Source organism: Genypterus blacodes, unplaced genomic scaffold (genome assembly GCF_046128005.1).
Source record: "Genypterus blacodes isolate CSIRO-AG114 ecotype Tasmania unplaced genomic scaffold, CSIRO-AGI_Gbla_v1 ptg000021l_1, whole genome shotgun sequence".
NCBI lineage: Eukaryota > Metazoa > Chordata > Actinopteri > Ophidiiformes > Ophidiidae > Genypterus > Genypterus blacodes.
Window position 1 is genome coordinate 10,509,549 of NW_027466834.1, and position 141,555 is coordinate 10,651,103.

Genomic DNA, 141,555 nt, shown 5'->3' on the forward strand with positions numbered 1-141,555 from the left:
ACTTCATTAAAGTAACACATGAACAGCTGTTGTCTTTAACATGTAAACTATTGAGAATTTAAAACTCCTCTGAAAGACCCCCAGCTCTCCATGGGCATATGGGCGTTAATTAGCTGGATATAGCCATAGATTAATTATAATATTTCTTCGTCCATTCGTATCAATAGAGCAGGCAGACAAAGTGTCTTTTGTTCTGTGATGCAGGACATTCTGTGGCTGACTGAATGGGTCTTGGCTATGTCTACATGGATTTGCCATATGGCAACAAAAAGGAAAGAATGGAGCTGGGGAGGCTTTGTGTTGGGAATCAGAACAAGGCCGTCAGAGCTTATGGCTGCATAGAGCTGACAAAGTCACTCTGGCCATCAAAAGTCTTCAATTTATCATAACATTAATGTCAGATAGTCAATGTAAATCAAAGAAATTGGAGAAACACCCTGGAATGATGATGTTTGGTCTTTGTCTCCATCTGTGTGTGTGTGTGTGTGTGTGTGTGGATGGTCCAGGCCCATGCAGAGCGCCTTGGTTCAGATGGTACATTTGGCTTCTTTCAATTTAGGGTAAACTTGCAAGTATGACCTGCTGAATGGTTTGTTTCAATAGAGCAGGACAATTACAAAGACTAGTAGTTTTCTTCTTTTTCGAGCTCTGGCAGGTGGCCTCCACGCCCGGTGTGTCCACGGCGGAGTAAACAGTGTGTGTGTATGTGTGTGTGAGCGTGAGTGGGTCTTTAGAGGGCTTGTTGAGTGCGGGTGGATGTGGGGGTGTCTGCGTGGACAAAGCGGGGGAACCAGAGGCAGCTGCTGCTTCTTTAGAGGGGCGAAAGGCCCTTTAAATCCCAGCCTATATCCCGCAGCTGCTACGCTGCTGCAGCGTCTGAATGCGGCTTTACCCCCGCAAGGTAGGAGGAGAGCCAGCAGAGGAGCAGGGTACCTGGGCTGTGAGGGGGTTACCGGGGCAACACTGCACTAACCTGGCCTCGGACCACTATGATTTCCGTTGATTCGGCATATTTCGTCCTCTCGATCAGACAGGGGGAGAATCGATATCAGATAACAAAATGACAGAAACACAACCATCTAATCTTTACAATTATCAGCAAAGTGACACAGATACGAACACAAATTCTGATTATAGTTGCAGTGAACAACTTTATTTTCATCTTTTGCAAAACACAATGAGGGACAAACGGCTCAGAAACACAAAGAAACCCATTTTCAAGTGTGGACTACAAGAAAAAGCTACATGATTGCAAAAAAGACATCACAAAACAAAATGTAAATAAAATAAAAAATATGCCTTTTGGCTAAATCAACAAGGCATTGAACAAATATAAAGAAACATAAATAAATTATAAGTTAGAATAGACTTAAAAATATACATTTACAAGAAAACCAGGAATTTAAAAAAACAGAAATAAACATTTATAGGCTGTTGTCTCTATAAAGCTGTACACTTTTGGCCAGTGTAGACAATTTTTTAAAGTAATTTTTAGGATTGCACAGATGTTAAAACATTAACACTGTCGAGTGGCTGCATGCAAAAGCAACAATGAATGCTACATTTGTACTGGATAGAAGTAATTCGGCGAGTTTTCTCTCTTTCTCTCTCTCTCTCTCTCTCTCTCTCTCTCTTTCGCTCTGACCGTTCAGTCCTGAGTCTGCTCCGGTGTCCGGTATCCGGGCTTGCGCTCCGCCGATGCGGCACCGGACCCGAGCAGCTGGTGATGGGCTCCGCCGCTCCACGCTTCATTCCCCACCGTTTTTTTTGCTCACTTCCACTCCGGCAAAACTGGTGGTGGTGGTGGTGGAGGGCGGGATCCTCAAAAATGCGCAGGTAATAGTGCAAAAAGAAGAAGAAAACACCTGAGGGAGGAGAAAGAAGAAACACGGTCAGACCTCCTGAGAGTCAAACGAGTTATAGAGTCATTCCGGAGCCGCAGCCCCGGAGAGCGCAGCCTCCTCCGCGGGCAGCAGGCAGGCAGGCGTCGCCCCCTTAGCGGAGTCTTTTCCCGCCACACGGTGACGCACACTCCCCTCCTCCCCTCTCTCCCTCCGCCCCTCCCCCAGCCCCTCTGGTGTTACTACAGCTACTATCACTACTACTGCGATTTCTCCCTGACACAAGAAACTCTCTACCCCCCACCCCCCACCCCCCCCCCCCTCACACACACGCACACACACACTCACACATCACCCTCTACCCCCCTCTTTCCAGATAAGCCTGCCAGCGCTGTTTGCTTCATGTAATCCTATACGCGACTTTAAGAAAAACAAAACACATTGCGTAATATGCTGGAGTAACACGATTATTCTGAGAAGTATAATAAACGAAATGCAACCCACTTTCTCATAAAGAAGCCCATTTATCTGTTATATATCCTTATTACAATATGTGCTGTATAGTTTCTAAAAATAAAAAATAAAAGGAAAATATACCTTCAGCGGATTCTCTTTCGTGGAGTTTGTTCCACCGGGATTGGAGACTTGGAGAGGTGACACGCGTTCAGATCGTTAGTTTTCATATCAGCAGCCCTCTTTCGTTTCACGAAGAAGTCTGGAAAGGAATAACAAGTTACGGTTAAGACACAGAATTAAGATTACGCACGGAGGAAGCAGGGCAACCAGCCGAGGAAACGAGACGCAAAACGTGCGTAAAATGCGCGACACTTTCAAGTTGCCTGAGTTGTTTACCTGTGATGTGTGTGTTATTTGAGTCCGCAGACGCCGCCCTCTTGCGTCTCGCACACGGGACCTGCTGTCTGCTGCTGCTCTGCTTCCCTGAGTTGAGCTTGTCTGTGCGGTTCTCCTGGTTGACTTCAACGGGGCTTGGGTTGCTGCTGCTGCTGCCGCTACTGCTGCTGCTGCTTTCAGGTACAGCCAAGCGTTCCAGTACATCCAAAGGAGTGGTTTCTGGGACACTAGAGTCCGGTGAGGGGTTCGGTTTGATGGGCGTCACAAGCACCCTGGTCCTGCCGATCTGTACAGAGTCCTGATAGAAGACCGGGGTCTTATCCACGGGGCTTTCTACCCATTCGTAATTACCATCCAGAGGGGTGTTGGCCTCGAAATTAAAGTTCCATCTCTGCTGGTCCCTCTCGGAAATCTCCCGCAGTTTGGTCTTCATCTCCCGCTTCAGGTCGTCGTGGTCCACCGGTCCAAAAAGATTTCGACAGGCGGTGGTGCGTTTGTGGAGAGGAAAGGTCCGTCTGGCCACCAGCCTCTCCAGCGCGATGCTCGACAATTGAACGTTGGACATCTCCAAACCTCACCAACAACAAAACAATTAGGAACCAAAACACACGAAATGCCCGATATGGCTGATCGATCCCCGGTATCAAGTGTTGTTATTAGGCGTGTTGTGTTTGCGTCTTGTGATTCCTCCGTCACTCCTTCCTTCTGCCACGCACTTCTGTTTGACTGTACCTTCTCGCTTATCTGCGGTGTATATAAACTCCCTCACGAGTAGTCGGTCATAGCGGCCACCTCGGACGACTCTCCATTGGTTCTTTTAGATCCAACCCCCTTTCTGAACGCCCCCCCCCCCTCCACCGCTTTCCCGTCGGCCCTCTTGTGCCAAGTTGGCTGTGCGCCGAGCAGAGCGCAGCGTTTTGGTTTGTTCCCGGAGTGTCAAGCCTCGGATAACAGTGAGCGGACTCCCCCGATGTGTTCGTGTGCGTGTGTGTGTGTGTCACCGTGGACCTGGTGTAGCTGCACTTTCAGATGCTTTGGTGGAAACACTGGGAACCATTAGGGGCGCATTATGTCATATTACAACAATGGAGATCACCAATTTGGCAGGAGCAGGAGTTTGTTATTAATACAAGTATAACAATAGAAATTTAAGGTTTAAATATTCATAGTTTTGCCCGGTGAAGCCCAGTTCTCCACTCATCACAACACCAGTGAGCATCTCTATAGGCACTGGGAGCACTGGTTTTACACACACAAGCAAACTAATCGATAACAGGAAGCAGGAGCTTTTCAAACGTGATCGTTGTGTGGATCAGTTAACCAGTTCATCCATCATAGGGTTACTTCAAGACGAAACCATTTATATTTATATAAACCCTTTTTTGTTTCTGTCATTTATTGATAATATTATTCCCATCGCGGCCTTTTCAGTGTCATTCTGTTCTTTTAAAAAGAAGATTAAGAAGAAGAATAGTTGGATTAAAAATAAAGCATGATTCGTTCAAGTGGGTGAAATCCCTCGTTTCTACGCTGAAATGAAAGAATCCATCCTACAGCATTTGGTTAGACAGGTACGCATATGCACTTTGGTGAACAGAAGCGTTCTTATGGCAGACAACGCCTTTGCCGAGGATGAAAGATGCACAGCGCCCGCCGTGGTGTAAAAGGAAAACTGCAGCTAAATTAACCATAATTGTGGCTTAAACGCACTTTAACCCTCCTCTCAAAACAAACCGTGGGGACTGGACTACTGTCTTTGTGGTCATGGGACACTATGTTTTATTTGATTTGATCTTCCAACTCTCTTTACTGTATATTCACTATAAACTATCAAGTTAAAAGGTAAACTGAGTTTTCCAGCAACGGCTCATCAATTTACTCGCTGCGTGATCAAGGCTGAAGTCTCCATGTGTTGTGTGTTGGCGCCCTCTAGTGGTGAATTGTAACTGTCAAAATATATTTTCAGTAACCAAATTTCAACATTTCAACATTAGCTACTTTATATTATTTGTAAGTCTGCTAACAGAGAAAATGAGTGATATTTTTTAACACTCCTCACTTTTATACCTATTTACTCTTGGAGGAGGAATTCTTTGTTACCTCAGCTGCAGTTTCCCATTCAAACAGATACTGATCAGTTAATTCAAAGCGAAAGATCATCATCTCAAAGATCATCTCATTACTTATTAAAGGGAGTAGATCAGCCTGTCTGCTTTCATCGAGGGTAAAGCCAGCAGTCAGCAGGCATAATGTCCTCAGACCTGTTCCTCTGATCCACTGTTTGATGATGTTATCATAAGGAACACACACACACAATGGTTCCATGGTTCCATTGGCTTTATTCATCTCTCTTATCTTCTCCCAGTATCATGGCGCTTCAGTTAAGTGCTGGAGCAAACAAACAGTTTAAAAACAGGTCGGAACAGTGTGCATTTAAAGGTGATGTCTACAACTCTTTGACTGTTGGAAGTTGGAATCCCACTGAATCATAGCGTCACCTTGACCCTAAGGTAACGGTGGCAATGCAGTGTGGGTGTCTGCGATGGAACAAGTTTAATTAAACTCTGCTGAATGTGTTTCCTTCATGGTTTTGAGTCTTGCCTCTGTTGTGTTTGTGTGCTTGGCTGTTTTTTTCCCGTAACAGCATGAGAGTCCATTTCCACACAGTTACTTGCATCCCCCACCTCCACCAGGGCCACTCACCTGACCGAACCCTGCCTTTTGATGTTAGATGAGCTTCAGGCGACGCCACAGGGACTTTGGGCACTACAGTGGATGGTCATTTACAGATCCCACAACCCCAAGTGACACCTATAAAACCCACTTTGTCTGAATACTGGCTTTAATCTGGTGTACCTGACAGTTGGTGATGTTTTCAACACACCCTGTTGTAGTAATTTCCTTATAAATTAGCCACCATTCCCTGAAAAGATTGTCTATCTAGTCAAATCATTGCCATAGGTCTGTGTGTGTGTGTGTGTGTGTGTGTGTGTGTGTGTGTGTGTGTGTGTGTGTGTGTGTGTGACTCTCTTGAAAGCGTGCACCTTTCCAGTATATCCATGGATACGAGTTATGTAGTTATCAAGACAATTGATTTCATCTTGCATTTCTTTCAAAAAGGAAGGTGTGGCTTTTCCCAGGTCATTGAGAAAAAACATCCACAAAAATTGATGCTCCAGGTGTATTTGCATCTTAATTTGAATTGAAGATTGAATGCATTGACTTCATTATGGAGGAAGACAAACCTTTTAGTGAGGAAGGAGGTGTGACTTTAGAGAGATTCATGACTGCTATCTCCTGGAACACCTGAGGGGGTTCTCGTCCCTCTTGATCCCCTTCATGTCATCCTGGCTTCACAAATCTACACTCTATCTTGTTCTGTTTAATAATAATAACAATTTGAACAACTTGTTTTCTGTCTAGTCCATTTCAGGACATAGTATCTGTTCTGAAATAGACCGGTTCAATATTCGGTTTAAACACAGAGTCACAGAGTTACTTGCTACCATTGTTATTTTTTCCCTTTCAGCATAAAGGTTTATACTTTGAACTATTCATGCTCCTCTCTAGTAACTAAGTCATCATTGTATATTAACATTGTATATTATATACAGGTTCTCTTCAGATCAGCTTTGTTTTGCTGTTCCATGCCTTGTATTTGTCAAAGTACTTAAGGGATTTACAAAGGTACCAGTTATGCTCTGGATCAGAGGCATGGCTACAGGTATTACACATGCACTAAAAGAACTATTTGTTTTGATCAAGTTAACATGAGAAAAGTATCCCATGGAGCCACATCCGGCTTGTTAGAGGTTTTGTTTTTAAATGCAAATCGTTTTTTATGCCAGTCACACATAACAAACTGAGTTTAAACACATAATTACAGCCTTTGGCTCATACTGCTATTCATTTACCCTAAGAATAATAAAACCTCTGTCCTCCCACTTTATGATCTACAATGGTTCCCTCTCTGTCTGTGATACCGTGTTGTCTTTTAGTGTTGCTGTGGAGATTTTGGTCACTAACACACAACTTTAAATATAGACTCCAGGCACAAGACTGATGAAGTGGTGGAACAACTGTGTTTGCATTTGGATTGTAGTTGAGTTAAGTATGCACGATGTACAGAAGTGGTTGGGTACGTTCTACCTCTGGCCTTGAACCTCCAACCCTGGTTACACAAGGTAGAGATAAAGCTGGTTTTGCCGTCTATTTGAGGAATTCTCCCAGTTGTAAAGTTAAGTCTAGTGGGGAAACGTCTGGATCTTTGACAGGACAAACTTGGTGATGCAAAGGTTATTATTACCCAACCATGAGGAGAAAAGGGGATAAGAACTTAAGACAAGAGCAGTTTTCTCTCAGTTGTTGAAGAACGGATTGCGAGTGCATTTTCAGTTTGGTCCATCTGTGGTAAAGTCAAGCCCGTCAGGACCTTAGGGTGAGTTCAGTCCACACTGATCAAGATGAGATCATTTTGTTTTTCAGCTTATATGAAATGGCCACTTTGTTTTGTGCTTTTTGTATACTCATAATATATAAGCGTGACTTTCCCTGAACTAATGTAAAAAATGAATGTAGTTGGTCTTTATTTCACATTTACTGGAACAGAGTTGATTCAAGTTTGATGCGTGACTTTTCCGCACTGCCAGTTTCAGCTCTTTCCGATCAGCACTAATAGTAGTGGAGCCACTTATTTAATAACAATTAACAATGTTTTCTTCTCATCCATGTTTTTCAAGGCCCGTTTATTGCCTATTCTGCTGGAAGGCACATGCCAGCTTTCTGACACTGTAGGCTTTGTGTTTCTCCCCAAAATGCCTTGATAGTCATTAGATTTCATTGTGCCCTGAATAGATTCAAACCACTTGTCGCTAGAGGCAGCAAAACATCCCCAAAACAACAATGAAATTCCATGTTTTGATGGTACGGACAGTATTTTACTTTGGTGTTTTCTTTTTAAGCTCTACTTTGTTGTCTATGAAGATATGATTGGTGTGTTTTACCAAAAACAGCAACAATGTGTTCATCACGTTCAGGACTGTGGCTGGTAGAAAAGTAAATCATGGCTTCACACACAAAATTAACGCATGTGTCTGAGCAAGAGGGAGAATTGAGGGATACATTTGGTCTGTAAATGGTAAGTTTGTATTCAGGGTTTAAGTCTTATCTTATTTGATCTTATATTACTTTATTTGGAGAGCATGTGTGATGAGCCGTTGTGTCAGATTTCCTGTAGCAGCCACACTCATAGATATTGGCTTCAGTCCCATGGGCATCATGATAATACAGGAAACAGAGGTCATAGTGCAGGGATTCTTTGGAGCCGGCCTGGTAGCCTTTATGTTGACCCTGTTTGACTATAACCTTCTTTCATACCATCTCAGAAGAATCTGCTTTGCTATGTGATACACACAGTATGATTATTCTATATATATATATACCACTATGTTTGGGAACATATGCAAAATATTGTTCCGCTTTATAACATAAGGAACACAAACATTTTCAAAATGTGATATTTGACAATACATCTAGTTAAACATTATATCTACATTATTATGAATGTTTAATGTTAGTTTGTTTTGCCTCTTTTTCAAATCACGGCTCGTGACGTTATTGTTGCAGGCTAGACGGAAGTGATACGCTCAAATCAAAGCAATGTTGCCTAAACGATGCGTCTCTAATTGCAGTTTAAAGTTTCCCATGTAAACAGCCAACATTCGTGAAGTGACGTGTAATTTAACACAGTCATGATAAAATATTTCACCCAGTACCAATCACTACAATGATCACTACAATGAGCGAATCAACAAAAATAATTAATGCTAAACCCGCCAGACAGGCGATACTATTATGACAGCTATAAAGGGGGATTTTAAGATACGAAACATCCGGATTCACAATTTTGGTTTCAAAGTAAGAGACACGAGTAATTCTCAGCCATGACTGTGCCTTTAATTTTGAAAAGGGATAAGCGGATATAGTATTGTTGTGAGCATATTTAGCTTGATGCTAGGCGGACGCTGTGCCCACGTGACATGTGTCTGAAAGTGCGAATGGTCAGTCTCTCGCTCCAGTCTTGAAGCTGAGTGTGAATCCAGTGTGACTCTGCCCCTGCCTTCTCCCTTTTATTGACCTCACAAGAAGCGTTTGTACTCATGTAGCGATTCGTGTGAACCCGCACCAACTGCGAGGACCCTTTAAACACACCTGGTAAGTAATTCCGAAGCTTAATTCAAAAGCAAAAGTAACATACACTTGATGACAAATGGCTAATGTTAAGGTCATGATGAAACGGCGACGCACGTGATCTGTCAACGGTGTCTCTAGGTCGTCTTCACCTCTTAACAGCTTGTTTGTGTAATAAGTCTCGCTAAGAAGGTCAAACAGCTCCAAATAAGCTCGCTTAGGAGTAGCTAACGTGGCTAGCCAAACCGTCAAGCTGACACTAAGGTTGCTTCGCCCTCGCAGTGCAGATACTGTGATTTATCTCGTGAAAACATTCTAACTTGCTTTTTCAAACATCTTCTTCTTCTTCTTCCACATTCTAATGTTACCCAGCTTGTTTTTCTAGATAAGCTTTGTCTGGGGTTATGTAGGCGGTGTCAGGGACATAGTAACAGTCTGCTGGGCGGTGGTAGGGTAAGTTTAATAACTGCAGGATGTAGGTTTCAAGTCCTTATCCCGCCATTCTTCCCCTCCCTCTCACGACCACTCTAGGATGCTGACAGTCGCCTGGGTGCGGCTAACGCGGATGAGTGTACACCGGAGCGAAACCCAGGGATAAACCGGTCCGGACCGAGATCACCGTACTGCACCGAGGGGAGGAGGTCGGTCAGAGCTATGACCAAGTCCGAGTCGAAGAAAGGCGGCGCAGCACCGGCAGCAGCTCTGTCCGCGGGCAGGTGTGGCGGTGCCGCAGAGCAGGACAACAACGGTTCGGTAGAGCCGTCGGGGTACTCGGGCTGTCGCGATCCGAGCCCCCCCGTCAAAGCCAAGGTGCTGAAGCAGCCCTCCAGGGAGTGCCTGCATCGGAGGAACACGGAGTGCGAGGTGTTCGACGACGGAACCATCACCTTTTTCTGGTGAGTTACACCCAAGTGCTTTTTGGCAAGGCATGTGTGATTTTGAATGCTTGATCTCGGGTCAACACTTGAGCCAACACAAAAGCCTCTTCATACTGTAGGTGTTTTCACCGGCAGAATAGTGCAGTTTGTTCCCATTAACGGAACAAATCACAAATTGCTCTGAATAAATCTCCCTCAATCTGTCATGTTTACTCCACAATCAGCCTGAAAGGTGCTCTGCTGGCTGTGCTCATGGGTGCCTTGTTGTTGACACGTTGGTAGCTAAATTTCCAGCCTGCATCTTCAGCAGAAAGAGATCCACTGGAGAGTTTAAGCCAAGACAGATACTGTTCTGTCTGCAGCCAGTGAAACAGATGCACACCCAGCGATTCATTGTGTATTCAGGCCTTGACATACGAGGACAACGCGAGTCTAATCTACGGTGACATTCTTTCTGCAGGCAAAGGTAGAAATGCCCCTCAACTTGTCGCTCCGGTAGTAGTTAAACATGGTTATCTGTGTTATCAGCTCTGCTCAGTGTGTACAGCAAGGGGCGGGAGGATCTGCTATGATATCCAGTATCAACTGCTCATGACAGACAGTAGCAATAAGGCAAATTCTTCACATTGTTACTCTGACATGTTTGACATCCTGGCTCCTGATTAATCCGCTGGACTCTGACCAAAGGAGGCATAGATAGGAGCTAAGATGTATTGCATTCACCCAATTAGCACATATTTACAACCTGAATGAAGTCCCTATATGTAGATCTAGTATGGACATGTTAATTTATATATAAAGGTCCATTAGTAAAAGTGAGTTTGATTGGAGCCTTGCAAGGTTTAGGGTTGTTAATACTGCTTCTTAATCAATGTTGGTGAAATATGTAGGCACTCCCTATTTCGTATAATGGGGAGCTGATAAATGAAGAATGAAGTCCCACCCTTTTGTCTTGAGGTTGGCATGGAAACCTGTGGTCTTTAATCAAACATAGGCATCTTGGAAACCTCACCAGATTTATGGATTAGCTGCTTATAACATGACAAACAAGAAAGACATGACAAATCACTGACAATTTGTCTAATCCAGGTGTTGCACAATTGTAAGAAGTGCTGTTTGTTGATGGCGGCTGAAGTATTGAGGCTGTGGAAGTGTTTTCTTCGGTGACGGAGGCATGATCTTTATTTTGTAGAGTCATGAGGCTGATGAACTTGTGATCTTCAACCTAATGGCGCCATGGAAACAGGGAGTAACCTTTGCCAAATTCATTAACTGGTGTTAAAAAGAACATTCATTGAAAACGTGTCACATTTTTGGCTCGGTCAAGTCGCATTCTTGGTCAGAACTCCTTCAACCCCACACTCAGCCTGGAGCTCATCCTCTCTTATCCCAAATATGAACTATTCCTATAGTCCCATAGCACAGATGTCAGATCTGTCAGTTTTTCGTGTCTTACTGTATCTGGATGGATGCCAGATGATAAACACGGTTCTCTCGGCTGAATCGGGTTTGTTGTTCTTTGCATCTTTTCTCTCTCTTGACACTGTTGTGCCGTTGTCAAGGCAGGAGAGAAGCCCGGCCTGCCTAACAGGTTGGATGAGGAGGCGGTGAATCACGCAGGAAACGCTAATGTCACCTGGCACAGAGGCTCGTGTGACTCAGACTGTACTGCTAAAGCACCCGGTCATGGCAGCTTCCATGTAAAATTAGTATTGAATGCATTTTCCATTTTTTCTAAAATTAGATTTGTAATGCTATAACCCCGGGTGAGTCACCTGAGACTTACTTACTGCACCATTTTGGCAGAATGCACACATAGAATAGACAGTTGGATGAAGAGGAGTCGAGCCCAGTCGCTCTTTGAGAACCTATTTAGCTCTGTAACCCTTTCTTTGTTCTCGGGTGGCAAGGTGACATTTACCTCCTCATGGCTGCCGTGTATTGTCAGGTTCAGCAGGTTTATGACTGTGACAATGTCTATCTGGTTTGTTTCATTTGTCCTCTGCCGCCTGGTGTTGCCGCTCTTTTCTGGCTTCCATTAATGATGATGTAATGAGATCCCCGAGTCGATATATTTTAAGCACACATAACTGCTGCTGTTTTCTTTGAGTGTTATTCTCTCAATAGTGCTGTTCTCTCAAACAAATTGCCCCCAATCCCCCTATGATGTACACATGCTCCAGAACACTAACTGGCTCTCGTTCTTAAACACTTTAACACGCAAAGCTCCAGTTAAAGAGCCTCAAGCTGAACAGAGTTTCCAAAAATGTGATCTTTGATGGACAGCAGTGAGTAATAACATGTCTCTGGGTGCCGACAACTTTATTTTCTTTCACGTTCTGAACTGACCCCCCTCTGCTGAATGATCAAAGAGCTGCTTGAAAGGTGAAATAGTATGAGAAACAGCTTTTTTCCTGCCTGTTTCCAATTGGTTAACGCCAAGACTGTTGGTTTCCACAATCAGTAGTTATCAGTAGTCTATTTTGTCTTACTGATTTGTGGTCGACTCTCCTTTCCACCAACACTCATTCTCTCCTTCCATCTCTCCACAGGCGAGCACACACAGTCACAGTGCTGTTCATTCTGACCTGCGCTCTGGTCTACGTCACGCTCTTGGAGGAGACTCCTCAGGACACGGCCTACAATACTAAGAGGTCAGTCGTCTTCATTTCCTCCTCTTCCTCCCGAGCCAACTGGCTTGAGAGTCTGCCCCAGCGTTTCTACTTCAACCGCCAGCCTCTTTTTGTTTGCTTAGGTCTGAATGTTACAACAACAAAGTCATGGCACAGTTTATGTCTGTTTTGGAAAACACAGGGAGACCAAAATAGTACAGTATGAGGGCATCAGTTCCTTGTGGTCATGCGATGCAATTCTCAGAAATAAGGTCAACCGATAAAGAAAACGGTATTTATCTTACTCTTAGTCCACATTGGCACGACGCCACGGGAGGTGCAACTCCCTTCACGTCAATCTGGAGCACATCCGCCACCTTTGGCACAGCTGGCTCGCTCTCTGGGCCGCATGTAGCCGGAATGTACCGCAGCTCTCCAGAGTAATAAAGCCCCGATGAGCAAGACAAAAGTAACAGGACGTTTAGTGTTGGAGGGAGAAGAGAAAACAAATTTTAATCACTACTGAGCACAACCCAGTTCATTATGCTAGAGAGACACACACACATGCTCTTCAATTATGATAGGAAGTAGGATTTAGTGATCAGTACAGACGTCCTGTGCTTACGAATTAGAAGTAACTCTTAAACATTAAGAAGTACTTTGCTGAGAACTATTCCGAGTTCTCACAGTTTCTCCAGGGAGTTCCTTCCTGGCTCACAGGGAGGATTATGGAAATTTGAAATGACGTCTGCAGACACTGTGACAGATACTTTTGATGATGATGATTCCTCACGATGCTTTGTTGTTGTCTGATGTCGGAAAACATTGCCGAGTGTCTCACACAGACGATGCTGGAGAACGCTCGTCAATTCTCCCAGAATAGCAATCTGCTGTGTCGTACTGTGTAAGGCTTTGTCAGTCGGAGCTCTGCTGCTGCTTTGATTATGCAATCATTGATTCTCACTTATTTTTATAGTCTAGTGTCCTAATTTCGTTATCCTCAGCAGTTTTCCGCTAAAAGTTCTCGTGAATGTGGCAAGATCTTTTTGTTAAGCTCAGCGCAAAAACGTGGCAAATGCAAATATTGACGAATCGGTTTCACTCAGCAGTTCTGCAGCCAGAATGACCCTCGTGTAGGAACTAAGAATAGTTCAGGAACTCTAAATTTACCGGTACCTCTATGTGAGTGGGCGACGCTTTGGACCGATGCAGACACCCGTCTCTGTTAATGAGTGAGTGTGTGTGCAAGATTGTAGAATGTTGTGTGTTAGTGAGGCATTGAGGGATCTTAACAGGATTTGCTGCAGTCAGCGCTGTCCGGCTCATTGGGGATAAAGACACTGGAGCCTCTTCAGGCAGCAGAGTTCACACACACTCTCACGTACACACTCGCTTGCACACTCGCTTGCTCATAACTCTATTGATTACTAACGCACACACACTTACCCTGACTCTGGCATGTTTGTATGTTGCTTTTACAGACCACAGAAACCTTTCTTCCTGCTCATATTTAAGGCTTTTAAGTACAAACAAATGCTGGAATGAAATTACATTGTGTATAAAGCGGTTTTCACGTTTTTGATGGACTTCAAATTAAATTGTTTGTTGATGTGCTCCTGTAGAGGGATTGTGGCCAGCATCCTGGTGTTCCTCTGCTTCGGAGTGACCCAAGCCAAAGATGGACCTTTCACCAGACCGCATCCAGGTAAGAGCAGCACATTAATACATAAACGCACACAAAGAAACACCAGTAATCTAAACCTCCCTGCCCCAGATTTAACATCATGGTTGAATCTTTTACTGCCACGCAGCCAAATCAAACCACCACAGCCTTTTTTCACTCAACTGATCTCAAACCATGTGCTTGCATTGATGGAGCGTTTGCAGTGCTGTTTTATGTTGCCACTGGCATGACATCACTTACAGATGAGGGGAAAAGTTGCGATGCATTAATGTGAGCGTGCACCCAGCATGCAACGGGACAGGTTTACAAACACGAGCGGGGAAACATTTTTATAATCTTATCTGCAGTCGATGCAACTCGACTCTGCACAAGCAACATCCGATCCTCCCCGGGACAAACGCAGGTGTTGAGTCTGATGTTTAATGGAGGATCGATTTCCTCTGCTCTCCCTTCCTGTGCAAATGGCTTCGGGGATCCTGAGGCAGGTTAACGCTTCTCTGATCAATAGGAACATTTGGGAATCTGCGCACGCTGAGATTTGCCGGTAACAGCATTAGCGTCGTATATGAAAGAGTCTTGATTCCACAATATTCATCAGGATTCATAACAGCATAAGCACACACACGATTGAGAATTTAACGGGCTATGTGTGACATCATTACATTATCTTACATTAGTAAAAGACGGTCCTAGGGTAGAGGAGAGATGGAGATAAACATGTTACACTGTATATTCGTTGGCGGTTCTTGGAGGCATGAAGTGGCCGAACAAGAATTTTGGCTTCTGTCTTTGTCTTTTCGCCCACTCCCTTTGTGGTACAAAGACAAGGGGGATTTGTGTGTGTGCGAGTGTCTATGCGTGTTAACTTGTTAAACATCTTAGCGGTTGACCTGTCGAACCAGCCAAGTAGGTTTGTGATGGTTGTTCACCTCGTTTTTAGTGCTGTCAAAACACCACAGGCGTCTGTTGGGGGGGAAAAGAGCCGGAGGGAATTTCAGATTTGCAAACTCCCGAAGAATCTCCCACCGGCTCACTGGGCGGGCGTGCCGCACAAAACTGAGCTCAGACACACACACATTCATGGGAATAAGGGACAGAGCATTTGAATAGAAACAGCAGGGTGGCAATTCTTATTATTACCAAGAACAGTTTGAGGTTTGTGCATTTTGATTTCAGTCTTCAGTCAGTCAGTGTTCTATTACATTCACTGTAACCATCATTTCTGTTGTTTACTGCCATTGTCAGCATATACAGTTGTATAAATGCAGTAGCAGGAGCCACTTTGTTGTTCTGATTAGAGCCCTTTACAGTAGCACATCCTGATTACAGACAAAGGAGTTTTGGCCCGCTCACAAAGCCGGACTTCACCTCACAATCTTTCTGATCAATGATTCATCCCTGACGCCACCAATTCAATTCATTCAGTCAAGTACGGCTGTGAGAGGAGAGGAAGGTCAATGGTCTATTGTGCGACGTACTTGAAATGGCTTCAGACTAAAGGAAACGCCTTGAACCTGCCAGACTACAATATGGCTTTAATTAAAATTCTCTAATTATTATAGTATTTTAATGATGATTGTATTAGATATGGTGATTTACTGTTAGTGCACTTTTAATATCACATTTTAACACAGCCAATGTCCTCCCTCTTTCTAGCGTACTGGCGGTTCTGGCTTTGTGTCACTGTGGTTTATGAACTCTTCCTCATCTTCATCCTGTTCCAGGTGGGTACGCCGTCTTGTGAGGCAGAAACGCTCCGACTCGGAAACATTCAGAACACAGTATTCCCTATAAAATGTTAACTCTGCCAGTTTTATTCTTACCTCATGCAGACGGTTCATGATGGGCGACAGTTCATGAAGTACATAGACCCAAAGCTGGGTGTGCCGCTCCCTGAGCGCGACTACGGAGGGAACTGCCTGATGTACGACCCGGGCAACGATTCCGACCCCTTCCACAACATCTGGGTAAGACCGGCTCCTTTCACCGTTAAGGGGCTTAGAACTGAACCTCATTGAGCCACGTCTGACACAGTTTGAGTCCGTTTGTGCTCAGTGTGTTCTAATAATTGGCTAGAAATGATCCCGATCGCAAACATGGTGGCAGCTGAAATGTCAACACCCTTTTGGATTACTAAGGCATGGGAAGAAGTTTCTCTTTCTCTTTTTTTCTTTGGCAGATTTATTTGTCACATTAGTTCTCACCCTCTTTTCTCTCATGCACACGTCTTCTTCCCTCCTCTGGTGAAGCAGTCTGCTGCCGACGCCATAACTCAGACCTCATCTGTGCTGTTGGCGCCATTTCAGCCTCGCTCACTGAGGCAACTTACCAAGTCAAATTATAGCAAAGTTATTTAAAATTCCTTTTCAAAGCCTCCGCATCCGAACAGCGCTCAAATAAGCATTTTGTGACCTTACCAGTTTAATGTCCTATCGGCCACCAGACTCATTTTTGAGGGAACGAGCTTAAAGGTTTATGCTACTCGAACCCGCTGATCTCTTATGCAGACAAATATGAAGCCCATAAATTGGGAAAAATACAAAATTAACCCCACAACACCATAAAGCATTCCTCACTGACCAAGTAAATGGTGGAATGAGTTCACAATTTGTCTTTTGAATAAACAAGATTCACAGTCAAATTGACCTGCCGATAAATGAAGATGAAACTGAAACTAAACTACATCGTGCTGATTTGCACAGCAGGATGAGCTGAATCCCTGACCCAGTATTCTGTGTGCTTGTGTCTCCTTTGCAACCAAAACACACCAGATGTGATGCTCTGAGACATAGACGGCTCTTATCAAAAGTGTGTTATGGCTGTACTGTTATGTTTCTAGCTATCGGGGTTAAAGCTCGGCTGTAACGGTTGGATGAACGTGTTGGTTTGTCTCCACAGGACAAGTTGGACGGCTTTGTTCCGGCTCATTTCCTGGGCTGGTATATCAAGGTGAGTTTATCTGGTGGGGTGACAAAAGAAGACACCAACTCATTCACAGTCTGAAATGATCCAGTATTTAGCCAGTAAACGTTCTAAAGAGGTCATTGATAAACGCTCTCTGCTGACCTGTTCGTCTCTTTCTTTGCGTTTCCTTCCTCAGACACTGATGATTCGCGATTGGTGGATGTGTATGATCATCAGCGTCATGTTCGAGTTCCTGGAATACAGCCTGGAGCATCAGCTACCAAACTTCTCTGAGTGCTGGTGGGACCATGTACGTAAAAGTGTCACGCCAGCACATCACGTCATCAGAAACGTTTCTTTAATTTGCGTAACCAGAGAAACATGAAACCCTTTGACAAAAATGCCTTGCTTCCTCCCCCAGTGGATCATGGATGTGTTGCTGTGTAATGGACTCGGGATCTACTGCGGCATGAAGACCTTGGCCTGGTTGTCCATGAAGCCGTACCAGTGGCAGGGCCTCTGGAACATTCCCACATACAAGTACGACTTTACAACCACTGCCTGACTAACTTCTACTGAGGACACCTTGAACCTGCAGCAGTTGCCCTTCCAAAGCAGGATGTTCTGGATGGTTCATTCCAAATTTAGATAAACCCGCTGTTAAATCAAGTCCTCTCCTCTTACAGAGGAATCAAAAGCAGGAGAGAGTGTTTCATAGAGGATAGACTTGTTCACAGTGTCCTCTAGTGTGTGTGTGACTGGACCGTCTCATTGTGAGTTGTGGCAGAGACATAACGGTCATTTCTCTCTGCCAGGGGGAAGATAAAGCGTATAGCCTTCCAGTTCACGCCGTACAGCTGGGTAAAGTTTGAGTGGAAGCCCGCCTCCAACCTGCGACGCTGGCTCGCTGTGCTGGGCATCATCTTCATGGTAAGAAACGCCTCATCTGTCTTTTTAACGTGAGCCGCTCATGTTGTGCGGTTGGCTGAGTTGGTGCTCCTGCATCTCCCAGTTCCTCCTGGCCGAGCTGAACACCTTCTACCTGAAGTTTGTGCTGTGGATGCCCCCCGAGCATTACCTGGTGCTGCTGCGCCTCGTCTTCTTCGTCAACGTGGGAGGCGTGGCCATGAGGGAGATCTATGACTTCATGGACGACCCGTGAGTGACAGCAGCGCAGCACGGGGGCGGGGGTCGTTTGTTTTCCTGCTATTATATTCCGACTATTTGTGTAAACGCGCGCCATTTCCCCCATCAGGAAGTTCCACAAGAAGCTGGGGCAGCAGGCGTGGCTGGTGGCCGCCATCACGGTGACCGAGTTCCTCATCGTGGTCAAGTACGACCCCAACACCATCATGCTGCCCATCCCCTTCTTCGTCACGCAGTGCTGGCTCTTAGGAATCTTCCTCATCTTCAGCTGGACCGTGTGGCGATTCTTCATCCGGTAAGAACTGGGGGGGGGGGGCGCTGGTTACCGGGGAAGAGGCGAAGTGTAAGTGTGTGTGTGTGTGTGTGTGTGTGTAACAAGTGGCAGGAGTTTGGTGCAAGTCCCTAGTCTCTAGTCAGGAGAGAGCAGCTAGAGGAAGTGCACATTTGAGCCAGATTAGTAACTAAAATGATCCCAAGCAGTGTTTTGTTGTGTAGAAGCTTAAACACAACATTCACATGAAATCTGGGTGTGTCCTTATATGCCAGTGAGCCCGTCCGGTGTCATTTTCTTTAGCAGTATTTGTTGTTCACCTTTGGGTCGAGTAGCGCTCCGGTCCGGTGCGGCCTTGCCCCCTCCCAGCATGTTCAGCTTCTCATCTGTTCTCTTCCCCTCCCCCCCCGCATCCATCCATCCATCCATCCATCCCCTCCTTTCCTCCCTCCTGACCTCTGGCCCTAAATGTCCCTTCAGCTCTGCAGTAATGTCTCATGTCCACTAAGGTAGGTAGAGGAGAGAGGTGCTTTGCTCTGTCCACTCCCTCCTGACAGCGTTGTTCTTTTGTGTTCTTCACGATTTCCTCTATAAAGCATCACCGTCATCATCTGGATCAGTCTCCTCTTGCATGGCACTTTTGCACTTTGTTGTTTTTTTTGCTGTGGTGAATGTTGCCACAGTCGTCTTCAGCCTCTTCCCTGGATTTGAAACACTGAAGCACTGTTCTCTGTATTTGCTCTCAAGCAGTCGGTTAATTTAGGACGGAGACAAGACGGCTTGTGGCAAGATTAGATGAAGGAACAGACGGGAGACGCGCTCACTGGTTTGGATAAAACAGGAGAGTTTGTTTGCTGTGTTGCTTTGTAAGCCAGTGAGTTCAGCTCCTGCACTTCCCATGGTGCACCAAGGACACCAGACACTAAAGCATGACATTTTGTAATTAATACTGAACCTGGCTCAAATTGTCTGCTGCAGAACATCCCGTTGTTTGTTTCCGCCTGGTGTTTGAACCGGATAGATCCTCTTTGCATCAGAGTTCAGTTTCCTGTATAATTTTATGAAGTGCGTCATTAGATTCAAAGGTGAGCACGTTCAATGTTTGTGTGTGTGTGTGTTGCCTGGATGTGTGTTTTTGTTTCTGTTAAAAGCGTTTCCTGTTCGTTTTCTCACAGGGACATCACGCTCCGCTATAAAGAGACCCGCCGGCGCAAACAGGAAGTCCCAGCCGACAGAGAGCGCCCTCTGGGCAACGGTAGCACGGCAACCCCGTCAGGGCGGAGCAAACTGAACGGCAGCTCTGAGACGGTGCGGCAGAGGAAGTCTTGAGGGGGCTGGGGGGAAGAGACGGGGGCGGGGTCTGCCGGTCACCACATCGGCAGTTATCGGAGGGAAAAGGACAAAAGGTAGACGACAAGAATGCAGGGGAATCATGACAACTACACACAAAGAGGAGGAGGAGGAGGAGGTGTGTGTGGCCTACACTGTTCTTGCGCCTACAGGAACAGACTCGAGTCATTCCAGTTTTGGCTTTTTCACTGTTACCACATACTCACTGAACAAAAACCGAATGGAGGCAGGAGGTGGAACGGCCGACTTTCATTCACTGTATTGTCTAGTTGTTGTCATATCACAGGGATATACCTCATTCTGTTTTTAAAAAGGATGCTCGGGGGGAAGTAGAGACAGGAGAAGGTGCGTTTCTTTGTTATTTATACATCGCGTTTGATGCTGGGTGATTAATTTGGGGGCTGAGGAGGAGGAGTTAGATTAGAATAAGGAGGGAGGATGGGCAAGCAGGGAGGAAGGACAGACCCTTTTTTTTGACCAAAGTGAAGATGTCACCAAGCACGTCGGCTTCTGTAAATACGCTTTGAGTTCCGTCTCTTTCACACCGGTGGAGCGCTCAGACCGGTGAGGAGTTTCTGCATATGCAGTGATTTAGCAGGACCGGATCAGGATTCTGTTTAGCGTCCGCTGCTATGCAATCTTCAGTATGGACCTGAGACGAGCTCAGTTCTGATGGAGCCCGGCTGATAACGACACATTTCACTGTTAGAGTTAAGTTATAATGGCTGTTCTCCTTAAAAAAAACTGAAGTGGAGATCCATCCACCGCATTTGTTGCCCATTTCTTCCTGCATATTGTTGATATTCTAGAAGACGCAATGACTTGGTTTGGTCCCAGGTTCATGCTCCATTGTTTACACCTGTGAGACGATATCGACTCTTTATTCACACTTTATCTTTTGCGCCTCGACTCCACGATAGAAGTCTTAATTACACGCTGAGGGGGAAAACTCTCCCCAGGCTTTGTCCTTTAACAGAACGTGTTTGTTGGAAAGTAATGAACCATATTCTGGCTATCTCAACAGCTGATGTACACAGTATATGGTCTACGTTTCGGGTATCTTCTGTAGAGGTTTTGTTATCGTTATTGTTATTTCCTGAAGGTGGATATGAACACTAGATTGTATCCAAGTTGCTTTTGTGGAACGAGTCAAAATCGTTCACGACAATCACAGCTGTGCTGGGTTCCTTTCTAAAGGAGAGGTGTTGAATAACATCTGGATGACGTTTGGGTTCAGCCATTAGCACGTTCAGTCACGTCTGAATTTAGCAATATCTGATAACATTTAAGCCAGAAGTTTTAATTTTTTTTTAAAGAAAACGTCATTAAAATTCATGTTCTGATTTGCCTGGAAAAATGAGGACCAGCCTAGAAGTTGGAGAGGGAAAGGTGGCGTGTTACGTTGAGCTCTTTTAGGTGTGGGGCTGTCGTATTGCACGTGCAATCAGCCAAAGCTTCTATCTCATTTATGCTAAAGCCATATATGCCACATAGCCACACTGGAGCGGCTGGTAAATCATGTAGATTCCTTTTTAATTTCAACTAAAGTTCCAAAGCCAGCTCGGTCGGTTAGTGAGCGCACAAATTGATCATGAGAGGAAGAAAGACTCCGAAGGTTTGAAACCAAACTTGACTTGCACAGTGAAGAAGTGAAGGAAAATCAGGATCTAAAGATGTTAAAGCGTCTGTTGCATTTTCTGTCGCGAGTTCCACGTCTGTTCTGAAGTCGTCGACGGCTCAGAATGACACTAAATGTTTGTCAGGCTCTGTAAAGGACGATCGAATGGGAATCGACTCGTCTACATTTCGCTTTCATCATCCAGGCCTTTAGCAGCAGAGTGAACATTCTCCAAACTAGTTTATAGTCTTTGTCCTCGTCGGGTGTCGTGTCTGTCCCATCAGTTGTAAATTTCTCGTGTGTGTGTGTGTAACCAGATTGTTTGTGTCCCAGTGGCTCAAAGATGAAGTAGATGACATCATGAATCTAGCTTAAAAAAAATGAGCTTGCTCCCAAAAATGCCAGGCGGTTGTTTATTTATGCCATATGTAATTCTTGATTTTATTCTGCCACATACACCTTTGCAATACTTCATCCTTACTACTGCGACTGTATATTTTGATCTCCGTTTTGGATATTTACTGCTGTGCAAATGTAAAACCTAAACCTAAAGATGTCTTAGTTGTGTCCTAGTGTATTGGAGCTATCCTGTGCTGTGCTAAATCGGACTCGAGAACCTTTTGTAGAAGTTTAGGCAGGTCGTTTTTTTGTTTTTATTCCACTAATGAAATCGTTATTTGGACTTGTGCGTCCTTGGGATCCGATGCGTCTGCGTTCATGCCTTAGATCGGTAGAAGTCCTTGTTGTTTGAGTCGGAAGGCAGAGATGGAATATAAGACTGCCAAACCTGTGCAGGATTAGTTTCCGTGTAGTTTCATTTGCAGCCACATGGGGGCGGTAGATGTCACGTTATCTCCCCAGAGGAGTCATCTGCTTGACAACGACCGTGGACAACTTGCTGTATGAGCCATTCTCATTCATTTGGTTTGTGAGTATAAACTGAAAGATGCTGCTGCACCACCATGTTATTTTATAATGTTTTCAATAAAATCTACTGAAAACCTGAGCTGGGTGTGACCCGACATTCATTTATTTGGCCAAATTTGTACATAATACTGGGTGAAGGTGGTGGCTTACACTTTCTGTCCTGCCCCTATACACACATTTTACTGATAAGGCAGGCTGAGGAAGTTTGTCAACCAATCGAGCTCATCATGACTTTTGAAACTTTCCTAATAATTCCAAACTGATAGGACTGTATCAACACCTTAACACTCAGAATTCCAGCAGTTCAGCCTGATTTGGTATTTATTGCATATTCCAAACTCCATCCAGCAGCTAGATGTCTTACACATAATTAATCTGCATATATATTTTGCATATACAGTAAGCAAAGCTACATCTCTTAAACTAGTTATCATGATTAGTTAAATAACTCTCACACCTCTGCTTCTAGTGCAAACAGCCATAGTTCAAAAATTGCCTCCCTGAAAGCTGGAGTGCATCTGAATCCACCCCAAAAGCTTTAGAAAATGTAGAATATACTTTGAAGCTTTGGAAAAATATAGTTAATAAAATGCATAGTATGTAGTACTGAAGGCTGCATGTCATTTCACAAATATAAAGGTATAGTTTTGATATCTAGAAACAATTTACGCCTGAGATCATCCTCTGTACCGTTTCCTTTTTGGCTTTAAGGATGAATTGATCAGCGTAGAGTGTCGCTGTCTTTGGTGATTCAAAAAGGCACAATCACAACGCACTTGGAATTCAAGGGCGATCAAGAACCATCAATAAAATGTGCAAAATAACTGAATGTGCTCAATCCCATCCTAGAAACAAGGACGCCTGGTGGAAATGGATGTGCAGATATCAAAATCATCATTGACATTTCTAGAACAATTTGCAAAGAGAATATAAAAACTGGTAGTAAAAAGACATTTCAGAATGCGTCAGTCAATAACTAAGTTCCCCCAGTAACGACTCTGGTTAGTGAGGAGTTCACATACCAATAGCTGCCTAATGTTCAAGATCCGAACGTTCTCGCAATCACTCAATAGCAGGTAAACGTTAGAGAGAGACTCTAGGATCTGACCAGTTTGAAGCCTTGTCCAGTGTCCAGTATTGCAGGTGGAAACCAGTTGAGTTTGACTCTCTTGAGACATCGCAGACAGACGCTGCAGAGCCACAGCAGGTTCAGGCTGCCGCACCACAGAGCCAAGTGGACCACCGGGTAGGTCACTCTGGGGAAGTACATCCTCCAGTGGTTGGTGACATCACTTCCCGAGGGCAGGTGCAGCGTATAGTCACTCCAGTGTTTCGAGATGCCGTAGGCAGCGGAGACTCCTCGACTCCTCTCGGACCACTGGGTGGCGCTGTTCGGGTTGCAGTTATACTCCACCCACTGGGCGGTGAAGTCTCCATGCTGCGGCGGGTCCTGCTGCTCCACGTCGGCCCCCCGTTCCAGCACCGCCCCCTGCACGGCAACGTAGACGCCCTCCGCCTTCTTGATGCCCTCCACCCACGGCAGCGAGTTGTCGCAGTCGAGCACCAGGATGAGACGGGAACAGGAGCCGATGTTCTTCTCCCGCCACCAATCCAAGATCTGCTCCAGGCGAAGGACGTCTCCTCCTGGTGATGATGCACAGAGGAAGGAAGGAAAACGTCAACATAAACAAGAACTTTACTGAACAAGTGTACAACAAACTGGCTGTGAGAGCCTCTTACCCGCCAGCGCCCACTCTCCAGAGCGGTGGGTGTGACCACTGTAGAAGATCACATAGGTGTCGTGCCGAGGTCCATCTGCAGTGCGGAGCTCAAACACAGATTTGATCTTGCCCTGCAGAGCCTCCAGGAACACGCCACTGGTGGAGTAATCGCAGCCGAAATTCTCAATCAGGTGGTGGGCGAAGAAGCGCTGCATGTCGTTCAGTATGCCGGTGGAGCGCATGTTCATGTTGTGCACCTGGGCCGGAGGCAGCAGCATGGCCTGGCCATCGGGACTACAAGGAAAACAAGGCAGAAGCAGTGGTTCAAAAAGGTTTCTTCTCTCTTCGCCACGCTAACCACTAAGTGAGGGAAGAGTCGAGCAGACGCAGGAGACAAATTGTGTTCATACCTGCAGTAGTTGGTGGGGATGACCACTGCGTAGCCCACACAGGTCCCTCCCAGGCAATTCCCAAGCTCGTGGAAAAGGCCGTGGAACAGAGACTCCAGCGGCAGGACCAGCAGAACCATGCTGATAAAGATGCTCCTGGAGGCCTGCAGAGCACATATGAGATCAGTCACCAGCACTGCAACCATAGTGTGTGTTCAGACTCGCATGAGTGTGAAGCTACTCTATACCTGCCAAGAAAGAACAGCGACGATCACAGTGGACGCCAGCGTGAAGAGCACGAGCCGCTCGGAGATCAGGCAGAAGTGTCTCACGCCCTTGGAGGCCATGACCTTGTCCAGGCTCCTGACCTCTGACCCCTGAGACCAGCACAGCCTTTGGCATTCACTGAGTTTTGTATGAAAGCCCCATACTGTGATCACAAACACCACGTGACAGATGGCCCAGAAGACGGTGCACAACACAAAGCTGGGGATCATCAGGTACCACTGGTGCAGGTCTGTGACTTTCTGAGCGGCCAGGACGATGAAGGCCACCTCCACCAGCAGCAGAGGGAGGAGGGAGAGCCAGCGCCACAGGCCGCGCCACAGCAAGAATGGCTGCCAGCGCTCCGTCACTGACAGCCCGCTGAAGTACACATCCAGGAGCGGGTCACAGAGGAGCAGGGCGAAGAAGCAGGCGAGGGCAGACGGGTTGACGGGAATGTTAAGAATCCGGAAGAAGAGCGCGGCGGTAATGGCGATAAAACAAATGAAATTAGGCAGAGCCAGGAGCGCCTTCATCCGCAGGGCGACCATTACGGTGGCTAGGGCGACCACCAGCACCGCCACGCTTAGAAACTTCTGGATGTTAGGAAGGACGGTGCTGGCGGCGACAAAGCCCAGCAGCTCTGCGCGCTCTGAGGAGGTGAGGAAGGCGGGCCGGTACCTGGTGCCGCCGAACAGCCGCTCCAGCAGCGCCCACAGCGTCCTCAGGCCCGCGCCGAACAGCAACATGGCGTTGGCCGCGCGCTCCTTCTTGTCGCTCCGCAGGGCGCCGTTGCCGAGGAAACACAGCAGCCCCAGCAGGCAGCCGAGCCACAGGTGGAGCAGGCAGCGGCTCACCCGCTCCATGTTGAAGTAATAGTACAGTATACATGCCAGTCCCAGGACGAACAGGGCTAGGGACAGTATGACCAGGATAGTGGACTCCGCCGACGTCTCCCAGCGCGCGTATAAGCCCAGACAGAGCGCCACCAGCAGGTCGACGCCGGACACGTAGCCCAGCCACCGTACGGAGGACCACACGCTAACTTCCCCGTTGACCTCATCTAACCGGGTCATCGTCGCGTGCAGGCAGTGGCTCACACAGTAACGCAGAAACCGACACATTTTGGTTCCAAAAGTCAAAATTACGCACCGAACTGATTAATTACGGCGAGATTTGGCATCTGAAAAAGTAGCGACACCTTTAAGTTTTAATAACTTGATGCAGGCGCCTAGCTTAGCTTTGGACAGCTAACGCCGACGCATCTTTACGATTTGCCGTCGCATGAAGATTTTTGTTTACTCATCTGATGTCCGGTGTGTTATTAACAGGTTGGAGGCGGAGCGCCGTGAATCCCGCTGACATCAGTTTGAACGACATCCTGCTACAAAAAGTTTGTCACGTCAAAAGTTGTGGGTCTGATGACAAGCGCCATTACTAAACATCCAAAACAGCAGCTACGGCAGTTGTGAAGGGACAAATGGCATTTGCTTTCGTGTACATAACATTAGTTTGTTATTGTCAGTTGAGAATATAAAAACACAATGAACATGGATACTATGCCTCAAGTTAAACCTAGCTTCGCTTTATTATGTTGTCTCCTGAAATCGGCACAATTACTTCCAAAATGAAAGCTTATTTTTGACTGAAACTAATGATTCCGCGATTTGACAAAACGTTTTTAAAACCGTTTTATCCCTCTAAACAACCTGCATTATGTCCACATAGACTTAATTTGTTCTTTCATTTATAAATTTATTATTTGGTTAATATTATTTACTATATTTGTATCTTTTGCAATATTTTATTCACTTTCACTGTACTTGCTTTTGTATTGTCATTTAGTCTCAATCAGATTAACCTTCATAAATAATGCTGTATGTTTGAGATCCTTCTGATCAAGATTTTTCAGTCAGCATCATTCAGCGTTATTCAGTAACTCAGATTCACGAGACAGGTTGCTACATTATTCATGTTAACAGCATCAGAACGCATAACTGTGGTTAAAGTCCTGTCAGTCAGCGTCCGTCCTCTTTGAGCTGGTGGTACGTGAATCACTGATCGAGCCTTTAAAGCCGATGAATGACAACAGTGCGTCTAAATGTATAAGCAGCGGGTAGAGTATTATTTTAATAATTCAAAAGGTACAATACAATCACAAACACGCCAAACAAACTCCTTACATTTACATTCGTTTATAAAAGAGAAACACAACCATACTAGAAGCACACGTTGTTCTGCACTGTTGAAAATCTCGATAATGATTCTCATGCAAATGAATCCAAAACAGAAACATTGGAAGACGAAGCTACTCATTTATCACACAACACGCCTCTTTGAACTACAAATGTGTACTATAATGCAAACATTTTCTGTCTGATAAACGGATATAACCAGAAAGATGTTAACTGGAAAACAACAAATGCCGACAGTACCTTCAAATATTTCTTATCTATTAGTATGCAAAGGAGATAGGAACAACTGCACGTTTGATTTGGCTAAGAAGCTCAGATATGCATGAAACACGTGAACAAAGAAGGCACATTAGACATACACGATGGGCCTATCATACTGGTTACAAAACGCTCATAAGAAAATAATTACATTTGTGACACCCTCTGGGGATTGATGATAAAGCGCCACGGTCAATAAACACGACGCAAATTGAAGTATATGCACCTTCGTTCACGCCAAACAATCGGAACCACATCCACGCGTTGCTTTTGTCCGTTCGTTTCATACGGTAGTGTCCATAGATAAAAACCTTTCTTCTTAAGCTACGATATCAGATTAGGTCTTAACTTCCTATTGCTAAAAATGTATCTGTCATTTCAGAAGTCCTGCGTGACAATAACACAAGTGCAAATACCTCCATCAAGGTGACTTATTCGAAGAGCTCAGGTTTAAATGGGAGGGGGGGGAAGGGAGACAAGAAATGAGGCAGAATATTTTTTCACATCAAAGATACAAAATGGTCTCGAAGGACACCGGTGCAGGAAAGTCCGTTTGATAAATCTGACAACAAATCGACTATTAGAACTCTAAAGCGTAACTACAGATTATTGATAAGTGTCGGGACTACAGGAGGAGGAAAGGGGAAAAAGCGCTATAATCAAGAACACTCGTACCTTTGTTACACAATGAGTCAACACAGTTACAGTTTCACATTAGTAAACCGCGTAATACTCTAATCTAGCATATGGTTCTGAAAATGTTTAAAATGCTACAAATACCACTTTCTTGTAAAAGTTACACAAATCAGTCAGAGAATGCCGAGTTAAAATGGCACTGCCACACTTTACGCTGGACGACACCAATGTTCTGATTGCTGAGAATATAGATTTCTGGAGAAGAAAAAAACTAAATGCACATTGTAAATTGGTTTTGCCACAAAGTCGAGCTGCGTTGACTGCGACAGAAGCAAAGAAGCGCACCGGTCCTTCCATCTCAGCCTTTTCCAGTGCAATCAAAACTATTGTTGTCAGACTACTTGTGTTGTTGTATTTGGCTTTTATCTTTTTGTACAAAGCAGCCTGCCATACTAGCTTATTCAAATAGAGACTGAGTATAGAACGTAGACCAGTGTACTTATTATTGAGAGCTGGTGGGGATGCAAGTAAAGCAGGAGGACATTTTAATATCTTCAGGGCATTCATTTTCCAACTCTTAAAAAAACTAACTATATATCAAAATATATCCATCTTAGTGTGTATGTGCGGTTTGTGTACTTCTGTGTGTGAGTGTGTGTGTGCGTGTGTGTGTGTACCGTCATCCGAGTTGATATGAGAAAATAACTGATATCGGTAAACTTCTCTCTCTCACTTTGTGCAAACAGCATTATCTTTAAGGAGGTGGAGCAGGAGAAGAAGAATGCAGCAGGTTAGATTTGGCAGCAGTTGAAGGGATGGTGACGGTTACAGAGAGGAAACAGAGGAGGAGGAGGGGGAGTCTAGCTCTGGAGCAGGATCGGGTCCTCCAGCTCGTGGAAGCAAGGCAACGAGCTGCCCTGACTCTCCCCGGAATCGGAATCGTAGGGTGTGTCGGGTAGTTCGGTGAAGCCCCAAGCCATTTGGTCGTCCTCGCAGTCGGAGCGCGCGTGCGACGGCATGTCGGCGCAGTCCTCTTCCTCGTAGGAGTGGAAGTCCTGAGGGATGTAGAGCATTTCGGGGTAGTTGCGAGACACCAGGTCGCTGGTGGTAGCCAGAGACACCTTGCGGAAGGCGATGAGATGCATGTGGGAATACTTGATGTACTTGTAGCGCTTGAAGCCCAGCGACTCCACCGCGATGCGCCAGCTGCGCATCATGAGGGCGTGGCGGTTCTGGTGGGAGGAGTCGGGTGTGATGATGAGGAGCAGGCCGTGCAGCTCCAGCAGCTCATGGGCTTTCTTGCAGCAGATCCAGCGCTGGTAAGGTGAGGGGAAGTAGGAGAGGAGCAGGGAGAAGACCACCACGTGGAAGAGCTGGGCAGGCAGAGTGTCGATGGGGTTGTGGAGTTGGCGGAGGAAGGCGTCGACTGCGTCGCCCGCCAGCTCCAGAGGCTGCTGGAGCTGAAGGTTGAGGAAGTCACACTTGTACACACTCTGAAGGAGACGGAAATAGAAGAAATCTGCATGAATTTGCTCTCGTCTTCATTTCCTCCACTTGCAGGTGCAGAATTTAATCAACACTTCAAACACTTCTGTCTGCCAAAGTGATTCACAGGGCCCGCCCGCCCGCCCACACACACACACACACACACACACACACACACACACACACACACACACACACACACACACACACACACACACACACACACACACACACACACACACACACACACACACACACACACACACACACACACACACACACACACACACACACACACACACACACACACACACACACACACACACACACACACAGCCCGAGTCATTACTGCTCAATGAAGAGGCCCTCTAGCTACCAGGCAGAAAAACAACATGCTGTTTATTCATGCAAATCGAGGCTTTCAAGCACGTCTCGACAAGGAAACCCAACACATACCTGGACTGCAGGCACTATGTCGATACCGACTGTGAGGAATTCATCAAACTTCAGGAAAGGGTTGAAGCAGCTCCCCACATCCAGCAGGCGCATTTTCCCCATCTGAGACAATGAACTGCAACACAAACACAGGAAAAGCTTTAGATTTTTCCTCCATTAGTCATCCTCAAATATCAACTTGCATTTGCCAGAACCATTTTGAATGAAAAGAAATTAATGAATTGACTTGTTCTTTACTGCCATCCTGTTGTCAAAATGGCAACAACATGTCGTTTGTTTTGCCCAGCACGTCTGGATTGTGTGTAATGACTGCCGCGGCCTCTAGGGGCCGCTATTAGGCTTGTAGCGTTGTAAAAAACACTTATTCAACACAACTATTAAAATGAGTTGTGGTCAGATGAGTTTTTATTGAGGCAAGTCTGTGAATGTGGTGAAGAATGCAGCTCAGAATGGAATTGGATTAGAAGTATATTAATATGGTCGTAAACAACTCTTTTTCACATTTGCTTCCTCTTGCAGCGTGACAAAGTTTAAGGCGAAAAGAAGAAGTGGCTCTTGCTGAACCTACCCTGGCATGGAGCTGTATGGTTGAGCCGTGACAGGCGCTGCAGTCAGACCCAGCCGGGCGCTCTTCTCATCTTTCTCCAACATCCTTTTCATCCCGCCGTCCAGAAAATACTCCTGACAGACGCTGTGGGGAAGAGGAGTGACATCATTAGTCGCGTCACCCCTGTGGAAAGTGACGTCGCCCCTGTCACCAAAGCACCTCCTGCGGGGTTTAGATGAGTCAGGCCTCGCCGCCGCCGTACCTGCGACACCACTCGATGCGTCCCTCCCCCTCGCAGTTCTTGGCCCAGTGGCTGTCGGCCAGGTTCTTCATGGCGAGGGCGTACTCGCTCAGCGTCTGCTCGTCCTCGCAGTGCTCCCGCCAGATCTTGTCGAAGTCGCCCACTATGACGTCACCAACGAACACAGTGAGTAAACACACATGTCAAAGTCGGAAAAGACAAATTGTTGCTTTACATTTATGCAAAAAGGCGTGCAGAGTGAACTTTAGCACGCCGCGGCTGACCTTCTGAAGAGGCTTCCATCTGATCAGACAAACAAGCCACAAGCAGCAAACCTTCTGAACCTACTCGGTAATATTGGTAATCCAGCGTCCAAAGCTAAGAACATCTGCCGCTTCTCTACACGATCCTCCTTCTCTGCCACTGACAGCGACCTGAAGAGACTCAACCTGAAACAGCCTCTTCGCAGTAACACCAATAATAATGCCGGCTCAAAATCCCCCCTCAGCTCGTCTTCGCAGTCTCCCAGACGTTTACAGGCTGCAGCATAAGCATACTCTGCTGATAAGGGAGAAATCCCATGACCACGGGGAAAAACACTATATCAGATATGCAGAAACAGGATGAGGACAACAAGAGGAGCGCGCTGGTAAACAACAGCACTGCCAAAGCCTACCAGATCACGCTTTACTTATTAACCAACCGCAAAGTCTGCCAGCTGGAACGCGTCTATGCACCGGTTAAGCTCAAACCCTGTGATCCGCTGTGTTCAGACATTGGTCAGTTTTTACAATACATACAGTAAAATCACGAGTATGGGGTTCTGATCAAAGATAAACTGGAGGAGGGCAAAGTTTGCACAATTAATAGAAGAATTTACAGCAGTTGAAGATAAGAAAAGTCTTCACCAGATTTGCTCCAGTGCAGGATTGATTTCAGGAATATCACAGAAATACCTCTCAGCTGAGGGGAAACTTGTTTTACTTTGCCCCATGGTGATCGTTCTCTTCCTGCTGTTTACTTTGGGATTTGAGCACAGCCAAATGGTCAAAGACATTTTTTTTCTTCTCAAATTAAACAAACCAGATCGGCTTAACGGGAGCAAAGCATCCAGGCCGCAGGCAACCAGAGCCAAAACAACATCAACAGCCTTTAGTCTTTAGTCTGCTTGGACACTTTTGGTCATTTGACACCTGCTTTAACCCTTTCAATGAAGAATAGAGCAGAATAACCATCTAGTAAACAGCAACTTGGTGAGCAGGAGATGAGTTATATCAGAATTGCCCAACAGATGTTTTTAGTGTTTCTAAAGTTGAGCTATTGTTCCTCCTCCAATATGTCAAACATCAGTGTCTTCAGAAGCAGCTGGTGTTTCTGTAAACTGGAGGGTTTTTCCAGACTTCCCATTTTGTATCATTTGCATTTAGCTGACTCAGCTGTGCAGAGTGAAGACACAGATTCATCAGATTCATTCCTCAAACAACATAATCTTTATGATCCTTCACTTCAGGATCATTTCATCAAACCATCACTATGCCTCTAGATTTAGAGGCATAGTGGACAATGTTTATAGCTTAATGCGTATAGAAATGGCTGAGGTAGATTTGCATCTGCTCCTATTAGGCAATCACCTGGTTTAGTCCACTATACATGTTCACCATATTACCTATGGAACACCAGAATCAATGATCCCTGACCTACAGCTGGACTTTGGCGTCAGTTCTTATATAAAGCTGTTTTGGCAGACCTATCGTTAGTGCATGAAAACAGTAACCTTCTCCCTCTCCCTGTACGTGTTGTTTGTCGTACAATCTGGGTTGTCCAAACATTGGCTCCTCATGTTCGCGACACCGTCCTGAACTTTGCAGACAGCAGCGGTATCAGCCTGAGCTCTCGGGGCCTTGCGGGCGTATTTTACCCTCCGCTGTGCCTCCACGGCTACCAGGCTAAAACACTGCGCGAGCTTCGAAAAGTCGCGTTCAGCAAAAATAACTGGTTTATGCTTGCTACGTGAGCCGTCGTTGTATAAACAGGCCATGTTACCGAGCGGAGAGCCGCCGTTAGCCTCTCCGGGGCCCGCTGGAGCTGCTTACCCTCTCGGTATTTCCTGCGCAGTTTTCGGTGAACGTTTTTGACGAGTCCTGACAGCTTGTCCTGCTCAACCTTACACGGCGATTGATGTGGAATCGGCATGTAAAACGTCTCCAGCATGTTTTCCGTCTCCCCTGTCTCGGCATTGTCTATGTGGTCCATAGCAGCGCCGCCGTTACTCCTGCTGCTACTGGTGCTGCTGCTTCCCCTTTCCCCAGCTGCAGTCCCACCGGTGTGCCGGACTCACCGGCCAACATCACGCACGCTGATTGGTTGTCTTTGACAAACGTGCTTCGGAACTGACAGTGCAGCGTCCAATCTCCACATTGAAGCGTGCTGGGCGTGTTGCGGGGCGTTCATGTGCACTCTGTAATACATATACTCAAAAAGTTATCGCAAGAGCGCTACCTATGCCAACGCTTTATTTGCTGTAAATTTTAAATGTGTCATATGATTATTTTTGCATTTTTAATCGAAGTTACACCACAATAAAACTGTAAATCGTGCTCCATTGCTATTTTATTGTAGGGAATCAAAACATATCTACATCTATGTTTATTTAAGTAATCGACTTGCACTATAAATCCCAATAAGACTTGCTCATAAAGTACAACATGAACCTGAGCAACGACCCCACCAAGCAGCAATACGTGTGCTGATTGGCTGTCTTTGACTAACGTGCCACATAATTGACAGCGCAGCGTCCAATAACGAGTGAGCATCGTGACGCGTTAGCTGCACCTCGTAAACCCCACAACTTAAAAGAGACGCCAATAACGTCAACGCATTGCAACTTCGACAAAAATCAGTCATTTACTTTATTTATGCTGCTAAGAGATGGCAGGTGATGATTAAGCAATAAATAAATTACACAGTTAATTATATATGTATATGTAAGAATATAATTCAGCACTTAGCTACACCTTTTGGTCAGATCATCTACCATTCAGAAAATAATTATATTTCCAAAAACACTTGAATTGTTCTTTATAGCAACCTAACCAGAAATTTGAGACACACTGGTACAATGTTTCTGCAATACTGTAGGAGTGGAATTTAAAGGTTTGAAATTCAGACATGAGTTACACAGTATAATTTTAAATAAATCCTCTGTCAGAGCAAGATGATCCCCTCTCCTAAAAATAACACGTAGCACATGATGGTGACTGTGCTGTTTATATACTGTAGCAGAAATATTTCCTGAGGCACTTCGGTGCCGTTACTAAAGTAGGTGTCATTCTAGAATATGATCTATCTAATTACACGGTGACAGTGATGGTTGATATTATGGAGCATCGTCATACCAGGCCTTAGTTCATTTTAATCTCTCATATTGCTGTCAGGAGCATTTAAGCGTTTGGATGATAGGTCACCGCAAATTTGAGAATTTATTATTGCTTTTTTCATTCAAACTAATAGGAATATATGAAAGTCTTGAGTCCATGCACCACCACTATGATGGGTTGTATCTGGATTTTCCCTATTTTCACAAACAAAACACTTTACTTCAAGCCTTTCTTGTATACACTTGTGCTGTCAAGGCAACACAAACACATTCAAGTGTGAAAAGTCCAGATTGAAGAGGCAGATGAAGACCTGATGACAGCATGATTACAAAGTCTCCAGCAGCCATTGTGGTCTCAATTTGAACATTCAGTCTGACAGGTGTGAGTTTTGTCCAGCATACTGTGGTGATATGTGGCCAAAATAAGCTGTAACAAAGTCAGCAAGTCAATATCCATAACTTTCACTCCAGGCCCACTACCTGAATGGGTTCACTTTTAATGACTTCTGCTGGCTGGACTTAAGCTCCAGCATCTCAACAAAGGATATTAAAGTACATTTTTGGAGATCAACCCCATTTTCCTGAAGGCTATAACAGCAAACGGAACAGCTAAGGATGCACGGACCGAACTGTAATTCTGTTAAATGCTGTCATGCTTCTCTTTGTGCTCATGTTCATTTAGCTACAAAGACTCTTAATCCTCACAGAGCTATTCCCTGAAATCCTCAAGTCCCCCTGGAGAGTCCACCCCATGCAGCTGTGTTCAGCTCAAAGTATGTCAAAGGCCGAAGTTTACAGTGGAGGATCTGTAAATTATAGCTATAGTGACATGGTTCAACCGGCTTACTCAGTGTTGTGTGAGAGGGAACAGCTTCAGGCAGGCATTGCATTGCAAAGTGTCAGAAAAGCATCAGCTTAGTCCGATTTATTGGTCCATGTCAGAAACGCACGTGAACTTGGCTCAAGGTCTGTCCTTTATTTGGAACCGGCTTCATTTTGGAAAGAATCCTGCCTTTCTTTCCCAGGCGAAGACAAGGAATGAAGGAGAGAACAAGATTTGGCCTCTGTCAGAATAATCCCCACAAAGAATTTCCTTTTATTCTCTTCCAGCAGCCTGCGTTTGTTCTTGGGTAAATATTAATTTCCTGGATGCGGCATGCACGTTGAAAAACTTGACTATGGCATCTAAACAATATGAAATGGAATGTTTTATGGGTTAATACTCGTGTTGTTCAGGTTGATGCCAAACATATTTTAACACTGATAACTGGATACTGGGTTTAAATCAGAATGCAGCCGGAGATAAAAACATTTCAACACCCCAGAAACACAAATAACAATCCAAACTGTCTGATTAGAATCCGGTTTCTGTGTTCACGCTGAGTTTCAGGGTATGACCCCACATCTCTGACATAACATAGCACCTGTGACATACAATACATGCTTCCTTCCACAGACATGGACATCTAATACAGGCCGAAACAAATGACCGCTTACGGGAAAGAGAAGGTAAAAGTGATGTCACCTTGTTCCAACCGAACTATACAATGTGACGGTACGATCTCATTGTTTATCAGTGTTGCTTCGATGTTGTTGATGACTTTGAATACAAATAATTACAGATAAGTAAACAGCCAACAATGCAGTTTATTAATTTCATACAAATATAATTACACACACATTCATCTGTGTTTTTTAGGTGTATCAATACAAACAGCGTGACGCATTATTAAAGCTCTCTAGAGCGGTGCAGGGTGAGCAGTGGTCCACATCTTTGTTTGCTGAGTCACATAGTTACAGGTACGGTGAGTCACAAAGAGAGTTGGTTGGTACTCTAACAACAGAGTTAACAACAAGAACATTATGCAGAAAATAAAGATGTATTGTAAAACTATACACCTGCTTTATGCGTTAATTCTGTTATTCCTGAAAGCGCAGAAATATCAAGCTTACAGAGGAGGAGGGGAGTCAGTTTGAGACAGACAGACAGACAGACAGACAGACAGACAGACAGACAGACAGACAAACAGGCAGACAGGCAGGCAGACAAATAATCACTCAAGTCCAATTCAAGTCTGAGTCATGAGACTCCAGTGCACACGTTTGCATCCTCCTGAAGAGAATATTACACTTTTATTCTGATATGTTTAATATTTTCTTAGATAGAGAAATGCCCACTATGCTTCACTGTCATACAGTATTGATTCAATTTAGATCATTATTGATTATTATTTTTAGCCATTGATAAATCCGTCTTTAGGCAAAATCTTTGCTCAAATCAAACTCCTCACTGGATTCTAACGACCTTCCTGGATATCTTATTGATCATCGTTTTAATTTGTACTGATTCTGTTGTTGTTTTTAACAGGCTGCTTGTCTCCATGACAGCAGAGCCACACCAAAGACAGCAAATAGAGACCAAAGCAGGCCAGAAAATCGTAATTGTACGCTACAACTAAAAACACCACCAACACAGAGGCGTATAAAATAGTTTTTGAGATACTGCTACAAGAAAATGTCTCTTTCCACCATGACATGTTTCTGTTGATGTTCTCCTGTCCACTTTCTGCAGCTAAGTACTGGAAATCTACTTTCTCCGCATCTTGGTGATTCACCTGAATGCCCCCGGGGTGCTGCTGCTCCTCGTCCAGAGACTCGCTGATGGAAGGCATTCGAGCAGAAAGCACTTTGCCTCTGCCTGCAGAGGGACGTTTGGAAACACTGCAAGCTGCGTCTTTGCTCCGATCCCTTGCGGGCCCCTGTACGGCCCTCAGGCAGTGCATGTACAGCTCCACCTCGTCATCTGACAGAGACTCTGTGTCGTGGTCGCTGTCAGAGTCGTCTGTCAAAATACAGGAGCCTCCCTCTGCTAGGCTGGAGTTGTCCTCAGGTTCTGATGGGTCACATGTAACATCCTTGCAGCTCTCATCCTCCTCTTCTGTGTGAAGATGACTTTCGTTTTGTCCTCTACCTGTATATCCGGTTCTGCTCTCGTCACTGCCTCCTTGCACATGGCTCACCAGAGCAGATAAATCACCAAATCGCTCCTCAGAATCTCTCACTTCATCTTTGTCTGTAATCTTAGCCTCTCCTGCTTCATCAGCTACCATCTCTTCTTCATCTGAACTCTCCTCTTCCATGTTTTCCTCCTCTGGTTTCATGTGATCCAACAACTCTGCACCCATTTCATCTTCCTCATCTGATCCTATCTCCATTTCTTCTTCTGTGCATATATCCTCCTCTTCACAAATCTCTGTGTTTTGAATTCTGATCTCCTTAACCTCTTCCTCTTCTTCAGTGTCAATGTCCTCCACGATTTTCTCCTCTGGTGTTAACTTGGTGTCCATCATGCCGACATCATCGGATTTCTTCTCCTCATCTTCCCTCTCTTTCCTGTCTGCAACCTCCAGCGTCTCTTCCTCGTCTGTCTTCTCGGTGTTCTCTGTCCCTACGGAATCTTGAGCCATCTCCTCCTCCTCCTTGGCACCATTGATCTCATCAATCATCTCTCCTTCCAATGTCTCCTTTTCCTCTTCCATTTCTAAGGCTGCTCCCTCCAGCTGCTGTTCCATCAGGTCTCCGTCATCGGTCTCCACCACTACAATATCACTTATCTCGTCTTCCGGTGTAAATATGTTAATTTCCTCATCTTCAACCATCATCTCCCAGTTTCTGTCCTCCACAGAATCCTCCTGTGTTGGGACAATGTCTTGCATTTCAAGAAATGTAACCTTTTCCGAAACAAGATCATCTTCATCCTTTGGAGCAGCGTCAACTTTCAACTCTACAAACGTGTCGATGTTTGTGTGATTGTTACTTGTTGACACATTTGTTACAGATTCATGGTTTGCTTCTTCTCCACACTCATTGTCCATCACTTTAATTCTGTCCTGCATGTCGTTTGTTTCTTTCAGAGACGTGTCTGTTGTTGTCTCATTGGGAGACGCTTCCTCCAAACAACACACACAGACATTCTCAGTTCCTTTTGGAGCTGCATCGTCTCTGTTTGACACATCTACACACTCACTTGCTCCCAAACTGGTCAGATGGTCCGTGTCATCGCTAACATGCACGTTCACGCTCTGTGAAAGCATCGACTGTCCCTCCCGGGTTTGCTTTTGGAGGTCAAGGGTCAAAATGTCTTCTGTAGTTTCCACTTGGAGATCTTCAGTCTCTTGGGGGACATTTGGCATCAACAGATCAGGGTTTGCAGTGTTTACAGTCTGGAGTCGTGCTTTTACTCCTGCTGGGAGGAGGTCAGGACTGTTTTGTGCATTTGACAGTTTTGGGTCAGATATTTGAACCTCAGCTGGCTCACGCTGCATTTCTGAGCAGCTCTGAATAGGATTCTCCTCCTCATGGCAACTTGTCTCTGCTTGTTCGGCAAGAGGACGAGTCCCAGAAACATCTGATGTTTTTATCTCAATCACACTTGCTTGTACTTTGTCAAGGTTGCCGCTACCATCCGGCGAATCAGTGGAGACAGCTGCTCTGCTTTGAGGGGGGCGATAAGTTGGAGTTGGTGACAAGTTGTCAACATTCGCTCCGTGACATATTGGATTTCCCCAATCACATGAACTCTGATTTTCACTTCCCACTCTGCAAAACACGTCACGATACAGTGGAGCCAACACATTTCCAAACATGACGCTCTTGGCCTGACAAACAGGCCCATTAGTGTTTTCTGCTAAAGATGCCTTGCCATCTGCTTCACCTGCAGGGTTGCTGGCACAGCTCATATCTTGCTTCTGTTCACCCTCCTCGGCATTTGGAGGCTCGTTGACGTCATCGTGTTTTCCAGAAGCTGGCCAGTTTGAATGCAAAGCGCTGTCTGGGATATCTGTGACAGGTTTCCACCGTGTTAATGAGTCTGATTCAGCCTCATTGATGCTCTCAGGTTTCTCTGGCTGGGTGTTGGAGGTGCTGCCATGTTCTGGCGACACACACCGGACATCAACAGAGGCTTTGTTGCATGTTGCCAAAGCTTCAGAAACGCCGTCAGAAGCCTGTGATTGTATATTGGAGTGTGTTTCCACGGGGGGTTCTTCCTGCGCTGCATGTGCATCTGATTCTGGAGGGGACACGTCACTTTCGCCATCATTCTCCGCCCCTCGTCTTTGACTGAAGGCGTCCTTCAGGTGTGCCATCCGTGCTGACTTTCGGCGATTTCTTCGAGTGCAGTTCCTTTTATTCTCGATCTGTCCGTCAACAACAGAGATAGATTAATTTCTGCTTACTCGACAATAGCTATGCACTCTATTATTGTATTATTAGTTGTATTTTTTATAGAATAGCAAAGGATATGGTTAGTAGAAGACTGCATACACCACAAAACAGGAGATGGTGAATAAATGCAAACAGCACTGAAGTCCAGCATGTTATACTGTCATGTGATCCTCCAAGTGCTCCACAGGTCTCCACAGAGTCTCTCCTTTCTCTCACATTGGCTTAAATTACCATATAAAAAATCCCACATTTCATCCTAAACTCAGCATTTGCATCTTTAAGAAGAATTCAAGAAGACTTTAGGTGTTGGATTTGCATTATTGGAGTTTTGTAGTCACCACCATCTGCTCTCCATCTTCCTCTGAAGCTCCTGGCTGACTTTCAGGAAGCTGCTGGGCCTCCAAACATTTCACCTCCTCGCCTCCTTTTGACGCACCTGAGCAAAAGAAAAATGGCGTTTTCCTTCTGAACTCGCAGCTGTGAGGCCATGTTATACTTCACCGAATCAGGAAATGAAACGCTCACCTGTGGATACGCTCTCCTGTGATGGTGGTGTTTGTGGCGATGTAATGTTTTTAAAATCAGGGAAGTTCTGACTGTGAAATAATGAAAATGTTAATAATTAGTAAGTTAATAATAGTAGTAATTCAATATGTAAATACAGTTTGAGAGAGAACAATATTAGATGAAGATTTGTTTGTACCTCCTCTATAATGGAGGTAAATGTTGATTAGTAAGATCGTTATGTAATTGTATAAATATAGTAATTACAGTTACATAATTATAGGTCAGAGGCGAAGCTGCTAACATGAGTTAAAGCTCACACAGACTGCAATGAAAATGTTCATACAAATAAGTCAACTATCTTGCATCGTCCTCACCTGACGGTCTTCAGACAGCTTTTCTTCTTGACCGCCTGTTTCTCTTTCTTGTGGTAGACCAGCACGTAGTTCTTGTTGTTGTTATTGGCCCAGAAAGTTCCTCCAGGAGTCTCGTAGCGCAAGCAGAAGTCCACTCTGCCCCCTTGCTCCCCGATCAGGGGCGTGAGGATGAGCTTGAAGGAGAAAGAGTCCGTCGTTCCATCAGTGGAACCAGGGACGTATTGTGCCAGCAGGTCAAAGTGGCTGGACCAACAATCTAAACTTGTTCGGATGTATACGGCCTTGGTGAAGGAGATGTTCAGAACACGGATCAGTCCTTTCAGTATCGTCGTCCCTGGAAGTAACTCGATAGTCTCCAGCTCCACTTTCTGCTCCTGGACTCTTCTGATCAGCTCTCCTGAAGACATTGGAAGACAGAATAGAGGAGATAAGAAGTATTTCTCTGCGTCTTTCCCCTCACTCTCAATGGACTCGCATCCTGGCAGCTTGGGGTTGTCCCATGTGCCAAACTCCTTAACCTGGACCAAGCTTAGGCCTTTGGCGTCGGCAAAGGACACTCTCCTTGAGTCGCATGGTAGCGGTTCAGAATCAGAGTCCTCATCGGAGCTTCTTCTTCGAGGGCGAGGAGAAGATTTGGGCCTGATGCTGAACACAACCTCACCCTCTTCCTCATCCATGTCCACAAAGTTGAGGCCTGGCAAACCTAAAAGGTTGTAGGCACCAGAAGGTCTTGGTTCTACCACGAACTCCATGGAGCTGCAAGTGAGTCAGCGGGAACTGCAGTGCGTCTGCTTCTGGCAAATGACATTCAACATGCTCGGGCTTAACAGATGGAGTCCAGTTACAGATGACATTGTTGCAAAGGGCCAACACTATAAATAGGCCTGAAGGGACTTAAACTATGTACACTCCTCTGCGCTCGGGAGGAGGAAATGTCATCCTTAGGTCTGAGTAACAGACTCAGACACTTAGCAAAAGCTCCAGAAGCTCTTCAACTAACCAATTATGGACTTTTTCATGGTGCAATGCTGATAACTTATCAGAATAGCAGTGAAAACTCAATAATACAAGTATGCAAAAAATACCGATCGACAAAAGCCTTTTCTTTTACTATCAAGAACATATCAGGAATTATCTGTATTTACCAGAATTATACAGTTTACACTTTTATTTCTACTGTTCTCCATTGTTTGGCTTACATCAGTGGCATGTCCGGCCCAGGAAAGAACCCAAACGGTTAATCTTACTGAGCAAATAAAACACATTTTTTAAGCAGTGAGTAAGACTGTTGTGTGTTAAAGGGAAGAACTATAGGCCCTCCCCTGATGGAGACGGGAGCCGTATATAAGGAACTTGTGGAGGTCAGACAAACTCATCAGATGTTTCCTCAGGATATTTTTCAGAGCATGTGGAATTTGACATTAACTTTATTGCCAGGATAACATCGATACACATCTTGAGATACAATACAAACACAATGAATGGAGAGCAAGGAAGAACAAGGCAGCGCGCAAAGGAAGCTTCCCACGCCGATGAGTCTCAGAGAGAAGGGAGCAGCAGGGAAATGATCACTGTGGGAGAGAACGTCGACACGGAACCAGTTGTTCCTCCAGATGACATAAGCTCCTCCGACTGTACCTCCTCCAAGGACATGCAGACCTTCTCCAAACCCTCCCTGTCCTACATTGCCCTGATTGCCAAAGTCCTCCTATCCTCACCTCTCCAGAAACTCAACCTGTCCTCCATATACAGAGCCATGGAGGAGCAGTTTCCCTATCTTAGGAGCCGGGGCCCCGGGTGGAGGAACAGCGTCCGCCACAACTTGTCGGTGAACGACTGTTTTGTGAAGGTGAGTCGCTGTGAGGATGGCAGGGGCCATTACTGGGGCGTTCACCAAGCACACCTGAAAGACTTCCAGCAGGGGAACTTCAGGCAGTACAGGAAAGCCAGGGGGAGGAGGGAGAGAGAGAGGGAGCGGTACGACAGGATGGTGGGGTGCCTGGCCTGGATGGAGAGCAGACCCGGGCCTGTGGGCTGGGTGGATCCACTGTGCCCTCTGCAGGAACCAAGGAGGTATCAGATGAGTTCTGTGGACTGGACTGAAGCCCAGCAGCAGCAACAGCCTTGGTGTTTGGACTGGACAGAGACCTCCAACTGGATGAGACGCTGCTGCTTTCCTGACTTTCCTAACAGGTCTGTGACTAGGAGAGGACACGGCAGTCAAACCCTGACACGCAGACTGCACGGCTGGGACACGGATGACCCAAGAGGCATGACAGAGTCATATGACGGCGGTTTCATGACATCACCAGTGCAGCATTCACCTCTCAGCTTGCCTGGCTGCTGGTGTATGTCTCCTTTCGTCACTCAGCTAATAAAACCACTGCCCTGTAAAGTCAACTGCTTATATCACCTCTGAACCATGTGTACATGTTGCTGCTGTGCTTTGTTCTGAATGTTAAACAGTTTCGCTCTTCATACAGAGTGAATGGCAGGTAAATAATAATCCAGTAGGTGGCAGAACGTTACCTTGGTAACAAAAGCTTCAATTGAATCCTTAATTGCTCTCGAAGCTATAAGATCTGTCCTTTAAAAAGGCAGCAGCCTTTTAGCTTCATCATTAGGACACTATAATTATTTGATTTACATATTTGTGCCATGTTTTTGTTTTCTTACACCATGACTTGACAGCAAAACAAGGATTAAAGATCTTATTCAGGGTTTGGATGCGTTTACCTGATCAGTCTGTTCATCTCTGCTCATCATGTAGCTGCATTCTACGTTTTTGAACAATAAATGACAATGAATGATAAACCCAGCGACGGGCAGTGAGTGATTTGTTGAGAAAAGAAAAAGATAAGAAAAGGAAAGGAAAGGAAAGGAAAGGAAAGGAAAGGAAAGAAAAGGAAAGGAACGACGAAAGTGAGCTGGTGAGTCATTTCAGGTTCTGTTTGTCTCCTCTACCTGAGGGTAACCTACATTAACAGCCCAAATTACAAACATTTGTATTTGTTTATTCATAGTACTGATAACACATTCAAACAGGAACTACATTAAATACCTGTTATGATAATGACACTGTACACAAGCTGCAGGGCTCTCACATTTTCAGTTGGATAGATAGATAGATAGATAGATAGATAGATAGATAGATAGATAGATAGATAGATAGATAGATAGATAGATAGATTAGTTTTACATCAATATTATCCAAACAAATGTAATCGATCTCAATGTGTTGCTGGTTTGTTAACTTTTCCTGTAACCAACTGCTCCTCTCCTGCCTGATTTAGTGTGTGACAGTGTGACTCCTCCTCCTCAGGTACACACACACACACAACTCCATCACTCCTCTCTCATCCTCACTCCAAACTGCATGACTTGGAGCCATCAACGCTGCCTGGCTGCTCTCTCTCTCTTTTCACTGCTCACCTAAACGGTACGTAGGTTTACTTCACTATCCTGCCACAAAGAAAGAAGGACGGGTCTCTGTTATGACAACCTGGTCGGATTATACTCAACGTTCTTCTTCTGTTGTTTTGGCAAAGTTAATAGAAACTTATATTTGTGGTTTAGGTTAAGATGCAATGGGTTGTAACTTCATTCTTATCAGTTCTTATCAGTATTTGTAGGATCCTTTATTCTCTTTATTCACTTTTTGTGTATAAATTTATGGATGCACTCAGACAATATTTCTCTAATTGTAGATTTCGTAGAATATAAAAGTAATGTGTGTGACAACTGAACATGTCCACCTGTGCTTACATTTTGGAGCACATGGTGTTTATTTTTAGCAATGTTTTAATTAGTTTACTATGCTTTAACATTTTATTTTGCATTTGCACTCACATCTAAAACATTTTCCACCTACAAAACAAGGAATGTTCTCATTTTATGCAATCTGTCTTGCTGTAAATTCTCATTTGTTTAGGTTTGTGGTCTTTCATTCTTCATTTACTTGTGTAGAAGAATTACTTTCAACTAACGTATGTTAATTTTCTTAGTGACTTGTCGTGTTTTTGCTTCAAAGTACTGTAATTAGCAGCAGTTCTGATCCATTAGGGCGCTTTTGAGTGTGACGTCCTTTTTAGTTTGTCTGTGTTGTGACAGGATTGGAGCTGTGATGCCTGAGTCTCCTCTCAGTCCAGCAGCAGCAGCCCGTCAAAGCCCAGCCAGCAGCCTCCTCACTCGCTCAGACAACAGTGCAGGGGAGAGAGGAGCTAATGGGGACTCCTGCAGCGGAGTGAGCACCGAAACCTGGCAGAGTCTCCACTGTAAACAGGTATATCTTCATCTTCATCCTCCTCCTCGCACTCCCCCTCATCCTTCTCTTCTTCCTCCGTCTCCCCCTCCACTTCACATGTGGAGAAATAGAGCAGTATTAGGCAAAACACATTTTGAAATCCACGTCAAATCCACATTGGACTTCCTCTGACAGGATGGCGAACCCAGAGCCTGCAGCTCCGTTGAAGGTGGCAGGTGTTTCATATGAGAGTTGACAAACAGGACTTTGCAGGTTGACGCCAAACAGATGCAAGTGAAAGTCAAATAAGCATGGTGCATAATTTTACAGTCGCCTCTCGCAATTCTTCCCCGGGGGTCTTAATCTGTGAGATCATTGAAACAACCCAGCTAAGGAACGCTTCCCCTTTGTCTGTTCTGTTTCTTTATTCAGCTTTATCTAACACCTGATATTAGGAAAGTGAATATTTGAAACAGCCCCGTCGTAGCGAGGAATCTATATAGTGCAGTGAAGGTGTGACATTCATTTTCCAGCGTGTTCCTTTTTTGTCATTTTCACTTTCTAGAATGATTAGTGGGACTGTCACGGTGCCACTGTAGCATTCTTGCTTGGATGCCACAGTGTGATTCCAGTCTTCCTATACTGAAGATCTTTTTAGCCCCACACTCTCTACAAATACCACAAAAGAACACCAATCACGACAAGGACTGATTTCCTCTCTTAATTCCACGTCGGTAATGCGCTTCTTTTCTGAGCGTGGCATCCCAACCCACAGTCGTGAATAGTGACCTAGTACTTTTGAAAATCATGATAATGAGGTGAGCTGAATGCCCAACCAGAAGCTTTCTTACAAGCAAGAAGTGAGAACACATCCAGGTGTAAGAATCCCCTCATGACAAAGGGACGGCAGCCCAAAGTCCCATCTCTTGCTGTTTTCGCGTTCTGGCTGATCAATATCGTGGAAATGGTGGTGACATTACCTCAAAGGCCCGTGTCGATGAGAATGACTTCCCTGATGTGCTTCTTCTTTCATTACATTACACCCTGTCAGAAGCTAAGATTCAGTGTATATTACTGCAGCACACACACACCAATGTTCCACTGAAACCTATATGCAGAATAACATCAAGTCATCCGGAGTAAGACACTTCTTCCTGTTACCGTCTTATGTTGTATTGTTCAGTTTTACATTTTTACATTTTATTGATTTATTTATTAGTTTTACATTTTTACTGCATTTTTATCCTGGCATTTGTACAATTATGTTTTGTATTATTTACAAGAAAATTGCATTTCTTAATCATATCCCAAAAAATATTGCTTGCCACATTTTATTTTATTTTATTTTATTTTATTTTATTTTATTTTATTTTATTTTATTTTATTTTATTTTATTTTATTTTATTGCATTTCATTTCATTTCATTTTAATGGCTGGTCCAGGTCATATATTTATTCTGATCAATCAAATGTCTCTAAATAGTGCTTCCCATATAAAATTTGATTGATTGATCACTGACGCCTGACACTGAGTGATATCGATCCTTTATATACTGTATATCAAACATATGGGAGACATTGTAGAATGGATAAAGCAGATATAATAGATATTCATAAACAGGATTATGTCATATCTAAGTTTAACAGACGATTAATTTTAAAATAAACAAATGAATCAATAAACAGCACAGTCACATTTCTTTAGTAGTATTTGTCATACATTATGCTGCATTTGTTAGTTGTTCCTTAATGCAGTCATGGCAATTGTTCCAGCCTCCGTTTGAACGACAGAGGAGACGAGCGCTGAGTTATTTGTCAGCGCAGATCAGTTATTATTCTGTGAGTGTTTCTATTTATTAATACCCATACACTTCTATTAGGCGTCACAACAGGCATGTAATTGTGTTGCTAATTAACCGGTCAGCCTATCTCCCATCTCATTTAGGGTCAATGACACAATCTAGCCTGATGATGTTCACAAAAGGTTGATAGCATTGTTTTGTAATTGGATTGGAAGGTTTCCCCCTCCGATGGTGATTACTGTTTAACACCTGACACATCCCTTCACTCTCATTCACTCTTCCTCCTTTTTCCTGCATGTGCAGTGAAGTCTTCCTCCTTCGTCTCATCTTTCCTGTTCTTTGCTGCAGCTCCTCCTGGCCATGATGGCCCCTCAGCACATGCAAAAGCTTCTGTCCCCCAATCAGCTGCAGGATCTGCTCCAACAACAGCAACAAGCTCTTCTACAACAGCAGGTAATACTGCAATACCAGCACTGTTAGAGATCCTGGTGATCAACCTGCTACTGCACAGTAACCCTGAACACATCATCATCATCCTCATCATGGGTCTTTGAGTTGACCCCCTGAGGTTTAACCACTGTGGTCTATGTCCTTGTCCAGTTCATAACATCTTAGTGGACTTGATCCTTTTAATGGATCAGGGCTGACCTGCTGTATTCTAGATCATCTTCTGTTGTTTCCTCTTTGTTGTCTCTTAGTAATTTCCTTTGAGACATTGAATGATGATTTGATCATAGAATAACGCCGTCCAGCGCTTCTCCTTCCTTTCCTTTCCTGCCTTGGTTTGGTATTAAATATGCCTCTATTGTTGTCACAGCTTTTACGTGATTTTTCTATAAACAATTATAATAACTGACCATTACCATTTCTCCAGCAGCATCTGAAAGAGTTTTACAAGAAGCAGTACCAGCAGCTCCCCATGAATCTGCTTCAGCAGCAGCACAAGAACAAATTCAAAGAGGTATGTGGCTCCAACTAACAAACCTAAACTTTGATATTAGGGGGGAACAGCGAGAGTTTGTTTGCTTGTGGTTTGTTTGTGTGGAGTTGCGGCCAGTACCAATCTTACAATTTCCTCCAACGTCTGTCACTGTTGGAAAGAAGTCACACCATGACAAAAAACCCTGAGTCAAAGGTCAGGGGTCAAGAGAGGGAGCGAGTTGGCATCCACCTTCCTCAGCCTGTGTTCGCTCAGCCTTCTACAGCGGGAACATAAAGAGCTATATCACTAAATCATAAAATCCCTTCTATTGCTTCTCCCTTCAGATAACTTCTCAGCATGTGATGTTCCAGCAGCTCCTGGAGCTCCAGCAGCAGCAGCAGCAGCAGCAGCACCTTCTCATGATGAAGAGACAGATCCTGGCCTCCGCTGGCCCCCACAAAGGTATAGTCACTCCTTCAGGACGTGATCAAGCTGATACACATTTTAGTTGAACGAATGAATAATAATACAATAAAGTAGCCCGAGCGTTGACATTGTGCTGTGTTCCTTAGGTTGTTTCAGCTCGGCAGAGATGCAGCACATGTGGAGGGAAGTGACAGACGGAGCCACTGAAGACAAAAATGCTTCAAAGTTGAACCTGGACACAAAAGTCACACGCAGACAGACGGATGACCCCCAGTCTCCCCCTCCTCGCCGGGCAGAATGGTACGGCATGATCCCTATCTTGTTCCGCGTTGTAAACATGTGTGTGTGGACTAGTTGCCTCTTTGTAAGCATCAAAGAGTTGTCATGTGTAAGACACTTTCTCCTCCGGCTGTAGGGTGGGGAGATGTTTGCTTTGCTTGTAATTATCCCTCAGGATGATATATCTTGTTCTGTTTGTTTGCTCTGCGTTCTGAATGACACCAGAGGAGAAGTTTATACAGATACATGTCGCCAAATCAAAGAGTAAATAGGTTTCCATTTATTTTCCAGTGCCCCAGCCGCCTCGCTCTATTTGTTTTTGTTACCTGGGAGGAAAGAAAAACAACTTCATATCCAACTTTTCATTTACTTATTTCTCCCTTGTTTTCTTCAAGTTGTCTGTACGTTTTTGCTTCTTTCTCCATCATCCAGTGCCGGTAAAGTAGATTTGGCTGCCATGCAAGTTCTCTACGGCCACGGTGTGTGTAACTGGCCCGGGTGCGAGTCGGTGTGTGAGACCTTCAGCCAGTTCATCAGGTAAGCTTTAACGGTGCCACTGTAGGCACTTTCTCATGACGCTGCGTCGATATTGCATAACCTGTTTCCATATTTTCCGATGATATCATGATGCTATTTGTTTTACCAGGCACATAAACAGCGAGCACACACTGGATGACAGAAACACAGCTCAGTGCAGAGTCCAGATGCAGGTGGTGCAGCAGCTGGAGCTTCAGGTAGACGTGGTTTGTGTGTGTGTGTGTGTGTGTGTGTGTGTGTGTGTGTGTGTGTGTGTGTGTGTGTGTGTGTGTTCTGTTGAGATAGCAACAATGTCACAAAAGTAACACAACAACAAACAACTTGGAAACAGTTTTATCAAAATTGTTTCCTATCTTTTCGAGTGAGAACCTAAAGCAATACCTACGTATCTCCTGATTTTCCTCTCTCTTCCTCTCCTCTGACAGCTCTGTAAAGAACGAGAGCGTCTGCGGGCCATGATGGCTCACCTGCACCTGCCGTTTGGCGGCACTCAGTCGTTCTCTGCGCCTTCTAACGTTCAGTTTCTGCAGTGTGATAAGACCCCTGACCAACAAGGCCTACAGGTAGATAACTCTATGCAGAATGCTCTATTTTCTTTTTTGGGCCATTTCTGCTTATAAGTTTCCATTCTGAGGCCTTTTTTCTTTGGCCAGTTGTTGGCTCTTGATGGCTGCCTGTGTGTTTTTGACTGCAGACATGCTCTCATAAGAGTAAAGTTAATCATTTGTTAATCTTGCAAATATTGCACCATAATCACAACACTCACCAAACAATTTCACCCTATAATTAACAATAATTGGCTTCCTTCAACTTGCGATATTAGTGGAATCACCTCTGAAGGGGCGAATCAAATTGCTCTGTTACACTCAGTTGCATATCTCCCCCTCTCGTCTGCTCTCTCCCCCCCCCTCTGTCTTTCCTTCCCTGTGCCCCTTTTGTTGACTTGGATCGTCTCAGTTCGACTCAGGACCGGGTCCGCTGCCCTCGCTGACCCCGCAGGGTTCGCCTCCGCCTCTGCTCCACATCAACGGCGCATCCGCAGCGGAGTATGAGGAGGAAGACCTGCCCACTCACACATCAGGTGCTGGGGCCATGAGACAATATCATCAACCCTTTGCCTACACTCTGTCCTCTGGTAGGACAAATGGTGTAATCGTGAGCATTATTTGCAATATGTACTTTTCGCTTCCAGTTTCCACTCACTTTGTTTTATTTCCTTTCAGAAAATGGGTTGGAGCTCTACAGGAACTCTGAAATCCGGCCACCTTTTACCTATGCAATTCTGATCAGACAGGTACGGCAGATAAATTAAATTGGAACTGAAACAATTGACAGTGTTTACACGTGTGTGTATAAAGGGAACGAACGGATGAAGCCATAAGTTACAATTTACAGGAAAAGTTGTATCCTCTTTTCTTTCCTCAGCGTGATTTTAAATGATCCCTTTAAGCGTAACCACTTTTGTTTCCTCTTCAATCACCAGGCTATAATGGAAGCGTCAGACATGCAGCTCACACTCAACGAGATATACAACTGGTTCACTCAGACCTTCGCCTATTTCAGACGCAACGCTGCCACCTGGAAGGTATCGCTCCTGGGCTTCATTAGCGTTGTTTATGTATAGGTCATACTTGATTTGTGAAGCATGTGTTCTGTTATCTCCCCTCAAACCGATTTTCTCTGGATCAAGAACGCCGTGCGCCACAACCTGAGCCTGCACAAGTGCTTCGTGAGAGTGGAGAACGTGAAAGGTGCAGTGTGGACGGTGGACGAAGGGGAATACCAGAGGAGGAGATCGCAGAAGATGACGGGGTAAGGTAGAAAAACAGATTTGTACCCGTAATGGACCTTAAAACGTGTCTATAAATTGTCAATTGTCGTTCTTCAGGACTTCAACGCTGATGAGGAACGTGTCCTTCAACATCAAGCATGGTGCAGCTGTGAACTCCAGCTTACAGGTGAGAGGTTTGAGTGTCGTCGCTCCATTTCCGTCTAGTTAACGCCGAAGTCGATATTTAATACCGGACTGATCTTTGCAGGCAGCACTGGCTGAAGCGTCGAGAGAATATATAAATAGAAACTCAAGGGGTCAAATCCAGGACGGCAGGGTGTTGGACTTGAACAGCGGCTGCCAAAGTGACCCCGAATCCTCCCCACGCCCCCACCAGTGAGTTCTGTTTCGTCTTTAACTCGACGAGAACTCTGTGAGGAACTTGGACGATTGAAGCGCTTCTGCTTTTCACCTCTCTCAGGTCTTTTCACTGCAAAGAAGAGGAGGGGGACATCCTGAGCAGAGACGAGCCTGTGATGACGAAGGGGCCGGCCGGTCTGCAGCACGACGTGACTAAAATCAAAGAGGAGAGGTGGTTTGACCTTGAATGACCCCCTGACAGTGGAAAGGGGAAAGAAGAAATGTGTTTGCTCCTTTGTTAGAACATTCAGGGATGTAAGGACACAAAAGGCACATTGTTGAATTTGTAGAGTTTAGATTCTAGACTCTGAATTCATCTTATATCAATAATAATCATTTGAGTAAGTAATAAGAGTCATTTGCAAATTTTGGTTCCTAATCTTGCCTTCTTAATACAGTTAAGTTTTTATTTATGGACTTTAAATTTGTCCTGAAATTAGCTGAACTAGTATTTGAAGCTTAAATGATAGAAGATGGAGTAAAGTTGTTGTGTTCCTGTGTTGTGGTGAGGTGGAGGCCATGTTAGAGGAGCAGCAGGCTGGGTTGTGCGTTTGTCGACTCAGCTCCTTATGGTGGAATCAATCCATATTTATTCCCCCTAAATGATATTCTTAGACGTGTTTCTCTGTGTGTGACGTATACGCTGCTGCTTTTCCACTGAAAGCAACGTTTCAGTTTTTTTTTAGGGGTTTGAGTGCATCTATGGAGAGCACATATGCTACTTTGTATTTATTAAAATGTGTAAGTGTGTGTCCGCCGTGTGTTATTAAATCTATGGAAACGTCTTCACCTCTGATTAACACTTTTTTAACAATTAGTAATTCATTTCAATTTCATTTTCTAATTTATGTGATTGTTAAGTGTTTACATGTGTGTGACTCAAGATCTTTGCTTATGGTCTTTAGTGTCATTCATATTCTAACAAATGTTAAAAAGTTGAAAAAAAGAAGAAGAAAAGAACAATGGAGAACATAATAAAAGCAGAGGACATAAAAAAGAAATGCACATTCAAATGAAGGAAGCTAAGTTTGGTTTGTTTTGTTGTCTCATTTGCTAAAACGTCATGAAAAGTACTAAAATACTCATACATTTCACGAGTAAACAGTCCCAGGCGTGTCACAGCCTCTCATCCGCTGATGAAGACGATGGTGCGAAGATGATATTTCTCTCCAAAACACAGAACAAAGGCCTCAGATTTGCAGCTTTCAGCTCCTCCGCTCCTGTTTTGATTAATGTCAGTAATCGTCTCGGCTTGTAACTGCTTTGCTTTGGGGTTTTCTGTTTCTCTCTCTCTCTTCCTTTGATATGCTGTCAGCCCATTAGATGATATTTGCTGATTGCCTCTCCGCGGCGGTGTGTTTACTGACTGAGAGTTAGAGACGACGTCAGCGCTCGCACTTATATTGTCGCTTTGATGTGGCAAATGCTGACAGTGAGGCGGGCGAGTCAACCTGATGTCAACACGGCACTGTTGACGACGCTTAAGTCAAGAGAAGAGGCCGGGCTCATACACACACACACACACAGACACACACACACACACACACACACACACACACACACACACACACATGCTACAGTCAATGCCCAAAGTTGAGTGTGGAGAGCATGAAGGTCCAGAGCTGCCATGGGAGTCTCTCTCTCTCTCTCTCTCACTCACTCTCGCTCTCTCTCTCTCTCTCTCTCACTCACTCTCGCTCTCTCTCTCTCTCTCTCTCTCTCTCTCTCTCACTCACTCTCGCTCTCTCTCTCTCTCTCTCTCTCTCTCTCTCTCTCTCTCTCTCGTATTCAGCAGGAACTACTTGCATAGAGAACTACTTGCATATCACGAAAAACGTATGAGAACAAATAGTGTCTCTGTAAAGTGTCAACAAAGACTACAAAGGTCAGAAGGTCAAAAGATAGACTGTGCTCTCTGTTGCAGTGCCGCCCTGTGGCTGAGGCTGATATGAGGAGAAGATACCAACAAAAACTTCATCTTTAAATATAATAATCAACCTCAGTCAGAGACGGAGAAGAAAGCAGATCTGCCTAAATAAACCTAACAGAAGTGAACAAACAATCCTTTTAGACAATTCATTGATAAGTTTGATAATCACGTTGTTATTTAGTTTAGTTGTCATTTGAATTCATGCTTCTCAAATTCAAAGAGAGACATTTTATTATGTTTTTTTAAAGTATTTCAAGAATGTACACACAAAATACCGTCAAGGAATGGAAAACAAAAGCCAGAAATAAAATAAAATAAAATAAAATAAAATAAAATAAAATAAAATAAAATAAAATAAAATAAAATAAAATAAAATAAAATAATTCAGGCAAAGTAGAGCAGATGTGGATTGGCAGGAGTTAAATATGATTTTATTCAGAATCACTGTAAAGTACTAGATAAGGACATAAACGCCACTCTTATGTTGCCAAGTTTACACTGCTTCATCAAATCTGATTCACTGTATCTTCAGTCGTTATGGATCTAGAACCAGAAGGAGTGTGTGAGAGAGAGATGCTTGCATACATATTCAGCTAACACACTTATGGGGTATGTGTCTCCATTGTGTTAGGTGACTAAAAGCAGAACAGAGAAGGCAAACTAAAGTCACACAGCCCGGCCTTGGCCTCGGCCCTGTGCACCGCTCTGTGATCAGAATGTTCAGAGTGGATACACACTGGGGTTTGCCGGGAAGGAAGGGGAGTGTTGGTAAGTCACCGCACAACAACGAAACACACACTCACAAACACACACACACATATCCAGCTCAGACTCTGCTGTGTGGTGACTGAGGCCGGAGTGCTGGGTGCTGTTGGACCGTTTTCTAACTACATTGTGAAGCAGCACGATGAGGCAGGTAAGCGGCTGAGTGAAGTGAACCGAAGACCCTGAAGGCATCATGTGCATCAAACATGCTACCAGGAGACCATTTACCTGTGGACGGGACAGAGGAGACTAACCATCAGACCAAAGGCAAGTGGCAAAGGATAACAATCATCTATTCTGCTTTATAAACAATACTGACAATCAAAGGAATACATAAAAGGAAATCCATAACTAATGTCTTGTGTTGCTCCATCACATAGTTGATGTATTGTTCACTTCCCTGCCACACCTTGTGAATAAAGATCTTGTTTATGTGAATCCACACACACTCATGGATGGTTGCTGTGTGACTAATGGGACTTTTCTTTCTTCTATAAAATCAGAGCAGGAAATCCTCTCAGCACGTGATCGTGTCAGCGGAGGAAACATCCCCGTCCCCGCTGAGCTCGTTAGCAGTAAGTACAACACGACTGACCCGCACAGAGAATCACTCAGCGACTGATCGAGAGGGAAAATCAATGAGGGGAGCATTAACATAGAGGCACACATGTATGTATGTGATGATATACAGTCAGGGACACGAAATGAAGTTCACATCTTATGTATGCAATATAGTTATCCTTACTGAAGCCAAAATTTGATAAATCCGGGAGAAATAAAGTGAATTTTGAGGTAGAGGAGGCAGTTTATTGCAAAATGGAGACACATTCCCTGAACAGAGGGGCGGTCCAGCTCTGAGGGAGATGCAGAGGTGGGTGAGTTCAGACTGTATCAGGCCTGGATGACTGAGACCTTTCAGAGACACAATGTGCTGGATCATTTCATGGCGCTGCTTCTGATGATCTTGTGGTTTCAGCGCAACCTCAGTCTGCCCTGGCTCCACCCGCTGACCCCTCAGAGGGTTCAGCAGGCTTCCAGACCCCTCAGGGTGATCTGCAGCGTCCCTGCTCACGATGTGGAGGCTGTGGATGTGCCCCGGGCCACAGACCACAACCCCCTGTAAACCCGGCCCTGAGCAGACTGCAGGGGTCCAGCCTGTCTGTCCACAGCAGCAGCAGCAGCAGCAGGAGCAGGAGGAGTAAGAGCTCCCAGCAGCCTGCAGTCACACCCGGCGGTAGGAATAACCCTGGTCATCCAAAGATCTATGAAGAAATCAATGCATATCTGTAAATGTAGAGCTGTAAAAAAAGTTTCTTTCAATTGAATCAAAGCTTGTAGGGGAGCACTTCTTGTTTATCATTGTGTTCCTGTTGTTCTCCCTAGGAAGTTATGCATTAAATCAAAACAGTAGCTGCACATAATGCTCCCTTTTCATCTACACACAGGTATTAGCATAAGTTATATGTGGGGGAGGATAATTTGAGCAGCTAAGCAGGAAAACAGTGAACCCGACTCCCCGGGGAATTCTGCCGTCGTCTTTTCATTTACGTCCTTGAATAAACAGGATAAAACAGCTCCATTTGCATGAGCTCGCTCGCTATCCGGTCCTCGGGAGGATGAAAACAGTCGGCGAGTAATAATACAACGGTTAGGAGCAGGAGAGATGCACTTTAACACACGGCTGGGGTTAATATATGCAATTTCATGTGCGCTTAATTTGGATGGGAGAGCAATTACGCGGTGACAGCTTCTTCCTTGCTGTTGTTCAACACTGCAGGCCTCGGTGGCCCCCTTTGTTCTCCCCGAGGACTCAACCAGACTCTGTGATTAAGTAAACACAATCACACTTGATCACCACAGCCCAGTCGTTTCGCTTTTAAGTTTCTAAGGTGGCACAACAAACAAACACGCCGGAGATTAATTTAGGGTTAATCGAATTGTTAATCCCTTTTTTTTTTTCAAAGGTGCCTGACTGACTTGTTTCCTCTGAAGTTTCCGTCTTGCTTCTCCGCCCACAGACACGTGCCTGCGCCTGACTCTGGCCTGCCTGTCGTGTCAGTGCTCCGTGCTGCTGCTGGGCCTGTTGGAGTCGTGCTCCTCCTGCCTCCACGCCCTCTGCTCCTCCTGCTGCCACGCCTGCGCCCGCTGCTGCGTCGCCCTGCAGGAGGCGCCGTTGGAGGAGCTCAACTGTCACGCCCACTGTCACTCCGTCCTGTTCGAGTCCTGCTGCGAGCAGACCGAGTGTCTGGAGTTTTGCCTGGAGTGCTGCAACATCTGCCATCACAGTTAGGAGGACAGTCAGCAGACTTGGAGCTTCATCATAGGAGAAGAAACTGCGCCAAACACTTGTTCTATTCTCAGGATATCAAGCTGTAACTTTAAGCTTTTACTGTCAACTAATGCTGATGGAGTTGAAAACAATGTGAAGGCAGCTGGTGGTGGGAAACGGGTGAACCGGAAGCCTGCGAGGTCACGGTTCCAGGTTCATTTAGACCCAAATCACCAGTTACTCTGGATATACAAAATGAATTAAAACCTGATTCTTTGGTACGACAGTGACTTATTGTGTACGGTACCAACAAGGTGATGGTTGAAGCTTGTTTGTCCCTTTGTGCACTTCTGAAGCACTTTTATCGCAGGTGGATGTTCAGCTCAAGGCAACAATACTAACTATAGAGTAAGTGGATCAAATAAAGCCAGAATTTAGCTCCCATAAGGTTTTCAAAGGCCTAAAGCAGGTTTTAAAACATCTGCTTGGACAGAAAGGGTGACAAAAGCTCAAACCTTTTTGTGGAATTCATTCATTACTGCTGAATTGAAGCACACAGGGATTTTTCTGCAAACACATCAGTGCACATTTGGTCATAATGTGGTAACTAAATGAATAAAAGGCTTCTGCTGCTGCCTGTGAAGACGACGCATGTAAAATTCAAACGTCTCCATTTTGCATTTTTGTATTTTTTGACCCCAAACTAGAGGCGTCCTCCCCTTTTCCCTCCGTTCTGTGCGAGTTCTCATGTTTTCAGATGGCAGGTTTTGACTTCTCCCCGCACACCTCTTTGCAGCTAAGAAATGGGGCGACACAAAACTTGTCACCGCTCTCTTGAATCTCTTTTCATATTTGTCATATAAAGCACTTACAACATGAAAGGATGTTTCTCCTCTCAAGATCCTGCAGATCGATGCTGCTGCTGCTTTCAAGTCTGCGGTGGCAGCTGACAGCAGAGAGGAAGAGTAAACAGCCAAAAATAAAACAAAGCACCCATAAAGACAACGCTGTCAATCTGTCCAGGCCAGCCAAGAGGCTCATTTATATCATGTTAGAGGCAGTAAATGGATTTTAAGCATCGCTTTTGTCCACATTTGAATTCCAGTGGTGACAAGTAACAGCGGTGACGTCTAATTCAGAGCACAGCGGCCGTAAAGCAACGATGAGCAGGTTTGTTCCACCTGTCCGGGTCAATTTGATCCATCCTCAGCCGGAGGTATGATGTGTTAGTGATTCACATTTAAATGTCAGGAATACTCCTCCCAGTGATATCACGCAACACTCAGAAATTAATATATTGATTAAGCAAGAGGCCACGGGCTTGTTCTGCTATTGTTATTCTTCAGGTGTTACAGACAAATGGCATTGTGGGTAGCTACTAGCTAAAAAAGTCAGGTAGAGAAAGTCAAGTGCACTGCATCATGACTTTCATCCCAGTAATGACTTTTAAAACTAAAAGAAGATAAAGAGGACTTTTACACTAAAGTCTTGTTTGTCCAGAAGGATAGGCCAATAGACTTCATTTACAAATAAAGATGTTGTAAAAGATGTTGCAGATGTTGCAGATGTTGTAAAAGATGTTGCAGATGTTGTAAAAGACCTAGAAAGAGCAGCCCTTTTTAATAATAAATAAAATAAAATAAATAAAATAAATGTAATAAAAAAAACCATTTTATTTAATTCTTAAATAGTTATTCTAAAGAATAAAACTACATTTGTCTTTTTGTTGTGGACTGTATATACTTTCATTTGTATTGAATGAGTACGAATTGTGGAATTGTGATGGCAAATTAAGTTCCGGAAGTGACGTAATTTTCGCAGAATCCCCCACCGAGTGGTAGTGAAGACGAATTCCTTGCTTGCGGCTTGAGAAATACTGTTGTGGAGCAGATAAACTGTTGTTTATTCACAGCACACACGTTCTTTCTTATGGTGCCACCAGCTATTATATCAACAACAATATTACTATACGTCTAAATGTTTATAACATCAACTACTACTACTTAACTAATTAATAACAGAACAATCAGAAATAGTAATAGATATATAAAATACCTTATTGATTCTAAACTGAGACACAATTTATTTACTTACTTAAGTGTTTGCAACCAAATGTTATTGCACTTTTGTTCATATTTCAGTACTTTTGAAATAAAAGTGCAGAATACTCTACTTTTGAATTCTTTCTAGACATTATTTGTTTATCTCTGCAAAGTTGGGAAAAAGGATTATTGTGATATTTGTGCGTCTGTAGCCCGACTGTATTAACTGAAAACTTTAAGTAAATAAAATACTGAGCATATTTTGATAAAGCCATTAAAGAAGCATGAGACCCAACATTATGGCATGGATCAATGGTATTATATGACCACCACTAACTGAGCAACTCACCAAAGCTAAATTCGTACGTATTTATGTAGTTATTACCATTGTGTATTTTAATATCCCTAATGCCGTAGCAACGTGTGTTGAACAGTGTTTAAAAGCGACGCTGTATCTTTGAATAACAACTTTTTTTTAAATTACAATCTCGCCCGTTTGCATTCTGGCTTGATCCAAAGCTTTGTGACAATGTTTGTAACCTCCTCAATCAGAACAAGGTTTATGTGTAAGTGTGTGAAGTGGCGTGCGTAGAAAAAAGGGAAATAATGAAAACCTAATAGTCAGTCTGTCAGATGTGCCCATCAGCAGTAAAGGGAAACAAAAATAAATGTAACCAGATTTGAATATCTAACATCTGAGAGTGATGCAGAGAGGACGGATCAAAGGGAAGAGAGACACGCCAGAGGGGGGCGATCAGAAACACATTGTCTCATTTTTAATAAATAGGGAAATGGTTTCTAAACCGGCGTGTGGCATCAAGTTTCATGTGTTTGGGAGTGTGAGGAGGTAGAGGAGGAGGAGGGTAACATCAAAAAGCAGCTAATGAGGGGCGAGTTAAGATGTCTGTGCAGGAAACAGTGATGAGAGCTTTAGTTGATCTTGAGAAACGTGGAATCACAGAATAAGAAGCACACGATGCCTGCAGGATGCATGTGGGGGGGAAAGAGAGAGAGAGAGCGAGAGAGAGAGAGAGCGCGAGACACACACACACGCACACACACACACACACACACACACCCTGGGTTTTCTGGGATTTATTTACAGTTATCATATATGTCTATATAAATCAATAACCAGATAGAATTCTAGCTCGTCGTATTCAAGTATATCATGTTCAATTAAAAACAATAAATAAAATAATTCCATTAAGTGTAATAAAATAAGACCAAGACAGATGAGAAGTGGCATGTGCCCGGTAAAAAGTCTTGGCAATATTATTCTCATAGCATCAAATCCATCAAATCCAATACTACTCAATTCAAATCTTATTTAAACCTATTTACACATTAAAATCCAAACCACAAATCTATATACATATTGTGCTAAAACATACATAAACGGTTGCGGGTCGAATAGATCAGACAGGAGGAACAAATACTCGTCAGGATCGTAAAGTTTAAACATACGCAACGCTTTCATGGAGAAAATAAGACAATAGATATATTGTATATAGACAATTTCATACCATTTGCTCCTGAGTTGAAAAGTGCAAGTAAAAAGGATTACGAGTGCAGTGAGGAAGCAATTTCATTGGCTGCAGCACAAAGGGGAGCGTGTGGGAGCAGGTGCAACGTGCGGTCAGATGCTGTAGTTCTTCTTCAGTACGTCCAGGTACTCCTTCTTGACCCGGAGCAGTGGGTCCAGCTCCACTCCGAAGGAACCAGGAGACGATCCATTGTCCAGTTCTGCCTTAGCTGAAGGGGGGGCCGGATAGAAACCAGGATTATCTGTCTGTGTCTGCGTTACATTGTTGATAAATCAGGTAAGACGTGACCTTGAGACTCACCTTTGTTTAATTCCCTTGACGTGGCTCGAGCCAATTCACTTTGCATCTGGAAGAGACCAGAGCGTAACGGTTAGTCGTGTAAACGGACGTAAGGCGGAACAGAGACAGAGACAAACATCACACCAAACCACGTCAGAATAAATGGCAGCGCATATTCAATGACCGACACTGAATACTGCAAAAACACCACAGGAGGAGCGTGTCAATCACAGCAGGACATGCAAAACACAAGCTCTGCTTCAGTCTGGAGTCTCTGCAGGTTGATTACATCTCACTGCTGGTGGAAAATTAACAATTTTATTTCTAACCTTGCACGATGCACGATCATACATGCATTAGATAATGTATGAGTTATTTTTCTGTCATCATTAGTTGCCTATTAGCTGATGTCCAGTGAGGCTGATATCTGATATTAGTGATGTTACACTACAATGTGAGAAGACGACTTAAAGGAAACGAACGATGAAAGGGTCCAGATTTCTTTTAAGAGTGCAAATGATCTCTGCTCAACCAGACAAGCTCAGAGTGAGGAGAAAGCCAACTCAAAGCAGAGCAGGAGGGGGAAGAGGAGGAGGAAGAGTGGAAAAGAAGACTGGACCTGGCACTTTCCCAAATGAAAAACCCGGGGTTCCTGCAAACTACTTCACTTCTACATCAAATTATTTTCTATTAGGATTTTCCATAATAATAAAAACATAGTTGTTGCCATCATACCCATCTGTTATGACAACATTTTAATGAGGCAGGTCACTAAGAGTTCACTATATTATATCTTGAGTAACTGAGGGACACGTAACACTTTAATCCAGGTCACTGCTGAAACATGAACCAGGATGAAGCTCTGCAAAGCAATGAGCCCGAGCCTGGAATGTGACTTAAAAGCTGCACATCCCCTGTCAGCCACTAGGGGGAGGAGAAGTCCCAAACTAGATTCATAGCAACATTAGCAGTTGCCTGGAGTCCTTAAATCCAGGTTTGTCCAATGAAGCAGGTGAATAAAAGTTATCATAATCAGAAAGGAGGCAAGATGGCAAATACTATGAACATAAGAGACAAAACATCAATTTCCCTGGTAGATAGAAAGTCTTATTGATTTATTTATCTATTTTATAAACAGGCTGTATTAGTATTAGTATTAGTTATGGTTGCGTAAAGCGTGGGGGAGACAGGGGGCAGCAGCAGGGTGAGTGAGGGGAGCAGCAGCCAAGTAGACACCGAGCTAAACACAACTACACACCTTCTTATGCGTCTGGTTGAAGAGAGGACAGGTGAGAAACAGACTTTTGAGCTAGAAGCTGCATGATTGAGAAATAGAATAGACAGGTCAAGAAGTGTCACGTTCTACTGTAATGAAGAGGAGAAACTGACTGAAGGAGAGATAAGAGCAGGGGAGCAGAGGAGAGAATAACTGAAGCTTCTGAGGTGAGACCACACGACCAACCTGCCAGCAAACTATTAAACTGGAAGAAGATGGGCGATAAAACCAAAGGAACACAGTGAATCTTCTAGATACCGTCCTAGTTCATCACAACATAATATGAGTAAAAGAAAGGAAGTGAAAATGAAATTCACTGAAATCAAATCATCTTCAAAGAGGACTTGTAAAGTGATTGACGGTGCAGACCTCAGACAGTAAGTCCTCCACCCTGGTGCCCTGTCCCTCGGCTGCCAGTCCCAGGCCTAAGCTCTTGGTGAGGGGCCCTCGGGTGCCTCCATAGTGTGTGGTTGAGCCCAAGGAGCCCAAGGAGCTCACGCCCAGCGGAGGCCCTCCAAGGCCCGAATTTGCAAAGCTGCTGGCGAAGAGAGGTTTGCTGCGCTCATTCAGCAACAGGGAATTGGCTTCTGCAAGTCGACTGTTGGACCTGTGGAAGAGAATGACAGCTTCATCACTCCAGACACACACACACACACACTCACTCACTCACTGAAGGCCGAGCGCTGAAATGTTCTTACCTGTCTAGTTTAGCAGCCAGGGACTTGCGGCGCTGCAGCTCCTCGTCGTAGAGGTGGTGGTACCGATCCAGCTCGGTGCGCGTCGTGTCCCTTTGACTGAGGCTGTCCTGCTCAGACTTGCGGGCGCGGCCCCGTTCCTTCTCCAGCTCCCGGGTGACCTGGTCCAGCCGGGAGCGCAGGTTGGCCTCGTTGGCTGCTTTGATCTGGTCCACTTCATCTTGGGAAGCTGCTTGGGACTGAGAGGCAGAGCAGAATGAATAGCGAGTCACACTGTTGCTTTATTAGACTTTTTATGAGAATGTACCCAACTGATTTCTTACCTGTAGGAAGAGATTGACCTGGCCCAGTTTCTGCAGTACCTCCTGGCGGGCCCTCTCCTCTGCTTCACGCCGGTACTGCTCTGCCTGACTCTCCAATTGCCGCCGCGCGCCCGCAATTTCCTCCTCCAGCTGCCTCTTGCTCCTCTCCTGCTGGTCGTTATTGTGGCTCGGGTTCTTCAGAGAGACCAGCTCCTCTTTCAGCTCCCTGTTCAACCTCTCTAGCTGACTGCAATGAGAGGCTTCCTTCCTCAGCTGGCCCTGCAGATCATCCACCTGGTAGGGAAAGGAAAACAGTCAGACAGCGATGAAGGGCCAGTGTTTGCTCAGATCTTTGACAGGTCCCAAGCTGAGTTTGGACACAGATCTCAGTTAAAGGTCTATACCCTAAGTGCTGCATCAAACCTTTTCTTGCATTTGCCCAAAGCCTCCCTCAGCCTGGCTGTGTCTGCCCGACTCCATCCTGCTCCTCGGAGAGCCAAACTCTGTTCCACCAGAGTCCTGATCATGCAGCTTCTTCTTTGCAGTCTTCAACAGACTCCGCAGCCTGGAACAAATATGAATTAATGAACAAATGAATCTATAAGCATAGATACTCAATCATCAATAAAAAGCAAACAAATTCACAAGACAAGATAAGATAAGACTTTATTCTCCTGAGTGAAATTGCTGTCCGAGACCAACAGAAGTGTGATGGGGATGTGATCTAAAACCCAGATTACCAAGCCAAAAGTAATAAAACAATGGTGTGTTAAAACAAATGACATCCATATGCCACACACACATACGTACATACTGGTGCACCGTAGTCAGGAATGGTTGTGCTCTACTGGATTCTATGCGCATCTATAGCAGGAGGCTATGCTGCAGCGGGGAAGGAGGGAGTGAGGAGGAGTCAGGAGTGAGGAGTGTAGAGTGTAGGAGTCACCTGTACATTTCCTTATGAAGATCTGTGTTTCTCTTCATTTCCTGATCCAGTCGGGAGTCGCTAGCAGACTTCTGCTCGGCCATTTTGGAGGCTTTCATCCTCTCTATCTCCACCTGGAACACAAGTCACAGATCAGTAAGTCTTTAGTAAGTCTTGGATTGCGTCACATTGTATCGTATCCTGATGCGCGTTATCTCACACTTTCCCTGTTATTCCTAAGCATTTCTCAAAAACAATTGAAACAGAGTAAGAAATGAAACAAGAACCTGAGTGTTCAGCTCTCCTTTCTCCTTCTCGAGCTCGGCCAGACGCAGGCCCAGCTTGGAGCGACTCTTCATCTCTTCCTCCCACAGGGCCTGAGAGTCCTGGGCTGTGTGGGACAGCATGCTCTGCTTCTGGACCTTAGAGGAAAAGCAGTCATAAGTCACTATTTTCAGATTTGATACATGGATGAAATCTAATTTAAGATGAGTGATGATAAGCATGATACCGCTTTAAGAGTCAGATTGGACTGAAGTTATGTCAAAATGAATATAAAACCAAAGTAACAAATAAAGGTGAGAATGAGAGTTAGCTGGAGTTAAAGATTAGATTACTGAAAAACAAATATGCCACCCACCTCTTGGTTGAGTTGGTCTTCCAAAGTCATTTTACTGCTTTGGAGGTTTGTAATCAAATCCTCCAAATGACTTCTGACCTAAACAAACAAGAAATACGTGGAATATATAAGAATCGGCCTTATTTAAAGAACTAAATTTAATACTTCAATTTAACAGGGCGTCACATTTCACTCATGTGTGTTTGGCATTTATGAAAAGATAAAGGAGGACGCTGAAGAGAGTCACATGCATCAGGCAACCGCAGATACAAAGAAGCAAGAAGACCCAACGCACCAAGAACATGCTTAACAGGAGCAAACGTACAGTATGATACCATCACCCAGGAAACCCCCAAACCAAACCAAGCTTGATTAATTGTTGGCCCTGGTCTAGTTGCTTGTACAAACGGCACTTTAGTATTTTAATCAGCTGCTTTTTGAGAAACAGAGGAGAACACACGCAGAGAAACTAAGCCGACATCTACAATACCAACCCCTCCTCCAGGCGAGCCGTCAGTCAGCTGGAAGAGACCAAACACCTTCAAATGACATCACTTCGTAGTGCAACCAGAGCTACTCGGTATCAATGTAGTCTTCAAATCTATTCTATCTGAAAGTAGATATTGTACCAGCAAGATCATAAGGAGGATGAGGGGGAGGGGGGGGGTTTATGTTAGCGGCACTCACCATGGCACCCTCCTGGGCTCCCTTCTGTAATGCCTCGATCTTGTGGGATTGTTGTTTTGCAGCAGCCTCCAGCCTGGCGTTCTCGATCTCCAGCCTGTGTGACGTCACATAGAAGTATAACAGCAACATTACCTCACAGGCATTAACACTCTGTTGTCTATGTGGAGTTTGGAACTTGTGGTTGCAAATGCTCATGAGCCGAGTTCAGCAAATATGATCAATCAATTCCCAGTGTGCAGACTGCACCGTGTGCTGCGTGGGGCGGATCTACAGAGTGTGTGAGCGCACCCCTGCACAGCGTCCTCCAGCTGTTTGATGGTGGTGTCAGATCCTGCTGAGGTCGACAGCGCCTCCTGGAGTTTTTGAGCAGCGGTGCCGAGTTCTCTTTCCTTTGCGTCCACGTTGCCCCTGAGGGAGTTGATTCTCCTCTCAGCCTGCACGTACTGGTCTTCACGCTCCTGCAACTGCATCGGAGAGACAGAAGATCAATCAGATCACAGAGTTAACAGGAAACCGAACTGTCAACTCAGAGAATGTGTGGGAGTCTCACAGTCACTGCCGACGATCTGTTACTTTAAATTGGAGTAATTAACTGTTTATCTCCAGCCTAGTTTAAGATGCTTGATTTATAATTATTTCCCACAATACCCTGCAGCCACAAGGTGCCACTGCCCGCTCCTGTTACCTTCTCTTTGACTCGATCTATTTCTTTCTGGAGCCGGGACTTCTCTTCCTCGAGGTCATTGCGATAGCGTGTGTTGACCTCCAGAGTCGCTTCACTCATCGACAGCTTCTTCAGCGAATCAGCGAGCTCCTGCTGCAGCTGCCGCAGACCGGACTGTGCGGAGACAGAGACATAGACAGAGACAGAGACAGAAGAGCACAGGGTTTGGTTAGACAGTGACAGAGATCCTGAATTCTGGTGCGTGACGTGATAAAATCTAGAAGCAGGCCTGATGGAAGAAGAAGCCTATTCCTTCTTCACCTCCATGTTAGTGTTACCTCTTTATCATTCTTCTCTTCCTCTAACTTGTACACTTGTTCTCGGAGGTCAGCAGCCTTGCTGGCGAGATCCTTACTCTTCTCCTCCACAAGCTGCACCCTTTCATCACAGTCAGAGCGAAGCTTGGACAGCATGTCACCGAAGCGGTCTTGAGCGTCCGTCACAGCCCGTTCCTTCGCCACACCTTTGTTTTGAGCCTCCTCTAGTTGTTGTCGCAGTAACATGCTCTCGCTCTGAGCTTGCACTAGCCGTTCTTGTGTAGCTTCTTGACGTGCACCGGCGCGGCTGACCTGCTCCCTCTCGGCCTGCAGAGTCGTTTCCAGCTCCTTGCCTCGTGCAGCTGCCTGGTCCTTCTCCCGCTGCAGGACATCCAGCAGCAGGCCCTTCTCCGTCAGCTGCAGCGTAGCCCGATGCAGCTCATTATCCAAGCTGTTTGCATGTGCCTCTGCCTTGGACAAATTCTGGGAGAGGCTGCTCACTGTATCACGTTGACTAGCTGCTTCACCTGTAGAAGATAAATCAAGATGTTTCACACCAGGGCAGGACGATGTTGTGCTTTTGACGATTATTGTAGTTCTTACCACCACTTACTTGTGAGTTTGTCTTTGAGCCGCTGGTGATCCTCTTTCTCCCGCAGCAAGGCTCTCTCTGTGTCAGCTTTGTCCGCCAGGCAGCGCTCAGCTTCCTGTATGGATCCTACCTGGCGGTTCCGAGCCGTCTCCACCTCTGTATCAGCCGTCTCACGCGCCTGTCGCTCATTTTCCAGACGGGTTGTTGTAACGGCTAAGTCGGACTTTAGGGTGGCCAGTTGGTTATTGTAGTTGAAGGCAGCTTGGGTCAGAGCTTCATTGTTCAATTTAAGATCTCGCCGAGCATCTTCTAGCTGTTCCTTGAGGACTTCGTTCTCCTCCACAAGGTGGCTCTCTTTTAACCTGCTGTTTGCTTGTGAGCGTTCACGGTCTGACTTCAGGATGCTCAACTCCTCTTTCAAGAGACCTGACTGCTGGAGCAGCTCCTTCTCCCTGTCACTGGCCTCAGTGAGCTGAGACAGAGCCTGGACACAAACAAATGGAAACAAATAAATGAGGCTGCCATGACAACAGGATTGACTCAACATTGATTTCTCCACAGATTTCTCTTAAAAGCCCAACATCAAAGAGCTTCAATATTTTACTGTAATTGTGTAAATATCAAACAAATAGAGAGGATTAGGAAAAGTGCAAACCAGGTGCCCATGGATATACAACTCAAATAAAGATAAACTAAAAACTGTAACCATGGTGATGGGTCATACCTCATTGCTTTTGCTCAGGTGGATTTTGCTCTCCTGCTCCATTTCCTGCTGCTTGCGGAGGTGGCTGTTGAGGAGGTTCTCCTGCAGGGTCCGTGCACTGCGCTCCTGAGCCAGCAGCCTCTGGGTCTCACTGTGGTCTTCTTCAAGCTAAGTGGTCGATACAAGTCACCAATATAAAAATCACATACACCAAATGGAAGTTGCTAAATGTGGGAATAGACCTGCAGCTGAACTTTCAAACAAAGGGATGAACTTCAGCTAGTTTGTTTCAGTAAAACTAAGATGAAATGCATTTAGAAATAAGTCACAACCAGCTCACCCACTTCCTGGTACTCTGGCAAACGCAGACAGCAAAATGCCTGAGCTGGTACCTGTTTGATGTTGTTGGCGAGTGTTCTGTTCTCCAGTTCCAGGTTCCTGAGTGTGAGCTCCACCTTCTGTCTCTCCTGGATCTCCACCTGCTGATGCTCCTCTATCCTCTTCAGCTTATCCCTGCTGGTGTTGTACATCATGGTGGCATTGCGCCGATTCTCCTGTTCCTGTTTCAGTTGGAATCTGTACCAAGAGTGGGAAACATAATTTAAGAAACATGACCATGTATCATCGTACAATATAGGAAGGGAGGTCCAGGAGGTGGTGTCAAGGAAAACAGCGGTCGTTTGAGAGGCAGTGCTCACTTGAGGTTTGTGACTTCGGTCTGCAACTCCAGCTGGTTGCGCTCGAGGACGGACTTCATGTCTTTGGTTTCCTCCAGAGAGCTCTTCAACTCAGTCCTTTCCAATTCCATCTGATTCACCTTCTCAGTCAGGTACCAATGGCGGCTCCTGGTCTTCTGGATGGAGCGCTCATACTCGTGGAAAATGTTCTGCAGCTTCACCATGCTCCTGGAATCTAATAGATATTATTTAACCTTCAAGTTGTCCACATTTTAGACTCAACTGACGATAGAAAACACAACAACCTTTAAGCAGGTGATTTAAAAACAGATCATCGTTAAATAAATCAGTATTTGAAGCCACTACGTTACTACCTAAGGTGGTGGAGTCGAGTTTCTGAATGAGGAGGGAAGCGTGACGATAGCCTGAATTGGTTGGAGAGTCGATGTCATCGGTGGCTGTGTCGGATGACTGAGTGAGCTCATCAAAGTCTTCTGCCATTTCCATTTCACCAGGGGCCTGAATATGGACACAAGAAGTTTGCGTTGTCATGGCTCCATTTCTCATTCTCTACAAAGAAAAGTGTGCAAGTATGCTTTAATGGCTTTAATTTTGTTTAGTTTACAAATTGAATAACTGCTTTACCTCGTTTTTGTGTTGATCTCCAGATGATAACCTGAACGGGGAAAAAAAAGACACACATGTTCATAAGCTCTGAATTTTAGGCGAGGAAAATGAAATGGAAGTGCGATGGTATAATGCAGCATACTGTTCTGTTTATCACAAAGTTAAGGGTTAGTCATGCTTCTGTGGTTTGGGAGGAAAGAAGAGAAAATGGTCAAGACAATGTCCTGACCATTATCCACCACCAACACAGAGATAGAGAGAGAGAGAGAGAGAGAGAGAGAGAGAGAGAGAGAGAATGTTAGTGAGACAGAAGTGAAACAAGAGAAGCATCCTGCATATATACCTTCCGTCATCGTCCGACACTTCACTTAAAGTGCTATCGTCAAACACAGAGAGAGGGTCTCCGTTAACATGGACGCTGGTCTGAGGGGCTCTGCTGCGTCGGGCCCCTCTGACCTGTGAGGTCTCCTCTACAGCTACAGCTTCCCCTTCCTGTTTGAAGCTACTGGTCTGCTGGAGCGGGAGATGCAAGAGCTCTGGTGGCCCGTTGGTGCTATGGAAAGCGGTAAACCTAGTAATCAACGGCAAGCCCAATGAATGAACGTCTCTCTACACTTTGGTGCCCTGAAAAATATCGCTTCATCAAGAACCCATTAAAAGGAAGTAGTACAGATGATACTGAAGAAACTTGGCTCAATATTTGTTCTTATAATATTTGCTAACACCATTATAGAAAATCAAAAATCATACAAAAGCAGAACAATGCGTACCTCTTTGGACTGTCAGAGAGCAGTGTTTGCACAGCGCTGCCAGTGGCTGTGGGCTGCTGTTCCTTTGGAGTTGCTCCACTTGGACTTGACATCTCTTTTTGGCATTGCAACCCGGTCTCAGGTTTCTCTGTATGCATTCCTTTCAATACTGTTGCACCAGGATTCCGGGACACGCTGGAGATTTGCGCTGCGATCGCACTCTGGGTCCTCTCTTGGTCAACCTGAAAGGACAACAACAAGTGTTTGATGGCCAGAGATGAGAGAAGAGTTCATGTAAAGTGAAGCAGGTTGGGCCAGCCTTTAAGATGTGTTTGGGAGCAGGTACCTGTACCTTTCCATGCATAATTCAGTGAGTCATCCCTTCCTCAGGAGACCTTACACGTTAGCACGGTCAGTCGTTACATTCCATGCATTTTGATTCTCCCAATGATGTCAGGGTCTCAGGGTTTTTAGATGATGTGATATGGGAGGGTTGGCAAGAAAAGGTAGAAACGCCTGAAGGCTCTTTGCTCTAGTTAAAATGAATGTAAGTGTATTCATTGCCGGTGTTTATTACTGCCATCGTGCGAGCAATTCACCTTCCTGCTCTTGTAAAACTTTTTTACAAAAATGTCTGCATACTCCGGATTGAGGTCCGTTAACATCGGATTGCAGTGAAACAGGGGGGCGTGTCAGCCGCAGGTGACACTCGCACAAGGCTTGTATGACGTCAGGAAAATATTGATAACGAGCGCTGATAACAGATATGGGAACCGTAAATTCGCCCACCGAGCGCTCTCGTATTAAAGGATCGTACCTGACGCCATCCAGGTGTTCTCCTGGCGTCAGTGTGTCACGCAGAGACGCAGTCACAGGTGAACATCTGTGTGTCCCTGCTGCGGGCAACAAATCAGGTAGGCGCACAAACTTATTTCTTTCCTCCGCTGCGCCTTGTGTCGTTATTTTGTCTCGTTCGTTTGTATTTGTTGCTGCCCATAATGAGCTGTATGTTGGTTGGGAAAACCCTGGATGTTCTGATCTTAATAAGGAAAAACCGATGCTCTCTCTAAAAACGTGATCCCCCAAACTACAATCTTGCGAAAACAGGATTTAATAATTTCTCATTGACTTCTTTTCCAGTCCATTTCAACAACGCAAACGATCTTCACATTCCAGCATTATTCTACATCGCAGCATTATACGCAGCAATTTACAATATATGTTCTTTAAATGAAATGTATTTTGGCATTGTCCTCTGGTTTGGGAAAGCTGAACATGTCCTGCTGTGATCTTCCACAGAGAAACAGGAAACATCACAAAGGCTGGCCAAACTTGTGTTCAAATATTTGTTCGCCCTGAATCTCAAATCGTCTGAGAAATGTCTGCATATATTAACTTCAACCAAGCATGCATGTCAACACAATCCACAACAGCACAAAAGCTCTTCTTTCCAGGCGAAAGAAGGCTCGAACACACCACATCACCTACAGTGACTAGATAATACACGTTTAACCAACATGTAGTCATGCAAAGACCATGCATTACAAAAAAAGTCAGTAAATAGGAGAAGAGGGCAAAGACAGCGTGGTTTTACAATATAGAATACAAAAAACATCCGACTAAACAGCAAACAGAACCAAATCCTTCCTCAGTCTGGTGCAGAATGGCTTAAACTGACATTTGTTGAATTATATGATGACTTTGAGGTCCTCTATATAGAACCTGTTTCAGAGGGAACATGCAAGATTGAACTTTCTACAACAGGTAGTGAGTGACACACAGGAAATGTACATCTAATAAACAGAGGTCACCATTTACAGCCATGGTTGGGGCCTTTTCAAGAGATCATCTACAAATCTATTGAAAATGAAGATAAATGAAATGGAGAGAAAGAGAGGCAATCTAAGAGTGACTACAGGAGTGAGAGACAGCGGTCCACTACCTCTTTCTAGAGTGCAGCCTTTTCCCTTCACCAAAACCCGGGAACACAACTTTTGGCATTCCTACCTCCTGCTTAAACTTCTCCACGTCCTCTTCCAAATCTTTATGGGAAACATCTGGGATAGCAGCAGAGTGTATGCTAAGTGAGAGGGGCTGAATGTGGCTGGACTCATCTGGATCCTCCTCTGATCTACTATGGTTCTTCTCAGCTTTGTCGCCTTCGACTGCGTTGTCCTTCAAAGAAAGCTCCAGTTGTGGTGTGCGATGTGGTTCGAGTTTAGCCCGGTCATTCAAATGTTCCTTATGGTGGAGATCTGACGCAGGTGTGCTGTGATGGTCTGGAATATCTGTGGCAGTGATGCGCTCGCTCTCTGCATTGTTACCTGGCAACTGTGGTGATGGAGACCTGCATTCCTCCAGATCATCATCAGGGGGTAAATCTGGGCTATGAGCTGTGCTAACCTCATGGTGGGTTCTCCTGTCCTCGCACTGAGAGTTGTTGGTAGATTCGGTCACAGTGTCTTCAAGTCCAGACTCCCTCTGCTCGGGTATAGTCAGGAGGACAGTTCTCCTTGCCATAGCCGTGGGGCGTACAATAACATCCCCCTCATCTTCATCACTTGATGCTTCCTCAGGAAAAGCAGATTCCGCTCTTTCCGGCTCTTCCTCAGCATTAACATCTGCAGTATGTGTCTTTGACCTTAGTATTTCTCCAAACCTCTCTCTCAATTCACCGGCGACATTCTTGAAGGTAGACTTTGCTTCCTTTGTTTCCAGCGCTACCCAGAGTTTCTCGTAACGTCTCTCCCACGGAACGCCATCGACCACTTCACTTCTGTTCTCAAGAGTCTGCTGATTTCCCAACTCATCATTCTGTTTTTCACTGTCAGAGCCCACACGGCCAGAGAAGCACGGTTTACTCAGCGCTACCTCACCTGTGTCTACTGCATCGTCTTTCTCCTTTGATGGCATGGATAGACAAGACAAATGCAGAAACCTGGATTTGACTCTACAATAGATTTTGGACTTTTGCAAATATATACAATGGTAAAATGAGTTCAAAATCTTTCCCAAATACTGATTAGTCAAAAGGAAATGCACGATTTAAAAACTTAAGTGTCACAATCTTTACAATCTGACTGAAATAATAGATATTTAGTTTGAATCATGCCAAAATATGTTCCTTTTGCCATTCAGAGACATTTTTCCTGTGAGTGTAAAACCTAAATGATGGTGATATGTGACATTGTGGTGGGAGAGAGAATATCCGGGGTCTTTTCCTCACCTCTTGTAGCTGCTTGTCAGACTTCATATTACTTTCATTATCTCTTGCCACTGGAGGCCATTTAGCAGAACCTAAAAAGAAGAAGATAAAGAGTATTTATCTAAAGCACAGGGCGTTTGCCAACAAGCACAAAGTAGTAGAATAACGAACGCTCTACCTGGTCCAACCGTTGCCAGATGCTCAGCTGTGTTTGACAGCTGATTGTCAGTTTTGGCTGCACTGAAAGAAGAGGTCAAATTGTCCGATTCCAGATCAGATTCTGAAAGTAAATCCGATAGAGAACACAAAAAATACAGTGTTTATATAATTATTATTGCTGCTACTACTACTACAAGTATAGGTATAATCTACCCAACAAAGATATGAAGGAAATGCGTAGAAAGATCAAATGGTTCTACCGTCATCGCTCTCTTGTTTCGGGAGCAACATCTTCCTTGCACGTGGCTGGGGCTGTGGCACAGTTTGAGGAGGCGTGCTGGGCAATCCTTCGCCTGAGTCCATGTGCTTGTGCGTCGTCGGGGCCGTGGCCGGAGAGATATCTTCGTCCTGGACAGATGGAGTGGAGCATTCTGGGTGCTCCTCCAACCCGGGGGACACCATTCTGCGACCGGGGAGCGTTCTCTTGCTGGCAGTGCTGGCCGAGTCCCAGTCTGACGCATCTGTAGCAGCAAAGAGCGATAAATCATTTTTACGAGTATTATCATCGCTTGATAACATGGCCAGGGGTAACAAACTGGGATGAGAGTAGAATTACAGCTACCAATGTACGAACGTCTAATCATATTTCACCTCACCTTCAAGATCGTCCACATTACCAAGACCGAGCTCTTCCATTAAATCTGTCAAACAGAAACAATAACAATATTTAACAATGGTGTTTAACCTCAATCAAGTCTTAGTCTGGGTCTGGAATGTTCACCTTTGCCCGTCTTCTGTTCATTTTCTCCTTCAAGTTTGCTTAAAACAGAGAGTGGTTCCCATCTTGCCCTCTCACTCTGGTCAATGGGAAACAATCAAACAATTAGCAGATTCCAGTTGATCACCATTTGAATGATTCTCCATGGCGTTGTGTTGCTGAGCTTACCTCTTTGTCCATAGCAGCACCTTTAGGAACAAGTTCGTCACCGCTATCATCACCACTGTTGGCTGCAAGAGAAGACGTTTTTTAGACCACAACATTTGCTAAAAACGGAAAAACTATTGGGATGCAGTTGAATGAGTATGCGTGGTAGCTTGCTGTACAACACCACAATGCTGTCAATGGCTTTGTCCATGCAATAGAGCTAATGGTTAATTAGCATGAAGATGCATGGTTGGGCAACAGACAAGTTTATTAGTTTAGAACACAGAAAGATGCCATGGTCACATATTTCAAGGAACCATCTCCGTCTCTGAGACAAAAGCAAGACAAGAGCTGTTAAAGAGGAACCTGTGACCCTTTAACACCCAAATTTGGAATGTTGGGCTTCAAGGATGAAGGGTCAGCAGGGTGTATGCTGCATGCATTCTCTTATGGCGATTATGATGTGATGGTCAGGCCTCTGGTATGATAAGCATGCTGTTCCTCAGACCTTTGAGGCAAGACAAACACTCATACCCACTAGCTGGCAGGCTCCTGTCCTGACTACACTCCTCCGATGCTCTAGAACTGCCATCCTATTGCCTCCTTCCCCTCTTAAAAAAGAGGGAATATAAAACAAGTCTACAAAAGAAATGTAAGAATCTGTTGGAAAGGTTGTTTGGCTTGGTGGCTTCACAGTGTTTTGCAACATTGACACATTTGACTTGAGAATACAACTTGAACCGTTATGCACAGACAAAACATTAGTAGGTGCCATTCATTTATGATTATGACACAAAGGTAGTTCTCATTCTGCAGCATGGAATGGTGCCTGGAATGATTTGTTTGCTTTTTGTTATACAACATTGAAAATACCTTTTTTATTCTCTTCTTCAACAGTGGACATCTCCTCTTGAGCCTCTTGAGTATGTGAGCTCAGATTAACATCAAGAGGTTTATCTGGATCTTCCGATAGGGACTAAATGAAGAAACAGTCTGTGAGCTTGTGTGGGAAAAAGGATCCGATGCTACAAGGGGTTCCAAAACACATCTTTACAGTACCTCAGAGTCCAATGAATCCTGCTCTTCCCTTCCTTTCTCTAGGCCCAACTCAGAGAGGAAATCTATGGACACACACGACACACAACTTAAAACTCTAAAAATGGAATATCATAAGCTTAAGACATTACTTCATGAAAATAACATTCAATGGTTAAATCCCAAAATATTGCGAGACCAAAGATGAAGATACAAAGGAGGTTTGTGAAGTTATATCTGGGGGAACACATAGTCCTTACCTCTTTTATTATCTTTGTAGACTCCATTCTCATAATCTGGTGTGGGTGGAGCTGGGGGGTCTCCATCCTCATCAGTCTCATCACTGATGTCTTCTTCCTCGTCCTCTTCATCATCATTTCTCTTCTCCTCTCCATCATTATCATCGTCGTCATCATCATCGTCGTCGTCCAAAGTCGAATCTTCGAGCTGCGTAACAAAGTAATCCCATTTGTTCATAATGAAATACCAGCTTCAAGTTTATTTGTTTGGCCCAATATCACATTAAATGTCTCAAAAGGCTTTACAGGCCCACAAAACAAATAGTTCCAGATGGTTCCTGAAGCTCTCCAAGAAGGCAAGAGAAAACTCCCTCGACAATTTGAAAAAGACTTCAGTCTGGTTCAGTTCATGGTGTTTATCCACTAAGCAATTAAGATAATCCATTACAGCATTCAGATGAACCCAGCTGGGATTGCCAATTCACAACTCCATTCAAACTCCAGTGTACTTTCTACTCCAAATCCAAAATAAAAAAAACTTAATCTCATTGAAAGCTGTTAACTCATTCAGAACCAAAAAAAATACAAATACCTCAAAAATGTCAACTAGACAATAAATGCGACACAAAACAACTACTTGCTGTTTTTTCCGCTACACAACACTTGCTTTACCTGCATGACGCGCTCTTCATTGTTTCTGAGCTCTGAACTTCTCTTGTCCATGCTTTCTGGCTTGGCAGGTGAATCTATATCAATGCTATCAATGTCAGTTTGAGGTAAGTCTTCATCAGAAAACCTCTTAGAATTTGAGTCACGGTGCTGAACACCAGCAACCTCTTCCTCTCTCTTGACATCAGCTTCACCGTAGTCGGCGACTTCATCCACCTTTGTTTCCTGATGAGTAGAGAATGCAGTGGGAGCATTGTGCAGTTTGTGCAGTGGCCTTCCTGCTTGATTTTCAATCGGAGAGATTGGCTTTTTAGACTCGTCAATTTCATCTTCATCATCTTCCCAACTATCTTCATTATGTGTCTGACAGTCTAATTTTCCTTTCGATTGGGACTCAGTAACTTCTAGCCCTTCATCTTTGGTAAAGGGGCAACAATCATTTTGGTCCTGATTTTCAGAGGAACAATCCCAGTCAGATCTGCATTCATCTGCCTTTGCTTTGACCCGTCTGTTTTTAGACTGAGATTTGCTTAATGAACACAATTTCAAAGACAAGACATGGCTATCTACCACTGGCTTATCTGTTGAAGATGGCCTCACTGGTGAAGAGGAATCCCATGAGGACTCCAGTGGATCTTCATTTGGTGGAGGCAATGTTTTTTTTGTGGCTCCTTTGAGAAGCAAATCTGATGTCTGCTCGTTTCCTTTCTGTTCAGGCTTTTCCGTGTTCACCTTATCTTTGGGTGAGACACATTTATCACTTTGGTTTTCGTCTGACGAAGAGCCCCACGATGACCTGTGTTTTTTAGATTGGAAAGCTTCATTTGTCAGTCCTTCGTCTACCTCAGGAGAACCGACTGGACTCTCGACTTTATCCTCCGACACTATACTTGTTTGATTAAATACTGTGTTTTGTCGAAGTTTCACAGTTTGATTAACCTCATCGTTTTCACTATCATTCCACATGGTATCACTAATGTCTTGTTTATCACAGCAGGAATTTGTATCTAGGTCATCGTCATCCATTTCCTTTCCTCTAGCAAACTTTTCCTGGTTGGTCTTGCTAGGTGGATCATTTGCTGTGTTTGGTCTGGATGCTATGAGGCCCGCTGTTGAACCTCGATTAGATGACCATTCCTTCCCAAAGCTTTCCTCTTCATCAGAACATTTTACCTCTACCCTTATGGCTGATACAACACAATCTCCCTCTATACCGAGTGCGACTGGCATTACAAATTTGGGCGTTTCAGCGTTTTCAACGTTGTCATTACATTCACTCTCTGTTTTGTCAGCATTTTCTGGAGCCTCTTCATTCTCATCTTTTATACCTATAGGACTCGGATTAGTTTCTTTGTTGCAAGACATGTCAGTAGCAGGAACATTTTGAGTATCAATGCTAACGTTAAGGGCAGTGGTAACAGGGGGCTTTAGCACATCTTCAGATCTGGTGGTGTTGACTGCGACTGAGCCCACACAGTTGTCCTCCTCCTCCTCACATTCATGCTCTTCTTGGCTCTCTTCGTCTTCTCCCTCTTCACTTTCCTCCTCCTCCTCTTCATCCTCTTCTTCATCATCCTCATCTTCTTCTTCTTCTTCTTCTTCTTCTTCTTCATCGTCGTCATCCTCCTCCTCGTCTTCCTCTTCTTGCTCAGAGTCATCCGATTCTGGACTTCCCTCTTCAGAGTCAGATCTTGTTTTACTACATGAAGGCAGCTCTGAGGGCCGGCTTTCGCTCTGCTCAGCCCCACAGTCTGTTGCTTTAAGTGTTACAGAAAAAAGCAGGAAAGGGAAAATGTTAGGGAAAAGTTATTTACCATTGAACTCTTTGGGAGAAGGGCAGAAGATCTCTGGGGTGCTTTGGAAAAGGAAGCAGGGGAGGGAGCTACTGGGTGCTGCAGGGCTCTGTTGAATGGTAAAGCCTTGGGGAGGGATGGGATTCTCTGGACTCTATCTTCACTCTCTGACTCAGATTCAGTGCCACCCAGGGGTCTGTCGGGTTGTGGAGTTGCTACAGGGCAGGCAGGCAGAAAAGGTCACTATCAAAAACACAGACGTTGGAAAAACACAAAGAAGTTAACAGCACTGAACAGTTTATTTGTACCTTCTCCCTTTTTAGATGCAATCAGCTTCCTTAGGTTTACTTTCTGTGCGTTCTGAAAAGGCAACATAACAAATAAGGGTCAGAGTGAATTTCAAGACAGACTGTATTTGCATGCATAAATGAGAAGCAGCAACCTTTGAGATTAAATGTGGTTCATCGTCATCATCTCCAGAGGAAGGCCAATCATCACCAGCACTTTTTGAAACCCTGAGAATGAAACGACAACAAATTAAAGTGATTTTAAGTGTGCGCAAGTTATAGACCAGCTATAGTAGAAGTTATAGACAAGTTATAGAAAAGCTACTCACCGACTTAGAGACTCAGACTGAGAATTGTCCTCTGCATCTGCAACAAACCAGATGAAGTTATTGACAGTTGTTTTTTTCTACTCTTCTTCATGACAACATATATACTTAGCATCTTATTCAGGGGAGGAAGTGTATGGTATGGTAAGTGTAGTGAATGGAGTATACATGCATACTCTAGAGAGAAACACATCCCTTTGCAATCAGGTGCAGCACATTTGCCCTATATAGTTTTACTCTGACTAGTTTGCAGAGCATGCTACATCCAGGTAAAATAATACCTCCCCCTGCTGCATTTGCTCCGTGTTCTAGATCCAGTGATGTGGGAGGGCATGAGGGGTGAGTAAAATATTAAAGGTCAATGGTGAGCACATACAACAATGGTATATCTTTGAATGACATACATCCTCACACCACTAATTCATTTCAATGTGATGGAAACTCTCCCTACCGTCTTTGTCGGTGGCCGGTCCTCCCAATGAGAAGCCGGCTTCAACGTCATGGGACGGGCTGCCCAACAGGGCTTTCCTCTTTTTGCTTGAAACTTGTGACAGCGACATGGCATTCTTCTTGGTACCGTGCTCAGTGATGAGGAGGGAACATCTTAAATAAAGTTAGGAAACAAAAAATGTGAACAAGATACAAGAACATTAACACTTTAGTTTGAGTCCATAAATGAAAATGTGAATCCAAAGAGCAACAGAAAGGGAGGAAAAACACATGCTTCACTCAAAAGAACACAGTTGCAAAAAGATAGATAAATATTCCACTCGATGAAATAGCAACCATAAAAACACAGCTTACGGATGATGCCCATTCATCACTGCATAGTCATCAGATGACCATCCCTTGGTATCCTTTAGTGTGATATCGGCATCAAACCGCAAGAGTAGCTGCAACATACAGATTTGTCCATTGCCAGCCGCCAACATTAATGGGGATCTGCATGTCAAAAATCAAACACAGCAACATAACAATGAGTAATTGAGCAATTCTGCAACGTTACGACCCCACATGTATCACAAATTTTAGCATTGTTGAATTGTGACCTTCGATCTTTGTCCAGAAAATTCACATCAGCCCCCTCCTTGAGGAGAAACTCAGCCATCTCCATGTGTTCTTCACGGACTGACACGGCCAAAGGGGTGAAACCCTCCTAATAACAGGGTCACAATCAAGATTCAGTCACACTGAGCACTGCCTTAGCCTTTTCCTAAAATACATTGGCATAAGTGGTAAAAAGGGTTTGACATTTCTAATTTGCAAGGTTGTTAATGTAGCATACATATACTGTTGGTTTGATTGAATACATGATCTGTCAGCTCAGAGAAGGTCACCTTGTTCTGGGCGTTGATGTCTGCCTCATTCTCCACCAGCAGCATAGCAGTAGAGATGGCAGGGATGTTTGCAGCCAAATGTAGGGCCGTATTCCCGTTGATGTCTACCAGGTTGGGTTCTGCGTGATTCTCCAGCAGTACGTTCACACAGCGCTCATGCTGTCCCTGCACCGCCTGCCATCAGAAAGAAATAGACTTGAGTGTGGAAACCAGGTTTACAAAGAATGCATGAAAGCTTGAAGAATGTTGCAACCATACCCATCAGAATTTATTTGACTTAAACCTGAGGATTACCTTCATTAAGGCGGATTTATTTTGATTGTCACATAGGTTAAGCTTGGCTTTGCTTTCCACGAGGAACTGAACCACGTCTGCATGTCCACTGGCACAAGCGATATGAAGAGCAGTTCTGTAAAGAATGACAAGTCGCCACATGTAAGCATTCTTGCTCTTACCAAAACACCTTGACTGGCACGTTAAGGGACATTTCTGATTATTTTGCATGCTGCTTTCAAACTTATCTTACTGTGGAGTTTAACATTCCTCAGACAGCTTAGAATAACTGCTGAACTTATGGTTTTGCTTTTACACACTACATATTACCAATTCCTCTCCTGCTGATTTTGTAGTGATAAGTAAAATTCCTTTGATTGTGAGGAACAGGAGCCTCAGTGGTGTTAAGCTGTTCTGTAAATTGGCTCAGGAACTCCACTTACACTACTCAATTACTCCTGAAAGGCAAAAGGTAACTCCATCCTACCTTTAAATGTTAGTAGAAACCAAGCAAAGGTGTCACATACATTTTACACAAGCCTAACGCTTCCTTTAACTATTAATGCAATAAAAATGTTGTCAAAATTAAAATGAGTCAAGGATACACATACCTGTTCTCCTTGTCGAGCTGATTAATGTCATTCTTCTTCACGAGCTGCTTCAACTTTGCCACATCGCCCAAAAATGCAGCCTTGTGAACTTTGCTCAGGTCCTTCTCCTTCAGATCATAGCCTACAGAGAGCACGCTCCCACTGTCAGGGGTGCTAGAGGGGTTTTTCTTCTTCTTAGTGAAGCTGAATATCTTCTTCATTGTATAGGGTGGCGCAACATCGCTTCTGTGTCGTCACCGCGTGTCCCTCAGCTACTTGTTAGAGGATCACAGGAGTCGCTGCAATCCCTAGAAATAAGACGTATTAAGCGAGTTAGAGGTGATTAAAGCCGCGGTGAGAGTGCTGGCTGTTTGATATCATGCATACAGCAAAGACAAAGACAAAGACACCTCACACAGTGAATTAAGTGAGCCAACCTTATGCGTGGACCGCCTGAATAATCTTGACTGAATATATTGCACATTTTGCACTAGGTGTCTAGGCTCTTTTAAAATACATATAGTTATACTTTACATACTCCACTCTACATATAAGTTGAGTTACTCTTTATTTTTATTCTATATAGTACTGAAAATTAATGTTATCTATGTTTCTCTTAATATCTTTCTTGCACCAAACACCAAAGCAAATTCCTTGTAAGTAAGAAAAACCTACTTGGCAATTAGAAACGATTCTGATTCTGTATATTTACCACTTGTTGGAGTGACAAAACGACAAAACAAGGTTACTTTCCATTAAATGCTTTAGCATGCTTTTAGCAAATGCAAAATTGCAAAGTGAAGCGTACGTCAAAAAACAAAAACAAAAAACAAACCGCGTTGCTTCTAACAGTGAACTGACCGCGTTACGACAATGACGCTGCCCTTACTGTAAACGTTACTATGGAGCTTTGAGAGTGACTCATCATCATCTTTCGGCCCTTACGACAGATGTCAACGCTAATGAACCTGTCATCTCGGTTACGGCTGAACTACTGCTGCACAATTCCTCACTATACCTTCAAATAAGACACCAGGGCGTCCTCGGCTGCACCTGACACTTACAAGGAAACTTTACATTGAATTAAAAGTACTATCATATATAACAACACATAGCCAAACGAGTAAATAACGGTATTTTAACAAGGATTATCTATGAGCAGAATGTTTAGCTAGCTATAATTGTCTTGTTACCATAGCAACAGCTCGAAGTGGTCGGAAAACCTAGGCGACGTCGACAGCGTCACAGATTGCGATGTTGTCTCTCATATAATGCGTGACACACAAACACACACACCACAACACGCTTCGTTACAGTGCGGAAGGATGAATTAAACCCGGAGAGTTAAATTAATCTGCCTGTGTGTGTGTGCGCGAGTGTGTGTGTCTGCCTGTGTGTGTTCCTCTCTGTGCTGCTGCGCCTCCTACGTCGTCATTTCACAAATGTCACAAACCGCGATATTTAAACTCTGAATAGTGACAGAGGCGGACGCAGCAGTTCTTGTGTCGCGCTGACACAGAATCTGTTAAAAAGTACAGTTGCGTTCATCTTCTATAGACGTGCACAAGTAGTTAGCTTGCGTGGACGCTTAAACACGCTTAACCCCGCTAGCTAACTCGAAGCTAATTAGCAAAGAGCTAAACGCCAGATCAATGGTGATGACGGTTCCTCTGGAAGATAATTTGAGCTGGAAAAAAATGCAGTCTCCAACTAAAAATAATGCATCTTTCACGCGAAATACTAAATGCGATATTATATTAAATTCAGACTGACCTGTTGATTGTCCGAGCAGTTTCAAGGAGCTGAATAGCTGCTGGCTGTTTTCTGTTCCGCTTACCAATCACAGATATCCTTGACGGAAATACTCCGCCCCCTGACCAATCAGCAGTACCGGTGTTTAAGGGTTGGTTTACAGGTCATAAAAAGTTTGGGGAATATTGTGCTGCAGAGATTCCACCACATGATGGCGACATTTGTATGATTCTCAACGCTGATTCTTATCAACGCTCATCCCAAATACTCGTTTTAGTTTGGTTTGGACATCCCGACAAGCCTCTGAAGGAATAGAGAAACAAAAGAAAATTGAAAATAGCTTTAGTATTTTTTCCCCCAATATTCAAATGTTGTTAAACTTGTGTTCTTACGTATATTATGATAAAAATCTGGTAGAATAATTTCCTCTCTGACAGTCTTAACCCCAAACTGAATATAAAAAGAGCCACCTAAGTAGTCTTTATTGCATAGTTATTATACCGCATTAAAGTTTTCAATTTTATTTTATTTGACTGAGTCCAACCTCTGTAGTCAACCATGTGGAATTATTTTGAGTCCTGCTCAACTAATTTATGATTACAATGATGAAAATGATTACAATCTCACTTTTGGAAGCAGAAACGATAAACACTTTATAGTGCCCAGAATATAAAGGTGTATCACCATTAACTGAAATGAATAAGCTACGGATGACAAACTTCAACTAAAGAGAAAGTAGAAGCTACTGAAATGCTCAAGATTAGAAGAATTATAGATTGCGAGTCATGTCCATCGGCTGTAATGTTGCTTGATGTAAAGCACATGGTTGACTGACATAAATAGTAAGAGCTTTAGGGTGAAATAAAATGGTCCTTCCTGTTTAAAGTGCTGCTGCTGTCACTTTATCATATGATTTTTCCAAAGCAGTTTTAGTTTTTTTGTTTGTTTCCCATACCAAATAATAGAATAGAATAGAATAGAATTTTATTGATCATCATGTTGCATGCAATCCACAATTGAAATATCATGTATCTAAATCTCTGACATGTACGTGCGTCATGTTTCCTACATGTTGGATTCTTTATTTCCATAACTGACTGTGTGACATTACACTGGGCATTCATTCCTCCCTCCTGTATTCATATTGCATCTGGGGCACAGAGGTACTAGATGTGACATGTTGGTTTGTACTAACTGAGAGTGCTGCATGGCCAGACAAATTTAAACAAAGCTGTGTCCGATTAATCCAGCCCTGACAGTGTAATTATACTGCAGATTAACACCTTGACTGAGTAACACTTGTTGACATGTAACTATGTTTCATATAAACACTGATACCACCAAATTTGTAGCAGGCTGTGGAATAGAAGCTACACCTGCCTGTCTTTGAATGTCAGAGATTATAATTGGAATGATACAAATGTTGGCAGATTGAAAGCAGTACAGAGCGCCCTGACACCAATCATCAAGTTGGCACCAAGTTCGTTTGCCTCCATGAGACCACAGCTGCACAAAATTGCTTTATTCTGCAGCCGAATACCTGAAATAGCTTTGTTCGAAATTTACGATGACAATATCATGTTTGTTGTTAGTTGGTTAGTTGTTAGTTTGTGATAGAAAGGAAAACTTTCTTTCGATCTTCACAGTGAGAATATAGAGATTGCTGTTTTATTGCATTTAATGTGGCACATGTAAGGAAAGCTGTACATCTATAATGAGATGTGTATTTTCCAAGAATACTTGTAGTATATAGTAAATGTCATCGTTTAATCCAAATATGTCTATTTAAACAGATTCTACATAAAATAAATTACAGGGGATCATCGCTAGAGCTCACACTTTACAGACACACACACACTTTACAACAACCACAACATGGGAATCATTACAGCAAATATATTTCTAACAGCCCCCTAGAGTTCCAAAACGACACTGGACTCCTATTTGTTATTCCAGTTTTTATTTTATTATAGCCTAATTAAGCAATTCTGCAAGTCATGTGTGATCAGACTGTAATAGTCAATAAGAAACACAATTTCCATAAACAAGATGTCATGCTGAAGGATGGAAGTAAAAGTTTTATGTTGAACTCAAAATGTGGCTGTTGTTCTGGTAAAATCTGCTTTAATTTAGTTTTTAAATTTGTTAGATATGTGTTGAAATATTAATAAAACCTCAAGCAATAAAGAAATACCCTGGAGAATATTTTGTTTTGCCTCTTGTCTGACACTGGAGTCATGCATTGTTTTAGACCACTAATGAGAGTCAATATTTGGCAACAACAGCATTATTATAATTCATGCTGACAATGTCATCATTTACTGGAATAAAAGAATTTGTGAGCAAGAAAGCCACGACACAAATTCCAATTATAATTCAAATGCAAAATGCAGAAGGAAATGTGAACCCTGAACAGATGTACATGTATGTGACAGCATAAAGTCAAGGATAGAAGTATATATTCATCTAAATGTGTACAACATAAATCATGTACTTGATTGGAACCATTTTCTCAAGTGTTTCCTCAACATTGTTGGGTTCTACAGCGGCGCCTTTCCCATATATCATCGCTGTTATATATGGAAAAGGCACAGGGAAGGGAAATCCCTCTGTGGGTCTAAGATATCTCATATAATCTGGGTAGATTTACAGTAAGGCATGGTGTCCTGTCTGTTTGACAGATGTGGATGTGCTGGATGTGTGCTGGGCTACAGAAATATTATCTTCCAGCTTACACAAACCAACGACTGAATATTGGATCCCAGTATGGAATTTATTGAGACCTTTTACGGTATTAGATTTGACATTGCAGCAAGACCGGGTTCTTCTGACGCAACATAATCAGGCTCATCTCCTCAATAAATCCTGCACTTCTGACTCCGGAGCAAAGAGCTCTGTAGCAGAGGATCTCTCATCTTGGAAATGTACTCTTATTCACACACTATGGCTCTTGCCATTCATTTATTAGGAACTATCCTGTTAAGGTTTTGTGAATTATTCTTTGGCAATTCTTGGCAATTCTTATTTCTTTCCACTGAGGACAAAACCCCCAGATAAAAGTTACAACCATTCTAAAATACTGGCCTGAATTGAAATAAATGAACAAAGCACCTTATTGTTTATGCATTAATTGCCATTAAAACAGTTGTCTGTTTGTTCATTGTCATGTGATATCACTTGCAGTGAACAGTAAACAGTTGATCCAGATCCAAATCAGAACATCTTTGCTTCTGCTGCCATAAATGATAAAGATGTAGGAGCAGGATGCAAGAAAAAATGAGTGACAATAGTCGTAGTAATGGTTGATGACTGATGTGGTAAACTGTTGGTGATCTATGCTCAGTGGCGTGTGTGTGTGTGTGTGTGTGTGTATGTGTGTGTGTGTGTGTGTGTGTGTGTGTGTTCAGTGAGACAACCCTCAGTACTGTTGCTACTGATAACACAAATAACCATAAATTGTATTTGCGATGTGCTTTGATAAACCCAAAGTACCACAATTTATTCTAATTTGAATGCACTCCTGTTTAAATGAAGCTTTACTTAAGACAAATGCAAAGGTAAGAGGGAGTATAGATCCTGTTAATGTTCTCTCATATCTTCTTCACTTTGTCACTATCTCTCACTGGATTGATTACAGTTGCCAGAATACTGCAGGTGAATCACTTCATCTCTCTGGGGTGTGGATGTGTAATGACTTCTACCTTTCCTGATAGGTGTGAATAATGTGAACAATCGCATACCGCCGCTCAAAGCTACTGTATCTCTTTCCCCGCAGGTGCACTTGTGTGTGAGTGTGTTTTCACCCTTCACTGCCTTCGAGTTCTGCACAAAATAAACAACAGAACCTTTAATCATCTCATGAGGCTCTTTTCAGGCCCTTTCAACGTCAGCCAGACCAAAAAAATTGGTGAGTTATAGTATGTTAAAGGTCAGCGAAGTAGGTGTGAAAACAGCTTTAGACACGCATTCTGAAACCAATCTGCAAACCCACTAATCCTCCATTCCTGTGGAACTTGGTGGAACCCCAGTTGACTATAAATGAATGTGAAAGAAGCGATTGATTATCTGTTATGTTGCGTATTTTTGTGTCATTTATTGCCTTTTTCTAATTAAGAATGAGCTTTTATTTAGTTGAAAATAGCCGAAATTGTGTGTCTGTTTCTGATTCATAGTTCAACCTACACGATTGGAGCTTTTCCATGTGGGGACTCACATGTGTCAGCTTTGTCTCACGAGGAGCAAATCAATGCCTCATCAAAATGACTGACAGGAAACAAATTGGCTCTGTGCAAACTGCGGAAGATGTTAATGGTGTAGAGGAGGCGCGGGAGAGAACGCAGCATTCACACACACATCCAGAGTTGTCAGAGCAGGATCCTGATGGTGAGAGGTGAAGCAACACAGCAGGCATACTGAGTACCTTTGCTATAAACACATTTATCTCAGCGGTAACATCTACGCCTGCACAAATGATAAAGCCAAGCAGTTCCTGAAATCGCAATCTAAATGCCATGAGCAGTCAGTCACAACACTATACATGCCCAAGATATCTGTGATGCATCTGATTTGTTGACATGAAACTGGAAGTGAACAAGGGCACAACATTCCCACGGAGTTGTGTTTTGGTCTGAGGCAACTGGGTTTGAAGCAGGAAGTTTAGTGGTGTCCCTTGTCTGGGCCATCAGCTGGTTTCCATCCAAGATCTGACATTATTTTGGACTTGCACCTCATTGCTAAGCTAAATTAAAACAACTCTTGGGGGCTTTAGGGTTGAGGACACTCTGATTTGGACACAGGATGAGACAAGCTTTCAGGAAGTTCACGCAGAAATATCCCCTTCCACAAATTGTCTGTTATTGCTCTCCCTCTCAGCCCGAAGACGGTATGGAAGGATGTACTATGAATACTTAAGTGTATAACGTGGTGAAATTGAGGGCAGGGGTGCATCTGCAGGTCACATCTAACACTCAAGAGTAAGACAGAGAAAAGGACTGTGGGGGAATGTTGTTGGATCAATGGGCTCTCAGGCACACACTTATGTACACGTGTTTGCATTGCTCAATAAAATGTGTGTGGGTGTGGATGCAAGAAAGAGGTTTAGGTTTAGAGTGGACGAATATCTGACATTGTTTGTATTATATATATTGTTTTGGATAAAATGTAATGTAATTGTGTTCATCTACAGTTTATAGGCAACTTAAGCTAAGAATCTAAGAAACAATAAGCAACAACATGTGGATAAAATGTTTAAAATTCAGATGCAAGCAGATGTGTTTGTAAGAAATTCCCACAAGTATCATATAAAAGAATGGGTGCATAATTGTGGGATTTAGTTAATCAACAAACATGCAGATTTAGCCAGAATTGTCCAGAATGCCTCCATTTCTTGTAGTTTCTTCTGCCTACATGGAACTATTAGTTATAGTGGAGTATTATGTAACAGAATGCCAGCCATGGAAAATGCAATGCTGCTATTTTTTTTTTCTTATTTTCTGTCAAACCACTTGAAGCTGGTGGAGCAGGTGTGAGTGCGGTTATCTTGTGGTGCACAGGAGTGTTCTCTGTCTTGGCCTAATGCTCGGAGCAAAAGGCATTAAACAGACTAACTGCATTCCCAAGATAAGTCCAAAAGCTGAACGGCTCAATGTCTGACCAAATGAATTTATGAATGCACAAACACATTCATGTCACAACAACAGACATTTATGACAATGTGTATTCAAATTTGGAATGTAAAGTTCATTACATTCGGAAACACATTGACTGCAAATGTCAACTATGATGGTTTAACTATATATTTGATGTATTTCAGACTTTTGCGTAATGTGGATCATATGACACATTTGATTAATTCTTCCTGAAGCAGAAAATAGAACTAAGATTGGGTTCTGTGATGCTAAGCACTAAGTTGGCAATTCATTGTAAAGAAACATCCTGAAAAGCTTTATTTCGTGGCAGTTATACAACCGTTTCACATCTACCATATAATTCATCACATAATCCTCCCTCTTTATAATAAAGACACTTCATTTATTTATGTACAACGGCACAGCGCAGCAGTACATTGACTATTATTACTGAAATGTACTTTGGCAAGGCAAGGCAGATGTAACGTCCATTACAAGTGGTCACATAATCTACGTGTGCAACCCAGCCTGCAGAGCCAGTCATTTGTTGAACAGATAACATTCCCACGCCTACAGTCATTTTAGAGCAGAAAGATAATCCACAAAGTTTACACTGATAACTGTATTGTCAAAAGCTGTGGCCAGTGTCATATAATGTGCAGTTTCCATGACCGTGGTATGACGGAAGATGAATCTTTGCTTAGATGTCTTGATTATGCAATGTTAAAACCACAAGACAAATGGTTTGTGCTGGAGGAGAGCACAGTAGACATTAGGTAGATACGCTGTGTATTGTAGAGGGTTGGATGAAGGTTGTGCTCGCTGGGCAGAAATGGAGTCATGCTGTAATGAATGATGTGTTTACAGCATGCGTAGCTGAGCTATCTCCTCTCTGCTTCAGGAGGCCGTCCAAAGAGTGATAAGAACCAGTAGCAGCTTCACTGGGTGGTATGAGTCTGTGGATAAAGAGATGCGTTCAACCTCCCTGACCTTCTCCACACAATTCTTTACTCCCTTTGTACCAGTCTCAGTTCATGTTGTTGTCCTGCTTTTACTTGTGTCTGTTGGTACAGTTCTTTACAGCAATCTGGTTTGAGGAATCTTTCAAATGATTCCCTAAGAATGTGACGTAGGTGACATCTGGGTGTTTGTTTGCCAATTTCTTTTCTTTTTTAAATCCCCCAAATTGTCTCCTTGAAAAGAAATTCAGACCAATAAATCATATATTATCAGAACATAATGATAACGCTTGTGTTTTATTGTTAGTCAAGGTGAAGGTGAAGGTTTTCAAACTGTGCTTTAGGTTTAAGTGGTGGGTCCCTTCACAGATTGTACCTTTAGATATTATAAAAGACAGTAACATCAGATATTAAAGCATTTGCTAACAAAAACCCAGACAAACTCAAACACCGATGATGCGTGCAGTGTGGTTAAGGTGCTGAAGTGAGTAAGGAGTGGAACTGTAGGCAGATGAAGGTTTAAATTCTGCTGTCTGGATGTTGATAAAAGAAGTAAAGAACAGAGGCGTCGCTCTGTCATGAAATAAGGCCACGGTAACCACCAAACATACACACTAACACTCCAGCTAACCCTGCAGGCCCCACAGTGAGCACCACCTAAGTAGCTTCAGTAACGTGACACCTGGTTTGATCCCTGCGTGCCTGCCGACCCGCTCAGCAGGCCCTGCTGTTGACCAGAATGGACAGATTTACGGTTTGTGTGAGGCTATTTTGGAGTATGAGGTTTTACAGGGGAGGATGGAGAATCACAGCGTCTTGTCCTTGGCGTCCCACTTTACACGATGATAATGTGTGATGCAGTCATGGCAACCAATGCACTGTTTGTTTTATTTATTCATTTATTATTTAATCGCAATTCTTTCTGAGAGAAATGAACACACATGTGCTCCAGACAGAAGCAGGCGGGAAGCACAAGTGGGATAAGACACAACAATAATGTGGTTACATGAGAAGCCATAAAGTTCAGTATATTCATGCAGATGTCTGAAGCCGCTGCGCCAGTCATAAAATGTAAAGCATGTTAGCCATGATGTAAGCCAATATTTCACAATAACATTCTTTCCATGCAGTGACAGTCAAACATGTCTTATTTTGTTGATTGTTTCAGTCTGTAAACACTGTCTGCAGGAAGCATAAATTTAACTGCAGCCCTGTGCATTGGTGGGTTGGTGTTATTTTAGTTTGTGTAGCATCCAAGAGGTAAACGAGACAGATTGAGGCCACAAACAGCTGTATATTTTCACCACCAACTGGGGACACTAGGGAAAAGATATGCTGCCTTAAGAAGGAAAGGAAATCACTCCTGTTGTTTTGGACTCCCAGTTGAAAAATGGGACCATTGGTTGGAACATCTGGAAAGGATTTGACTGTTTCTCATCGTCTGCTCGGCTGAGAGCCCTGGCTTGTAGTCAGGATACCACAGCAATACCCTGGGTCGTGTCAGTTGAAAATCAGTGAGGTGGGGTGGGGGGGTTTAAGGTCATACAATTACATGTTGGAACCGATGATGTTTAATGAATCAACACTAACCATGAGAAAAGATGTTAAAGACACAGTTAATAAAAGATTCTCCATTGGTGGGACAGAGGAAACGTCTGTCAGAGTGAATCCAAAGTCCACTATGAGCGAGGACCGAAGTCCAACATTGTGGTGTACCTCAAGTCCTCAAAGACATTCTGGAATGGAAAGAGCACAGCAGCTGAAGCAACGGAGTCTACAAGTATTCAGAGATGCATTATTGAACAGGATGAGGTCGACGTTGCAACCAACACCAGTCCATCATGAGCTGTGTTTGCGCCAAACAGTAAATCTCTCTTGGCTTTGGGGATGATCTCTAGCACTGACCTCTGACCTCTAAGGAGGGTTGCACATAAGTTAATTTCCTAATGGGGTTCATGCCAGTATTACAGACAGAGGAGAGATAAGAAAGGTTCATGATTGGCACAGTGGATGGACAACCTTTCAACCTTACAATAAATCTGTGTCAATATTATGATGATGAATATTTGAACACAAGTCGTAATAGCTTATGTCTATAAATGACGACATCCAGGTAATATTTACTGGATTGGATTAAACAGATGGCAATGTTTGTCAACCAACAAATGCCCCTGATGAGTATTATTGAGTTCATCCATCCGTGTGCAGGTCATGTCTGATGGTATTTCTGTCGAGATTTTACAAAATCAAAGGATCAAGAGGAAGAGAATTACCCACATCAGAAAATGATGTGAAAATATTTGATATATGCATTAAACTAGAGGGAAAGAATGCAATGTTGAAGTTATGAATGGCCCAGTCATTGTCAAAACAAATGATCATGTGGCTGATTCATACTAACATAAACACAAGACGTTCCCCGGCAACCACAACATACCCTCAGAACATAAACCCATGTGATGAAACCCAACGAGTCCCACCTGTTATCAAATGAGCATAGGGATTATTTCAAAAGGGGAATCCTGGCTGAGAGTACAAGATTCTATTCCTCACACTCACTGAAGCCAGTTAGTCAGTGTACACGTCTGTGAATGAATGAAAAACAAACATATAGAATAAGACAGAGTCACAGCAACATAGTTAATGACAGGAAACTCTGATAAATCCCATCTGCACATCAAAGATACCCTTAGAGACTTCCAGTCAGGAGAATAATGATGAACTCTCACAATGCATGGTTGCAGTGTGTTGCTTTTCACATAAGGACAATGAACTAAATACTGTTGGAAAATGTTAAATGGGAAATATTCTTTTGTTATTTTCACAACTATGACGATTTTGTCGTACTAGTTGCGCTTAATAGTAATGCGTAATAGCTCCTTCACAAAAATAGATAGTAAGTAGTATGTGTTGAACATTGTCAGAAATTTAAATATATCCAGTATCCCCTGATCCCTGAACTGCTCAAAATACACAACAATCGTTCCGGTAAATTTACTTTATGTGTTGACACTGTGGAACAAACACTCAGCAGCTGCAAGGTGCACAAACTACAAGAGCTGTCGCCTCGCAGGAGGTCACAGCACCTAACATGGGTACTGATGAAAACCTCACATGAGAAGGGAAAACACACGGAACCACCTGTGAGGAGTTAACGCAAACAACGAGGAGGAGCTGCTCGCCATTAGAGAGTTCATTCATGAGTGTTTCCTTCACTTCCACCTCCTGTTGATTATGGCTAATTGCAATTCTAGTGACTCACATCTGCTCAAACAGTAAGAGCATCATGATGACCCTGATGTAGTTGGTGAATCAGAGCAATTTGTAGGCGGGGGGGATTGTTTGTACTCAGTGTGATCCGTGGTGTTGCAGCATGTGGGAGCAGAAGTGGATTGAAGTGTTGTTTCCCCACAATGAAACATTGTTGCATGTTTAAAAGAAGGCATGTGGAAAAGGCAGTGGAACTTATGGGCCCTTTTGAAGTCCCTCAGCCGTATGTAGTAACATCAACTGACTACCATAGTGAACAACATTCTCTGAGTTCCCCAATGTTTTCTTTTATGTTTATGTATTTTAATGCCTTACAAACTTACACACTCAGGTGTGGTGATGTCATGTCCCTTAGACTAGACGTAAAAACAAATGAACTTAAATCGCATTAAATTAATTACTGTACGATCTGCTAGATGACTATGAAGCAGATGACATAATAGGGGAGGGTTTGGCACTCACCAGGAACATGTGCAACCACCCGCTGCCATAATATGCTCTTGTGCAAAGAGACTGTGAAATATTACTGATTGCCCTTGTAAATTTTAGGTTTTGGCAGCATTGAGGGGTGTTTTCCAAAGTTGCTGGCACTAAAAAGCAGGCTCAGGAGATAAAGGACTGCTGTGGAAATTAGAAACAGAAGTTTCAGGGAAAACACAAGTGGGACAGAAAAACATTGTACAACATTTTTTATTTGTATTCTGTTTCTGTTATTGAATCATCATACATTTATATTCCTTTACAGTAATTGCTTAACTCATCAGAAATATGATATGATAGAAGGTATGAAAATATATATTCTAGTACTAAAATGTACCTCCCCCAATCTTGCCGCCAATATCCACCAATTTACTTGTACTGATATAAACACACTGTATGTTTGGCACTGTATGTTTTACTACCTTCCATATTCCCTGCTAATACAACAGATGAGGGATTCTGCAGGGATTGTGTGTGTAGCTCAAGTCAGACTACATTAGATGGCTTTCAAAACAGAAAGGTATTTCCTGAAATCCTTCACCCTACTATCACAATGTTTGTATGCTCAGGCAGGAATGCGTTCAAGAACCTGGTAGTTATCAAAATCTATGCCACCATTCATCCAATGGTTATCTAGTAGGATTTCTGGGGTTTTGTGTAACATTAGATGAGGATGAAAATTGATATTGCTGCAGTTGTGCACCACAGATGTGGAGCCTTGTGGAGTAAACTGTGTAAAAACAAATATGTCACTGAGAAATATTTGCACATGGCGTTGAGAAACAAATCTTATACAGTCAGGAAAGTAAATTAAAAATATTCATGATTATGTGCTGTCTGCTTTAACCACTTAATCTCTTTCCACATCCACACACTTTCACCGTTCAAATCGGCTTACAGTGTACAGAAACCGGCTCTTGTGCCAGGAGTAAATCAGCAGGATTTAATAGGGAGGCCACATGGTTTGGAAGGCAGACCTATTTTTCTTATAAGTGAGAGACATCGTGGCTCCGTGATAGAGAGATGAGTGAGAGAAGTGACCCATCAAATCTAAGGGCTTAGACAGACTCCCTGTGTGGCCAACCACACGCCTCTCATTCTCGTCAGACGGAGCAGAAGTTCGTCAATTCACGTTCAAACTGTCCGAATCAATCTGATTTCAGACCACCCATAATCTTCAGCATTGTTTGCTGTATTTGGCAGCAAAGACAGCAATTGAATGATGCTACAGCAAAAGAGGGCATCCTGCAAGGTAGACAGGAAGACAACGCTTCCAATGTTTCCATTAACACTGAGACTGACAGCAGTGAATTGATAATACAAACGCCATGACAGAATCAGAATAATCTCCTGTCTCCTTGTCAGAGTACATTTTCATCACTGGAATACCACAGAGGATTTTCATTAAGGCTTCCTGACCGCGAAAAAGCCATGCAACCACATTCTTCTTCAGCTCAGTCTTGCTGTGGGTTGTGGTTTTCAGTGCCTTTGGGATTATACTTTGGAATCCCACTTTATCATCACCCAAATACATGTAAATCCCTGAAAAAGCAAATACTTTGTGAGGCAGCTGCTGTGGCTAAAGCTGCTGCAGTGGAGCGTGGAAGTGGAGAGATACGCCGTATTCCAAGAGGCTGACATGCATAACTCCACACTTTGACGCCCTGTGAGTGTTTACAGGGGGGCAGAACCTGGAGGTCACACTCAAGGGCACAACTGCTGGAGTGTGAAACATTTAATGGACTCGAAGTTGGGCCTGAACACGAGTTGGAGCCACGTATCGTGTAGTTTTAACTTGACAATTAAATTAAGTAGGGCCAATAAATAGCAATCACCTCATTATTTGACCATAAGTTACATCTGTTGGTAATTTGCTGATTGATGAAGGCTGATAGCCAGCAGCTCTCTCAATGGTCAATTGTCAATATTGTGATATATGCTGGAGAAATGCATGTTGTGTAGCCTATATACGTACACGTACATTCACACACTATTCGTATACCAGACATCCTTATGTTACCCTGGCTACTGGCCTTTAACTGCAACAAAGGGGTAAAGACTCTCATAATGGGATCTACTGTGTGTCTGAGGAAAATATTAAAGATGTGTTAAAATATAATAATTATGTCAGTTTCAATTGTCAAAAAGTATACATCACATTTAACAAGGAATTTGGTAACTCAAAATTTCTAAATATTAGATGGAAAGACACTGTTTTTCTTAAATGTGGAATACGTTGTCTTTGTTTCTATCTAAAAAAATGTGGTGTGACCTGGAACTTTTGTTCAAATATAACACTTTTTTCTTCATGGATGGAACATTTCGAGTGCAAATGGTCAAACTAGCATTACATAACTCAGAATTGAACTTGGACACTACATAAATAGTGAGGGGTGTGAAGAACACCAAAGCTGAAGAGACTGTGGAAGCCTTGAATCTTAACCTTCTATCATTTGTACACATTCCATAACTCATGTAGAGAGTCAATTTTCTTTCCCTCTTATTTTTCTTTATTGTGAGTCTAAGCTCAGTGTGGGCAGGACGGAATGAGCATCCTGGAACTCATCGCCGACTCTCACTCCTGGACTCCCAGATTTGGACTCAATCTTAACATTGCGGCACGCATACTGGAATACAGCAACAGTGCTTCATGCCAAAGAGATGAAGTGACAGGATGAGTAAGTGGTGTTTCAGTTTTCTGGCTTCTCGGAATGAATAAAATTACAAAACGAAATTCCTATCCATTTATTTCTGAAAGTGTTGCCATCATTTTTTTTAAAAAATGCACAGCTTCCTGATAAAATGTTTTTAAAATTACAAAGACAGTCTAAACTCCTTTTCAAACTGTTTCTTATGTTTACAGGAGCCTTTACTGTGTGCAGTAAAAGTCCTCTCAAACCCATGATCACGGTCCAATAACAATACCCATAAACTCCTGTAAAATGCTGAGTTCAATGTCAACTGTTTTACTGGGAAACTACATTCTCAGACATGCTGAGGTAATAGAATATTTGACTTGGAATAATTCCTCCCTATTATCAAACAGCAAAATCCCACAGTATAATGGGATTACTAATGATCCTGGCATGGTGCCTGACACTCATTTCCTTTTGAAATGTAGATTATTGATTACATTGAAGAGTATAATTGTCCTGAAATGGCATATGACTCCACAGTGTTTGCTCAGGTTTTGACGTTTTCTTGTTCACACAGAAACATGGAAACAAGATTTATGTCTTCTAGTTTTTGTTCTCACAGAGCTGTCTCCTTGAAATTTTCCCCTGTATTTTGCATCCTATTTGTAACCTCTCAACCCTCTTGTAATCCTCACGGCTTTTTACAAACAGCAAGAGAGGAGTGGATGACTGTGTTTTGGGATTTCTCCCACAGCCGAACATTCTTTCTCATTCACATGAAATGTTGAATTTACAAGCATTGAAATGTGCCAATTCTTAGTTCAACACACTTTTTTGCGCCAGTTTCAGCATATTCAAATGTAACCAGCTAGCAAACCACAGCGAGTCACGTAGGCCAGGACCAGATCATTTCATCTGGAATATACAGAACAACTTTCACTGAGCTACCTTTGGTTCCGGTCTTCGAAGTGATTTATAAACCATCATGAAAACGACTTGTGTTGCTCTTAAATGTCATAACCATAAAACCCAAAGAGCATGGCAGAACAAACAGATCGAGTTAAGGTGTCGCCTCATGTGAGATCGTGTATAGACCATACTGGGGAGCTAGTTTATTGCCCAGTATATTGTACGAGTAGCAGCAGTCTAAATCACTGTTCTACAAATACTTCACAAGATTTACAAGATTTTTAAAATGTCCAAAGAGGAAGAAAGTATGTGAGAAAACACTGAACCCATGTAACTCTGTTTAAACAACTTGATAACAATATTTGACCCATATTTTAGACAAGATGTTTTACCTCTAAAAACCATTCAATGTGGAATGTCTTCTACAAAGTACACGCAATAAATTACATTTTACCATTATCCCGACAGACTGGTTTCCTGTTTACACGCTGATACCAGCTCAATATGCACTCCTCTTACATATACTCGTGAAAGTGAAATACTACTACAACACATAACATGTCACTTAAAGTAAATGCTTATATAGCCTCTGTTGAAAACAAATGTAAATACAAACAACTTGCACTGTGCAGAGTTTTAATGCCGCTTAACTTAAAGGATAAGCATGTTAGATCTGAAGTGCATATTATTCTTTGATTTTATATGAGGCCCTTATAATATGATGTTGTGTTCTCCAATTAAGATGAATACATCACAGTAACTACACAGAATATAAATCATGCTTTCAGTTAACGCTCTTGCTTTGATGCTGTTCTCGTATTAGCAGTGTGGGGAAAGATGAAGGATAAACATCCACTTAAAGCAGAAAAAAAAACTATCTAAACATGTGGAAACTAAAGCTAGACGCAGGTTCATGAGAGCGGGAGTCAGACCGTCCCAAGGAGCTTCCATTCCATATATATCGCTGTTTCATTCCATATATTCCAAGCTTGATTCCATATAGAGTATCTTTCTATTATTACTATAATTGGAGAGCGATGCAGGCATGCAATCTCCAGTCGCGTCCAAACTTGGCAGTAACATTGTTCAGGGTTCTGTCATGTGCGTAACGTGTTTTCCATGTGGCTTACATTATTTTAAAAGTTTGTTTTATTTGCAATTGAGAAATTATGCAAATGATTGTAGTGGGAGATGGGAAACATGAAAGTTAATGACATCATTGACAAACACACTACTTCTTTGAATTATGAATGATGTCACTGCACACGTGGTGTGTGGGTACAATAGGCTGGGCTGATGTGAAACCAGAGGAAGGAGGACACGGCGGGCCTCATCCAATTATCCAAATACCATAACAGCATCAAAGTCAAATTGGACGTCTTCGTTTTAAAAGCTGGGCCTGAAATTACTAGGTATAAAGAATTCTAACAGATGTCCAAGAGTAATTGTAGACGATGAAATTTTTTGCGTCAACCCTTGTTAAAGTCAAAAGCTATTTTTCCCCTGTTTGTATCTGCTGATAATCACAGGCAAACGTTCACATGAGTCAAAATGATAAATTACTATGAAATATCAATTGCTTTTTTACCAAAATGTTAAAGAAAAATACCAAAAAAACTACCACCATAACAGAGATATGCAACTCAGGGCAATGAATCACAAATATATGTCGAACTGAATGTTTTTGACAGTTTCCAGCTTGCTTTTGTGGTGATTCGAACATTTGGTGGCACGGTGAAGGCAAGCACTTAATAAACGCACATCAGTCTGGTATTCACAGAGGAGCGGCTCCCAGCAGAATGTCACTGTCAACTCGCTCTTTAGGTGCCTGGTTTCCTGCTTTGGGGGAACACATTCACATAATGAATTGGAAAAAAGTGTGTTATCCTATTGAAGAAACTGCAAATATGTATCTATCTCTATGTATCTGATCAAAAGTCATATTGAATTCAGAGCACCGGCTGACCCAATTTCTCTAAAGGGATTCAAAACAAAACTAAAGTGGGTCAGTTCAGCCATGGCAGACAAAGGAACTCGTTAAGTCGTAAATGCTCAGCAGCAGAATGTCAAGTCTTTATGGAGTCACTTGGACTTGGTGTTTTTGTTGCAATTTCTTGTCACTGGCATTCATCCCATCCCCCAGCTGCACTACAGCTGCTGAAATCTACACGCTGTGAGCCTTTTATGCCAGATATTCACAGAAAATTGCGAGATGACGCTCGAGATGGAAGTGAGTGCTTTCAGGCAGAAGAGGCGACTGTGAATAATCTTCATGCTCTATTTACCAGCTATTAGTTTATGCTGGAAAGGTTAATTGATTGCTCTTTATTAACACTTTCCTGCCCAGTTGGGGGTTATTTTCCAATTCTAAATCACTATGAGAGGCACTCGGGTATGATTTTAGGAGCACGACCAGTTTTAAAGCCCATAAAACACCTCTGTTTGTCTTGAGACTATGAGTTTAACTATTTCTCTCCAGGAAAATAGTTTTGACTTAAACTTTAATATACAAGGAATAAATGTGGACAAGATTAAGTGTCCCTAAACCTAAAGCTTGACCCCAAAAGTGGATATTTGAGAAAGTCGGTCTGACAAATCTTGAGACTAAATCTGCTAACCTGAGTTGACTTCTCCAGACATGACACATTGTTCCCTTAGTTTTCAGGTCCAGAGCAGGTAATAACACAATATGGCAATGAGAAGGAAATGGGCAGATGTAGTCTAAGAAAACTAGACTGGAATGCAACAGATTTCCAGGTTCTATAAAAGCAGATTCCTGTAAGGAAGAGCTCACCTCTCATTTAAGAGCGGCATCTTTGGAAAGTTGCGGCCTTTAAAGTCTACATAGGCTGTGTCCTGCAGAGGGCAGAAGGCTCAGACTAAGTGTAGGTTGTGTTTCAAGGAGCCTCATGTGAGTAGAGAGATGGACATGAGGATCTGGCTTGGGAACCACTGTGATATAATTATACACACTGGGAGTTGTAATTATAGGTATATGTAAATATTTACATTATTTTCTGATGCAATCTAATATATACAACACACATAATGGCTGAGTCGGATTAATGGCTGAAACATTGGGTCATTGAAGATCACAGAATTCATCATTCCAGAATTAACTGGAACAGTGAACAAACTGGTTTGCTTTCTTAATTAAACAGCCCTATCCACATTAATGCTCTTTTGACCCAGATTGCTTTTCCCTTCACCATTAACTAGTTTTTCTACCAAAGCTCTGGCGTCCGAAGCACCTTTGTTGTTTCTGCAAAATAACATGTTTTCCTGGTGAAGATCGAGGCATTTGGTGAAACATGCCTGACTCCCATTATCATTCCAAGCAGATCAAGACCAAGAGTGATGTAAGTGTATTGCTGGCTGGAAAACAAAAATAATATACGATCATTCTAGTTCTTGCAAAATATTAGTAAATTGGTTTTAGGAATGCTACCCGAAACCTGGCAATGATGTTGGTAGTTGTTTAATGCAGCTGTGAATGATAAGGCCTCCCTTTGCTGGTATTGGCTGAGAAGTCACAGAGAGAGAAAAAACCCATCTGTATGTAAATATGAATTAAAAGTCGAAATGATAAGTGCAAACTTCTTTCCTCTGTTCCTCTCCGGGTTTCTACTTCATGAAACCGACAACAGACCGGTGCTCAGATATAAAACAGCCCACCGAGGAAATTCACATCATGCCATCTCCTTCTCGTGATCAATGCTAACCCTTTGTTGACCTTCTCCTTTGGCCCCTCTACATGGCCTATGATCACCCTTGCATCATATTCCAATAGGAGTTGAGCAACACCAAGACAGAGTCCAGGAACCACTCATCAAACACCTCATAAATTTACATCATATCTGGGGCTCGGCCTTTAACAGAGAGAGAGAACAGATTCATTTGATTGCTCTGTTTCAAGCCCACATAAATGTCTGCTGTGGTTTCCTCTTGCATTATTTTGGCACAGCCGACTGTTCAATCACCACACAGATGAGGACGCTGGTCGAGGGAATCTTGGAAAACCAAACTGCTCTCTTGTGTTCGGCTCTTCCAGCGTCACTTATGGTTGCATCCCAGTTGCGAAGACAGGTGCTGTCCTCTTCCCGCGTGGAATGTTGTCTGACCCGAGGAGTCAGGGATTAGGAGGGATTAAGAGCGAAGAGGACGGCATGCCATTATGTGTCCGTTTCATCTGAAGCATGTTTCCATTTAGGATGACCTTTTATCTCACAGTAAAACAAATCCGCTGTCTTTTCGTATATGAAGAACCCGGAGAGATGTGAGCACATGAAAAACACTCACAGTATGTGATGACAGACGTGCACATTGTGATTCTAAATCCTCTGACAAATCTATGGGTTACAAGATCATGTTACATTTCCTCAGCAACCAAGACCAAAGAGAGAGGAGTGATTATATGCAGTGGCAGTGATATACGGGAAAGCTTCCTATAACAGTCAGATTCTGGGAAATTGAAAAGTCTAAATTGTTTCAGTCAACCCCATGATCCTAAACAAGAATCATAATAATACTGTGTTATTTGAGATATAAATATAAATACTTACTCCATGTCTAAAATGTATTATTTTCAATATTGATGTTTTTTATTTTTAAGGGAAAGTAGTTTGTTTGTGCTGTTCCTTTAACTCAAGTCCCTGTTACTGGTTAGCGTTGAGATGAAAATGGAAAAACAAAAAAATTGAGATTGAGTCTGGATTTGATGAAGCCTCTTGTCCTTTTCAGACGTTTGGCTGCAAATGTTCCATGACACCATAGTAAATCTGTCAAACACTGTCTGAATTATTAGTCTTTTTGTAAAGGCCCTCCAAAACAACTCCACATCACTTATTTGGTGTTTTTCTGTCAAATACCCCATATAACGATACACACACTTCACAGATGTGCTAAATATTTTTCTGTGTATGCAAAGTATAACTTGGGAATCCCTTTTTTATGTATTTTAGTTCAATATTATTGATGTCACAGCTGGAGTTCCACCTTTTGTTACATTGTGTTTATTTAGTTCACATTGTATATAATGAAACAGCAAATGTCAAAATAATACCTTTTTTTTTAAATCTGTGTTATGTATTCTTACTGCCAGATATTCTGAAGTCTGTTTATATGTCCAAACTAATAAATAGTCCTGGATCAGTATATTTCAAATCTTTGACAAAGTCCTGGATTATATGGAAACAAGATCTTCCTCCCAGGATACAAATGACGAAGACAAAACCCTTCATGCGTTTCATAAACTTTGGAAGTGTTATTAAACTGATTGGATCAATTACAGCTGCATGACTCATGAGAGAGTCGAGAAACGCGTCATGCGCCGCTCATCTCTGCTGGGTTGTTGTTCATAGTTTTATCAGACAGAATCTTTAATTAAGGAGAAGAATACTGTGTTTAGAGTTAGAGAAAACAAATAAGATACAATCACACATCTGACTGCTTATTACTCTTATCATTAGCTAAAAGATTGTTCAAGAAATAAAGGATTGAAATACTCTCTCTCTCTCTCATGTGGCTTCTCAAGAAAAGCCTCACGTGTTGAAATTATTTGATTGACAAAATTCTCTGCGGACACAAGACAGAAACTGTTGAACAAAACTTGTGTGTTGTGTCGTGTCCTGTGTCCATTGTTATTTGTGTCATACATCATCATAACATATTCAAGGCTGTTATAGGTCAGCGAAGAGGAAAACCACCTTTTACTGCAAACATCTATGCACACAGCTGTTATCCCCTTAGTCTGTAAAACGCATTAGGGAATTTATTACAGGAAGTTGCACATTCGCACGGCCCCATATGTACATTTGCTGAGACGCGTGTGTATTTTAATGATGCTTCATGTTTCTCTGGCTTGAGATCCAAGACGCTTTAGGATAAGAGTTCAAGTTTAGCTGAGACGAAAATCAGTCCAGGCTCTGAATCTCCACACTGTAAAGTCACATCAGGACTTAACCACTGGCTTTATTGAACATTGATTTAGCTTATTGATCAGCCACACGTCACGTCACGTACATGATATCAGATATTGCTTTTTAAGTTTTGCCCCAAGAGCTGCTATGAAACACTTACTCTGTGTAATGAATTGCAGTATACATGTATTATTGTATCTGACTGTAAATCCAATGTTCCCATTAAATACATTATTTATCAGCTTACATAACCTGAGGTGGATAAGGATATTTATAACACAAAGTGCCCATGTACATGTTCTTGGCATTTGATATAGATTGAATTCATGACCTAATACTTCATTCTTAATGTTTAAATAAGGTGATATGTTACAGTACTGTGTCCAATGCTTTGTTCATCTTGTGCTGTTAAATTCTACTCAGTTTGTGGCACATCCAAGCAATATGAAGACCACTATTCCAACAACCTGATAGGAAGTAATTATTTTCTATTTTAGTGATGTTTGAGCTGTTCCACCACAACATCTTTATGGAAAATGTATTTTCGATTTACCTCTTAAATTTAGGCTGCTGTCTTACATTTTGATTTTGATTGGAAATCATCTCAGGCGTCATCTTTGTCCTGTTCTTCAAAACTAATTGGATATTGTGTGCGACAAACACTTGAGAACCAACAGGGAGTGTGTCAGCTGCCCGAGCGGTCAAAGGAGGAAATGAGGAGAAACAATAGTCCAGAGTGACGCTTCAGCAACCAACATTTATATAACACAATACATACTAATAAATATCTTACATAAATAAATAAATTTTACCCGTACCGCCAAACTCCCCTCTGACTCATTTACCGCTTGATGTTAGTTTCCCAGAACAAATAAAAGGTGTGAAAGCCCCCGGGGAGGTGTTTTTCTCGAACACCCTGGGAGACGGGGAACCAAGGGGAGGAAAGTTTGTGCCTGACCGATATTTCATTCCCCTGTTATAATTAGGTTCACCTGAGTTGCATATTAGTCTGCTCAATTCACAACTGTAGCTTCTACTGAGTCAAACATTTAACCACAATATTGAAGCGAACGCCCCAGGTAGAACAGCATGTGGCCCAAGCAGACTGCGACAACAAACAATGGATCAATATTAACATCATATATACCCCAATAAATACATTTCGGAAAATTCTATGTGTGTTTTATTCACTCGTGTACCAGTATATGTAAATCTGTGCATTAATCAATAATCATCCATTACCAACACGTCACTATCCAGCTGTCTACTCAGTTACTAGATGTTTTGCGATTGAGATGCAATACATTTCATAAAGTTTTATGAATCAGATACTTCTGTCAAATCTGTCCAAGAAATTCTGAGTAATCTCCCGATCTAAATTTCAATAAAAGCAGGGTTTATTTTTAGCATATGCAGCATGAAAAGTAATAAACCAACAAATATGAAATGATAAAAACTCAAGCCCCTTTTCAACTTGATGAGTCATTTAAACACAGAGCAGGAAATTGCAATGTTGTAAGATCACTTTTGCTGCTTGATTTATCTGACTATTGAGAAATGGGAAATTTAAATTAGATGAAAGATATTTGATGCAGAAGCCTAAATGAGGTTTTAAACAAGAATAGACGAAGTACTCATAAAAATAACAAATGACGAGACCATAACATATAAATCAGATGTTTATGGATTACAGATCTACAGATTACATCCTATATTCCATCTGTGCAGCAGGAACCAGGCAATACACACTGTGTATACGTGAGCGAATGTGAACATTTGTATTCACATAACCAGATTTACAGATTGAGGTGAGGATGAATTACAGATGGAGTTAAATGAGGAATGTTGCCCCAGAGAATAATTTAACTTTACAATGTGTCAGCTGTTTAAAAGCTTTGGCTGACATGAAGCCAAGCTGTAGACACTGAAAACTAAAGATTAGACAAGTGGACCATTACAGAAGGTTTTTTTTTTTCCTAATAACAAAGTTTGCGGCTTGTTTTAAAATTAGGAATATAAAGTTTATGGTGGTCGGACAAAACATTCCAGATGTGGGAGGCAAATGAGCTGAAAGCCACATCTCCCTGTAGAACAGAGCACAGTAACAGAGGCTACAAAGGTTCAAAAGAAGTCATCTGATCAGAGATTGACTGAGCAGAACTTCCACATAAGCACATCCTTCGATGCACTTATCTGCCAAGAGTTCTCACATGTCAGATGAGGGCTAAGCCTTCAACTGGACTTGTGTTTAGAAATCGCCTTTGGGGGGGATTGACCCTAGAATTTGAGTTTATATTTTACACTCTTTCATCATTGCCTCAGTTGCCTCAAGGTGATGAGACACACATAGGGCTATTGTGGCTGTGAGAGTTGGGACAGCCTTTAATGTATAACTTGGTGTCATCAGCATAGAAAAGCATAAAATAAAAAAAGGGTTTGAGGATTGATTTTTGTTTATTGGCACGCCGCCAAAGACGGGACGTATCCGTTCAATCATTCGCTGTTTTTCTTATATATAAAGTTTCTGTCAGAGCCGTATTTACCAGAATTATAACCAAGCATGGGGTGGTGACATATGCTTTATGTGTAGGTCAAATGTCGATCAGATATCTGTATTTACAAGTCCATTAACTCTGATAATGTGTATGCTTGGCTGACCTTTACAAACATGAAGTGAAACATCTGCTGCATTTAATAATCCTTTAATAATGTGGAAACTAAACCACCAAAGACAAATGTTTTTCCCAATAAAGCATAAATAGACCCTTCAGAATCACTCTCTAATGAGGCAATGCACACCTGAAATGTTTTATTTAGTTGAGTGTCAAGTTTTAACTCGATTGTAGTCGAGAATAAACAAATGTCAAGTGGTTGTGTAGTTAGAAAGAGAGCTTTCGCCAAAACAAACTCTCAAACATTTCATATAATATATGAAATGTGTGAGACTGGTAGAAAGGAACAAAGAAACATCCAACTTTATGAAATTGTTTAACAGAATATTGTAATTTATGTGCATGGGTACGAAGCCTCTACGGGGACATCATTGTGAATTCTATGTTTGTGTTCTCATCTTTTCATCTGACCTATTTTAAATCCAAGTAATTAATACTGTCCCTTCTCCATGGATTCCCAGTGTAAACACAAACTGCCGTAGTGCATTTGCACAGGATGCACCCATGGGCGAAAAGGGAACACTGAATAAACTGAGAGCACAAGTGTTTATGATCCATCTCTATTCTTAGTCTCTTGTCACCGCTATTACCTCACAGCTCAAATTGGACTTTACTTAACTTATCTACATGAACAGCTACTTGGATTATAGAGGTTTATAGTTTTAAGAGAGAACATGAATGGAGCCATGTCTCTGTTTTCCTGGTGGAATCAAAAGGCAATGATTTGTTTTGTCAGTGAGAGGTGCCTGTTAAAGTGTTTGCACCCTGCTTACAGACACAGAATGGCTCATGCTTTGCTTACACAGCTTGGAGATAAAAGCTCTGGACACGGCAAATTCAGAGGTGTTAGACTCTTAGACACTTATTCCAGTCAAGCTGATATTTCCCTGCAGAAACGATTTCTCAGATCAATGGAGGGAAATCCGGGCATTTATCTTGCTATTCAACTAGTAATTGAAACTGTAAGACAGTTGTGTTCATGCCACCGATGTAAAATAATGATGTTTCGGTTGGCCTAATGAGAGATTTCACATGAACTCAAATACCAAACAAACTCAAAAAATTGACAAGAGCCACACTCATTAGACTGCATAACTCAGCCAAGGCCCAGCAGTCCTCCAATTAAGTTTCAAATGAAGTTGCATGTGTTTTTATGGACTAATGCGCGTGTATGACAGAAGGCAGACCGACGCTAAAGTCTACCAAGTCTGCCAAGCCTTTGCTCCTTAAGTGTCAACGGGCACAGGATGTACCAGCAGAGAGAGAGGAAAAGCCCACTGTACACATAACAGTAACGGAAGGAAGGGGGTCGCAATCCATCTCTCCCAGCTCTGACAGTGCAATTGAATCACAAACAGGGAGACACAATTACACACACTCACTAACAGACACACACACAAACACACACAATAAATAATGTTCAATTGCCTTTAGCATCCCCTTATCACCTATCTCTACTTTTTCTACTTCAATATTTACATTTTCACAATAGGTTTGATTCTCTGCACTTTTCCTTAGTTTCATTTCCGTGCTACTAGGATATTATTTCTGTTATATTGTGTTATAAGAGATGATTTTTGGTGCTTTTGAACATTTGCCATCCTGCCTGCTGAGCGCTCTGCAGCCTCAGCTCATCACAGTAGCAGCAGATGTTGGTGGTGGCGTTCACAGACTGATGACCTTGTTAGGGCTGCTTTCCTCCTTGCCCGCAGGCTCTTGTTCAGACCTGTCACCAACAGAGATTTCGCGCAGGTCAACACTAAAATATGGAAACACTGGGAGAAGAAAAAAAAAAAAGTTGTTCCACCCCCAGGTCAAACAATTTGAAATGTTTTGTTATGGTATTGATTTGGGGAGCCTGATTTCTGGACGAGAGATGGCAGTGTGATTTCCCAACGTCTAAATTGTTCTTTATTGTCAGCTGGAATAGGAAGGCATTTGTGATGAATGGAATTCCCTTTGATTTTCAATATCTCACAGATATTAAAATGGCCTGCGGTCATTGACGCAGACAGGCGTTACTTACTTCCTTTATGAGATCACTTTTCTTGAAGATAGACGACCTGGGAACTGCAATCTGCTGGGCTCGGGGAGTCATGAAGCTTGTTTTATATATGATATTGATATGTTTGAACACTCCTCTTGAGACTTAAATTGCAGGTATTTGTGGTCAGTATACTCCTATTCCTATAACCCCAGTACACCACATCAACAACATTATGGTGACGTTTTGTGATTTGTAGGAAGTAGGAAGCCAACATCTGAATTTCTGCCTTCAGTGACTCACTTAGGAAGTAAAGATATGAAGGAAAAGAAATTAGAAGTGAAATCAGTTCACAGTCATGTCTCTTACATGCAGTAGTATGATTATTCAGTCAGTTTATTTTTGCAATTATTTGTCTATGAAAAGCACTTTTCATCACATTATCTGGTGGTTCACTGGGAATAAATTTACTTCTGTAGTAAGCAATTAAAGTAATCAAAGTGTTACAGCAGGACAATTGCTGCTGGCACCTTCCTGTGGCCTGTTACCAAGAGTGTGATCAGCAGCTCACAGTGCCTGATGCTTGGAATCTGGAATAGAATCAGCAGGATTTGACTTAGTACTTAAGCATACATTATTTGCATGATAATGTGTAATGTTTAATTCAGCACATTATACTCTCATTGAGTGGTATGACAAATCCTAAAATTTGAAAATATATTCCCCAAGCTATTAGACCGGTTGTTGTGAGTCAGTGTAAACTGGCAAGAGAACTGAAAGTAAATTCTCCTGCAAGGTGTGGTAAGTTTCCCATTAAAGGTGCAGGCACTGCAATCAGATGTGTAAGAGAGCTACACACAGGAAACAGAAGCTCTACCCCTTTAACACACTCACACTAGTTTCACTTGTGATTTCCTGACTAGACTGACATTGGTGAATCATTGCTGTGCCGCTCTATGTTTCTATAAAGTACAGGTATGAACATGCTTTTGTTATAGTTTTGATGTCTACAAGCTTACAGAAGTGTTTTTTATAGATAGTTAATCGAGATAAGCTGAGCCCTACATTGTCAATGGTTCTTTGAATGGTGAGTGAGCATATCCAGTCTTTATTGTGTCACCATACTTTAGTATTCAAACTTTTAATTCTAAATAATCTTTGTTTAAATGTAATAACAATGTCATACCGTCACCCCTTCACTCACTGAAAGGAAAATACTGAGATTGTATTAGTTTGTATTATCATGCATATAGTATACTTTGGAAATTCAGTTTTAAAGTTTCATTCAGTTTTTTCTGCCATTTTAATTGATAATCATACAACATATTAGTGATATCACAACTAATAGACAGACTAGAAAATATTTGTAATCCATCCTAAAGGTCATAATCAGAAATTGGACTAAATATTGAGTTCTGAGGTTAAATTCTTCTACAGAAGAGGAGCGGTGACATCATGCATTGATAAAGATAAGCCGTACCTACAAGATAATTTATCTTGCAGATGATTCATTAATTAGCATTTATTGTTATTAACGTGGCATCTCATCTCTCTTCTGTCGCATTCTAAGAAAAGTCTCAGTCCTTGTCCTAAAGTGAGGCTCAGTTTAAGTGATGAATTCAAGCCAACAGTGTCATCACATCCATTTAATATGATTTAAATCCTGTGATGATAAATCCGATGATGACGTCTGATTCTCATAGTTTGTATTCTTTACATCTAGAATCACAACAGCAGGCAGCAGGCTGTCAGCACTGGCGAAATAAATGTTCTTAGAAAACATTAAATCAGAATAATGTGGTGTACTGCAAAACACTCTAACTTATCTCTTTATTTATACTGTAGATCATGGAACCAATCAGTTCACAGGAGACTGCAGGCACTGGGTCAATGCTAGCTGTCCCATTGTCTCCATCTGTGCATGTCATTCCCACACTGAGAGACGTTGAGCTTTACCACGTCTTCATTAGCTACAGCAGTACTGACTATCAGTGGACCCACTCCCTCATCAGCCAGTTAGAGTCCTGCGGCCTGCAGATCTGCTACCATGAGCGTGACTTCATCCCGGGCCGCACTGTGTTGGAGAATATGTCTGACTGCATCCAGCAGAGCCAGAAGGTCCTGCTGGTTCTCAGTCCAGAGTTTGTGAGGAGCCGCTGGTGTCTCCTGGAGGCCAACATGTCTCTGTTCAGAGACTGCCTGGAGAGGAAGCCCATAGTGCCAGTGCTGCTGGAGCCAGGAGTCTCTGTTCCCCTCCACCTCTGCCACCTCACCTACCTGGACGCCAAAGACCCAGACTTTCTCAACAAGCTGCTTAAAGTGCTCTGCACCCCAAACCAGAAGCTTCGAGGGTCCACTGTGGCACCATTCCAGCCTCCTTCCATCTACAACGGGAAGGTTCTGCAACCGCTGACTGCTATCAATGAAGAAGATCTCATTGCAGACGGGATTAATTCATGTGACGCTGGCACATTCACTGACATGGAGATACCAGACCAACTCCGTTTGGTCATTGAGGACAAAGAAAAGTACAGAAGGGCTGTGAGGATGATCAATGATGTCTCCCAAAATAAGTTGTGGCCACATCCACCCTGGCTGAGATTACTGTTACTCATCATTGTTGTAGTATTATTTTTACTAATTTCAATGATACCTGTGTCTTATACAATTCCACTGTTCACTCAAAACAACAAAGTAATCCCTCCTGATTTGTTAGCATTTAGCACGTCAATTTTCGCCTGTATTCCAATCGTAGCATTTATTCATTGTTGTCAGTTGGTATTTGATCTCAAAAAGTACATTGTGAGGGAGATGCAGAAAGCTATGTGTCAGGCAAACATGATACTATCAGAGGAAAAGGTGTTGATGGGATGTCAGTCCAATTCAAAAATCTATCTGGTCTATGTTTCCCTGGATTCTTGCAGACACGAGTTTGCAGTAACATTTTCTGAGCAGAACCTTGCTGAGGAGATGTTTCAAAGAGCTCTGCTCTACTTCTCTTCAGGTTATGCCTGCTGCCTGGCTAAAAAACACTTCCCCTTTCCAGTCCCCAGCTCGTCTAGACACCTGGAGGGAGGGGTCTGTTTCTGCCAGTATGTGTCTGAGCAGCTGAAACGGGAGAAGTGGATATAAATGTAAACTATGTATACGTTTCTTCTCTGGATTTTTTGCCTTTATCTAACAATTAGTAGAGGCCAAAGAGTCTCCTTGCTCAAACAGTCCTTGGCCTCTTACTGTCCACAGAAAGGAGGTGCAGACAGCCCTACCTGTTACCGTCATCATGAGGCATAATGTCACCACCCGCCTCCTTCTACCTGCAGGAGTCTAATCTCCATCAACCCGTGCACTCAGATATGGGGAGACCATTACATTTAATCTGACTCTCGACTTCCTATCAGACAAATTTCCATTTACAACCAACACATACTGTACTGGACTAAATCCACATATGTGCACATTATAGCTCTGAGTGTCCACTTCCTTTTGTTGTGTGCCTATATCCATTTTTCTAATACCCTATTTAGATCATTTTCAAGGGGCACATATTTAAAACCTGTGTACCATGGGTTTAGACCTGAAAAACTCACATGTAAAAAAAAAAAAAGAAAGAAGGTTTAGCCAGTGACCACACAAAGATCACCTGAAACCAGAAACACAGTGCTTCATGTCAACATGACTGAAACGGCAGCATTCAGATTAAAAACAACAACCTAATGCTGCTATTAAAGGTACAGTTACTCCTTTCCCTTCATTTCTATGAGACGATGTTCAGAGAGCAGTTTGTGCAGTGTCCCCTAAACGCAGCACAAACACAATGCTTTGTCGTTTCCACTTCCCCGTTTTATTTTTGTTCGCCACTGATCGACACAGTAACATCACTCCGCATTCTTTGGTGTTAAAGTTGTTATAACAGGTATGAACGTATATTCTTGTGTATATATTCTTGGATATATTGTCCCTTCAGTGTGGCTGGAGCAGGACTCCGTTGAACTTTTTTACAATGCAGTGTGTGTAGGAGAACACTTTCACCAGTTAAACTGTATCTTTTGGTTTCACTTTATGTTACAGCAATGGAGAATAACTTTAGTATTTGTTATGAAGTGTTTTCAAACATTTTTATTTTTACATCATGACTTTATAACTGTTACTATTAGTTGAGAGGTAATATGAACACGTGTCAGCATTGATATGCATTAAAACCTGTACTTTGATCCCTATATATCTATAAGAGCACAATGAGTTAACAATGTGTGAACTTGTACCGCACTACTGTTGTAATATGTAACAGTAAAGTATTTGCTGTTTATTTTTTAGCATAAATTGTGTGTTATCAGTAATGATGTGTTTACCATTACCACTCACATATTTGCCACAACTCTGAAACTGTTTGATTGTTTGACATATTTCTGTGTTGTTGGGATTATCAGGATGAGTTTGAGGAGCTGCCATACTTTGGGGTTAACTGTTCTGGAGAAAGCACAGTTATGAATCTAGGATCAAATTCATCTCTGAAAGTCAAAACAAGCTTTAAGATGGTTATTGATCTTTTCACAGTAGATTGAAATACACTACCAGTCAAAAGTTTGGATTGAGAAGAGAAGAGAAGAGAATGAGAAGAGAATGAGAAGGTGTGTCCAAACTTTTGACTGGTAGTGTATGTGACTCTTGATACCCAGATTCATTCCATGCCACCATCATGGACTTCAAATATTTATGTTATTCCTTGAAACCACTACTTGGTACCTTTCACTTATTTCTCAGCAACGGCATGCTTTCCTGTGCAGGATGCAAGTGATTCATTTGGGTCATTTAAATAATATAAACACATCAGCACAGGTTTAGCTATTTAAAAGTTGCATAACTTAAATACTTTCCACCATACATCATACATGACCTAAACAGTTTTGTTAATTAACCAGTTTGGATTTCATAATGTATGACAAAGGTTTATTTTCCAGTTTTTTTCCTTAGAAAATGGAACCAGTCCATCCATTTCTGACTGCGGATAACTCTCCACCTGTTTATATCGCTCCCACACTGAGAGATGCTGAGCTTTACCACGTCTTCATTAGCTACAGCAGTACTGACTATCAGTGGACCCACTCCCTCATCAGCCAGTTAGAGTCCTGCGGCCTGCAGATCTGCTACCATGAGCGTGACTTCATCCCGGGCCGCACTGTGTTGGAGAATATGTCTGACTGCATCCAGCAGAGCCAGAAGGTCCTGCTGGTTCTCAGTCCAGAGTTTGTGAGGAGCCGCTGGTGTCTCCTGGAGGCCAACATGTCTCTGTTCAGAGACTGCCTGGAGAGGAAGCCCATAGTGCCAGTGCTGCTGGAGCCAGGAGTCTCTGTTCCCCTCCACCTCTGCCACCTCACCTACCTGGACGCCAAAGACCCAGACTTTCTCGACAAGCTGCTTAAAGTGCTCTGCACCCCAAACCAGAAGCTTCAAGGGTCCACTGTGGCACCATTCCAGCCTCCTTCTATCTACAACGGGAAGACACTGCAACCTCTGACTGCTGTTAATGAAGAAAGGCTCAATTCATGGGATGCTGGCACATTCACTGACATGGAGATACCAGACCAACTCCGTTTGGTCATAGAGGACATAGAAAAGTACAGAATGGCCGTGAGGATGATCAATGATGTGTCCCAAAAGAAGGTGTGGGTACATCAAATCTGGGTTAGGGTGGTTATATACTTAATTGGTATAATAATTGCCTCAGCTCTAACAGCCTTAGTTGTTTCCCTAACAGTTTTTGCAAATGCCCCTCTGCAAATCTCTTATTTTATACCATTTTCTATTTCCATTTGGCTGTGTCCAATAGGCTGGCTGGTTCTTCTTAGTCGCTGGCATTGGGATGAAAAGACATATAGTGTGAGGGAGATGCAGAAAGCTATGTGTCAGGCAAACATGATACTATCAGAGGAGAAGGTGTTGATGGGATGTCAGTCCAATTCAAAAATCTATCTGGTCTATGTTTCCCTGGATTCTTGCAGACAAGAGTTTGCAGTAACATTTTCTGGGCGGAACCTTGCTGAGGAGATGTTTCAAAGAGCTCTGCTCTACTTCTCATCCGGATATGCCTGCTGCCTGGCTAAAAAACACTTCCCCTTTCCTGTCCCCAGCTCGTCTTGTCACTTGGAGGGAGGGGTCTGTTTCTGCCAGTATGTGTCTGAGCAGCTTAGAGTTGGGAAATGGATTTAGTCGTTAAAGTGTAGCAGAAACATCCACCATGTTCCCTTATTTGCAACACCTCATTCCTTAATCAGTTATGTGCCTCTTTTAGTGTTTGCACTGGGTCATTTGTGTTCCAATTAAAATAAGCGAATCTTCATGAATGAATGAAATGAATCAGCCTTTGTAGTGTGACAGTGTAATTACACAGATCTTTTTGTGAATTGTCCCTTGTGTTGTGGTAAAGGCAGATATATTTAGCATTTAGCTTTTTCAGATAGCTCAGTCAATCATTGTTGGCTTAATGTAAAAGTTCAAGCTGCCTGTGTCAGAGGCTTCTGTGGCTGGAGTGGATCCAGACTGACATAGACAGCCCACCATGTCTACAGTGACAGATGGTGCTTTACAAAATTGGACAGTCAGATTTATGATGACTTGTGAACCAGCAAAATTGGATGTTTCAGAAAGAAGAAGAAGAAATAAAAGAAGAACAGTGTTTCAACTCTCCACTGGGGTTGAAAAGAATTTTAGACTCAATGCCAAAGCATACTGAAGCTGTTCTGGGGGTTCCTGTTTGTCACCACACTATGCCACACTTTCCTCTCCTTTAATTTGCCATCTATCTGTACATTAGCACCATTATATTTGTTTTCCGCCACTTGATTGCCACAAAGAGAGGACAATCTGTGCAATCTTAAAAATAACTGTGGGGGACGTAAGCAGTGGGTAGGAGAGCATGAGAGCAAACTCCTAAAAAATAAAGGCACGTTTCCTGGTCTGCATTAGTATAATCAGAATGAAACACACACAAAAGAATTGTCTGTAAAAAAAAGTAAAGTGAAGATGTAAGACGGAAATCCATTCAATCCTCTCTTTCACTAAACTGGGCTCATTACATCTCTTTTGTCAAGCAGTAGCACATAAATCATAAATCTCATTAGTTACATAATTCTTCAATATAAGGCAGCTCTATGTGGCTCAAGGTCCCCTGGACTATAAGATTCTCTTATCTGCTGCTCTTTTGACAAAATTTTGTTGACCTTTCCCACTAATGCTGCTTTATCAGAAACAAAGACCTGTTTGAGACGTGTGCGCCTGCATGTACCATACCAGAAGGATCAATATTTGCTGTCCTTTACAACATTCAGTGACAGGATTCAGGATATGAAGCAGAGACATGACACTGTTGCCTTCAGGGTGTGTAACAACGCTGCTGAACAAACAGTCACAAGACACGAATCGAGGAGAACCATCCTGAACATCAGCGGGGTGATGGCTGGGTCAAACTGTATACATGGAATTCTCTCTGAGCTGATGAGAAGTGTAAATGTGCTTTTCTTGACACTTTTCAGTTAAATTAATAAAATGAAATAAAGATAGATTGCAAATTTGAATGTCTCACTATCGCGCCACATTGTGTGCATGCATGTTGAATGTCTGATATTCACTTCCTGCATAATGGCTCATTAAATAGCTGTGATAATTACATACCAACAATAGTGTGTTAATTCCTTTTGAAGTGCTGCTTGCTTTTATTGGGGTTTAGTTCACTTAAATAGTTTCTTTTAAGATTTGGGTCGACACAAAACACTCCATACATCTGTAAACATCACCCCCAACCCAGTATATAGTTTCTCAACTTGCCACAAAATCTACCTCAAGGGAATGTAAAAAAAAAATTTTGGGGTGTTTTTTCGTCCAATAATCCGTGCATTTCATTACTTCATTACTGACTTGAGATGAGAAGGAGAACATATTATAGTAAAATTTGATATTCAATATGGAACCATCAGCGTGAATCAGTATTATATCATGTGTCATATCCTTCAGATTTGAAAATAGATGTTAGGGTTCACATGAAGGCTTTGTTTATACGCTGCTCATTGATTGAACAAAGCACACAGACGCAATTTTCAGAGGCCTACAACAAAAAAATACAACATCAGTATCAACATCAAAACAATTTCAATCGTGCATAGTTGCTGATATGAAGCACAGTCCCCAGAAGCTGCATTTCACATTTCATGTTAATTTAGCTTAGCTCAGTCGCCTCCATTTGCATCTCGTCAACTGAGAATGTGCTTCGACCGTAGAATGTAAGTGTGTGTGTTTGTATGCTCAGATGTGCTTCTGACAAGTCCAATTTGAGATGATTCCCTCATCCGCAGCTTTCAGCAGCATAAATGTTTCAGTTCTTCACATGCTGGCTTAACCTCAAAAGCACCTCATACAATTTACAATGATATGGTGACATGATCTGAATTTCGATGGAGTTGCTTCCTCTGCTGCAAGACTCGACTCCATTACTGAGAGGAGCTGAAATACAAACAGCAGATGGAACCTGGCTTGTTTAATGAAAATGACTGACACAAGCACATTGTTGTGTTTCTTACTTTTGTTGTGTTTTGTGTTATTTTCGGGGCAACAGCAGCCTAAAGGACAGAAAGTCAGACGTAACTGGAAGGTTATTGGCTCAATCCCCCAGACTGGGAGGAAGCATCTGGGCGCGGGAAATGAATGATAAACATCTATCTACTGCTTAAGTGCCCTTGTACAAAGCACTTAACTCAAGTTGCAGCAACAATGGACGCTGAATAAGTCAGTGAGGAAGATGCAGTTGCAGAAGTTTTTTTCATTCAAAATTGCTTTTATTCTGACTTTTAAAAGTTTGTTTTAATCAAAACGATTTGCAGAATGCTTGCGAAATATTAAAGAATGTCCAGCACATGGAGCACAGAGCTCTGATTGGCCAGGCATCATTGTTTCATTTCAGCTGGCCAATCAGATATGGGCATGAATCTTAAACCATGATGATTTAAGTTTGGGCAATCGTTTCAATGGCATGAAATAGCTTGAAAGGAAACCTGGAACTGTGATGTAATCAACCTCAAAGGTAGTCCGCAGATAAATCCAAATGAATTTAGTAGTCTGAAATTTCAGGACTTGTCCATTTATGCCTCCAGCCAAAGTGCCGAACACAGTTTGCATTCCATAACCCCAGAGACTCATTAATCTGCATTTTGTCATTGAAGTTTGTGGATAGATTACCCTGTAGAGAATAAGCAGCAAACCCACAAAGTCATAGAAATCAATATGACATGCTTTGTAGTGTTAATCTGGAGGATATCAGTCAAACCCACAGCTGGGCTTGCTTGACTAGACTGGCACAAGATTAATGCGTATTTTGGAAAATTGCTGGGGAGACCATCGTGAGCGTTTACATTGAACAAATAGTTGTGTCAGTGAATGCAGCAGTCTGAAGTTTCATTATAGGATTTTGCTTCAAGGCAGCAATGGTCCGAAACCAGATCACTTTATATAACTTTTAAGTTAACACACACACAAATCTGTGTTGTATATTCATAATAACAACCTAGCAAAGTTTTCAAACCAAAAGGCAGAAATATTTACGAGTCCGAACTTGCTCACCAGAAACATTTAGAAACCATAACATAGTTTATAGAAACTATATACACAATGTGTCAGCGTGTGCACGAAAAACATAGCAGATAAATATCTTGCTTTTATCATATTCGTTGTTAAAAAAACACTGACAGCAAGTCGACTTTTTGCCAAATTCCTCGACCGTATTGTTTAGGCCGGTGTGTCAAGAGCGCCGGCCCTCCCGAAGAAAACATGAGCCGTTCAGTTTGACCTCTGACCTCCACACAGAACTGCAATCTGCTATCACAGGCAAGAGTGATATTTGGAATGCATACATTGACCTACAAGAGTGGATATGCTGACTCAACGCATTCGGATTAGTTTGTGTGAGCACATTCTATAATCAAGGAGGTCACTAAAGGCACCATATTGACTTTGTGTGCGTTTTGTGTTTGCATGTGCACTGCAACAAACATCTGTTTATGTTTTCTTGTTGAATGATTGATTACATTCCCAAATGATTTGAGAGTTGTTTCTATTGTGTTGAAAGAAAACTATGAATCCAACGATCAGTCATCCACTTGTTTATCATAATCTTTTAATTGTATTTATTTATTTGTAAAAATGAGTGCAGATTGCGACATAAGTTGATTTGTATTAGAAATAAAGACGCCCCACTGAGAGGGAGAAGAGAATGGGGCACAGGCACGGGCTGTGTGTGTTCTGTGGTTGATCTTCATCTCCGCAAACATGTTCATCATCACACATAACGTGGAACAACAATCTAAATTTAAAACAACACCATTACCCAGACTTCTGATAGAGTGTAGAGGTTTAACCAAGTACGAGTTGGCAGTTTTGACCAAACCCGACCCTGCCGCAATAACACGACTCTTATCTGCAGGCAACCTTGTGACATCACAGCAAGGCCCTGAGAGAAAACGAGAGACAGATGAACAGCAGCTCCGCGTCCACTCAGGGCCCCTCGGACGACACTGTGATGGATGGGTTCCGTGCTGGCAGTGACCTGATGGGACCGACTGGCTCAATCTGTGTTGTTCAGGTATCGGTGATATTAAAAACACTCATCTAAAATGCTGCACTTTGCAACAGTCGCCACATCGCAAGCAAAAAACACAAAGGAGCGTAAACTCAGAGTAAATTCAAAAACACACATTCTGGCCACGTCTTATCTGGCAGAACATAGCAGTTTGTCAGTATTTGATTTCCAAAGTATGCATCAATGTGTCTGGATAGAGACGAAAGGAAATGAGCTCGTATCAAGATACATAGATATGCTGAAGATTGGAGAATATCAAAAGGTTAAAAAGCATGCACAGATGCAAACAGTATAAATCTGGAGCGGTTACTGGTCTTCGACAGGGATTTTACCAAAGCAGATTTTTCCTCTGTGATCTGTTTTCCTTTTTCCCCCATCTCACAAACAGCATCCGTTTGCTATTATGGCGTCTTTTCTTTCAACTTCAATAGAACAGGACAAAGAAAAGGTGCTTTCCACAAAGGAGAGGTCAATAATAATGCCAGTGTACCATCTGAACCGTGGCCGGGCAGGATCCTCAATGCTCTGTTTGGACCTCATTATGTAGAAGAAGAAGAAGAAGAAGCACCACACAGTATATCTCCATAGAAATACAAAGAATAAAAAGCAAAGAATGGAGAGTATGCATCAATAGAAAAGCAAAGAATCAGTTGTGTATAATCTCTGTCTCAGCGTGAAGTTGTTGTTACCCAAAGTGTAATGGGTCTCTTTAGTGTACCCTCAGGACAGGCTCGTTAGTAGCTGAGCAATTTCCACTACGATACGCCGCTGCAGGAAGAAAAGCAGGAAGAGCGGCAGACACAGGAACAGAGAGGGTCACAGGCGCTTTGTCCATCGGCGTAAATAACTCTCCCTGATGACACAAGGTGCCCCAAAATCACATCTAAGGGGGTTTTGTATTTTGTATTGTGCACTGTAAACAAAAGCCTCACATGTCTGTTGCTATCTTTTTGCTTCCTTGAATTCTCCTGGCACACTTGGCACGCGATGTCAACAGGGTTAAGGCCCCCTGTGGCTCGCAGGCTATATTCTGACAGATAATTTAGGATTGAGGATTACACTTAAACTCTTAAATAAAGAGTGTGGTGAGAAGGATTATTTTAGGAAAGAAGAAAGAAATGCGCGCTGATCCAACAGTAAGCCCAAGGACTTACAGCAGCGGCCGCAGATTTAAACAGCAGGCGCTATAAACTGATTGTCAAGCCGTAAGACAAAGCCATCACAGTGAGACAGCTGAGAGGACCCGTCGCCTGGAACATCACCCAGATAGTCTCAAACGATCAACACTGAGATATCTAACTGGAAATGTAGAAAACGTGTGAGCGGACCGGCCGTTTTGCCTCATCTGGAAGAAAAACAACATCTGCTTTGCTTCTGGCATGTCTGACTCCAATGTGTCCCAATGTTTGCATCTCTGTTGAAGGACAAGAAGCATGTGGGAGTGTTAACATAATACTTTCTTTTATATCAAGTGTTTCCGATAACCTTGCTCCTTTCCTTCCTTTGGTTTCAGCCCCAGTTTTAATAACCTTAATACGTGCAACACATATTGTAGTTCGATTTAAAATCAGGAGCAATAACAATGGGCCGTAAACTTCTAAAGACGGTGTCATTTTGGAAGAGGGATTCCCTGCAGCCAGTAGGGGGTTGTTCCTTCTTCGCCTGACTCGACACAGGCTGTGAATTCTCCGCAGTTTCCTGTGTAAAAGCGCCGGGTCATCGTTAACGGAAACCAGACTCATTAAGGGCACGGCAGCAGTTTTTTCCATTACAGTGACCCAAACCATAACCCTGTGATCCTCATCACATCTCTCTCTGTGTTGTTAGGTTGTTAGGACTCTTGCGGGCTGAAGGAAAGGATGCTTTGCCCAGGAAAAAAAAAAGAAGAGAAATGTAATGGCTCCAGAAAAACAAATCAGTTACCCAAGAGTGCAACATGGCCGGCTGCGGAAGATCAATGGCATTAAAATATGTGGTTCACAGCTGAGTAGGTGGAGATAAACAGAAACAGCGAAGACTCACCGGGTGTTTTCGGCGCGTCTTCACACTCACATGCTGAACAGATGTGTGAGTGGAAACGGTTCAAATTTCCACGTTTCTCGGCCTCAAAGGGAACGACGGTGATCACGAATCTCAAGTTGAAAAGGTGATCAGCAGTCGATACAAAGGCTGGCATGTGCACCCAAACATACTTCTACTTAATAGAAGAATTTATTTCAATTCAATCTCAGATTAAGCAAGGAACCAGCTGGATGGTCTACTCAGGGAGACTTACAGTGGAGGTTCCGATCTATGACATTTAAGAAGGACGTGTGTTGAATAATAGATTACAGTATAATAGATAATAGGGAATAAGCCCGGGTGCTTTCATATATGTGCTGGCCTCTGCTCCGCTCTATTATGCATTTCTGAATAAAGGACGGTAAAGTCAATATCTTTGAAGATCTGAGTTTCTTTGTAACACAAGTGATGACATTGACCCAAGCCTGGATTTGTATAACACTCACTCTTAATGACTCTGAAGATGTGTGAGGCAAGCTTGACAGATGTTATTGCCCCAATAATAATCAAAAGTGTAGTTTAAATGGATGACACACACCTAGACTTTAGACTTTCCTGGTTCTTGATCAATCCGCATGAACTTTCTCCCCAAGCGGCATAAACACAGGTTCGAAGTCAAAACGTGACATGAGCAGAGACATAATAGGAAGTAGAATCAGGACTGTAATGGGGTGAAAGGCCATGCTGGAGAGCTCTGGGTGCCATTATCAGCAAGGAGGCCCCAAACCCAGACAGGTCTATTTCTGTTTCCCCTTCAACTCTCTCAGCACAGAGTCACATGGCCGGAATTCAGGGGTTGACATGAGATTGGTCACAGACGCCCTTCCAATTCAGTAACATGCAAATATATATGAAGCAGAATAGTGAGATTGTGTTATTTGTCCTTATGTGTTTGTGTCAGATGCTGTGTGTAGGCCAGTGGGGTTAAGGATTCATGCAGCATGTGAGTGAGGCTGCTGCTGGGTCCATGCAGCTTTTGGATATTTTCATACTCGAACTCTAAGTTTAGACGATCGTTATCACATTGGTTGATTCCTTTGAGGCCTCCGATCCAATCAAATCGCCATTTTTAAACCTCCAAACGCATGCAGGGGTGTCCAAAAGAAAATAATCATTCACCTTCTCGGCTCTTTTCTTCTGAGCTGCTATTCTGTCGGCATGACAGCACTTTGGATACGGCTCCTGCTGTCTCGGCTGAAAGCAGAAAGCTTCAGTCCAGGGACGCAGAGAAATAAATCACTACTTTATTGTCAATCAAGGCTCAGTTCAGACTGAGGCTGTGCTCTGCTTCTGACAACATGAGACATTCCTAATCAGATATCAATCAGGAGAAGAGCTGGTTAAAGTATTTTCAGGGGCTTTTTGTTTGTTTTTTTGGTGAAAAAAAAGAGCTGAGCCTTCTCTAATGGGCAACACCGTGTACAATGGTCACACTGTTAAATGAAAAGGTTTAGAATTGTGAAAAGGATAAGGCAAAAAAGATATTTTCCATTTGTTGATTTGGTCGGAGCAAGAAGAAGAATCAGGAATTAATTTTTGCATGAGTAAAACATCAAATCATTTAGGATGAAGACTTTAAAACAAATCTTCGTCACATTGCAGGGTCTTTGCACCTACTGTACTATGATATTCATTCATTTTAATACAGCACACCAAAGAACAATTGAGAAATAAGATTGCACAGGGACACATATCAGTACCTGGCTACCGAAATTAAAATTTCACTGGTTAAAATGCCTTAAATTCCAATTTTTATAACGATAACAAGTTTGCAGACGTGACTAGAGCTGAAGCAGGAGAATATCTTGATTTGTGGGCTCGTATTTAAATTGGAACTGGAATGAAAATAATGTAGATGTAGTGTATACTGTATATGGAATATAATCAGCTGGTGTTTCTACAGTGTGTGCGTGTGGATGTGTGTATCTTTTTGGTATGTAACACATGTCTCTGCTTCTGTATCCTGGAGATAGCAGCAGTGAGAATGTAAACAAAAGCGTTTAATAGTGATGTTTAAGTTTACTCCCTGTTTCACAAAGATGCAGGAAAGAACATGTATAGACAATTTGAATTCTGGGAAAATTTCATTTACATTTAGAGAAAAACAACAAGAGAAAAGTGAAGAAATAGGGTGAAAACAACAGAAGAGTTTACTATCACTTGTTTTTTCCCAGCCCTCCAGTTCCATTGGATCTTGGAGCGGGTGGAGCCGTGGTGCCTTGGTTTGTTCCCAGGGGCTCGGTGATGTTACTGGGTCACAGTGTGTGGATCCACAGGCGCAGCAGTGAGAACGCTGCTGTCTCCTCTCATGACAGATGAGCGCTCCTGTCAATGTCTCCAAGTTTCCCATAAGCTATGATTACAAGGCTCACACACACACACACGCACGCGCGCACACACACACACACACACACACACACACACACACACACACACACACACACACACACACACAAACACACACACACACACACACGCTCCCTCTCTCACACACACACACAGAAACCCGTGCATGCATGAACATCTGCACTCACACACCCTTTGACTTTCCACTGGGCATATCTGGCCTCATGTAAATAACTGAAGTCATTTCTCATCAGTCGGATGAACACATTCACCACGACCCCACTGTGAGCGATCAGGTGTCGCTGGAATTGATTTTCACGCATTTGAAGTGTAACCTTCTGTTTCTTAACCTCTGGATGATGTTAGAGTTTCTTTGTCCAATTGAAAAAAAAAAGCTTTCACTTCATGATGGATCTTCTAATGGCCTCTGCTCTTTGACTGATACCCTCTATGGTTCCCTCAACAGCTGTGTTTCTTTGGAACTGCAGCGGTAGATTTATTCATTCAGAGAACAATGTGATCGTACCTCAAAACAGATGTTCCTGAAGTATAAGTGAAGTTATTTTACTGCTACACACCTACAGATCAGATAGTGTGGAATGCCGTTAAAATGTCGGCTGTGGCTGTGGCAATTCATCAGAAACACTTTAACGTGCTCCATGCCACGATAATGGGATAAAAGGTAAAAGTAAATGAAGTCAAATACTTCAGGTTGTCACTTGGCTGATGACCTCTGAACTGTGTCTGATATAGCGTTGCATTTTCAGAGGAATGGCTTTAAAGTGATGTGCACACAATCTACAGCATTATAACATTTAATTTCTTATTTTGATTTTATCTCTTAGGGCTCAGATTATAATTAACAAGTGCAGACAATTGTTGCATGATGAATGAAAACCTTTTAAATGGAAAATGTTCACAGAGGGTCAGAGTTTATCTTCAATTATTTTTATTAGACCATTAGAGCTTAACAGCAAAGAAAATGCCAAACATTCTGAACCAATGTGATTGAATTACATTTGATTAAGCTAAAATAAGTCTTTGCCCCATTTTTTCTTTTAGGTAACTTGTATTTAATTACTCAAACAGGCGTGCAACAATTCTGCACCCTTTATCTACCTTCACTATCCGCTACCAGTGGATGCAGACTGGAAGTTGCAGCCATCTGCAAAACTGGCATGAACACATTAGCAGATATGCTGATTTATTGGCAATCGATGAATTCAGCAGGTCAATTTGAAGGTTAAATACACCAACTAAGACAACATGAGGCGAGATTGAAGGGTGAAGAGACGCACCTGGTTCAATTCCATCAGCAAATGACCCGATCGTAAAGATAATTCAAAGTTACTATGGTGATATAGCTTGTGTTATATAACAACAGTCTCAGCCAATGAAATCAAAACGTACAGAGATGTGTTAATGTGGGATTAATGAATTTGCATTAACCAGGATAAGAGTCCGTGTCGGTGTGAGAATGGAGCGGCCAGCGGTCGTTGCAGCGGCCAAACAGATCTGACAGCGCGCGTGTGTGTGTGTGTGTACATCCATGGAAATGGCCTCTAACACCGCAATGACTCATTGAGACTTTATGAGCCAGTGGTTGTGGCCTGGCTAGTCTTGTTATCCGCCGTGGCACTGTGGGATGTTTTGAGAGCAAATTAAAAAAAAATCTCCAATGTTTTAATTTTTTCTGTGGATAACAGGGTGCATTTATATCTCTGTAACAATATTACCATTCACAATAATGAGATTAGACTTGTTGAAACGTTCCTCTTACAATGAGAATGTATCTTTGTGTGTTTCTAATCTAATTGAAGCAGCAGGTTGCAAGAAAGCAAAGATCGGGGATTCCTAGAACAGAAAACAAAAAACCAACATGAGGGTTCAACTTTACTTTAACTTTACTTAACTACTTCAAATAAATGTATAAAATTTCACAATTTTTGAAACCTCTGCCTAAAGGTTAACAAGTACATTTGAAGTGCACAGAAACACCTCCTAACTCTCTTAATGAGGGCCTGTGAGGTTTTGTGCTTTTATAACAACATTTACAATGTTTGTACTGACCTCACTGTGCAGACAGCACTTTGTGAATGTCAGCCCTGTCATAAATAGAAGCTTTGCGACGATCATAATGTAGAATTAAAGCCATTAATTATATAAATACTTTTTGCTGAGAATATCTGATAGAACTGCTGATTTAACCTCTTACACGCTGGTCATATAGTCTAAGAATTATGGGTTTTATCGGACTTTGGGTGAATCAAATTAGTCTTTGTACCTTAATAACTCCCTTTCTGTCATTGTTGTAACACTGCAGGTTTGTGGCTCCAGTTTTGTTTGTTAACTATGTCGTTTTTATTTTCTGAAAAATGTTTTATTTCAAAATCAAAAGTTTTATCGTGAACAGTGCACCTCTGTTTTGCACACAGATTGAGTTTTTATTCAATTCAGTCACATTTGTATGACTGATTTAGAGAAAGTCAGTGGAAAGATCAGAATTTGGAGTTACTGCCTTTACTGGCTTCATTGTCACAATGTCAAATCTAATCACACAAACAATATTTTTCTTCTACAAAATTGTTTTAGATCATCAAATCAATCCCAGGGTTTCTGGAATTGATTTCTTCAGGTCCTGCCACAGCTTTACTATCCAGAGTCCAAACTCAGACTTGGTTATTCCAAAAAAAGTGAATTCCCCTCATTTTAGATTCTTCTGTTGTTCATTTTCTTCAGTTTGTTGGTTCATCCAACATATTAATTAAGTTTCACTACCCAGAGATTCTATGGTAAAGTGTCTTCATCCATGCTGCTCAGGCTGTGTGACAGCAGCAGCAGCCCCCAGTGAGGCTGTGGGTAACTGGTTTATTCATACTTCTGTCACTTTGCTGTGTGTTCACTGTGCTATTCCCAAGCTTAAACATACAGAACAGGCCACAGGCTTCAAACAATAGCATCTGTCCCTAAAGTTTTCATTATATCACCAAGTTACACCATGTTACATAACTGCTGTGTGCTTGGTACGGTGTTCTCACTATTATAAACCTGAACCCGCTGTTTACTGAAGCGCCGATATATCACAGAGCAGATCCCAGGGCAAACGAGAACATGTAAACAAACATAAAACTTACATAAGAAGTAAAGCTGTGTAATTTTCCTCTGTGAGCCACTGATATGTGTCTCCTGCTCATAACCTGATCACTAAACTTTGAATTAAAAGAAAGGTCTGCTGATAATCAGAAGTTTGCGCTTTAACAAACCGAGCATAAGTCTCTCTGGCCTCTGCCCTTAACCTCCTTCAGTTGGATGAACAAACACTCTCTGAGGTGTTTGTGCTCCATGCTAGAATGTTCTTAACCTTTTCCAAAAGCACAGTATGGGGGCCATGTCAAGTGGGGAGCGTGGCGAGCTGAAGTGGTGTTATAATGCATGACGTGTGCAAGATGTAAGCCAGACAGAACGAGGAAAGCAGGCGCAGGATGGAGATTGGTAAGACCTGCATTCTTTACTCTCAAAAGGAAAAACATATCCCAGCAACAAAAACAATATTTGTTATATCAGGCTCCTATCAGTTGCGTGTTTAGTTTCAGTTTTGCAATATTCAACATATTACACCATGTTGCTTATACGCCGTAAATGATGTCCCAATTAGCAGAGTGACAGACGTGACCTTAAAGTAAAACATGTCTGAAGTCCGCCTCCGTGCATATAAATTAAGAATTAAAGAGATCTGAGTTGTCAAGGTATAAAAGAAAGAAAAGGCCTCGAATTCCACTGTGGACGCTTCTGTCAGACATTTATCAAGTAACACAATAAATTATGAAGAAGCGGCATAGGAAAACTGCATTATGATATATTTGTCTGGCAAGAAGCACATTTTGTTTCATAATTCTTATCTAGATCTTTATCCCCCAGGCTTACAGGCAGATCATCCCACAGAGACTTTGCCGTTCTGCCAAGTAAATAAGGTAAACGTGATGGAAATGATCCAGACGGACTGCTGCAGCTAAGTGGAGACACAACAGCCAGGAGCAGACGGTCGCACGGTCCACATCGGAGGATCTAAACGACATTCTACACGTACTGTGGCCAATGAAATGCACCAGCCCGGAGCAGTAATAACAGCACAGTACATCTCCTTCCCACCAGAACAGGAGATGAGAGTAAATGTGGAGCTGTCCAGCGTGAAGGGAACCGTTTGTTCTGCTGTCCCCGTCCCCCACGTCCCCGTCCCCCCCCTCTGACCCCCCACAGGAGCAGAGACAGCAGAGATCAGGTGTAGAAATGAAGTCAGGGTTATGCAGACAACACAGATAATCACACACACACGTGGCCATAAACTCCGACACATCACCGCCTCACATGGACTCCCGTTGGTGTGTCGAGCCTGGTTAAGCGGTCAACAGAAGCCCAGGGCATCCGAGACTTCCCCATGGGAAGATTAGCGAGGACCAACACAGCGATAATTAGGAATGCTTCATTATTCCACTAAGCCGGGGCTCAGCCATCCAACAGGAAATGTGAGGGCCATGTGTGTGAGCTGCAGCTTCAGGTTGCGTCGCTCACCACAGGGGCCCCTCGGAAATGAAAGAGAACAGATTTGGAGAGTGCAATGAGTGCAATAAAGATAACTATCCTCGCTATCAGCACATAGATCGGATGAGTTGGATAGCTGCCGGACAAGCACAGCCAACTGGCAATTACGTGCTTTTCGCAATTGCCAACGTAATGAGTGATTTGTCTTATTATGGGTAACTAGGTAACTGACATGGCCACGCTCCAGAGGCTTGGAGGGTACATATACCACTTAAGGTTACGCAGCTGGAAAGTGAGGAAATGCTCGAGCCAAGGGTGGTATGGGAGGGGGGAGGGGGAGGGGGAGGGGGGCTGATGGATCTACTTGTGGAGTGTTTAAGACGTTAATAAGTCTTTTAGAATGCTGAATGCTTACCTTAGGCGTCAATCCTTCATTCGGAATTCCCTGAAAGTGCAGAAAGTTAAAGAAATCAGTTGTTTATATGAAGGCTGAGCAACAGACCAACACAAACACACACACACACACACACACACACACACACACAAACAAACACACTAGCACAAAAGTAGTAAGAAAAACTGAGGCTGCTACTTCATAAACACTATTATTGCATCATATTTAGAGAGTATTATGGTAAGTGTGACTAAACTACAAATAATAATACAATATGTCTGAAATATGGGAGATAATAAGTGGAACTATCCTGATAAAACACTTCATAAATCCTAGGAGACTGTTATCATTTTAATTTTAGGGTTTAACTTTTGCCAAAGGTTTTCCTTGTCAGTTTCGATCCACATCAACTATTTATTTATTTCTGTCACGAGTGGGAACTGAACTGATGTTGTGGCTGTTTCCTTGAGTCGCAGGGGAGCGCTGGCTTGGCTCAACACACACATATACATAAACACATTACGTCATTCTATACATCATCACGGAAGTCTTTTCTTCAAATTATTATTATTATTTAACTCTATATGATTCGTGTTATCTGACTTTATCTGACTTTTCCTCTCATAATAAGCGCTGCTGGGAAGCGTGTGTAAGGACCAAAACAAATTCACTCGCCAAATTCCTTCTCCGGGCGTCTCGTCACTTTTTGCAGTGTGTTCGCTTTTTACGCACACACCTTCTGAAATGAGATTCGAGTTTAAAAAGCCACCACGGCAGCCAACGAGCCAGAGTGAGAGAAAGAGAGTGAGAGAGAGATCTATGGAAGAGAGAGAGAGAGAGAGAGAGAGAGAGAGAGAGAGAGAGAGAGAGAGAGAGAGAGAGAGCGGTTTAGTGTGAGCAGCAGGTAGCTCCATATAGGGAGAGGAGACACTCTTCACTCTTCTGCCCCTCTGGCACCGCTCTGCCCAGGCGCGCAGGGAGTTCAGTGCCATGCACACTCCGGACCATGCGCTCCTGCTCAGCGGACTGAACCAGTCTCTGCTTGTCACGCTCACTTTTGATCCAACAACAACAACAACAACAACAACAATGGGCGACCCCGACGACAACAACGACAACACCTCCGCCGCCGTCCCCTCGAACCTCACCGACCTCTTTGGAAGGAACGAATACTTGGCCAAACTGGAGATGACGGTCCTGACTGTCACCTTCGTAGTGGCCTTGGTTGGCAACGTGAGCGTCCTGTTGGCGATGTACAACACCAAGAAGAAGATGTCGCGGATGCATCTTTTTATTAAACATCTCAGCCTGGCGGATCTGATGGTCGCCTTCTTCCAGGTGCTGCCGCAGCTCTGTTGGGAGATCACCTACCGCTTCTACGGCCCGGACTTCCTCTGTAGGATCGTCAAGCACCTGCAGGTGATGGGGATGTTCGCCTCCACCTACATGATGGTGATGATGACCCTGGACCGGTACATCGCCATATGTCACCCGCTGAAGACCCTGCAGCAGCCCAGCAGGCGCTCGTACATCATGATCATCTCCACGTGGATGTGCAGCCTGGTCCTCAGCACCCCGCAGTACTTCATCTTCTCCCTGAGTGAAGTCCATAACAGCACGACGATCAAGGATTGCTGGGCGCATTTCATCGAGCCGTGGGGCGCCAAGGCGTACATCACCTGGATCACCGTGGGCATCTTCCTCATCCCCGTCGTCATCCTCGTGCTGTGCTACGGCTTCATCTGCCACAGCATATGGAAAAACATCAAGTACAAGAAAACCAAAACGACGTGCAAGAACGGACTGATCGGGAAGAATTCAGTCAGCAGCGTCACCAGGATATCCAGAGCCAAACTCAGGACTGTTAAGATGACTTTTGTGATCGTGTTGGCGTACATCATCTGCTGGGCGCCGTTCTTCATCCTGCAGATGTGGTCTGTGTGGGATGAGAACTTCCATTATGTCGGTGAGTTGGTGAAGTGGTAGATCTTAAAATGAACAATTCCTTGACTATGAAATGAAATTGTCTCTGTGCGTAATGGTGGCAGATCGCGAGCAGAGCCATTACGCACGGATACAAACAAGTACGTGCGTATGAAGGGTTAATCTGAATGGAAACTAAGGGAAGATTATAGCTTAAAAAAATTATATTTTTCCACGTGGATCCCATCAATTAATACATTTTACATACACAATTACACTCAAATGATTTCACCGTAAAGCTGTTAAAACCAAACCAAATTTCTCAGTAGCTTGTGATCTTTAGAGCATTACTACTTCAGACTCCTCCTCTAACTTTTACAACAACAACGTGGAACAATGGGCTCGTACTCTTGTCATCACTTTCACATCATTAACAACCTCACAACAGGGGATGATGATTCACAATCCATCTTATCCTCATCTGGAGAAAACAGAGAAAACATTTTACTCACATGTCACAGCCAATTTAGTCGTTTTCAAAGAATCATAGAGTTTAGTGTGTAACCTGTACCAGATGTTTTGCAGATCCATCACGTTTCTCCTCTCTCCTTCTGTCCCTCTCTCTTATCTAGAGTCTGAAAACACAGCAGTGACTCTCTCTGCGCTCCTGGCCAGTCTCAACAGCTGCTGTAACCCCTGGATATACATGATCTTCAGCGGTCATCTCCTCCAGGACTTTGTGCACTGCTTCTCCTGCTGGCATAAAACAAACACTGATTTTAAGAAAGGGGACTCGGAGACTAGTCTGCGGAGAACAACGCTATTGACAAAGACCACAACTCGGAGTCCTACGGGCAGCTCTGCCAACTGGAAAGAGCTGGACAATTCTCCCAAAACCTCCATCCAGGCAGAGTGAAGTTCTGCAAGCCAGGCAACGGTAGATCCACAACCCTCAAAATGTAATGTTTCCATCAACACGGTGCAGACTGAGAATGTCAAAGTTGGCAGAAAATGTGAGCTGTGAATTAATCCAGCAATCGTGTGCATTTCCAACAGATACATCAACAAAAATACAGAGGAGGAAAGTGAGTTTATCAGATTCATCAACGTCATTTCTTATATTTTTCTATCCCCACATTCCCTGCTGGCAGCTTTGTTTTTGTTTCATGTTTTCATATTTATTTTAAACAAGCTGATAATTCATGTTAACTGGTGACGTGGCCAAGTGGTCAAGCAGAGTTTATTGATGTGCCAAAGTGTTTTCATGTTCCTACTTGAATGCTCGGGCCCATTTCCAGGAAGTCTGATGGTTTTTATTGTTGGCAATGCCACCGGACCACATGTCTCCAAGTAACCAAAGCAGACACCTCATCCTTTCTGCTCAAATTTCCATATCGTGTTTTTTTTTGTCACAGAACAAGTCCAGATGATTTCCAGGATCTTACGTTCAGAATCTGACTTTTCCTTTGAAGCATTAACAAGACAATGGGATTTATGAGCAGGAGGACTGAGCCTGCGCTGATTAATAGAGAGCTCTCCTGCGTTTCAGGGATGAATCGCTCTGAGATTTGTATCATATTCCAGCAAGCCCCCGCCGCTGTGTGCACCCACAAAATGATTTCTGGCTTTCATTTGTGTTAGGCAGAGGCAGAGGCAGATGGGGTCCCCTTGAAAGCAGCAGGCTTTCCACAGGCAGGGGTAGATGGGTAAATTTGGGGGGGCGGGAGGAGTCTACTTACACACACACACACACCTCCCATGGCTTCCAGAAAAACAATGTTTTGGGGGGAAAAGCTCACACATTCCACACACGCCACATCAGCATACTTCCTGACTTACTGACAGGAAGGCGGGGGGTTTGGATTTATTGTTTCTCCAGACATAAACAATTTCCTGTATGTTAATGCAATTAATGCAAACGTGCTACACTATAACATCTTGAGATATGAAAAGGAGGGCGTGTGATTGAAACGTGAGCTACAGCTGAATGAGTGTATACGTGTACATAAAACGCACTATCCATATGAAATATCTGTAAATAAGAGTAATATGTGAATCTCTTGCTCATGAAGTTGTTCTGCCTAATGGCTGTGATGTGACACTGAATATCACTAAGCGTATACAGGATGATGTAATACTCATATTGATGTACAGAACACAGTGCCTGACGCCTTTATCTCCTGCTTTTCAAAACTACAAAAAATGGTCATGTAACCTTCAGTGAATGTAACACACTGTGATGTTAAGTGCTATGAATGTATAAAAAAAAAAAAGCATTACATATAATAAATCGCTCAACAGCATCATTACACAGACTGATCATCATAATGTTGCACAACTGCCTCATAATGTGACATTATTATTACTCTTAATGGCTTAACGGCATCACTAGTCTAATGTATTTTGCAGGGGGAAAAAAATCTGAATTGCCACTTGGTGGAGGCTCATACCTCCACCAAGGCCCAGCAGTCGTCTTTAGCATAACTGTAGTCCACTGGATCCTCATCTGGATATTAAACAGACCTTTTATTTATGTGATATATCCTGATCAGTAGTAATACTTTAGTGATTTCTTGCTGTAATATACTGGATTTAGTGACATCGTCTTTATTAGAGGCTTAACTGGAAGTTTAACAGGGTGGTAATGTATGCGATAAAAGTTGTGGGGGGAGTTGTCAAAGCATCGTGTCTCAATTTCCCAGCCTAGCTTTCCCCCTGCATCCCATTATGTCAATCATCCGGCAGCGCGTCTTGTGAAATCCGGGCCAAGCCGACTCGATCTGGGCTCAGGTCAGAGTCTAGAACGAGCAGATCATTCAAACGTCAACATGTTCCTCCAGAGATTTTGTCGAAAAACTCTTGCCTCCCAAAGCATGTGTTATCGTGTTATACGGCTCGTAAAAGCAGGATCATGGTGCTGCAAGAAACGCTGTTAAAACTCTGCAGCAGTTGTCAGTTGGGTTAGTGGTTTTCTTGACACATGCATCAATTCATTTTATTGCCCCTTGCTCACAAGCACTTCAACTGCTGGTGAGATGAATGTGGAGGGATACAATACATTGAGTGGCTCTGGGAAGTGCCTATATATCTTCCGACAAAGACCTTCATGGCCTTTGCGAGTGTTCTCAACCTGAAGCAGAATCTCCAAGTGGAGGGAAGTGAGCAGTTGAGCAATGGAAGCACAATTGATCAGAGACAAAAGGTGAATATATAGATTTTGTCTTTGACGTTTGTCTTTGTAACGTCTCCAAAAAAGATAACTTCCACTTCCAGCTGCAGTTTGGTGTTCGGTAACTGAGAGGGTAAAAGTTTCCCATGAAGTTAGATGTGAGGTGGAGGAGATCGCGGATGCTGCTCGCTTTTCTTAGATGAACTCTTCAGATAAGGGAAGTGTTTTGATGGTGTCGGATGTTTCCACGCCAAATTTTCTGCCTCCTTATATAGTCTGTAGCTCCCACCATGTTTTTCCCCCCTCCGCAGGAAGCAAGTGGTGTTTTCTGTGACTATATGGAACCATCACATCCACAACTGGCTTCCATCCATCCACCTGACAGAAACGCCTTCCCTCCAACCTGGCAACCCTGCGGGAACTAAATACACGAAAAATCACTGTTTCTGTCAAGAATACTGAGCCGTTTTAAACAAACAGATCATTCATCATTGATATTTGGCCGCAATAGCCGGGGTAGCAGATTTGTTGTGACTTTACAGCTGATGGATAACAGAGGAAGCTTCTCCAGCGTGGTGACCTCGTGATCAGAGATCGTTAATGAGACCACGCTGTTTCAACCCTGCGACTTCCTCTTCTATTGTTCGCTTTCAGACGTCTTTGGAAATAACACACACATCCGTTTGCCATCGGGGCTTTTAATCACTCCCCAGTGACCATTTATACAAAAACAAACAAACAGGTCTAAACGTGCCACTACGAATAGAATCCGGATTTGGAACTCAAAGGGATTTGATCCAGGAGATGAAATGAAGCTCTTACAATAGTTATTGTCGAAGAATCTTGACCCACCTTAGTACTGTCAGTGTTTCTAAAGGTTTTACTTAACTGGCCTAAAAGTTGATCCATTTTAAGAGAGTCCATCTAAACAACTTCAGAATCTATGATGTCAGTGTTTATCATTGGTTCCCTCCAAAGACTGTCAGGAGAAAGAATTTCGAAGAAGAAGAGTGAGCAGCATCTGTCAGCTCCTCGTCCAGCTGTGGTCTTACTGGGTAAATACCAGCAGTGGATGTGTTCACCCTCTTCTACCATGACAGTTAATAAGAAATATGCCGTTCATCATCAGAGCTGTTGCGTTTCTGTGGTCGGCTTGTCTGATTGTTAACATGCTCCTCCATCAGCTTCGTGTCTGCGCCTTTTTGTTGCCTGGTAGCAAAGCGTTTGGATCGTGTGTTAGTGAAGAATTTGAACAGTAACTGAGATCATAACCACAACCGCCTTGGGTCTGATCAAGTTCACACTCTTTCTCTGGAGATATAAAAAGAAAGATTTGATTATGAATTGCAGTAAAATACAAATAAATGTTATTATGAAACAAGAAGCAGTTGTTTTTATTACTCCTTTTGAGTCTAATGCTGCCTTTAGAGACGCATAACAACACTACAGCAAAACACAGATTGTAGAAATATGCATTCAATAAAACAAAAAGAATGAATTTGAATATAAATGGCAATAACAAGCAGCACAGAGCCCTTTTATATGCAGATTGTTGACCATTAAAGTGCGGTGTGAACAGCATCAGATGGAATAAGAACCTCAATCCATTTCACAAGTAAAAGCATTTATGTGGTGATATTTTAATAAAAGAGTAAAAGTATATATTTGTAGTAAAGTGCGCTGTGCAATCAAGTGTGAAATGATTTGTCGTGAAGAAGAGTAGAGTTTGGATTCATTGATGGGTGAACGTGAACATCTTGTGCCACCAGAGAGAAAAAATAAACAGGGTAAAGGAAACGATGATAAGAATATTTTGTGGTTTTATCTTGTGTTGGAAGGAAACTCCAATCTGCACTACAGGACTGCACTGCACCACTGTCAGATAGATGTAGAGGCAGGAGAAGCATAACAGAAATGTGGTGCAGGGTGAGTTCAAACAAAAGGTTAATGGAGTCCAGAACTTCAATAAATGAAATAACGTCAAAGGTACACACACACCATATATTCATCAAGCTCAATGAAACAGAACTGTTTGAAGTTTAAGGTACAAAATGTGTAGCTACTCTTTGATACTTAACATGCGTGGTGCATTCAGTGTCCTTTAAACTGCCACCGCTATTGCCACACCCCATGGAGAAAGAGAAAGTCAACAAATCAAAAGTATTCTCTGATATGTTTGGATCACAGCGAGTTCTGCAGGAACACCAGTGTCTCTGTGCCGGAATCAAAGCCATGCAGTGAAAGTGGAGCGTGCTGGACTGTTATTTGCTTCCACAGGCTGCTGCTACATGCTGTCATCAAACAATTATAAAGTAACATGTTCCTGACAAACATCATTTCGCTCTGAGATCTACAAAAAGAATTCTTGCTATATAAACCTTATTCAGTATACAGTGTGAGTCATATGTGTGTGTTTCTCTTATTTCCCATTAAAAAATGTTACCTAACGTCTCTTATTTCAGGTACAAATTGATCGTTTCTCACCACTACAACCAAAATATGAATAGCATGCGATGCCATCACAGCTGGGTTGTTGCCTGGAAACCCACAGCAAACTGAATGTGCTTGGTGGACAGTGATTAATGACACATCGCTGGGACTTTGCTGTTATCGCCCTCAGGTTGGAGGAAACTGACCCTCTCAAATAATGAAGGTCTGTGTGTGGAACAGCAGCTTCATTATGGGATGTCTTTGTATAAAGTCAATGCTTCAGATCACAGCCTGCTTTGAAATGTGTTCCCTCGAGACTCGACACCCACAGGCCATTGGGTAATATTAAATGTAAGAAATAATTAGCAGTTAAACTATGTATGAACTAATGTTCTCCGTTTGTTTCCTATCAAGCCAGAGAAATGAGTGTCGCAAGCCAAACGACTGGATGCGGCTGAACTCCTTGTGCTATTACAAACCAAGGTGAGATGCTATTTCAGATTCTTCGTTGGAACAGAAAAGCATCTGGTATCACTGTGGCAACAAACTAACAGGAGAACGAGGCTTACTCTGCGGTGTGGTGTTGGCATAATTACTGTGAACCTGTGGCTCCGATGCTCTGAGCCAAGTTCCACCTGACAGACCATCAACCAACCCTGAAGGAAAAAAAGGAAAAAACTGTGTGTGTATGTGTGTGTTTGTGTGTGTGTTTGTGTGTGAGTGTGTGCGTGAGTGTGACATACAGGAGTTAGGCCTTATTTCAATACTAAAACACTCTTTATTTAAATATTGATACCCATTATATTTGTTAATGATGTCCCCCTACATTTCTGACATTAAAATCTAAACACACCTCTCTGTTTTCAGACACAAAAATGAAGAACTCCTCCTGATTTCATTCATTTCTTTTTCCCACACCTCTATACAATGTCTCCACATGTCCGTGGGCTATCTTAAATTGATTTTCTTGCTCTCGCTCTTTGATAAATGCTTCTTTGAGTAGTTGCACGCACTCATTACCATTCAGGGAGTGCAAGATGTATGTTTTCCAGCTCCCTCATACAAATGGAAATATGGAGCCATTAACCTCAGTTCTGTACTTTACCATGCAATTCTATGCTTTTCTCCTAACCACTGACTGGCAGTTAAACAGCAACACTTGCACTGATGTATATTCTCTGCCCCCGTGTGCCCATTAAGAGATACTGTACCAGTGAATAAAAAAAGAGGGATTGAACCTCTTCCTCTTCAAACCAACCTTTGCTATAGACATTTACAATGACAGGCATTACATTCATTGCTTCAGTAATAGCGTGGCTCTTGAGGACGCCGGCAGTCCCTGCTATTCTATGAATAGCATTTTCGATGGATTCCAATCATTTGCACTGATTGTTCATACCCAAGTTAGTGGCCTCGGTTGTTTTGCGAAGTGCCCTCAACAAAATTAATTCACATAAAAGTGCTCTTGGGTGAAACCACCAGCTCTTTCTCACTCACTATCAAGAAAGCTAGGCAGCAGATAGGAGATGTGGAGATGTGTGATGGTGAACTTGTCCTTCAATTCTCTGACAAATGGATCTTCTTCCTATCCTTGGGATCACACACTTACGTGGTTTGACACCAGCATGGGCTCTGTTTGAGCTATTGGACTTAGAGTGTTATTGCCTCACATTAACGTATTTGTTTGTGTGTAAACAGTTAATTCTTTGGACAAACACAGACATACAGTATGTGTAGTTATTCACACTCACACACACACACACACAGGAAGAGATTTTGGATTTTTCCTCTTCTTCTCAGAGTTTTAGTGTGCTGCTGACATCTACTGGTCAAACATGAAACATCAACTCAGCTGCCTGCCAACCCTGTAAAGTCTACAAATCAAGTCATGTTTTATTTTTATTTTCTCCTTGTGTCTTCCCCCTTTATTCTCTTGCCACAGCCCATGATACGTTCTGATAGTATGATGCCTGTGAGATCATCATACAAGCAACACTGATGTCATGACAATTTTTATTCTTAAATTGGAATGAATGTGAAAATCATGTGTGGCATTTATCACATGGAGTCAGATTCAATGTAATAGTAACAGTAATTGCAGCATGAGTGGTGATAGTTATATAACTAGTGCAGTTATGTTATTATGACACAGACCCTAGTAAGCATAATGGTCATGCCAGATGTATGTTGTATGTTATATTTTCAGTTTCATTTCAATTCTTTCCTTGTATGGGCTCTAAACAATACATACTTATTTAAATCAATGGATGGATCGATGGACTCCCATGACTGTCACATGGTTGCACTTAGGTCTGACAGACTAGTATCAGTATCAGTTCATTGGTGAGTGATAAACAGAATGTATGCAGCAATCTACACAAAGTCTAAATGTAGATTAAAACATGCAAATGTAGATTTAAAGGTAAACTCTTATCTGTTTTACCAGCAGTAAGCAATACTGACCTTCACACGCTCTGTCAACAGATCACTGTAGGGAGAATTGTTCAAATTGTTCCAACCTAAAGCTGAAACTGGTGAACCATGATGACATTTGCATTGAAAAATAACTTCATATATTTGTCTTATAACTTATTACTTCTCCTGAATTAGCAAGTGGGACTCATTCATCCACTACTTTCCCCTAATGCTTATTATCTATTGTACATAATGCACAATCTTCTGTATTACACTACTCAGGCTGATTTGTGGTGTGTAATTAGGTCAGTAGAGCTCTTTGCCGACAGACTCATAAATTATTGATAGGAAGAGTCTGCCAGTTTGGCCCCAGACTCCACTGTAACCTAAGTTGATTTATTTTCACTGTAGACATTCTGCATAATGACTAGGCCACAGATTTAGGAACATGTAAATACAAGCCTTAAGCAAAATGCAATGTGTTGTTGTTGAATGTAATAATCCTTCAAGGATTCTTTGATTCCTGGCAGAGATCAGACTGTTTGTCCGGTTGAATATCTTTTACATATAAACCTGTAAATGTTTCATATACACACATATACTTTCTGTATCTCAACAAGGTTTGTTGATAGAAGTGGAATCTGTTCAACCAGCACCATTTATGTCCAGTGGAATTTAGACTAAATTAATTGATTGATCGTTTCAGTCAAATGAGGCCAAAGCAATGTCGGTGTTTTGCTGCAGAACGTGTGGGAGTTTAATAATGACAGTGAGAGTCTAAGGGGTTAACTGGCAGGTCCATAGAGGATAGTGAAGAGCAAGTCCTTTTGTGAGGTTTATTTATCAAAAGTATAGCTCATATAAAGTGTGTTTGTGTGTTCATGATATCTACACACACATCCTGATGAGTTGGCCGAAGTTTCAACCAATCAGATGTCACCTGAGTCACAGTCACAGGTCAAACTCTAATGAAACAAAAATACAAATGTAGGAGTTGAGTGACATTTAATATTATTGTACATATTTATGATAATATCTTCGGCCTTAATCAAATTAGTGCAGAGAATATGAGAAACGCCTTCCTGTTGGTGTAAAAAGCTGATTTTCATCTGATGTGTTTGTTTCAGAAAGTTCGGCTGTAAAGTTAAGTATTAGTATTAAGTATTGAAACAACACAACACGTTATACTATACGCTTATTTGTCTTCACGATCTTCCCTAGTAGGTTTAAAAAAATACTATCACGCATGCCAGTCATCTGACTGCACTCACACTGTCTTCTTGGTGTGTGTGAGTGTGTGTGTGTGTGTGTGTGAGAGAGAGAGAGAGAGAGAGAGAGAGAGAGAGAGAGAGAGAGAGAGAGAGAGAGAGAGAGAGAAACAGAGACAGAGACAGAGACAGAGACAGAAAGAGATCAGACTAACTTGACTTTTTCATAGTAGGAGAATGTCCTTGTCCTGTATCTATATTTCAAACTCCACAAGCAACCACGTTTCCACCCCCCTTAACCGCCATTTATGACGGAATGAAGACATGTGAGATGTGAGGGGTTGAACAATTAAACGGATCTATGGATCCCAGATTGATAGACGAGTCATTGTACAGCCCACAAGGAAACACAACATGACAACTGAATGTAGGTCATTCATGTTTTCTGATACTGCCATTGGATTGTTTGCACATCAGTAACATTTGTACAGCTGAGGCCAACAATTTCACATCAGATCAGGTGACAAATAAAATATTTATCAGCATTTTTAGCAAAATCACGTCTATATGGTGCAACAAGGATTGGGTCTCAAAAAGCAGGCTGAGATGTGATCAAAAAACTGGTTAAGTGAATGGAATGTGCTCACATGTGATACTCTGCGTGTGTGTGTATGTGTGCGCGCGTGCGTGTGTGTGTATGTGTATGTGAGGGTCCAGCTCTTGGGTCAGTAAACTCTCTGGGTGCTCGATGCAGCTAATCGTCCCTCCAGGATTAAGCACCTTTGACCCCCGCGGCACTATCCGCATTAAACTGCCGTCACAGCGGCCCAATCCACCAGCACCAACCGGTTTGTCACATGACTACTTTGTCTCTTCGTCCGTGGCTTTTTGTATTTCCGCGTTCACCGAGGAGCGCTGACTGAATGAGCCGCTATCTACGCGCTGCGCCGCCGCCGCCGCTTGCAGAACCACCGCCGATCTGCGTCGCCGTGCGGGTCTCGCCGGGCGGGGGGTGACTCACGCAAATCGCATCGCCCGGACCCACGTTACGGCAACACCATGCTCACACGGGTGAAATCGGCGGTGGCCAGCTTCATGGGTGGTGTGATGGCCGGTGCTTCCAACGGCGATCAACCCGGCGGCTCGGATTTGCCGCTGAAATTCCCGTATAGCAGACCGGAGTTCCTCGGTCTATCGCCGGATGAGATCGAGTGCTCGGCGGATCACATATCTCGGCCGATCCTCATCCTGAAGGAGACCAAGCGGCTTCCCTGGTCCACTGGTTACGCAGAGTGAGTAACCTGTGCGCGACCATCTTTTCTTCCACACACATACACACACATACACACACACATTGAGCCCACCATGCAGCTCTTATTATTGTCTTTGTAGTGTTATAATCGGTATCACCACACGCTTCATTGTTTGGTGGTGGAACATGCAGGCAGGTTGTTCCTCTAGTACAGTAAACGCACCAGAGGAACCACCTGTAATATTCAAATAATAACAATAGAATTATTATTAAGAATAATACATAGAAGATAATTGCAGGGATGTCAAACAAAGACAATAAAATACTCATATCTATAGTACATTTGACATTTTATGGCCTCTGTGGCAGTGTAGGGAAGCTGTAATCATGTAATAAGGTCACTGGAATCATACTGTGCTATTGGGTATTGTTATGTATCTACACACACATTTATATATATTTATGGGGGAGAACTACAGTAATGAGAAGTTTTATTGAGGCAAAGAACTAAATCCACACTTCTAGCTTTTAAGGCCGGGGTCAAAGTCTCTACATGTTATTCCTCTTTGTACTCCTCATCCTGTAACCATGGTAGACTGGCAGGAACGTTCTGTTGGCTAATTCAATATTTACCTCTACCTCAGCTTGATAATTGAGAGCAGAGCTGCAGGCCATATCTTAGATCATCTGCTCCATTATTGATACCACATAATTTAGATCATTCTGAATCCATTTGGCTCCCTGCATCCCTGTGCTGAGCCTGCACTGCACTGAGACAGCAGCCATGTCTCTGTAGTGACACATTAAAAACAACATTTCCAGCTGTATCCAACTTGTAACTTTGCTTCCATTTGGTTCAAAAACATGACAAAATGCAGACTTGTACAGAAATATGTTTTAACTTCAATCAGTACCAACAAACAACCCTTTGCTGATAGGAGAGGAAAGGTAAAAGCTCATTTGGATGCTGGGAGTTGCTTCCTGCAGAGCCCCCCCAGGCTCAAACCAGACCTGCTTCACAAAACAAACAACAGCGCTCCATTTACTTTTTGTTGTCTGCACGTACATCTGTCAGGAAACAAGTATACGAATGATTTGAAGTCAATATATTGCGTGACATGTTCCATGTTTGACTTTCTGTCAACTCATGCACTCCCAAAGATCCTTATCAGTTTTTCCTGGTGGTTGTTTAGCACATGAAGTCTTTTCCTGATGCTTTGCAATCTGCCATGATAGATTGATTGTTTCCTTTAGTTTAATAGTTTAATCGATGCCACTCTGATTTTTTTTTTTTTTAACAGCCAATGCTGAGTTCTTATTGGTTGATCTATTAGCCCGGAGGATGCTGGACGTTGGGTTGGAACACTGTGTGCACGAGCACTCTCTGTCTCTGTTTGTCCACTGTTCCTGTTCCAGCCGCCCTCTGTGAACCCACTTTAGATGTGCAAATGCTTGTTTTCTTATTTACTGGAGTTCGCTTTTACTGAGTGTTATGAGTGTTTATGCCTCTGGCCTGTCAGACACTCAGACCCTATCCAAACTAAGACAGGGTCATCGCAATTGGCTCAGATATGCAGGTACGCGCCCCTCCACCACCTGTGAGCCAGGACCATTCACTCAAACAAACAATTACTGACTTACTTACTAATTTACTTACTCCTATCTCTCTACTGAATTGTTTACTCCCTGATGCAAACCCTCGCTCAATGGCTCGCTCAATGACAGACTGACTCGTTCCCTTAGTCAGCATCAATCCAATCAGTATGTAATCAATATACAGTACATGTCTTCAGACTGGCAACATCACTGCTTGCTGTCTGTGTTGGCTGCCGGTCTGTACACAACTAGCGTGAGGGAAAGTCTGTGTTTCGTCTGCCGTTCAGATCAGAGGATCTACTCATTTGTCTCTTTATAACAAATATTTTAATGACATTAAAGACTAAAGAGATTCGTAAAAAGAGCCATTCTAAAATCTCTATAAGGAGCTTTGAAGGTCAACAGCAAAAATTGGCACACCCACAAACCTGCTATGAAAATCCTTTCTTATTCATTTTGTTATTTTTCTTCAGTTTTCTTCCATTTTGCTGCCACATTTGTAGCATTTCTGTCTCAAGCCAAACAAAGTCAACGTCACAGTTTGAAGAGAAAGCACATGAGCAGCTCTTTACGAGAACAAAGCTTCCTAATGGGCAATCACATGATGCAGCACATGTTCTTGTGTTGTTCTAAATCATCAGGCCGAGTCCCAAGCGTTCCCTACTACATAGTTAAACCCAGAGATCACTGAGGTCATTGAGCTGTACATTTGTTGCCTATCTTGGTTTATTTGTCCTGGGTCATATTGTCCCGCATTAGCTGCCGCAAACATCATGTGATGTCGAAACACAACATGCAACTATAACAACGGTGCTGCTGCCATAGAATGTGATACAATTAAGGCCAATTTCTCTCCTTGGGAAACTGAGTCATTCCAGTCATTGTGCATTGCAGCTTTAACTCTATGGAAAACACACAATGTGAAATGACATGTACACATTTTCTCACATCAATGTAAACTAGTCTACTATGGCATTACTTTTACTGTTATGTTGCTGCAGTGAAAAACATTGAGTGGTGTCTGTCATGTCTGCTTCAGGGACCACTTCAGGTGCTCCTCTTCCCTTCCCTGCAGTTTAAAATGACTGTAATCTATCTAATATCTAAGGGTATGCTGGGATTTCAGTTCGGCACCCTTCTTTACTTACAGTCAGTACTTTGCAAGGCATTGCCAGATATGTCTGCCCTTAAAAACTCACATTTGGCAGCGAGATGTTGCTTCTTATGACTCATCACCACCGAACCGTGTAGTATTTTTCATTGAGATGTATTAGATTTCACTGTTGTTATGCTTTATTTCTATCCAGTCCAGCCTAACCGCAGAGCCTCTTGCATTTTTAATCACTACGAGATGCCCATTTAAGTCCGAAATTCGATACCATCACTTTAAGATGAGATTTTTTTTCCCTTATTCTATTCTGCAGAGGCCAACAACCTCTGATTTAGTTTGTATCTGGTATTGATGACACTTCTTGTGGTATTCATGGCTTTACATCACAATATTTACTCAACATAAATCTGAGATCTGCTTTCTGGATGCATGTTGACCAGCAAACTGTGGTTTGTGTCCCAGTATTTGTTCTTGAATCCCACCAATGGTCTGCCAGACGAATCAGTTGAAATTCTTAGAAATCCTGTTATTGTATCAAATAATTCACAAATAGAAATAGTTTTTTCGGCTATTGTTATTCAGCAGTGGGACTTGTTTCAAACGTTTAAGAGCCACTGATGTAGAGAATCAATGTTACTAATGTAGCTAATTTGTTGTTCCTTATCATGGAGTTGCACTTTCAGGTTAAAGTGTTACTGAGAAAAAAACACTCCCCAAGACCAAAGAGGCCACACTTTCGATTACACTGCCGACAGGATAATTAAGGTCATTGGATTGTCTCAGATATGAAGAAACGAGAGTAGATAACTGAATCTGACAGTCATGGTGCCTGAGGAAGTGGGAGGCTTTTCCTCTCAGATCAGACGCAAGAGCCTTTAAAAAGCTCCAGTGATGGTGAAATTGTGATCTTTCACGCACAGATGCACTTCATGCAGCGATAAATCTACACTCAAGAGTTTTGATTCAGCATCAGATTCACAATATCCCCTTCACAAGCTCCATGTTTGTATAAGAGAGGTTAATAAAATAATCTTAATCCCATTTCAATTCCTTCCAAAAACATGTCCGCAGACTTGCAGTGTGCCGTGGAATCTACTTCTCCCCAGTGTTCAAAATACACAAGTTTAGTTCAACAGATAAAACATGCAAAACACATCTTAAACTCATAAACTGGTTTTATTGGCACACGGTAAGGAGTTTGCTGTGATTCGTTAAAAAGGACAGGGAGTCTGTGAATGGCCCATTGTGTTAGACATCAGTTAAAATCAATCTCATGGCGATGTGTTTGCTTGGCTGGAGTCAGAGGATCCCTGCTCTGGCACGTTTACTCCCCGAACGAATTAGGATCATTTATATTGGATCCTCCTGATGGCACCATGTGGAAATAATCCTCACTCCTTCTCAGAATGCAATGAAAGACTTATTAATTACTTG

The 141,555-nt window shown here is 42.8% G+C and overlaps 11 protein-coding genes and 1 long non-coding RNA gene across 24 annotated transcripts in view; 7 read left to right on the forward strand and 5 right to left on the reverse strand.

The window, feature by feature from the left end:
* Positions 1 to 1,131: 1,131 nt before the first annotated feature.
* On the reverse strand, positions 1,132 to 3,455 carry LOC142992233 (cyclin-dependent kinase inhibitor 1C-like). Its single transcript, XM_076142596.1, has 3 exons — positions 2,694 to 3,455; positions 2,439 to 2,556; positions 1,132 to 1,865 (listed from the first exon to the last, which is right to left on the reverse strand). The coding sequence occupies exons 1-2, from the start codon at positions 3,256 to 3,258 to the stop codon at positions 2,441 to 2,443; spliced, it is 681 nt and encodes a 226-aa protein (XP_075998711.1). The 5' UTR covers positions 3,259 to 3,455; the 3' UTR covers positions 1,132 to 1,865; positions 2,439 to 2,440.
* Positions 3,456 to 8,710: 5,255 nt separating this feature from the next.
* Positions 8,711 to 22,351, forward strand: ptdss2 (phosphatidylserine synthase 2). The gene is made up of 13 exons (XM_076141895.1): positions 8,711 to 8,906; positions 9,414 to 9,778; positions 12,313 to 12,414; positions 13,995 to 14,077; positions 15,713 to 15,780; positions 15,889 to 16,023; positions 16,955 to 17,005; positions 17,157 to 17,270; positions 17,382 to 17,500; positions 17,776 to 17,890; positions 17,973 to 18,118; positions 18,216 to 18,401; positions 19,553 to 22,351. The coding sequence occupies exons 2-13, from the start codon at positions 9,537 to 9,539 to the stop codon at positions 19,704 to 19,706; spliced, it is 1,515 nt and encodes a 504-aa protein (XP_075998010.1). The 5' UTR covers positions 8,711 to 8,906; positions 9,414 to 9,536; the 3' UTR covers positions 19,707 to 22,351.
* Positions 22,352 to 22,712: 361 nt separating this feature from the next.
* On the reverse strand, positions 22,713 to 26,099 carry LOC142991776 (transmembrane protein 168-like). Its single transcript, XM_076141894.1, has 4 exons — positions 24,631 to 26,099; positions 24,404 to 24,546; positions 24,013 to 24,287; positions 22,713 to 23,916 (listed from the first exon to the last, which is right to left on the reverse strand). The coding sequence occupies exons 1-4, from the start codon at positions 25,768 to 25,770 to the stop codon at positions 23,369 to 23,371; spliced, it is 2,106 nt and encodes a 701-aa protein (XP_075998009.1). The 5' UTR covers positions 25,771 to 26,099; the 3' UTR covers positions 22,713 to 23,368.
* A 645-nt stretch (positions 26,100 to 26,744) lies between these two features.
* samtor (S-adenosylmethionine sensor upstream of mTORC1) lies at positions 26,745 to 32,809 on the reverse strand. Of its 3 annotated transcripts, none has more exons than XM_076142348.1 (5): positions 32,558 to 32,809; positions 30,486 to 30,627; positions 30,245 to 30,367; positions 29,677 to 29,791; positions 26,745 to 29,228 (listed from the first exon to the last, which is right to left on the reverse strand). In XM_076142348.1, exons 1-5 carry the CDS (start codon positions 32,715 to 32,717, stop codon positions 28,596 to 28,598), a joined length of 1,173 nt encoding a protein of 390 aa, XP_075998463.1. In that variant the 5' UTR covers positions 32,718 to 32,809; the 3' UTR covers positions 26,745 to 28,595. The 3 variants fall into 3 exon arrangements, with proteins under 3 accessions (XP_075998463.1, XP_075998464.1, XP_075998466.1); XM_076142349.1 differs by lacking the exon at positions 32,558 to 32,809 and adding an exon at positions 32,239 to 32,537; XM_076142351.1 differs by lacking the exon at positions 32,558 to 32,809 and adding an exon at positions 30,813 to 32,207.
* A 2,720-nt stretch (positions 32,810 to 35,529) lies between these two features.
* ppp1r3ab (protein phosphatase 1, regulatory subunit 3Ab) lies at positions 35,530 to 40,801 on the reverse strand. The gene is given in 4 exon segments (XM_076141998.1): positions 35,530 to 39,038; positions 39,405 to 39,502; positions 39,592 to 39,662; positions 39,948 to 40,801. Coding segments are annotated over 4 exon segments (3,888 nt in total). The 3' UTR covers positions 35,530 to 36,173.
* Positions 40,802 to 43,307: 2,506 nt separating this feature from the next.
* On the forward strand, positions 43,308 to 46,950 carry LOC142992127 (uncharacterized). The gene is made up of 4 exons (XR_012961017.1): positions 43,308 to 43,386; positions 44,058 to 44,229; positions 46,295 to 46,444; positions 46,869 to 46,950. It is a non-coding gene; the product is annotated as an uncharacterized LOC142992127 (long non-coding RNA).
* A 564-nt stretch (positions 46,951 to 47,514) lies between these two features.
* LOC142992125 (forkhead box protein P2-like) lies at positions 47,515 to 51,098 on the forward strand. Its single transcript, XM_076142428.1, has 11 exons — positions 47,515 to 47,639; positions 48,051 to 48,155; positions 48,265 to 48,352; positions 48,581 to 48,718; positions 49,113 to 49,290; positions 49,379 to 49,449; positions 49,639 to 49,740; positions 49,846 to 49,967; positions 50,044 to 50,113; positions 50,195 to 50,322; positions 50,408 to 51,098. The coding sequence occupies exons 1-11, from the start codon at positions 47,515 to 47,517 to the stop codon at positions 50,535 to 50,537; spliced, it is 1,257 nt and encodes a 418-aa protein (XP_075998543.1). The 3' UTR covers positions 50,538 to 51,098.
* Positions 51,099 to 53,451: 2,353 nt separating this feature from the next.
* LOC142992123 (myoD family inhibitor domain-containing protein-like) lies at positions 53,452 to 55,936 on the forward strand. The gene is made up of 3 exons (XM_076142425.1): positions 53,452 to 53,616; positions 54,018 to 54,275; positions 55,060 to 55,936. Exons 1-3 carry the CDS (start codon positions 53,493 to 53,495, stop codon positions 55,329 to 55,331), a joined length of 654 nt encoding a protein of 217 aa, XP_075998540.1. The 5' UTR covers positions 53,452 to 53,492; the 3' UTR covers positions 55,332 to 55,936.
* A 2,496-nt stretch (positions 55,937 to 58,432) lies between these two features.
* Positions 58,433 to 80,696, reverse strand: ankrd26 (ankyrin repeat domain containing 26). 10 transcript variants are annotated; one of them, XR_012961012.1, is made up of 45 exons: positions 80,623 to 80,696; positions 78,871 to 79,157; positions 78,281 to 78,395; positions 77,987 to 78,160; positions 77,699 to 77,805; positions 77,454 to 77,591; positions 77,101 to 77,252; positions 76,653 to 76,689; positions 76,479 to 76,551; positions 76,345 to 76,396; positions 76,058 to 76,251; positions 73,596 to 73,782; positions 73,360 to 73,421; positions 73,174 to 73,276; positions 72,835 to 72,939; positions 72,322 to 72,383; positions 72,157 to 72,232; positions 72,032 to 72,076; positions 71,636 to 71,896; positions 71,395 to 71,496; positions 71,238 to 71,308; positions 70,019 to 70,912; positions 68,033 to 68,253; positions 67,606 to 67,833; positions 67,281 to 67,311; positions 67,010 to 67,154; positions 66,657 to 66,870; positions 66,351 to 66,534; positions 65,980 to 66,126; positions 65,277 to 65,739; positions 64,685 to 65,190; positions 64,368 to 64,520; positions 63,971 to 64,146; positions 63,683 to 63,776; positions 63,490 to 63,516; positions 63,017 to 63,094; positions 62,664 to 62,798; positions 62,398 to 62,510; positions 61,875 to 62,016; positions 61,473 to 61,745; positions 61,153 to 61,388; positions 60,824 to 61,061; positions 60,437 to 60,494; positions 59,200 to 59,245; positions 59,078 to 59,107 (listed from the first exon to the last, which is right to left on the reverse strand). XR_012961012.1 is itself a non-coding variant. In XM_076142210.1 (44 exons), the coding sequence occupies exons 2-44, from the start codon at positions 79,068 to 79,070 to the stop codon at positions 58,992 to 58,994; spliced, it is 7,170 nt and encodes a 2,389-aa protein (XP_075998325.1). In that variant the 5' UTR covers positions 79,071 to 79,157; positions 80,623 to 80,696; the 3' UTR covers positions 58,433 to 58,991. The 10 variants fall into 10 exon arrangements, 9 of the variants coding, with proteins under 9 accessions (XP_075998325.1, XP_075998326.1, XP_075998322.1 ...); XM_076142210.1 differs by lacking the exon at positions 60,437 to 60,494 and having other exon boundaries at positions 58,433 to 59,107; positions 76,653 to 76,683; XM_076142211.1 differs by lacking the exon at positions 60,437 to 60,494 and having other exon boundaries at positions 58,433 to 59,107; positions 67,606 to 67,815.
* Positions 80,697 to 105,973: 25,277 nt separating this feature from the next.
* LOC142992192 (uncharacterized) lies at positions 105,974 to 109,362 on the forward strand. The gene is made up of 2 exons (XM_076142531.1): positions 105,974 to 106,031; positions 106,902 to 109,362. Exon 2 carries the CDS (start codon positions 106,905 to 106,907, stop codon positions 108,186 to 108,188), a length of 1,284 nt encoding a protein of 427 aa, XP_075998646.1. The 5' UTR covers positions 105,974 to 106,031; positions 106,902 to 106,904; the 3' UTR covers positions 108,189 to 109,362.
* A 16,502-nt stretch (positions 109,363 to 125,864) lies between these two features.
* Positions 125,865 to 129,165, forward strand: avpr1aa (arginine vasopressin receptor 1Aa). Its single transcript, XM_076141833.1, has 2 exons — positions 125,865 to 126,983; positions 127,573 to 129,165. Exons 1-2 carry the CDS (start codon positions 126,008 to 126,010, stop codon positions 127,854 to 127,856), a joined length of 1,260 nt encoding a protein of 419 aa, XP_075997948.1. The 5' UTR covers positions 125,865 to 126,007; the 3' UTR covers positions 127,857 to 129,165.
* Positions 129,166 to 136,891: 7,726 nt separating this feature from the next.
* Positions 136,892 to 141,555, forward strand: part of ppm1h (protein phosphatase, Mg2+/Mn2+ dependent, 1H) — a 22,613-nt gene continuing 17,949 nt past the window's right edge. For both annotated transcript variants that reach the window (XM_076141905.1, XM_076141906.1), the window contains exon 1: positions 136,892 to 137,454. In XM_076141905.1, coding sequence (XP_075998020.1) covers positions 137,222 to 137,454 — 233 coding nt within the window. In that variant the 5' untranslated portion in view covers positions 136,892 to 137,221. The remainder of the gene's footprint in view (positions 137,455 to 141,555) is intronic.

Bases quoted from the DNA above. Each gene is read 5' to 3' on its own strand.
- LOC142992233 (XM_076142596.1), bottom strand. From the start codon at position 3,258: ATGTCCAACGTTCAATTGTCGAGCATCGCGCTGGAGAGGCTGGTGGCC. The intron at 2,557-2,693 runs GTAAACAACTCA...ATTCCTTTCCAG, and splicing joins AAATAACACACACATCACAG to ACTTCTTCGTGAAACGAAAG.
- ptdss2 (XM_076141895.1), top strand. From the start codon at position 9,537: ATGACCAAGTCCGAGTCGAAGAAAGGCGGCGCAGCACCGGCAGCAGCT. The intron at 14,078-15,712 runs GTAAGAGCAGCA...CCCTCTTTCTAG, and splicing joins TTTCACCAGACCGCATCCAG to CGTACTGGCGGTTCTGGCTT. The intron at 17,006-17,156 runs GTGAGTTTATCT...TTCCTTCCTCAG, and splicing joins TCCTGGGCTGGTATATCAAG to ACACTGATGATTCGCGATTG.
- LOC142991776 (XM_076141894.1), bottom strand. From the start codon at position 25,770: ATGTGTCGGTTTCTGCGTTACTGTGTGAGCCACTGCCTGCACGCGACG. The intron at 24,288-24,403 runs GTATGAACACAA...TTTTCCTTGTAG, and splicing joins ATCCCCACCAACTACTGCAG to TCCCGATGGCCAGGCCATGC. The intron at 23,917-24,012 runs GTAAGAGGCTCT...CATCATCACCAG, and splicing joins TGGAGAGTGGGCGCTGGCGG to GAGGAGACGTCCTTCGCCTG.
- samtor (XM_076142348.1), bottom strand. From the start codon at position 32,717: ATGGACCACATAGACAATGCCGAGACAGGGGAGACGGAAAACATGCTG. The intron at 30,368-30,485 runs GTACGGCGGCGG...TCTTCCCCACAG, and splicing joins CGCATCGAGTGGTGTCGCAG to CGTCTGTCAGGAGTATTTTC. The intron at 29,792-30,244 runs GTAGGTTCAGCA...TTTGTGTTGCAG, and splicing joins CCATACAGCTCCATGCCAGG to TTCATTGTCTCAGATGGGGA.
- LOC142992125 (XM_076142428.1), top strand. From the start codon at position 47,515: ATGTGGAGGGAAGTGACAGACGGAGCCACTGAAGACAAAAATGCTTCA. The intron at 47,640-48,050 runs GTACGGCATGAT...TCCATCATCCAG, and splicing joins CCTCCTCGCCGGGCAGAATG to TGCCGGTAAAGTAGATTTGG. The intron at 50,323-50,407 runs GTGAGTTCTGTT...CACCTCTCTCAG, and splicing joins TCCTCCCCACGCCCCCACCA to GTCTTTTCACTGCAAAGAAG.
- LOC142992123 (XM_076142425.1), top strand. From the start codon at position 53,493: ATGGATGGTTGCTGTGTGACTAATGGGACTTTTCTTTCTTCTATAAAA. The intron at 53,617-54,017 runs GTAAGTACAACA...TTGTGGTTTCAG, and splicing joins CCCCGCTGAGCTCGTTAGCA to CGCAACCTCAGTCTGCCCTG. The intron at 54,276-55,059 runs GTAGGAATAACC...CTCCGCCCACAG, and splicing joins GCCTGCAGTCACACCCGGCG to ACACGTGCCTGCGCCTGACT.
- ankrd26 (XM_076142207.1), bottom strand. From the start codon at position 79,070: ATGAAGAAGATATTCAGCTTCACTAAGAAGAAGAAAAACCCCTCTAGC. The intron at 76,397-76,478 runs GTTGCTGCTTCT...TTGCCTTTTCAG, and splicing joins AACCACATTTAATCTCAAAG to AACGCACAGAAAGTAAACCT. The intron at 73,422-73,595 runs GTAAGGACTATG...GTGTGTCCATAG, and splicing joins CTACAAAGATAATAAAAGAG to ATTTCCTCTCTGAGTTGGGC.
- LOC142992192 (XM_076142531.1), top strand. From the start codon at position 106,905: ATGGAACCAATCAGTTCACAGGAGACTGCAGGCACTGGGTCAATGCTA.
- avpr1aa (XM_076141833.1), top strand. From the start codon at position 126,008: ATGCACACTCCGGACCATGCGCTCCTGCTCAGCGGACTGAACCAGTCT. The intron at 126,984-127,572 runs GTGAGTTGGTGA...TCTCTTATCTAG, and splicing joins TGAGAACTTCCATTATGTCG to AGTCTGAAAACACAGCAGTG.